This window comes from Medicago sativa, chromosome 3 (assembly GCF_051527215.1).
Source record: "Medicago sativa cultivar Bolivia chromosome 3, Bolivia_mono, whole genome shotgun sequence".
Taxonomy (NCBI): Eukaryota; Viridiplantae; Streptophyta; class Magnoliopsida; order Fabales; family Fabaceae; genus Medicago; species Medicago sativa.
The window spans coordinates 70,770,339-70,905,599 of NC_140751.1; the positions used below are offsets into that span (position 1 = coordinate 70,770,339).

The following is a 135,261-nucleotide window of genomic DNA, read 5'->3' on the forward strand; positions in this document are numbered from 1 at the left end:
TTCATCGGCACTACTCAATTTGGCTGCTGGATAGCAAACGGAATATAAAATTTGCTTAGAAAGAAGTAGTAAAAAATGGGTTCGGTGTGATTTCTCTCAATCATGGCAAGTTGTATATACGAAGAGAATGTGTGTGACGCAACTTGGTTCTTTTAGCAATGCCAACGGGGTTTAATCAATACCCTAAACGGGTAATTGATGGAGTAATATTCTTAGGTAAATTGATGAAGTATTCTTCTCTTTCTAAAGATGTTTGTCCAAAGGTGGCAATGCTTATATCATAACAGTTGCTATCTTCTGTTCTTTCCCACAATTATTATGCTCCATGATTGCTCTAATCATCATGCTATAAGAATAAGAGAAAGATTAATGATGTTAGCTTGGGACTTTATGGAGTGTGTTTTTGTTCAAGTCTCAGGTTTGATTATCTCTACTGTTAATTTCGGTGAGCTGATTTGACTTTTTTAAAAGAAATAGAATAAGGAGTTAATTTGACCGAAGTAATTTTAATGCTTTTGGTCATTTTATTTTGTGGATATCTTTTTTCTCTTGAGCAATGTTTTGTAGCTAACATCATCCATCTTTGTATACTCCCTTTGTTATCAAAGTAAACATAAATAATAATAATGATATTTATACAACCATACTTTAATTTTTTTTGGGATAATATTTTTCTTCTCTCTTCTTTTTGGAAAACATTAAATAGAATGAGAGGGGGATAGTAAAAACACAAAAGATTATGAGAGAGTTGTTCTAAAATAGTTGTACAAATATCATTTTTCAAATACAAAATTATGTATGTTTGATACCAACTTTCATTGTATTTGATAATTTTATTTCTAAAACACCTAATATGGTTTTTTTAATGACTATTTCATTATCTTCATAACATAAGATCTATTAAAGGACATTTTGTTATGAGAGGAAGTTTTATTTAGACAAAAATTAGCAGTTAGTTTGATACAAGGGAAGGGATGAAGAAATGTTAGCAGCAGGATCAAAATCGAAACCTCGCACATAAACCATTTCATGTCCCAACCCATAACACCAGATTTCCATGACTTCAGAAATGAAGATGTTAACTAAATTTTTATGTAAGAGTGTAGGTATTGTTGTTTATAACCAAAACCGGAGTCAGTAGAGAGTATCTATTGTAAACTTTATTCAATTTAAATATACATCGTGCACTGAATTAAGATATTCTTCATTTGATAAATAGGTTTAAATATGTTTAGTCCTTGTAAATATTTTAAATTTTTATTTTAGTTCTATCAAATTTTTCTTTAATTTTTAGTCTTTCAAAAGTTTTTTATCACCATTTTTGGTATCTGTTTTTTAGTCAAATCATGTGTATTATTCAAAAAATTTAATAAGTTTTTGCATGAATGTTTAGAATATTATAAGAATGTCTTCCAAAAAAAAAAATAGATTTTGGTAACAAAATATGAATTTTTAAGAGACAAAAATTTATATTTAATTCATCCATTTGTTAAAAAAAAATTAAATGCAAGCGAGAATTCTGTGATGTATTAAAAATGAATGCGAAAAAAAAAATTCAAGATTTTGAATGATACACATGAGTTAACTTAAAAGTAGGGACCAAAAATGATGTTTAAGTTATTGCTGATCATCCTAAAAGTTTTGGTCATTCTAACGTTCTCTAACGTTCGCAAGGGTGATTCATATTATGCCTATGCCAGAGCAAAAGTCAAAGATGATGCTAAAGCTAATAATGACAGTCTAAATGTTGGTGGTTCCGATTAAGGAGAACATGAACATGTCAAAGGTTTAGGTGTTGGAAAAGTTTATTTCCCTAAAGTAAAACAATAAAAGAGGAGGGATTCATATAAATCAAAAATGAAGGAAATTAAAAAAAGGAAGCGGTTGTAAACACGGATTTAGGATCCGTAATAAACTAATACCGAGAAGAAGGAATCCATGGATAACAATGGTTTGAATCAAATAATGAAAGCATCATTTTTGTTAGACTTGAATTAGATGGTTTGAATCTACAATGCTTACTTTTTATTAGGCTGGTCATGAAAAGGATTAGGTTCTTACTCTCATGCGAAAGTGCGCACATAAAGGGCCCCGATCAAAAATCTATTCAGATTTTGTTGTTGATTCTCTTGAGAAATGTATGTATGTAGAAGCGCACAAAGAAGTTGATGTTAAAAGAGGTATATCAAAGTTAAACATCATACGGTGATTCACATCCTGCTAGGCAAAACTGGTAACCTTTTGCTTTCTCTCCAAGTATTCGATGATTAAAAAGTAGCGATTGAGAAACTAGATCTTCAATTGATACCAAGTAGACATGTGCAACCACTCAGTGAGTATACAAACAATCAGAGCCAGAGACGGAACCAAGTATAAGGAAATTGGGGCGGTCGCCACCCATAGATATTAAATTATACTTGGTCCTTCTATGTAACTAAGTAGCTTCGCCCCCCTAAATATATATGTTTCACTTCTATTTTTTCATAAAATAAAAAATGTGTGGTGTGCATACTCATTATTCACCCTCATCACCTTTAAAGAATTAACTTGATATTCCTCCTTCTTTTCTTTAAAAATTTGCTACTACTTAATATATATATATATATATATATATATATATATATATATATATATATATATATATATATATATAATATTAACATGCATGTAATATATGTTTTTCTGAGTTTAACTTAATTGATAGAGAGATTACATGTAATATATGTAGGGACTGAGGTTCGAACCTCAGACATCCCACTTATTTACTTTATGACGTGAATATCTAACCATTATGCTACTAGATCGAAAAATAAATAATTATTTTATAATATAAAAAAATAAGAATGATCTTAACATTCTTCAAAAAAAGAATGATCTTAACAAGACACACTTTTACCACATAAAAAAAAGGGTTAATTATGTTTTTGGTCCCTACAAAATTGCGATCTTGTAAGTTTAGTCCTTACTTAATTTTAATAGCATTTTTAATCCCTACAAAAAAAAAAATTACTTATAGTTTTAGTCCCTACTAAAATAAATTTTGTTTAATTATCCTTAAACTCTTAAATTTTTTAACGATTCTTTTTATACAAGTTTAGAACACTATGAAAGGTTCATTTACTAAAATCTATAATTTTTTAACATGAAATAAATTAAATATGAATTTTTTAAAATGACAAAAGTTTAAGATATAAGTAACAAAAATATGGACGTAGAAATCAAATTTTTGCGATATTTTTTTTGGAGGACCTTTTAATAACGTTCTTAACACGCCTGTAAAAAATTGTTGAAAAACTTAAGAGTTTAAGCATAAATTAAACAAATTTGGATTGAGTAAGGACTAATATTGAGTGCCGAAATTTTTTGTAGGGATTAAAAATGCTATTAAAATTAAGTAAGGACTAAACTTACAAGGTCGTAATTTTGTAGGGACCAAAAACATAATTAACCCTAAAAAAAACACTCTCTTACGTACTATTTTCAACACATATTCTTTTATTAGTTGAAATTTAGGAGTCTCGTTAAATTTATATGAATCCTATAATTTAGTCAAATGGAAGATTAATGTTTTTCTCGCAAATTTTTATTTAGACACCATATATTTATACGATTTTTGAAAGAAAAAAAATATCCCTTCCCTCGTGTGTTCGTTCTCTCATCTCAGACATCCACACTCAATAATATACGATGTCAAAATACGATGTAGGAAATTGTGTGTCAAAATAAAATAATAATTTAACGGAATTCATTTGAATTGCAAACCGTGAAAAAGTGTGTATTGAAAAGGTGTGTTAGAGTGTGTGCCGCCATCACTCTTTAAAAAACAAAAATTAAGTTGGATGAAAGATAAGTAACAAAAATAGATTGTAAAAGTGTTTCCATCTATTCATGTTGTGTTATTATTTTTCCTGATAGAATAGGAAATACTCAACAATTTTCGTCACCCTCGCTAAATTTTCCTGGCTTGTTCGACCACTCAATGAGTATAGGAACAATCTGAGCCTCTTGTTTGTTTCTAAGATGCTTGGTGGATTTATAGTGCTGCAAGTTTACAAGAAACGTATATGATGTGCATTGCATCCCAAAGTTGGTTGTGTTGAAATGCATGACTCCTAAAGTCATTTGGAATACAAGAATAAGGAGGATATGTATTCTTTGGTGGTTCGCCCATCTAGTTCGTTGTGTTGTATGTGATCAATATACGTGAATCTAAGAGTCATTTAAATCACGAGAGTGAGAAAAACTCAATGATGTGTGATTATTCTAATAATATTTTTAAAATATTTTTTAATTGAAATTAATGATATATAATTGTGTTTTATCTTTTTTTAATTAACATAGACCATGCCGGCCCACATGGACCTACGGTTTAGCCTATGACATGCCATACTAAATATATATCTTTTTAAATAGAGAAGATCTAGACCTTTTTAAAAACTTATTTAGCTTAACAGGTCGGATTGCATGCCATTAAAAAAGTCTCTTAGGCTTATCCAGCCGGCCTACATAAATATGAATAACATTATTTATTATTATATTAAATTTTATTTTATACTTTAAATTAAATTATAAATTTGTTAACCTTATCACTAATTTAAGCTTATTGCTGGTCTAATTGTTGTTTGTTTTATGTTTCTTAGGTTTATTTATATGTTATGAGGTGAAGTGTCTATTTTTTGTGTGAACCGTCTGATTCATAGGATAAGAAAGTTTTATTAATTTGAAATTTGACCGAGAGGTAAGTAAAGTGTTATAAAAAAAGGGTTTTTCTAACCTGAACAACATTGCACAGGATAATAAGCAATTAATGCACTTTTTTTTCTCTCTCTCTTATTAACCATTCTCGCTCATTTCTCTGCCTTATTAATTAGACTTTAAGAATTTTAACTATCATCATCTTCATCGTTACAATCACTAGGGATGGCAATTGGACCCAGACCCTATGGGTACCCGCAAAAAATACCCACAATGGGTAGGGTAAAACCCCGCATTTATGGGTTTGGGCATGGGTCCGGGTAATACCCACAAATTTAAATGGGTATGGACACGGGTAAGGGTACTATACTGCCCAGACCCGCAACCCCGCATATACATATATATAAATATCATAAATAATTTATTTATTTTTGGTGTATAATTAATTTATTTATTTAGTTCTTTAAGCCTAAACCTAAACTTAAACCAAAAAACTGCTTAATACAATAACAACTTCATCATGTTGGTGTACAATTTTTTAGGGATATTTTGGATGTTTCTTATTTGACTAAATATCATGATTTGTACTATTTTATGAGTTAATTTTAAAAAATTTGGATTGTAGTTTTATTTCATTTGTGATGTTTTTATTGTCTTTTCATAGTTAAAGTGCGGGTAATGGGTGCGGGTATGGACACTTAGGTACCCATAGGGTATGGGGAAGGGGACTAAAGTTATTGCCCACGAGGGTACATGCACAGGTACGAGTATTTTTTACAAATGCGGGTATGGGGAAGGGCACTGTAGTACCCTACCCATAGGGTACCCATTGCCATCCGTAACAATCACAGTAACCGTACATTCACAATTGAATAACGACAAAAAACATAACGAAAGTCTAGCGAGCACACTTTTCTGCTTCTCTCTCTTATAACTCCAATAAGAAAACAAGCTTTCTCAGAAGCAAAACCCAAACGAGCTCTGTCTTCCTTTGTCTTTGAATTCCACCGTCACTTCATCGGTGAAGAATCCATTAGCTGCAGCTTGCACGATTGCCGTCAACGGACTCACTCAGCTTCACCGCAATGGAAGAAGCCAATGCTGGAATAAATCTCAGTTTTGTTCTTCACTTTCTCTCTTGAATAATTCCACCATGACAAAAATACATGTTTGTGTTTCAGGCTAATATCAAGCAACCCCTCAGCCTCATTACCATTGCTTTCATCTTTGCAGGTTAATTTCCCAAGCATGTCGACGAACTCAGTCTAATCGTCGGTCTCGACGGGTTCTTAAAATTAGAGATAACATCATTTTTTAAATTCTTCAATGGGCTATAATGGCTACAGATGTTTCTGTAAAACTCTGATTGTCTTTCCATATATTGCAGTGTGTTTTGTGGTGGTATTGTATACAAACTGGTGGTTCTCTGTTTTGCTCGGTTATGCAGGTTCTAATGTTAAAAAGGTGGTGGTGGAATTGCGCACAAACCACTATGATTTTCATAAGCAAACTGGATTACTGGACATTTGATTCACTCAATTGTAAATTATACACAAATCTAATTTTCCATAGGAATTTTAAAAGGAGATGCTTGCGTTGTAATAAAAAAGCATTCGTGATACCGTCGTGAAATTTTGGTCCGCGACAAAGAGCAATGCTCATCACAATTATACCACCGCCACCCATACCTCTATGAATATCATCACCCTCAACATTCTTCAGACCATGTCCCTTCGATACCATAACAATCAACTACCCATCCACTGACACCGCATTAGCAAGCTCCGGCAATGTCAAATCCGGCAACCGGAATCTCCATACATATAAGGCTCTAACTAATCAAAAGACAATTTCAATGATTCACTGTAATTAGTGCTAACAAGGGAAAGGTCACATGGCAAGGAAATCACAATGAGGAGAATTTGAGAATCAATTTCGTTAAACATAATTGGGAGAATATATAATTGAATATGGGTAAAGAAGACGGGTTGAAATTTTGTATATTATCTCTCTCTCAATGAATTCCACCTTCTCTCAAATTGTGCTTGTTTCTTTACTGCACAACCTTTGTGTACATCCTTCACTGCATTTGAAGGTTGATATTTTCCTAATTGTTGCAATCATTTCTTAGTATATATTATTACTCTGATTCCCTCAGTCTCAAAAAAAAACGAAATCTTTTTTGGAACATGGTGAATCTTCTTGTTCCACCACCAATATTTAGTCTGATCAAACTTTTCCTTTTCAATTGCAGAAAGAATCATAAAGAATTGATTTTTCATCTTCTCTGATTTTTTTTGACTGAGTAAAGAAGATTTTGATTCAATCTTCTCGTTTCTTTCAACACATCTAGTACTGTGTTTTGTTTTTTTCTGAGAAAAAATATAAAAGTCAAGAAAAGAGTCATTTAATAAGACAGAGAAATGAGCTAGATTGGTTAATAAGAGAGAGAAAAAAAATGCATTAATTGCTTCTTATCCCTAAAAAAAATTCTCTTCAGAAATTGTTTTTTTTTTCTTCTTTATTTTGACTGATTATACATAACTATACTAATATTATTATAGATTAATAAATTTGCCTTTTATTTTTATTTTTATTTTGTAACTTTGCAACTTAATTTTATTTTATTTTTTTATATAAAAAAATAATATAACGAAGATAGGAGCATCATGATTTTAGTTGGCTCAAGACATGGAATATCTCATGATCGATACTGGATGAGCAAGCTGGAAAACTGCTAGAAATGCGACTAAGTTTAGTGTCAAAAATCGAAGAAATACAAAATCCTAAGTGAAAAAAGCTGGAAAACTGCTAGAAATGCGACTAAGTTTAGTGTCAAAAATCGAAGAAATACAAAATCCTAAGTGAAAATTTTGGACTCTAGATAAGTGACAATAACAACTAACAAGCCGCCAAGTTAACGTGTTTATAGTGACAATATTGATTTAGAAAGATCACCTGCTCCTTACAAATATCTTATCAATATCGAATCATTTAGGTAAATTTAATTCCCTATACTATTAAAACTGCTAGAAATGTGAGTAAGTTTAGTGTCAAAACATCTTTCATAAATATTTCCAATGTGAACCACCCCTTTTTTTAGACATTCAGACAACTATTTGACTAATGGTAACAACCGGTTTTAGATGACGACGGATCAGACACATTGGACCATGTCCTTATTGAAATTTGTATTGTACGAAATTTAAATAAAAATACATCACTTCCTAATCTTTATTTTTCTAAAATATCAATTTTTGGAATGGTGGTATTCTTGTATTAAACGTGGCAAGAAATTTGGCCTCAAAAGAAAAGTGACAACTTGCTTTATGTAAGAAAAAAAAGGTCTCATAATTTTAAATTACAACTCACACAATTGGTCCCTCGTATATACTTTTATTCCCATAGTCTGTCAATAATGGGAAAGGAAATGAAGAATCCTAAATACAAGGATTCGAATCCTTCAATTTGTGAACAATTTGTCAAAAGAAATTGCTTAAAGTTGGGTATGTTTATGATGGTTATAGTAGCTAGCTTCTTAATGAAAAGATCCTAAGCAATGGCACTAGTAGTAGTGGTACCGCCAGCAATAGTGTTACCTTAACGACTGCATCATATAAGATTCATTCCCAATTTTTGGATTTCTTACAATAAAAGCATCATTTTGATTTTGATAATTGGACCAACCTATTCAACGAAATCAAATGTGAACCAGATCTATGGCTATATAGACGAGGAGAAGATTGTTAAGTCTCCTCATTATTCCCTTCACAAATTGTTTATATTAATGTTGCAAAATATAGTATTTAATACTTGAGCTTGTGAATGTGAGATACTCTCAAACTACTTGATTGCCAAAGATTATTAAAGTTTCTTACAAAAAACAAGTTATATTTAAATACATTTTATATATAAAAAATAAAGGAAAATGCTAGTATTGTGTACGTGTTAAAAAAATACATCTGAAAGAGAATAATTAGTTCGGTTCCTAAAAAAATATTTTTGAAAAATAAATAAATAAATGCATGTGGTGAAATTATTGGGACTAGAATGGCGTGCAAGTGCAAAATCAACTAATAAAGTATCCATCCACATCCAGCACTACACGTGCAATTATTTTCTTCTTCTTGCTAAAAACGAACTCAACTTCTATCCAGCTGTGTACACATTTGGTTCCTACGCACAACACGCCAACTAGTTTGGTCACCACCACACCAGAACTGAGCTATCTTCACCAATAATAGTGTTCTCTTATCTATCCCAAACGTATACAACTCAGAAACTTAAATAGAGCCCCTTCTTTTTTACTTTGCCAAAACAAGTAACATGTCATAAGAATGGCACTTATCATGTACATCAATTGCACACATTTGTTTATGTTTAGTTTTCTTGCAATCACATAACAGGTTTGGCAAGTTGTAATTGCTTATAGGAACTCTCAAAGAAATAAAATACGTATAAGCTTATGCTTATCTAAAGATTAAGAATACATTGGCTGGTGCAACCTGTGATAAGTTCTAAATTCTGTTAAAAAAAAATTATGTCAATGATTGCAAGTGGCTTAAGTTAAGTTTCTATTCTGCAATCATACTGCAGAAATGCACATGCTCAAAATGTGTAGAGTCAACTAATCATTGAGATATAAAATAGTAGTACATAGTTGAAGTAATTTGATCCTATTAGCCTCTATGAAGCAAAATACTAGTACATCAAAATGCAAATTTGTTCAATAGCAGTATGATACTCTTGACGATTCAATGTTTCATTAGTTATTCGACACAAATCGGATATATAGATAAAATAAATGCAAACTAAAGCAGACAAATCGGATAAATAAACGCAAACTAAAGCAGACCATACAGGAGATAAACAAAATTGAACAAAAATGTTAGACTTGAACCATAATATCGAATTATCGATTGCTTTGCTTAATGGTGATTTAGAGACCTTCTAACAGAAAAACCAAGCATGATACATGCCATCAGCGACAATCAATTCAAGGCAGTGTTGCTTATCATGCTTTTGAATATGTATTCTTGAAGGTAACAGAGAGAATACAAACAAGCATAATTGAAAGATCATGAAACTGAAGCTAGATTAAGTTTATCAATGATGAGAAAGAACACAAAATAATAAACAATATGAAGGTGCTTATGTGATTCAGTTGAATCATTTCATTATCAATGTAAAAATAACGTACTGATCATCATGCCCCCCTCCCCTTTCCCCCACAAAAGATAGACAAATACCGCACCGATCGTCATTCTACTAAGTTCCCCTCCATTATTTTCTGGCTTTTCTTCCATTGTTGCTGCTTCACATCCCCATTGACATTTGCTAATACAGTTGAATGATGAATCTTACAATTACAATTTTCCATTCAACATTACAAAATTAAGCTCCCACATAATTTTATCGCATATCCGCAGCAGAAAATGTCACAATTGATGCATTGTGCACCTTGTATTCATTCATTCCATTAATCATTATGTACTTCGACTTTGACCAACATATATTCAGGAAGCAAAAAACAAAGTTAAGTTTTTTAGCCTTCCCAATAAGTTAATTCACCATGATCTCATCCCACTGTTTACATCCATAGACCAAGTCCTTCGCGAACGCGGAGAGGGATCCATATTTGAAGAATGCGACGAATTGGTCCTCACAGACCTCAACTCTCTACCGGAAACAGACCGTTGATTCCCAACTCCACCACCAACACCAAAACAACCAAAGAAACTCCCAAAAAATCTTCTCAAACCACCACCTCTTTCTCTCCCTCTACTCCCTCTAGATGACCAAGAAATCCTCCTAGGTTCACCACCATTATTAAACCCACCATCCATTTCAGTATAAACAACAGGTAGCTCTCTCTCAGCACCTCTCCTCCCACCCGAAAATCTCCCCACAGCAAAACCACCACCAGGCAATCTCCAAATAGTCAACCCAACATTACTCTCTTCCTCATTCAAACCAACCGATTGCTGCGACTCCACCTGCGACCGCGATTGCGATTGCAATTGATTACCATTTCCAGCATCAGAATCAGTCGGTAACTCATGTCTACAAACCGGGCACGAATTATGCAGAGCCAGCCAAGGTAAAATACATTCAGGATGATAAATATGCTTACAAGGCATTTCTCTAACAACAGTACCTAACTCAAAAGCTTCCATACAAACAGCACAATGTGATTCCATTTCCAAATGAGTGTTATCAATTTCAAGAGTTGGTAATGAATCAACAGAAGCTTTTGATGCTGGTGGATGTTCATATCTTCCAATACCATTGATTTCAATCTGTGAAAGCTGTTCCAATAATCTATCAAAACCAGATCCAAGAAGAAACTCTGACATACTTGGTGGTAATGGTCTTAAACCAGAACCAGCACCATCATCGTAAAATAACTCAAACCCACGGCTCTCTCCTCTTTCTCCTCCTCCTCCACCACCTTCGGTGGCTGCCTCTGTGGACCCACCGCCACGGAGGACAATGACAGGATTGAAAGGTGACCGGTCACCACCGTTGCGGCGTGTTCTACGGAGGGGAGATGGACGAGAATTATTATGATTATGATCTGAATTTGAACGTTGACCGATCATGTACATGGCGGCGGCTGGAAAACGTCGGCGGCGGGAATCAACTTGTGGCGGTTGTTCAATTTCTTCGAGGAAACCGCCGTCGCAATCGGGACAGACGACAGTTTCCTGTCTGCCTAATCTTACAAAACGATTGCATCTATAACACCAATAAGATGTTGTCTCTGACATATCTCGTGCCCGTCTGAACGCTAGTAGTAATAATAACCGGATCTCGTAGAGATGTGGTTATATTTATTTTTGAAAAGGGGAGAAAAGATTTGAAAAAAATGGTTGAAATGAAATTGAAAGAGTTATGGGTTTCTGGGAGAGAAGATTGATGTGTCGAAGATAACAGAGAAAGCGCGTATTGATTTGTTGGCGTGTCTACAACGCTTTTATTTATGTGACACGTGGAGTTATGCAGTTGGATGGTATCGCAACGACAGATAGGTAAACGTTTTCTCGGTATCGGCTGGATGAATGTGAATCAAGCCAGCCAGCCGCTTGAACTTTGTTATGATTTTGTTTAGATGGCGCCTTTGTTCAGTATCTTAACTGATTTAAATTTTTAATTATTGTTTGGGATTTTAAAGGATATGCTTGATATAAAAATTTTTTTTAAAAAGGATATGCTTTAAATTTAGTCAAAAATGGATTTTATTTTAAATGAAAATTATTGTTTTTCTATATCTACAAGAATAAACATTCCATACAGACCAATTTTATAAATGTATTATTTTTTTTTTGGTTACAATAAATAATAAGGAATAGTTTGGTAGAAATAGTTAAAGTTGTGAAAAAGGAATCTCTGGAGAACCTCAATTATATGAACTTCAACAAGAGTACTGTATGATACTTTGTAGTGTTAGAAGATAGTTAAAAACACTTCTTTAAAAAAAAGTTGTCCAATACTTCAATTTTTATACGATTGTCATTTTATTAATAATTTTTTCTTTCTCTTCTAATCAAACTAACATTTATTTTTTGTTTATTTTTGCTTGTTTCAATATCATTTCTTTTAAAAAATGGTTAAATGTGATTTCATCATTGCAAAATTATCACGTTTTACTTTTATTCTCATAAAATAGTGGTATTTTGTCCACAAACCTATCTCAACTTAAACACAATAACAAAATTGATAGGTCAGATGTTGCGATTGAGTTTCAAACAACAACTATTTTCTTTGTGTGTACGTGCATTGATCATTTTCTTTTAAATCATTTAAAAGAATTGGTGCAGTAAAAATGATTCCTAAAACATTTTTCCCAATTTCTATTTTTTTTTTGGTGTATGTGCATTGATCATTTTCTTTTAAATCATTTAAAAGAATTGTTGCAGTAAAAATGATTCCTGAAACATTTTTTTCAACCTCTAAGTGTTCTATTTTTTTTTTTTTTGCATAAGTTAGTAGATATTACAATATACAAATTAAAATAGAGACCTAATCTTTAAATCATTTTTCTTTTAAGGGGAATCTTTTAAACAATCACTATGTCTTTGAATTTATGAATCTATAAATTATTTAAAAGTTTAGAGACCAAATTAATATTATTTTAAATAAGACCAAGTTGTCCTCGTGAGCATAGCTCAGTTGGTTTGGACAATGCGTAATATATGCAAGGTCCGGGGTTCGAACCCCGGCCACCACCAAAAATAAAAATAAGACCAAAAGGAGAGAGTAGACCAAATTTAAAACTATTTAAAATAAAAATAAGACCAAATTAAAACTATTTAAAAGTTTATAAAGGACCTAGTTATAATTTATATAAAAGATAAAAAGGACCTAGTTATAATTTATATAAAAGATTTAAAACTATTTAAAATAAAAATAAGACCAAATTAAAACTATTTAAAAGTTTATAAAGGACCTAGTTATAATTTATATAAAAGATAAAAGGAAAAGAATTATTTCACATTGCATCATTAAAAAGAAATTATTTCATTATTTCACGTTGCACTCAATGAAAAAGTGTTTAGAATTTAATTAACATTTTTAAACAATTATGGAACTTAATTAATTTTTTAATTCAAAAACTTATTTAAAAATATAAATTGCACTCAATGAAAAAGTGTTATTTCACATTGCATCATTAAAAAGAAATTATTTCATTATTTCACGTTGCACTCAATGAAAAAGTGTTTAGAATTTAATTAACATTTTTAAACAATTATGGAACTTAATTAATTTTTTAATTCAAAAACTTATTTAAAAATATAAATAGTGGCATCATTGAACCAAAACGAAACCATGTTCAATAAATGTTTTCAGATTTCTCAAAAGGAAAATATACAAAAACTGCTGATTGTTGTATTTTCAGTGAAAGAAACTAAGATTTCCTTCTTTTATTAAAAAAAGAAAGTGAAATAAATGAATGAATAAAAAAAGTATAAAAACAAGGAAAATTAAAAAAAGAAAGTGAAATAAATGAATGAATAAAAAAAGTATAAAAACAAGGAAAAGAGAAAAAGAAAAGGAAAATATACAAAAACTGCTGATTGTTGTATTTTCAGTGAAAGAAACTAAGATTTCCTTCTTTTATTAAAAAAAGAAAGTGAAATAAATGAATGAATAAAAAAAGTATAAAAACAAGGAAAATTAAAAAAAGAAAGTGAAATAAATGAATGAATAAAAAAAGTATAAAAACAAGGAAAAGAGAAAAAGAATCGCTAGAAGGAGGGGTTGAACCTCCGAGAAAGTGAAATAAATGAATGAATAAAAAAAGTATAAAAACAAGGAAAAGAGAAAAAGAATCGCTAGAAGGAGGGGTTGAACCTCCGACCTTGTGGTTAACAGCCACACGCTCTAACCAACTGAGCTATTCCAGCTTCTTGTTAATTTAATGTCGCGTTTTTTATATGTAAAATAAACTTTAATGAGAAGTTGTGTTGTGCACCCTTCAGATTTTTTGCTATGAAAAGTTGTCAAGGTTTAAGCTTCTCCCGTGACACCCTTGTCCCACCAGTTCCATTATTATCTTCCACCTATCTATTTTCTCATGGCGACATTAAGAACCCCAATGTTGGAATTTTTGTGGAGAAATTCATGTTAAATAGGAGCATCTTCAAAAGGGAAATATGAAGGGATTAGCTAATAGCCGGTCACTATCATATTTAGGTCATAAGTCTATGGGTATTATGGTATTATTATTGATGTAAGATTTAAAGTTTAAATAAATTAGTACAACTGTATTTTTTTTTTTTTTGCTGTTTATGTTGTTTGATCTCATTAGCGGTGAAAAACTAATATGCTATTGCATATATTTTTATTAGGACAAGAGTCATATAATGATGTTGTTCCAAACAATGTTTCCCCTCCCATATAATGATATTGTGTCGGCCTTCATTCTTGGTGTTGGTTGAAGGCTTACAATCCAGCTCAATTCGTTGATTTTCATTTATGGTGAATGAATTCATCTCTTTGTATTAGTTTTAAAACTATGTAATGGTGTTTTTTGTCTTCTTTAGTATTTCGTTTTGAAACTTGATACATTGTATTCGCTCTTTCTCTTTAAGACACATTTTGTATTTGAAAGAACTTTTTTAATCTAGTATCTTTTGGCCTCTTAAAAAATAGTTCACCTCCCAAATTTAAGTGGAAGTGTGTCCTATACAAATTACAATATTACTTGACATGCACATCTTTATCTTAGTAGGGGCATGCCAACCGATGTATTAAAAAAATGACATTTTTGTCTACGCTTTTATTATATTTGGTTTCTTAACACATGCATTGAACGCTTATTGCTATTTTCCTTTTCTTAATAATTTTTCTGAATAATTTTTTTTTATGGAAATATGTAGGTGGATTCTAGGGTGAGGGCTCTTTCAAATCCCTCACCGGTGAACCACTATTAACAATAATTAAGACCATTAGATTAATCAAGTCCACATATCCTATTATACACTACATATACTAGATTACCCCTGCATGTCCACGAAAAAGATCCTTTGTTTTTGTTTATTTTTCATACAAATGTGATTATTTACGTGGTTTTCTCTTTTGATTCACTATCTTAATTTTTTTAAAACAATGCTAAGCCTTTCGTCCATGGCCATTTTCAATCTTTCATTTTATCAAAATCTGCCTGCGATAATTTTTGTTTACAAGTTCTTTTCTTCTTGAAACAACAAGTTTTAAATTTTTATAAGAAACACAATGGTGGCATTTCACAAGGGAAAGGGGAATCCTTTCCCACCATGGGAAAGTTATTTTTGACCTTTAGATTAAAGAGGAGCATACATTTTATGATGGTTTGTCCACACTACATCATTCATCAACATTTTCTCTCCTCCATTCCCCCACTCAAGAACTCACCCCCCACCACCACCACCACAATGCAGTAACCACAAACATTCTACCATTATATTAATTTTCGTAATAATGGTACAGAAGAATAAATTTATAGCAAAGGATAATACCAGTACTCCTAATCAATTTCATTTTATCAACAAAAAAAAATCCTATTAATCAGTGTGTTTCTACCCAAGTTTGGCTAGCTTTTTGGATTTTTCTGTAGGGGGCTGCTGCTGTTAATCAATTTCACCCCTAATTGTGGCTTACTTTCTTGTTTGCCGTAAACCTGCATTTCACCTATACTTGCACACAAGGTGTGCTTGTTTTATTCTTTAATAGAATTTTTGTTGTTGTTCCTTAAAAGAGCGTGTTTTTTTTTACTTAATTACATGAAGATTGTTCTTTAATTTTAATTTTCTGGGTATTTTAAGAACAAATTGATGAAGATGGATATGGATTGTAGTCTCTTAGTGGAGGTGAATTGCATATTTGCATTTTCATGAGGTTGAAGAAGATGAGGAGAAAATATATAGTGTAGGTTGTCCATCATAAAATGTATGCTCCTCTTTAATCTAAAGGTCAAAAAAAACTTTCCCATGTGAAATGCCACCAAACAGAATTATCATTTATAGTGGGGCTTTTGAACTAAGAATTGAAAGATAGAAACAAAAGCATCGCTCACTCTAATTTATTTCTTTTACAGTAAAAATGAATTAAAGAATCCATTTGCATAATTCTGAATATACAAATAAAGAAAAATCAAGAGGCATCATGCAATGAAACTCAAACAAAAAACGTCAGCATATGATCGCATAAAATATAATCGTGTGAGAAAAGGAGAAGGAAAGGGATATGTGACGATGGGTATGGAGGTTTGGGAGAGAGAAGTTTATTTTTAATAAGCAATAGAAGAGAAGTTAAAAAAGATGTGTGATATAGCGTGTTCAGTGTATAATTAGATCCGTACTCTCAATCAATCAAGTGGCTCTGAATTGTTATTCAAAGTGGTCCACCGGTGAGGGACTTGGTAGAGCCCTCACCCTAGAATCCACCAAATATGTATGAACAATTTTGCAACAATGATATATGTTGTATACCTTTAATTTCCATTTATCCATTCAACATATCATTTTCTCTTTTATGTTTTTTCTTCTCATTGTATCACTAACAATATATCACATCACCATCTATCTTTTTGGAAGCGACCTAGTCGAGCTATTGTTCAAGGGGCAGCACTTCCGTGCCATAATGGCACGGTGCCATTGATTTCTGTCCACACAAACCACAAAAGGTGAAGGGAATCTTAAAAGATTTGGATATGTGGCAGAATGTGATTGGTTCTATGGCACAATGACACCATTTGCTATGGCACTGAAGTATTTCCCATTGTCAAGTTAAGCAGTTCCTCTTGTCGAGGTAGACTCTACTCGCGCTATACTTTCTCATTGAAGATGTAGACCAGATATTGGATCCTAGCCATACCAACCAGAAGTACCCAAAAATCAAGCTATATGATAAAGCTTCTTACAAGTACATGATCTTTCAATAGTTTGTTGTAGCTGAGTACTGATCTTATCTAAGAGAGGAGTCAGCTCTATCTAGCTCACAAATGTTATAAAATGGAATTTTACTCTTCTACCCTTAGTTAAGATATTCTCCTAAAGAGAAGAAAATTAAAATTTGTTAAAGCTTCAACTTACCTTCATATTATCAAACCATAGTACTCTCATCCACGTTAAGTGACAAGAAATTTAACAGATGCATTACAAGAAATATAATAGCAATGTTGAATGCTCAATCAACAATTTAAATAACTGAAGTAATTTAACATCTTACATGACAAAATCAAAATTCCAGATGACATAGTACTATGAATCACTACCCTTAAAAACTACAAAAACCAAAACAAAATTGTCACAAATGACATATCAGAAGAATAAAGAACAAAAGTCTACTGAAAAAAGTCAAAAAACAGAAGATCAATATGGAGGGCAAAATGTAATGGCATAACGATTTGCCAAACAAGACATAAGCCCAGTTGCATCATCATAAGCATAGCTATAAGCACGAGGACAGACACTCTTAAAAACACGAGCAAACATAGTTGGCTTGCAAATTTTAGGATCAGCAAATTCACCAGTGCAACAATACTTATCTGATTTTGTAGCCAAACAAGCACTTTTACACCCCACAACTTTCCCATTATGCTTCACAGCAAGTTGAGATGGACAACAACCATTCAAATCAGCTTGACAAGAAGCAATGCCACAACCAACACCACCACCAATAGGTTTCATCGACATTGGAAGGTTAAAACCGTCAACTAAACTAACATCATAGTAATGTAGAGGTGAATGTGAGGTTCCAAGTGTCATTTCAACAAGTGTAGCTGGAGGAACACCACCAACTCCCTTGCATTTCAGTTGGCCTCCGCAGTCTCCGGTTTGACACGTGCCTTTTCCGGTTGTTTCGTGGAAGAAACAGCCTTGTCTGCCCCAGATTCTGCCTGCCCAGTGATTAGGGAGTTGGAGAACAAATTCTTCACCGCTTGGAAGGTGGAATCCGCCGTCTTTGATTGAAGGGTGTCCTTCATTGCTGAGAATTCCTGGCCATACACTCTCTTTGCAGTTGTTTACAAGTATGAGTTGTGTCCCGTTTCCATCCGTAGCAACACCTAATATGTTAACACAAATAACATAAGTTCTCAAATAAAAAATTAACAACATCGACACTTCTGATTGAAGGCATGCATGTATAAGTCTATCAGATATGATGCCTAACTCCGAAACAATCAAATTATTATTAGTGTTAATCAGGGACGGATCTATGTAGACAACATAGTGGGCATGTGCCTGCACTATGTTTTGAAGATTTTTTTTTTTTTTTGAGTTCTATAACATGTTATATGCTTTTTTTTTAAGGAGTAACATGTTATATGTTAACATTTTAACCAACATGGCCCACACTTATCACACAATATAAGCTTTACAAATTGCTTATCCAACATGAAAAAGTCTATTCAAAGAAAGCAAAAAAGGTTAAATAATTGTTTAACTATTTATCTAGAGAGGAATATAATTTTTTGTTTCTCTTAAATTCTCTCTATTGACGATAATCCTATTTTGAGCTATGTGAGACTTTGAATGTGAGTTTTGTCCCTGACAATTTATTTTTGCAATGTTGCAAGAGTCTAATTCCTTCCGCTATACTCCACTACTTTTGCTAGAGTGATATTTTTAATGATATAAAAAATGAGAAAACCATTTAATATGTCTAGAATATGATAAATTGTAAAAACACAATTATGGTGTATTTTTATACATTTAAAAATAAAATGGTGTATATACAGTGCCCCCACTATTCAAAATTCCTGGATCCGTCCCTGGTGTTAATGTGTTTGTGTGATGTTCGGTGTCCATTTCACTATTTCATATCATGCAAGATTATAAAGTGAAAGAAGCATATGCATATATGATGTAAATCATGCAATAATATTACTAAGGTAATGTAATATTAATTAATAAAGTTGTGAAGAAAGTGATGTATAGAGAAGGTTTCACAGAATATATATGTGCATAAAAAAAAAAGTGAAGAGTAGCTAGAAGAGTACCTGAGACTGTGACAGAGATGGAGAGTAGAAAGCAGAAGAAAATGAAGGAAGTAGTCATTTGCGTTTTGGAAATGTGTAACCGTTTGTGCTTAGCTCTTTGATGAGTTGTGGTGCGTGAAAGTGAGTCATATATAGGTGCATATGAACGTGGTTGCCATTTGTTTCCTTCTTTTTAGCCATTTTGTGCATTATGTGTTTGATAACCGTTTGCTTAAGTAGAGACTGGGAGCAATTTCATCGTTTTCCACTCAGCACTACTTCTAAAATTTCTCCATCACGTTTAATATCCCATTTTAACATATTTTTTTAATACTTAATAAATTTAAATAAACACGTGATATATGAAACCGACCAATTTTTTTTAGGGCAGGGGTGTTTATTCTTAAATTGAATTAATTAATAACATACAAATTAAAATGAAAAACAGGGTGAGAGTGTTTAGATTGTTATTTGATGGGAGTTAACAATGCCTCCATATTTAGTTTGTCTTTTTTGCAAATTTTGGATTTTTGGTGTAGGGTCTAGATTTAAACAAGGTTTGACTCTCTTTTGACATTTATTCATGTGCTCAATTTGAAAATTATGTAATGATACCATCTTTTTAGATGAGATTGCGCATGTTAAACAATTGATGGATAAAATTAAATTATTCTCTTAAAAATGATTTATAGGTAAAACATCATAACTCTTGTACCTTATCAGAATGAGGGAGTGAATTTTGTCTTGTGCCTGGGTCGACAATTGATTTTGGCGTTGGTTAAGTAAAGTAAAGTGAGGTATTACCTATTTTTGTTTGTTGTTTTCATTTTGTATAGAGAAATGTTATTTTGACAATTTTGACAACTTTTTAATTGTTAAACTCCGTATATACCATTTGTATTTCCAAGTTTCTTTTTAATCACTCCAAGCCACGTCAATAGTTATAAAAGATGTATTTTTATTGCTCAACGATTGATAAATTGGGTTGATATGAGATTATAGGTTTTCTTAAGGAATTCTGCACTTCTCCCAATTGATTTTGCTCGTTCTCAGCTGTAATTCCCATAATGCCCCTATCTGAGTTAACTCACGCAGAGATTAACACTAGCGTGAGTTAACTCACGCAAGGGCATTTTTGGAAGTTTGATTGGAAATGAGCAAAACGTGTTGGGAGAAGAGCAGAATTCTTTCCTAAACATTGCTGGTTTTTTCTTTGAAAACCTACTTAAATGGTCCGGCCTATTCTCCCCTTTGAATATGGGCTTTTTTTTTTATCAAGGCCTTGTTTGTGGGCTTAGAAGTTAGAAGTGGTGAGTGGATTTATTAATTAATTTTAATTTCTAATTATATTTATATAAATAAAAAATAAAAAAATGGGTTTGGGTTTTTAGGGTAAACCAGTGAGAAAACGCACAAAAACACACTCGCATCAGAAGACCGACCGGCTTCGGAGGAGAGGATCGGCACGAATATCGGTTCTTCCATTCCACTCTTAAACCGGTTCAGTTACCACCATTTTACCGCCGAAACCGGATCCATTCAAAACCAACCCTAACCGGTCCACCATCACGGTTCTCCTCTCTCAAATCGATTCAATAAACCGGTACGCTCTTTTCTTTCTTCCTCCTCGTAACTCTTTTCACTTCTTAAATTTTCGTTTTTTATCTATGAAACTCAAACTTTATGCTTCAAAAATTCAAACTTTATAATAATTTATCACTCTAGGGATTGATTAACAAATTGGGTCATTAAAATGTGCTTGTTTATGTAGTTTACCCTAACTGGGTTGTTCTGTTTTGAAGTGATATTGATCAATGGAGCAAAATCTTGAACCGGTACCGATTACATCACAAAAACACGACCCAGCATGGAAACATTGTCAATTGTTTAAGAATGGTGAAAAAGTGCAACTTAAATGCAATTATTGTCTCAAGTTTTTCAAAGGTGGTGGGATTCATAGGTTTAAGGAACACCTTGCTTGTCAGAAAGGCAACGCTTCAATGTGTAGTAGTGTTCCTGCTGATGTAAGGCAACATATGCAGCAGAGTTTGGATGGTATTGTTGTGAAGAAGAGGAAGAGACTGAAGATTGAGGAGGAGATTATGAATGTTAATCCTTTAGCTACTGTTTTGAATGGTGGTAATAATCAGATGGATGTTAATCATCATGGGATGCATGTGCAGCCTATTGGAGTTCATGATCCAATGGAACAGAATTCGGTCTCGGGACAGATGTTTCATTCGCCCGGTGAAGGAATGAGTAGAAATGTAGAGAGAAGGAAGAAGATTAGAACTACTAAGAATCAGAATCAGAATCAGAATCCGGCTGCGTTGGTTTATAATACGAACTATGAGCCTGAACCTGTTGTTGCCCCCATGGAGAAAAATACATTGTTTCCTACAAAGGTGGACAATCGAATTCATATGGCGATAGGAAGGTTTTTGTATGATATCGGTGCACCTTTTGATGCTGTGAACTCGATATATTTTGAGCAGATGGTTGAAGCGATTGCTTCTGGGGGATCGGGTTTTCAACGTCCATCGCATCATGAACTTCGGGGATGGGTTCTGAAAAATTCTGTGGAAGATGTGAAGAATGATATAGATAGATGTAAGATGACGTGGGGGAGGACTGGCTGTTCGATTTTGGTTGATCAATGGACTACAGAAGCTGGTAGGATACTGATAAGTTTTTTGGCTTATTGTCCTGAAGGTGTAGTGTTTTTGAAATCGTTGGATGCGACTGAGATATTGATTTCAAAAGATTTTTTATACGGGTTGATGAAAGAAGTAGTAGAAGAAATTGGAGTTGGGCAAGTTGTGCAAGTGATTACATCAGGTGAGGACCAGTATGCTGATGCTGGGAGAATGCTGACTGAGACTTACCCTAGCCTTTATTGGAGCCCTTCTGCGGCTCATTGCATTGATTTGATACTTGAAGATTTTGGAAAGCTTGAGTGGATTAGAACAGTAATTGAACAGGCTAAATCTATAACAAGATTTGTCTACAATTACAGTGCAATTTTGAATATGGTTAAAAGGTATACTTTGGGGAATGATATTGTGGATCCTTCTTTCTCTCGCTTCACGACAGACTTTAGCACGTTGAAACGAATGGTTGATCTTAAACACAATTTACAGGCCTTGGTTACTTCTCAGGAATGGATGGATTGTCCATATTCAAAGAATACAGCAGGTTTGGAAATGTTAGATATACTAAGCAATCAAACATTTTGGTCCTCGTGTGAAATGATTGTTCGCTTGACACATCCTCTTTTGAGAGTTCTGAAAATAGCTTCCAGTGAAATGAGACCTGCAATGGGATACACTTATGCTGGAATTTACCGGGCAAAAGAAGCTATTAAGAAAGCACTTAAAAGGGAGGATTATATAGTGTACTGGAATATTATACATCAAAGATGGGATAGGCTTTGGCATCATCCTCTTCATGCTGCAGGCTTCTTTCTTAATCCGAAATTCTTCTATAGTATTCAAGGGGAGATTCCCTCAGGGATGTTAGACTGCATAGAGAGATTGGTACCTGATACTAGAGTCCAAGATAAAATTAACAAAGAGCTAAGCTTGTACAAATCTGCTGCAGGAGATTTTGGGAGAAAGATGGCAATCAGAGCTAGAGATAATCTGCTTCCTTGTAAGAGTCCAATAACCTATCCACTTAGATATAATACTAGTATATTTTTTTGCCAAGTTGTGTAATTTAACTTTCACTTCTTTGAAAAATAAAATTAGAAGCTACGCGCAATATTTATTTATTAGAAGCTCTTCCAAACAATCTCACAAGTGCTTATGTCAGTAGATAAACTCAAATAAATCAATTCAAACAGATCCCCCCGTTTTTTTTTTTTTTTTTTTTGAAGAATTCAAACAGACCCTTTATGTGTCACTTTTATACATGAGAATTTAAATTTACATTATGTTAGACATTCATTTGAGTGTTTTATTTCTTTCATGACCACTTGATAAACTTCCCTTTTCACTTTCATTTGCCATTTTTTTTTCTAGCTGAATGGTGGTCAACATATGGAGGAGGCTGCCCTAACTTATCCCGCTTAGCAATTCGCATTCTTAGCCAAACATCAAGTGTGATGTTCTGCAAGAGAAACCAAATTCCTTTTGAACAGATAATCAATACAAGGAATTATATAGAGCGCCAACATTTTACTGATCTCGTCTTTGTTCACTACAACTTACGGTTGAGACAAATGTGAGCTTGAACTGTTGTATATTGGTAAATTGTTTCAATACAGTTGAAGTTGAAAGTAACTTATATTATGCTGTTTGATTTTCTTTCAGGTTTATGAATAAGGAGCAGGAATCTAGCGATCCTCTGTCATTCGACAACATTTGTAACGTTGAAGACTGGATCGGGCCAAGGGATTTGTACTTAGGAGAGTATGGTAACTCGGATTGGATGGCACTTGATTCATCTTCCATTAACACAATGCCTTCAAGGCCTTTAAACGATGAACCTGAAGAAATGTGTGAAGGTAAATTGTAAACCATTTTAATAAATGTGGAAACTGCTGGTAGGCTAACCAGGTAGAAAATGTCAGTAACTAACATGTTTTCATCTTTTTGTAGGGTTTGACGATGATGAGATTTTCATTAGTCCGAAAGATGATGAGGATGTGAATTCTGGAGACAAGTTCGAAAACCATTAGCGAATGATGAAAGGAACCATGCTTGCTGACAGCTTCCAATTGTAGTTTCGACATGTTTCAATTGTTTCCCCCAAATACTGGTTGGTGTCTGTTAATCTTAAAAATAGAGGGAAACTAGGGTGGAGTTTGCTGGACATGTGAGAGGAACCAAGTTATTGTTGATGTATTAGTTGGTATGATTTGGAAGGTTTTTGTACAGTATTTGATAGTTTTGTAGTATTTCTTACACTACTAGAGTTTACAACTTTTACAAACTGGAACCTCCATTTTTATTTTTATTTGCTAAGATTGTTCCTTTTATGAATTGTTGAAAGCTTATTTGATTTAGAATCTTTGTGACAAACATGAGTTAAGAGACATGAAAGAAAAACTGAAGTAGAAATTGTCTCTTTTGGCCAAATGGTGTTTGAGAGCTTTGAAAAACCATAACAAACAGAGTAAGATGATCTCACATGGTACTTTGCATTGCATTGCTAATATTCCAATATGGATTTGCTTCTTGATAGGAGAAATTTATACAACAATAATAAAAACAATATATATATACAAAGCGAACCGAATATGTAGTGTAGGCTTTGTTGAGTCATCCAACTACCTACCCTATCGGCCACCGGAAAGTGAAAGAGATGAATCATATCCACCCGTTGATGACCATGTATTCGCACTTTCAAAGAATGGCGACATTGCATACATTCCCTCAAACTGACGATCACCACCACCCTTTTTCACACCAAAAACATCAAGTTCCGGCAACGGCAACTCCCCCTCCAAGTACCTAATCACCTGCTTCATTGTAGGCCTCCGTTCTGGTGAATCTTCAGAACACAACAACCCCACCTTAATCACCAATAAAACCTCCACCTCATCGTAAACCCCGCCCAACTTAGGATCTACAACCTCCAAAGCCGCCCCTAACCTTAACCTATCCCAAACCCAATCCACCAAAACAAGCTCCTCAGGCAATGCTTTCGGCTCAATAGGTCTTCTCCCACAAACCACTTCCAACAACAACGCCCCAAATGCAAACACATCAGAACTCGTTGTTGGTTTCCCTGTTCTCGTTAACTCGGGTGCTAAATACCCCAAAGTTCCCACCACCCTCGTTGTGCTTGGATTCTCACCATGATCATAAAGCTTAGCCAAACCAAAATCACCTAATCTTGCATTCATCTCAGAATCCAAAAGAACATTCCCTGCTTTCACATCTCTGTGAATCACTGTTTGTTCCCATTCCTCATGCAAATAAACAAGCCCTGAAGCCACACCTTTTATGATCCTAAACCTTTCTTCCCACCTCAATATTGCTCTTGGTTGTTCAAATATATACTTATCTAAACTCCCATTTTCCATGAAATCATACACTAAGATTAAATCATTTCGTTTCCGACACCAACCTAATAACTGTACTAGGTTCCTGTGACGAAGTTTACCAATGGTTTCAATTTCTGAGATAAACTCTTGCAACCCTTGTCTTGATTCTTGGGAGATTTGTTTCACAGCTATTTCAGTTTTGGAATCTGGTAACACCCCTTTGTAAACTTTACCAAAACCACCAAACCCAAGAAGGTTCTTGTCCTTGAACCCTCTCGTAGCTTGCTTCAGTTCTTTGTAAGGAAATCTATGTGGTCCCACTTCTAGTTCCCAAGCTTCTATAACATCACTGTTTTTCATCTTGAAGTAAAAAGCTAAACCAGTTGTTAAAACTATTAGAAACACAAATGAAATAGTAAGACCCAAGATTAAGGCCTTTTGAGTTCGAGTATTGTGTGAAGAGAGTGAAGGAAGATTTTTCAAAGACAAAGTTTTGGATTCACCATTGATTTTGAAGCTCCAACCCAATATATAGTGTGAGCCAGAGAGTAACCCTGTTGAAGAAGAAAACCCAACATACATAGTTTCTTTGAAAATTGGTGTTAGATCTACTTGATATGATAAGATTGGTGAACTTGGCTTTGATGAAGTTGGTGAGAGTCTAACTTCTATAATGCTTCTTGATGAATCATAGTCGATCCATGCTTGAATCACACTACCACTCTTCAAGTTGAGGTCTTGAACTTGTTTATTCATTGACTCATCAGTAAAAAAACATGCTTTAACTGATTTGTTTGATACCATGTTGTTCAGATTGATACCAACATGGTTGTCATTGATGTCGTTGAATTCGAAATCTTGGACAGTATCGAATTCAACTGCGAATAAGTGATTCGAAAAGTTACCTAAATCATGTGGGTTGAGCAGGCCTAAGTACTGACTAGGATAACCATTGGAGAGTGCTTTGGAAGGTGAAATGGTGAAGGCAAAACCATGTCCTCCTAGTTTTGGATACTGAGGGACTATTGCAAAAGCAAAAGAAGTTGAAAAGGAGAAAACTTTGGTGGTGGTTTTGTTCTTGAAGTGGATTGGATTTGAATAAAAAGCATGACCAAGTACTCTTTCAGTGTCATTTGTTAAACGAATTATGCCTTTGTGTTCAATCACTGCACCTCCATTTAAGGTTATGTTGGTAGCAGCTTCATTGAATCCAGCATAGAAAAACTCATCTTGCTGAGAATGAGATTGTATGAAGTTTGAGGCTAGAAGGACCAAGATGCAAAGAAGACAAAGATGTGTTTTTGCCATGACAGAGTTAAAGTTGAGGTTGAGGATGTTGTTGTTATTGGTTCAAAGTTATCATGTTATGTTGTTAATATGACACAGCAGAGGAATGGTTTAAAATTGAGAATCACATGGTAGAAGCATGTTGTTTGTATATAGTATTATTTGTTTGTGTAAAGATGACTGTATTGACTTGATTGAGCAACCAGAGAGTGCGGTGTGCTTTACAGCTTGTAGTTTGTGGGTTGGAAACTGAAACGTGGTTGTTGCTTGTTTCTTTAATTTCACACGTGGGTCTGTACTGTTTAGTTTCCTACTCCATTTTAAATGCGAATATTTCTAAAAGATCGTCGACTCTATTAAACTATTAAGTTGGTTTTTATATTTAACCATCTACTATCAATTCGTTCATATATTTTAACAACTTACTATCAATATTTAACTACTTATTAATCTAGTAGTTAACATAATATGACTAAAAGTGTTGATGAACTAATTGGGTGGTTAACATGCATGCATACATTGCTTTCTTGTTTATTACTATTATTATGAATTGAGATCACGTTTTTTTCTATTATCTTTTGTTGGACCCTACTTTCTCCACCCGACATCAGATCATAAATGTGCATTTAGAAAAATCACTAAATTTTCCACGTCCTGATGTGTACTTTCCAGAACACGACTGTTTTTCAGTAGTGAAGATAAAATGAAAAGTAACGTTTATGTTGTTCATAAAAATTGTTTAGTTGTATAAATATCATTTTTCTTTAAAAAAAATGTGTTAACACATAGGAGAAACTTACATCTACACTGTTGTAGTTTTATTCTGCACTAAAAAACTACTACATAGTTGTATTGATTTCTTGATTTGGTTGTTTTTGACAACTTTTCATTACTGATTTAAAATCTTTCGTTGTCTAAATGTTTTATTTTTTTATTGGAGAACGATAGCATATCGTTTCCTTGTGGTAGTTAAATTATGTCAATAAAGAATAAAATAGAAAAATAATCTTTGTAATATCTAAACTTCAGCCTCTCATGCTGCTGTCCTTTTCCCGTACAAATTATTCTCCACTATTTGTCTGGCTGAATTTGGATAGTATATCATGTGTCTAGTGGTTATTTATTTTATATATAATTTTTTTTTGGAAGATTTATTTTATATATAATAAATAAAGGAAAATGCTAAAAAGTGTCTTTAGGATATTGTTTAAGTATCTAAAAATAGTAATTTTTGCATTGGAAATTGTGTAGTTATGACTTTTATATACGTTTAACTTGTATTTTCAAGACAAAATTTCTTTTTGTAGGTTCCTTAATCAATGCCCTTAAGACATTTGTTAGCAAGGCCTTGAATATATACTGATTTCTTTATTTCTCTTTTTTAATATTTAAATTCAACTAATACTGCCATATAGTGGAACCCTGATTAAGTTAATAATTTTGTTTGATCAGCAATGACTTCTGCATGTTTTAATTAGGTATTTTCAAATATGATTAAATTAGTGAGAGTCAAGAATTAGCATCAACTCAGCATTTGTGTGTTTGTGTACAGTTTTCTAAGTGAGACAATCAATATCTGAATGTGTAGGTAAAGTAACATACTGCTATAGTGCTATGGATATGTTTGACTTTTGGGAATATACTTGGAATTTGATTATCATGTCAAATAAGGAAAACCGACTTTTAGGTGATTAAATAGGTTTTAAAGCACTAGTAACATTTCCTTTTTAAAAGTTGTGGTTATTGAAAGTCAAATTTATTTGACATGGATCCATTTCTTCATGTTCTATATTTGAAGGGAATAGTGATCTCTTTGATATTTTTTGGAACTCATTAGTGTATCACAAAAATTAAGGTAATTAGTATCACATAAATTAAGGTCATTAGGATTATCATGCAAACTTGCAAAGAATTAAAGCTAACACACTATACTTTTATCTTTTGCAATCAATAGATTGTCTAGATACTCCCAATAGGATATATATACATAAAGCTAACACTTTGTTTGGAATCAAAGAAAAGTTGATGAAGGATTGGGAGAGGAGAGAATGACACAAACCCTTTTTTTGGCTGGTTTAAAAATATGTGTGATGGATGAAAAAATAGGACCCACAAAAAGGTTTTCTCTCCATTTTGGAGAGAAACCGGGGCAAAAGCCAGCCAATTTTTTCTTTGGTTACAATTTTGCCAATTTTTTTAAATTATTTTATCAATTTTTCAAAAGATCTTTATGTCTTTTTATTCATATCATTGACAATGTTTGTTCTTATCTCTTTCAATCCAATCAAACAAGAGAAAAGAAAGTTTTTATCATTCTTTTCTTTCATTTAATTTACTTCACATGTTCATCATATAATTGGGATAATGGCATATAAAATAATAGATCGAATCTAGAAAGAAAGAAAAAAAAAACAAGGGTATATAATAGGTAGAAAGAGAAAGGAACCAAATTTAATTAAACATTGTACATATAACAAAATTACACAAGAAGAAACTCCAAAAAGAAAAATATAATAAAATTATCTCAAACTTGGAATCTTTTCCTTCCACCTAATAACACATTGAGAATGTTACAAGCACGTGCCATCACAACTTCTAGTAGTTGCATCGAAGTTTGAGGCATTTGAATCAAGAACAAGAACTTGTAATGCCTGCACATAACAAACCCAAGATTTTTTAGTCCAAGTTTTTTATTTGAACCAAACATAATAGTAACATTAATTAAGGTAGATGCAATTACAAACCTCCAAGATCATTGGAGAAACTAGAATTTTCCCTCCTTAATAGCATCTTGATTAGCATCACCAAGAGCAGCACCTTCCAAATACTTGTCTGCCAATTGGACTCTCTTCACATTCTCTTGTTCTGAGACAAGCATGTTACCATACTCCAATAGCTTTTCTAGTGTCATCTTTGGCTGCTCAAACACTGGTGGTCCTTCCTTTGAGTTCACAAGCTTCTTTCCAATTGTTTCAATACCAACTCCAGAAACCCACTTCCTCACTTCATCATCGTACACTCTAGCCCTCAATGCACCGAAGAAATCTGCAATAATAGCTCATAAATGAGACGGACTGACAAACAGACAGACAGACGGATAGACAAATAGACAGATAGATAGATAGGTATACCGATGGATTGGCCAGGGAAGGTGTCAACAATCTTGACAATGTCATCTTTAGCGATATTGTCATGGCGGAAAATTCCAATGCAGACACCAATACGATCTTCTCTAGTAGGAGCCCAGTAGAACTTCTCCATACGACCATCACGGATGAGAGGAGCATAAAGTGTTGAGAAATCATTACCGGTGACAATGATGGGCACACGAGCATTGTCTTCCTTGTTGTACATACCAGGGAGTTGGACATTGGTGGGGTTATCAGCAATGTTCATGAGTGTGGCATTCACCATTTGGTTGTTGACAGTGTATTGTGTGGTTCCACCCATACGACCTGCTCCTGCATCGAGATCGTTGATGAACAGACAACACATCTTTCCTTTCCTGATAATGTCAGAGGCTTCACGGTATCTCTGTCTGATCAATTTTGCTGGCTCTCCTGCATTTCCACTTTCAAGCTCTCCAGCACTCATCATGATGGGGCTGTTACACAATTTCAACATTAAATTAGGTAGAAGATTATGTAACATAACATATGCTATATACTGAGCATGCTTGGAAGAGCTTCTTTGGTCTTGCTTTATGAAAATTAGGCCATGTTTGCATAAAAAAGTTTATTAAGAGCTTCTTTGATCGTATAAGTGCTTATGTATAAGCTATTTCTATAACAAAAGATAAAATAAATTCAAATAAGCCATAAACTGCTTTTATACGCTATCTTGGAGTGCTTATCGGAAAAAAGACAACAACTTGATTCCCATCTTGGCAAAGACAAGCTCAGCTTGGAATTTAAGAATTTAAATCGTAATTTATACTAGAAAGGATGTTGTGCATGGAATTGGTTAGTGTAATAAATAAGTAAGAACTCACTTGATTCCCATCTTGGCAAAGACAAGCTCAGCTTGGAAAGATTTTCCTTGTCCTTTGCCTCCCCAGACACCAAGAATGAGTGGAACCTATCAAAACATAAATTAAAATATTGAATATGTATCCCAATTCTGCTAAAGTCATAGCATAGTCTATAGAGAAATCATGAGTCAAATTTACATACCTTGATGTTAGGCAGGGTCAAGAAATTCTTGGTGATGTGAACAACAAGCTTGTCCATAAAAGCAGGAGCAATGTAAAATCCATCCATAGTGTTGTCAAAGTTGTACCTAAAACACCATCATCACAAGTTTTAGATGAAAAGAAACTTCATTTACAAACCATACATATTAATAAAATGTGTAGCAAGTCACTCACTGTTTAAGTCCAGTACTAATGTACTCATAAGAACTCATGACTGCATAATGAGTTCCAGCATCTTGTGGTGCTTGGAAAACTGAATCAACCAAACCCTTTCCTCTTGTGATGTCTTGTTGGTCATCTGAAATATCATAGGCCAAACCCCTCCATCTGTCTCCGTCGGTCTGTTTACTGTCATCGATCTCTTTAGCAGCAAAAACTTTGAAGCTTCCTGAGGAAACTTTTGTGTTTGGAAGTCTTGCGGTAAGCTTCTTCAAGCTTGTTCCGAAGAAAGCTGAATTAGAAACTGTTGGTCCAGCTACTACTGAGCCATTCAAGCTCATCTGCAACGTCACAACATTTCACATTATTAAGAGTTCAATTCTTACAAATTACAATTACCTCCCCCTCTTTTTACTTACTTATCTATTCTAAGTTGTTTTTTTGATAACGAAAAAAATATCGTGTAAAAATCTAGTGGATCAAATAGAACTTGTATCAAATCAAAAATTTAAGATACAAGTTTTGTCGTGATCCACTAGACCAACTCCTTGAAATCTATTACTCCTATATATCACTTTTAACTTTACATGATTTCTATATACGGATCTGTTTGGATAAACAGTTTAATTGAGCATTTATAGCATAAGTGATTATCATACAAGTGTTTATGTATAAACTATTTATTATCAGAATAATAAACTAAATTCAAACTGTTTTTATACAACTTATAAGCTGTTTTCATAAGCTTTCTTGTAAAGCTTATGAAAATAATCTGAAAAACATCTACGAATATGTCTTAAACTACTATAAGCTCTCACAAATACTTAGGTCACTAAATAAGCTTAAATAAGCCGGTCTTGAATATGTTATATCATGCATCAAATTATATCAAAGTATGAGTGTAAGATAAACTAATCACCCTTCTAATATGGTATCTATAAATGGATTCTTAAATTACACAAACATTATGTGCTATATAAACATGTATATCAACTATTAAGTATCCCTATATATCAGCTAAGTATCACATAGGTATACAACTGCAGTAATGTATAGTAGTATATAGTAGTAGTAATAAAATTTAAGTCACATGATTTGGAGCATTTAATTAATGACAAACACACCTATGTGAATGTGAACTATATAAACATGCATACTATATAGTATTTAATTAAACAAATGAAAGTAACATACTGGAGTTTTGACAGCTCCAACAGTTGAAACTGAAGCAGCCATGGATACTGCACTGATTGGTGTTGCACAATAGAGAAAGGTAGTTGAAATTGAATCAAATTATTCTGTGCAAGTTTGTGATCAAATTGAGGGATTTATATTAGCTGATTAATTGATAGGGTGTAACAATAGGATTGGTCATTGAAACCATAACGTCCACACAATGAAGATTACCAAGCTGCCACGTGGCAATCATAGAGTTGCTACATTTCTCAGTCACTCTTAAGCAATGACCTTGAGGTTGGTATTGAAGGTATTTCCAGCTCCACAAGTATTAAGGAGAGTTTCTTACCACACAAGACTTGGATAGGACTCATCTCATCTCATCTTTATGCAAAATATTCAAGCATTGGTTACTCTCATTTTACACTAAAAATTAAAACATCAATGTCTTGTATTGGTGAGTGGCCAATCATAATATTGCTATTTTAAACTGATCATTATCATTTCTATTTTCAACCTATCACATTGGTTTTTCAATTTAGATTACATTATTACATATAAACCTATAATTCAATTTCACATAAGTCAGACAATTATTTTATTTTGTTGGATAAACAATCATAATATGTGAGACATTATTATTATTATAGCCCCTGAATATATTACATTTGTGAACACATCCTCAAATATGTCTTTAGTTAGTCGTTTTGGTTATTATATGTGTTTTGTTAATCATTTTGATCCTCGTATATGTTTTTTGTTAATCAATTTAGTACATAAAATTGTAAAGAAACACTTCAAAATGTATCTGCAATTTTAATATTAATACGTCCAAAAATTACAACAACAGTGTCTCACCCATTAATGGACTAAAACTGTTGTTTACCTATTTATTTATGAGTTTAATTGTGGGGTTGACAGTTCAAAACAATTTTGCACATACAATCAATCAAAACATTCTGAATTGTCATGTTTGGCCCACATAAATTAAAATCATTAATTGATGTGATAATTCAGAATGTTTTAATTGGTTGTGTGTGCAAAACTGTTTTGTGAAACTTTTAGAGTATTTTCAGTTAGGAAAAAATTGGGCATGCATAATTATTGAATAAAATTATAGAAACTGTACATTAATTAGGAAAATTCAAGATAATTTCATAATTTAAAGGGATTGGACTCATCGGTCTCTGTCTCTATTACAATGAAAGGAAATTCAGAACTTTCCTACTTTCTTCACAGATATGCTTCACAATAGTGTCACTTTAGTAGGAAAAAAATTGTTTCAAATTAACGGATTGGATTAGCTTATTTGAATTATCTATTGACATAAATTTTGTAAAATTGTTTGGAAAAGTTCTTCAAGAAAGTTTTTGAAAACAAATTATAGTTTATAAGAAAACAATTCAACATTATTTTATCTTTTGTTGTAAAAATAGTTTATACAGAAACATTAATTATAATAATCAACAGAAATGATATATAAACACACATTTTAAGACACAAATACGACACCAGGGGCAATCTCGTAATTTCCAATAAAATCTAGGGGTATAATTGAATTTACAGCTGCAACATCTCTCTCTCTCTCTCTCTCTCTCTTATCGTCTATCCTCTTTCTTTCTCCCTTTCATCTCTAAACAGTAAACACGGTTCAGACCACCACCACCATCGCCGGCCGTCGACATCAGTCACCACCCCGCCGTCCTAATCCACCATCGAATCCCAACCCCTCTTCTCCAGCTCGTCAATCACCACCACCGGTGAGAGAGACCAGGCCAGAAAGAATTCCGGCGAAGAGGTGCAAGTGCAACCACCGCTGACCTTTCAGATATGACATTATACATCGCGACCTCCTCTTTTCCCTCGCGCCAACCACGACCTTCATCTCACTAGTCGTCGCCTCTCTCTCTCCCGCCGCTGCATTGTTTTGCTTCTATGGTTTCAGATATGTTTTTTGCGGTCACTTTTGCAGAGGATAAATCGGGAAGGAGAACGGCGGTGGTCGCTGGTGGCTAGACAGTTGAAGAGGGGTGAGTGTGTGTAATGGTGGTGGTGGTGTGAGCTATGAGGGAGAAGCAACAGTGGAGGGAGTGAGAGAAGATACAGTAACAGGGAAAGAAGACAAAAAAAAAGTAGAAAATACCGTATAAATATACGGTGGTGTCTGTATTGTGTTGGTTATTTTGTGTTCACTTATCATTGCTGAATAATCAATTGTGTTATGAACTGCTAATAAGTTGTTTATGCAAACAAACTTATGTATATTCCTCTCAAAACATTATATTCCACTTTAATTTATAATGATAGAAAACACTCTATAGTTAATAAGGTTAGTTTTTGTAAAATGTTATATCTTTTGACATTTTCTAACATTTCTTAAACGTCACTAGTTTTAAAAGAGAGGGGAAGTAAGAACTAAGAGCATCACATACTTTATTAAAATTTCACATTTAAAAGTCCTTCATTTAAAGAAAGTTTTGAAATCATCATAGCACATAAACTTGACATGTCATTGGTTTTTTCTTCTTTCAGGTTGGCAATTTTTTTTGGTTTATCATAATATTGCTACGAAGTTTCCATCGTCGATTAGCACTGACTGATCTTTATGGAAGAACATGTGGGACATATAAGGTGAGTTTTCCTTTTTCAACTTTTTCTCATAAGCATGACATGAGTCATGAATTGAACCCCTGACCACATACTTAAGGGCACAACTCCCTTATCACTTGAATCAATCTATTGTTGGTCACGCTCATAAATTCTAATAGTCATGTAAACTCTATAAGTTGTACATATCAAAATAACAATCAATTTTGGATGAAATTAAAGGGAAGGACAAACGTGCCTATGTTCGTCAAGAATCAGTTTTAAAGCTAATGATCTATTACTTGATGTACATCCTAGACTTTATTGAGTTTCTAAATCTTTACATATACATATTAATAATTTAAATACTAGGATTTAAGCCAACGGCAGAACAAGAGGTGGAAGTGGAACAACCAGAAGTCGATGATGATGAAAGAGGAAGGTGTGAGGTGAAGGAAAATTTTGAATGCAATTCAACATGAGTTAACTTACATTGAGATTTGGATTCGGCGGACGTTAACTATATCAGCGTGAGTTAACTCACCAAACATGACATATTGAGGTTATTTTAGAAAGTTTGAGGTGGGAATGAGCAAAATTGAATAGGAAAAAACAGTTTTCTAAAAGTCCATATACCTAAAAAGGCCTTAAGACATTAATATGGGCCCATTGGACTTGCAGTACTTAATTAAAAACTTCTTCATTTTCCACCATATTGATTTCTCATGCGCTCCATGTAGTTCGGATTATAGAATCCGAACTGCATAAACACCCCGTAAAAATTTCTAAAACATGTTAAAACACTTCAGATTTTAGAATATGAGTAGGACATACGAGAAACTCATATGATGAGAAAAGTAATAGTCTAATTAAAATAAAACGAAACCACTTACAATTCATAGCAAATACAAATAAAACTAACAGCTATTTTAAAGGTTTGAATTGAAATTTTCGTTGTTTTCCTCATTATTTGCTCCTTTTAGCTCCTCTTCATTCCCTCGTTTTAAAAGAAATTTGATCTCGAATTTGTCTCGAATGACTCGTATGAAGAAAGACACAACTCAATGAAGGCTCTGTTTGGTAAAAATAGCGGATAGCTGATAAGCTAGCTGATAGCTTTTAGCTGATAAGCTAGCTGATGACTGATGACTGATAAGCTAGTTGAAGTGTTTGGTAAAATTAGCGGTTTAACTAGCTGATAAATGTAAAATGACAACAAAGGACATTCTTAATTTATATTAAATTTATATCAATTAATAAACTAAATGTAGCAACACCTTTTCTATTTTCTCGATAAGATGCTATTATCTATTTATTATCATTTGTCTCTATTTTATACAAAGAATAGACATTACCAAAATGTATTATTATCTATACGGGACGACATTACCAAAATGTATTATTATCTATATGGGACATTTTGTAAAAAAAAAAATCTATATGGAATATTACCTCAAAAATCTATATGGAATATTATATACCATCTATATGTGTTATCAACGACGGATTATTTCTCTAAAAAAATTGATGGATGATTATAAAAAAAATAACTAAACAGTTATCGTAAAAAAAATGGACAATTGCACTTCTTTTTTGACAAGGAACAATTATACTTTATTAATACCCTGAAAAAACATGCCAGAATTATTCCTTTTATTGTTTTAATCTTTATGGCTACATTTAATACATATAAATTATAATAAATAAAGAAGGGGTAAAAACGGATTTACATAAAACAAAAAGGGTAATAATGGAAGAAAAAAGAATAAGCTATAAGCTATAAGCTCAAACGCTACTTGGAATAGCTTCTGAAAAATAGCTTATAAGCTCGTTGAAATTCGTGAAATAAGCTATAAGCTCATTGTAAAAAAAGTTACCAAACAGAGCTTATTTTGTCAAATGAGCTTATAAGCTATAAGCTATAAGCTATAAGCTCTTTTGGTGGCCTTACCAAACAGACCCTTAATGAAATAGAAGATTAACCTTTCCATCATAATTAAATGGAAATTGTGAAGAAAAAAAAGGCTAAATGTACCGATTAGGTGCAACAGAATTCCATTTTTAGCATTCAACATACTCATTTTCAAGGTAAGAATTTTGAAGGTAGAGAGAAAGCTATACCTCTTGAAGTTGACATTATGGACCAATTTTACCTTCATTAAATTGGACTTGGTAACAAACGATAATCTAATTTGTTTTTGCTTATGTTTAAATGTAAATTGAGCCTCGGTGATATTTTTCTCATCACAAACCAATGATTTTTTTAAAGACGACAAGTTCCTCAAACACATTAGGAATATCATATGAAAGTTTAAAGATTCGGCAAGAATAGGTAGAGTAAGGAGAGATATGTATGGTAAAACAACCATCAACTATAACAGTTCTCAAAATATTATAAAAATTCTCAAAATAATAATTTTATTCTTTAAATAAGTCATGGTCATTTATTTATGGATCATAATCTAATAAAAAACATAACAATGGCTTACACACTATGACAATAACATATAAATCATAATCTTATACCATAGGCATTTATTTATGGATATATTAGCATGAACTCGATACTTTAAAAAATTTACACACGCATATTACTTTTAGGTTAAATAAGTATTTTGTTCTTATAAAATCATGTGTATCCTTCAAAAATTTAACTAATTTTGCAGTCATGTTAAGTATATTATATAAATCTATCATGCAAAAGTTTAAAGTCTTTTACCGAGGGATGAAATAAATATAAATTTTTAAGTAATTAACACTTCAAAATTCATATTTAATTCATATTTTGTTTAAATTTTAAAGTTTTGTGTGAAAGATTGTTATAATATTCTAAACATCTATGTAAAAATTCACTCGAAAATGTGAAAGGTGCATATGATCTGATTTAAGAACAAAGACCAAATCATACCAGAACATATTTAGGGGATCAAAACTTGCTGAAACGTTTTAGAGAGACTAAAAATAATTTTTTAGATATTTATGGGGAACAAAATCATATTTAGCCCTTACTTTTATATTAAAATAAAACATTAGCATGGATAATAAACCAAATATATTCATTTTTATCAAAATATACATACTTGAATAGTTTTCAAATTATGCATACATGTATCTAATATCACAAGTTAAATCTACATAATCAAAATTTACTTTTGAGATACTATAAATGAATTTAGAACATCAAACATATCATCATGCATCCTTAAAAGGAAAATTGTGTTCTGTGTACCTTCGCCACAACCATATGTTGATAAGAACGTGTAGTCGTATCTCCATCAAAGTTGCATTTATTATTTAACCACAAATAAATAAATAAATTGTCTTGTTAACGAGTGTCCCCGAACCTTCTTTAAGCATTTTAAATTTGGAAATTATTTTTTTTTAAAATCAAATAGTTTAATTTCGAATGCATTGAATACACAAGTTTTCATAAAAAGTTATGATTTAAGACCCTTAAAGAATGTCCCAGAAGCACTCGTTAACATTTCCCATAAATAAATCAAACCTACATATTGCAAATCTTGTGTTGGAAACAAGGAAAATTTCAAAAAAGATGATGATGGTTGCACAAATAAATTTTAAAGTGTGTGTAAACACACTAAGAGCATCTATAATGCTAGAACCAAAATTTTAAAGTTTACTCCAATGCAAGAACTATATGTATGTTTCTATATTGTTAGCATAATTCCAAGTATCTTTCTTCACATTCTTCATTTCTATTTCTTCAAATATCAAAACAAGTTACTATGAACTTAGTACCCGTCTTCATTTTAGCATGGCGTTTAAACCAATTCTGACAATCCTGCATGTAAAAATTGTTAGGATATGTGGGAGAAACATGCATCCAAATAGACATTGCTCTAAGGCAATCTCGTAGAGTATATATGCAGATCACTCTCAACAGTAGCACCACATCTATATATGACACGAAGTATTGAAGGGACGAAAAGACCTAAACATGACGACGAAATAACGAAATTGTTCGATTCGATTCTAATAACCGTTATTTCATTTTTTTTCTTACCTTGTTCGATTCGATTCTCTACTAGTGTACCATTTTTTTATGATAAAAGACCTAAACATGAAGAAAAAATGACTAAATTGTTGTTAAAAATAATAGGATCAAATAAGTTTTTTGTCCTTATAAAATTCTAGAATTTCACTTTTTTTTAAAAAATTTCATTAAGTTTTGGTCCCCCGTATATTTTCCGTCACGTCACTATTTATGGTCCATACTTTTAAGTAAAATCATGTGTATCTTTAGAAATTTTAAATTATTTTTTGCAGTATTTAATTAATACATTATAGAAATCTATTTTGCAAAAGTTTAGTTTTTTTTAACAATGGATGAATTAAATATGAATTCTTAAGTTATCAACGCTTACAAATTCATATTTTGGTGCAAAAAATTATTATGATATTTTAAACATCTCAGATAAAATTCATTCAAAAAACATGAAGAATACACATGAGTTTACTTAAAAGTAGAAATCAAAAGTGGTAACTGAAAATACTTGAGGGATTAAAATTTGCTAAATTTTTTTAGAGGAACTAAAAAAAAATTAAAAAATCTAACTTAAACCAAAATAATAATAAGGGTCGTGCAAATTTTTTGTCTATAGTTAAAATGTAGATATAGGGACGAATACGGGTATGGGTAAATATTTTTCAAATTTCTGATATAGAAATGAATAATACCATAGTGTCGTACCAAAAGTCTATCAATTGCCTTCCGTACCAAAATCAAGTAATGAAAGCATTTTACATCTACAAGCACAACAAATACATAAGACAATAAATACTTTGAAAGTTGGCCCTTGGCCGACCCAAAGGCCAAGTCCCACCGATTACCAATCTCAACTAAGACTTATCAAATGCTCAATTGAGAGTTCAGCCCCCAATACGTGACTACCCTTTTTTATTTTTTTTCTGGAAATACTCCTACCTCTTTAAGAATCATGATATCAAAGAAGTTGAACACTTCAACAACAATAGAATCGTTATATTGATTTTTTTAATCCTCGTGTTTTTAAAAAAGGAAACACTAGTAAGGGTATCCTAATGACACTTGTTATGGATTAAAAAAATAAACAATTGCTAAATTTTATGTAAAAAAAAATGTTGCTTTTTAATATTCCAATAAGTTGGTTACGTTAATTTTTAAGATAAAATTTCTATTTTGAGCTTCATAACAAGTGTCTTAGTGCAATTGTTAGCATTTTCTTAATTTATAATACATTTTTATCTTTTATTTTTGTTTTTTAATATACATATTTACATTTTATTAAATTTTAAATTATAGTTTATAAATATAAATGAATAAAAAAAAAATTTATCTTATCATGCTGGCTTCTAATACAATTTCTAGTCAAGATAAGATTTTTATCCAGAGACATCTTTTTTTTTTTTTTTTAAGCAAAAGAAAAATAAAATAACATAAAAGAAAAAAGGTACAGAGCTGGGGGGCATCGGGCCTGACCCAGAAATAACCCAAATGGGAATACATCGTGATAATACCGTAAAAAGAAACTATCCTAATCATCCTAACAAAACGAACTCTCATCACGAGCGCAACCCAGCGAGCCCGCGTACGGACTCGAAACCAAGTTACAAAAAATATGACGAGAGAGTGTCATGAGGATAAAAGAGGGTTTAATATTGGTGTATGGATCGACCGTCAGCACGGTAACAAGATCCACGATCCAGCAACCCCCTGAACAAAGCAGCAGGTATAAAGCTCTTTCGAGCAACACTTCGAAAACAATCATAATGACTGCAACGAACAAGAGGACGGTACCGGAGTGAAGGCGACCCTGATGCATCGAGACCTGCAGATCTCAACAAACCTGAAAAAATCAGAGAATCGAGCAAGGAACATCAACACAACCGGTTTCTCGAAAACTCAATTGAACTCAAACACGAGTCCAAATCGAGACTCATTCGAAAACTCTCGAAAACTCATTTTATCCAGAGACATCATGTGACAACATTCTAGATTAATTTATCATGCTGTTAGGGATGGGAATAGGCGAGGCCGGCCTACAGGGGCCAACGGCCTAGCCTACGACAGGCCAGACTTTTTCCTCAAATAGAGAAGGCCTAGGCTTTTTTAAAAGCCTATTTAGCTTAATAGGCCAGGCCACAGACCATTCAAAAAGCCTCTTAGGCCTATTAGGCCAGCCTATTTAAGTAAATATGAATAATATTATTTATTATTATATTATATTTTGTACTTTGAATTAAAATAAAAATGTGTTAACTTTTTTAGTAATTTAAGCTTATTAGGATAAATTAATTTTTTTTACATATTTAAATGTATTATTATAAACTAGAACTGAAATATGATACAATATATAGTCAAATTCCCTAAAAACTCATGTTGATTATCAAAAGAGAGTTTAATCTAGTTTGCTAGTCGATTTACACTTAGATCACATTGCTGATTTAAATATGTTCATATGAAATAGGCTTTTAAACAGGCTAGCAAGTCATATCATGCTTTCAGAAGGCCAGACTTAGGCCTAAAAAGTAAGCCTATGGCCGGCCGCAGGCCAGGCTTAGGCCTTCAAAAAAATTGGCAGGCCAGGCTCAGACCTTACAAAGCCTAACTCGGCCTAGCCTATTCCCATCCCTACATGCCGTAGACTTGGTAGTAGGGCTGGCAATGAACCGAACCAACTCGAATATAGTTCGGAATTCGACTCGACAATTCGCTCGTTGAACTTGGTTCATGAACCAAATGAGCTGAACTTGAGCTGAAAATTATGTTCGTTAAATAAGTGAGCCGAACTTGAACTATATGTAGTTCGACTCGATTGGTTCATGAGCTGGCTCGATAATACGTGTGTGTGTATGTGTGTCTGTATATTAAATAATAAATTACACACCAACATAAAAAAGAAATATGGCCAACAACTAACAATAACAAAATAAGAGTATTCTCTTTTAATTATAGAAAACGGTGAGAAAAAGTTCCAATTGAAAGTGCATTGTCAATATGCTTTCACAGAAGTTAAAATAGTCCCACATCGGTGGGTTTAAAACAATAGAGCTGAACTTACCTATATAAAAAAGACGGAACTTCATTATACAAACATTCAACAGTAGCGTGTGGTACTTAACCTCTAAAGCGCTATTTTGCCTTTGAGTACAAAGTTTATAATTTTTTGTTTTTGTATTCAGCACAAATTTATGTGTTATAATTTGTGCTATTATTTGTGCTATTTTAATATATACATTTTTAAAAAATTAAAAGCTCAAAATGCCTATAAAAATGGTTTAAGAAAAAAAAGGGCATTTTAGTTATTTGATTTGACGAGCTGAACCTAACGAGTCGAGCCGAGCTGTTTGTGAACTTTAAACGAGCCGAACTCGAGCTTAACAAAGGGTTCGTATCGAACTCGAGTCGAGTTTCGAGCCGAACCAATTCTTATCGAGTCGAGTCGAGCTCAGACGAGTTCGACTCGACTCGACTCATTTCCAGCCCTACTTGGTAGTATTCTTCATCCCATAATAACTGAGTTATTTGCAAAAAAAAAAAAATGTCCTAAAATAACAGAGTCATTTCATTTTTCAATACAATATTAATTACTTTTTTTCCCTTTATAACTCTAATTAATAATTTCATCACTTTCAATTCAAGATATTTCACTTTGCATTTATGATAATGGAGAATGCATCAATATTTAACAAGAACACTTAAAACCATTTTTCTCTCTTCTTCATTTATACATTTTTCTTATTTTGGTCATTAAATCCTAAAGGTGATATTATTAGTTTTATGAGACGTCATTTGGTGGTATGATTCACTTTTCAACTTTATGGTACTTGGTTCCAAACTTAACACTAAAAATCAGTAAATTGACAAGAGGTTTATATTAGCAACAAGAGAAAGAAAAAAGAACTTATAACAATGGAGATTTATTTCACAAAGGATTGGTCTAACATATTACGAGACTTAAAACAAATTTTATCGTCAGACTTTAAGAGTTTATAAAAAAAAAAAACATTGAAAACATAAGGTTTACTTAGCACAAGGTCTGAACTTAAGACCAAGAGGATTTGGGGCTTTGATCTTGACCAACTGAGTTAGAAAAACATATATATAATTTTGGAAAATACTTACGTAAAGTTCAAAGTTCAAAAGGCTAGAAATTTCAAGTTCCTCCAGATAATTTAAAGTTCAAAAGGCTAGAAACATATATATAATTTTGGAAATACATATATATAATTTTTGACCAACTGATTTTGCAATGTTCCTCCAGATAATTTAAAGTTCAAAAGCCACTTTTTATCACCTTCATTTCAATCGAAATTTCAATTTATTTATTTGTTTGTGTGTTAAAGGCTAGAACCTAACATTATTCTTGTAGAGTTTTGCACCACGAACTAATAAAGTTTTCAAATTTTAGGGGTTTCTCTTTTGACACAATAGTTATAACATCAGCTTTAATTTTGCATTTTGTATCAATGTAAATATGTTTGATGAAAGAAATTGTGATTGTGTCGCTTCCCCAATTCTGCTTTTTCATTCTCGAATTGTGATGTTTTCCGCAAGCATCTTCTAGGTTTACAGATTTCATGGGGAGTTGAAAAGGATGAAGAAATATAATAGGGACAAGATTGTATGTTAAAATGTCTAGATGTTCCCAATTTTATTTTCAAAAAATCTCAACCATCGATTCAATCAAACGGTATTTTCTTCATGGTCCACCGGTAAGGGACTTGATTGATCCCTCACCCTAGAATCCACCTGACAATGATGGTTTGGATAAAGAATATATACTATTGTGTTTAAACTTAAAAGGATTTCACACTAGTACAATGGAGTATTACATTCGTTAAGTATCTTTGATAGTTTAAAGTTTGTGTGCACATATTAAAAATCATTTTATTGATGTATATTTATTTCAATACACACTTAACTTTTATAATGTGAAATGCATCCTTACATGTTTTAAGTTTAACATTTGTATCGAATTGATCCTTTTAATTTTTTATTTGCAAATTGATCATTTGTGTGAATAAAAGTTTACATGACCATTCAATATTGAGGTGGAAGGTTCAAAAAATGTTTATGACAACAAACAGGATTGTCTTTACATATATTTTCATCTTATTGTTTTACTAATTTAGTTCAAATTTTAGTTCAAATTTTACTAGAGAAATAATTCATCAACTTTTACCAAGTTAGTAATAAACGTCCACATAAGTATTTTTTAACTGAGAAATAATTTTACATATATTTTATGACTAAAAGATTAGATACACACTTTTACCAACATAAATGACATTTTGAAGATAAAATACTGAAATATTAATCCAGTACAAACGTTTAACTTAAAAACCTCATGATGCATTTAGCTTAAACTATTTTACAACTCTCATTTTTTAATGCAAAGAGCATATTAACTTTAAGAATATAGTTGGAAGAAAAAAAATCAACAACATTTTAGACTTCTAAAAACACTCACCGTTTTGAAACAAACATAAAACATAAAAACTTCCAAGATTATAAAAACACGCATTGTTTTGAAACAAACATAAAACATACTAAAAACTTCCAAGATTATAAAAACACGCATCGTTTTGAAACAAACATAAAATAGAAATTTTGGATTAGAATTTGTACATTTAATATTAAATATAAAACTTTTGAATAAATAATTGTTGTTTTTCAAAAAAAAAAAAGTTACTACTATTAGTTGTTTTAACATGTGCAATGTTGCACAAGTTAGACAAACCCAAATTATAAAACTATAAAGATAATTGAAATGAGAGGAGTGTGGTAATGCACATGAGAAGAGCTTGTTCATATCCAGTATAATACATTTGAGATGCTAAAATTGATTATCTTTATCAAATTCCTCATCAACTTATAACTTGATATCCAAATGATATTAATGTTAACACAGTGCAACAGATTATCACTGTGTAGACATTATAAATTAGTCACTCTTCAACAAAATTAGCTTGAACCATAGATGAGCATTCACTCATGAATAGAGAAATATATAACATCAAATATTATAACTCTAAGCTACTTAGCAGAAACTTGAATTATTGCTCAAGTGTCCTAGGGTTTACTTGGAGTATATATGATTATCTGATCACATTTGACAAAACCCGACTCGCAATCATACATCCTTAAATTCTAAAATTCAAGAATTTTAGGTTTCCTTCTGTTTCCCTTTCACTTTGCATCATTCCTACTTAGAAACCCATGCAGCAACAAACATCTACAAGGGACTTTATGCTACCATGATCAAATCTAGCTTAGATAAAGAACCATTCATATCCTATGCTCAACCAAGAATCCAAAGATGCTTGGTTGAGACACTATAAAGTGAGAATACTAAGTAATTGTACTATACCAAAGCAAAAATTAAAGCAGCATAGGCATAAAGAAAAACCACAATTGTTAAGGACAATTTAAATGTACTTGTGCTTTGTACTATAGTACTTGTGGATTGGTACAAAGATGATGAAATCACATTAAAATTTCCCACATTCATCGTCATCCAAAACAAATGATGAACATGAGAATAAAGTGGGTTGAAATGATAACTAGATTTAACAAGTCAACTAGTGTATTAAATGGAATATCTTAGAAGCCAGTCATGGTTGACCAACCAAAATTAAATTACAAGGAATGATTCAGCTACTCTTATTATTAGATGTAAAAGTAATTAGTTTAACTAATTATGCATTGTCCTTACCAACCGAGCTAAGCTCACAGAGACATTCAGCTACTCTTATTATTAGATGTAAAAGTAATTAGTTTAACTAAATTAGTTACCCTTTCTAGTTGTTCTTATTGGCTATATAAGAACAACTAATTAGTTTAACAAACTTCTACATCTAATACTTATCCATCGTTGATGTCTAATTATAATCTAATTAGTTGAACAACTAATTGATCAAAAGATGTAAGCTAGATGGGTTTCTAAGTAGGAATGATGCAAATACAAACTGAAGACCAAAATCACAAACTAATAATGACAACTATAGTGTCCAAATTTAACTAGAGTTAGATTCCTACAATACTGAAAAATTAAGTTAACTGAGCTTAACAGCATTATCTGCTTTAAAGTCTTAATTGATGTGATTCATTCAATGGAAGGGGGGATGAACCAACCCCACACCACCTTTCCCTCAACAAAGTCTATCTCATTGATCATCCTACTACAAACACAACACTCCTCTTGCAAAACTATTCAATTAATGCACAACTGTCCAAAGGCATACATAACCATTTTACTCATTAATCAATCAAGCATTGAATATATAGGCATAGGCATATATAACACAACTAGGCAATAGAATCAAACAAACATATATGCTTACCATAAAATCCTGAATAATATAAAAGGCTGCAAAGAATCATAGTTAAACTAATCTAATAGAAAACAGATAATCAGATAGACAGATCAAGAGAAACAAACTAACAAACTAGTACAAAATTATCTAAACATAATTAACATCTAATTCTTCAAGGTTTCTTAAAAGCAGCAAACAAATGAACAAAACAAACAATCCCTAACCTTGCTATATATATTCTTACAACAAAAGCAGTCAGAAGTAGAACATACTGCACACGACACAAGTACTAGCTTAGTCAGTGATTAAGATTAAAACATGATTAATTAACAAGGTTCCTAGCTAACTCTTTCAGAAAGAAGGAGGAGGACGAGGAGGTGGAGGACCCCAAAACACATCATGAGGCATTTGAGTACCATTATGCAACAAATTTGGAGGCAAATTATACATAGGCATTGAAACCTGTTGTAATTGTTGATGATGCTCACCCAATTCCAAACCTTGAGAAGAAGAGCTAGTAACTGCAGCTGCAACAGTTGCTGAATCCACACCAGATTGTTGAACTTGCATTTCCTCTTGATCACCACCACCTTGTTCATCTTCCAAGGGCAACCTCTCATAAGTAGCATTAGCAAAAGTAGCAGCAATAACCATAACAGGTCCAGAAGCAACCAAAGGACCTGCAACAGAACCACCAACAACCTGCCCCTGACCACCAGCTAAATAAACAGTTAATCCAGTAGCTCCAGCCGGAGAAGGCGGAGGTAGAAAAGCACCCGAAAGCGAAAGTATCTCGAATCTTCCATGAAGAGTAATAACACCACCAGGAGCAGCCGGCTGTCTAAGGGTTACATTAGCTACAATGCCGCTCCCACTCAAAACCGACACACCACGGTGACGGCGGTTAGCAAAGTTGGCAATACTCTCCGCCACATCACTACCACTGCTGATTTCCAAGACATGGCTTCTTAGCGCGTTGGGGGATTCTTTGGTTATAACAATGGGTGGTTTGGGTTTGTTTTTGGATCCTGGTGGTCTCCCACGTGGCCTCCGACCACCACTGCTACCTGGCTCAGATGGGTTTTGTTCTTCGTTGTTGTTGTCTTCCTCTTCGTTGTTGTTGTTGTTGCTGTTGCTGCTGTTTGTTGGAGTTGAGTTCGCGTTGTTGTTTTCCATCAACTCTTGCTCTCTTTTCAGATGTTCAAGTGATGATGGTGATGAAGGCATTGATTCTCTGTGACCCATAGCCACATTTCCAGCCCACCAACGATTTGCCATAATCTTCTTTGATTTCGAAGAATGAAAGAAAATCTTCAAGTTCAGAGTTCAGAGAAAGAGAGAGAAAGAAAGAAAGAGAGAGAGAGAGATATCTTTGAAAAGAAGCTGAGATATATCAACTTTGTTTGAATCTAAAGACTCAGATCTATCTCTGCAGCAGAAAACCAAAACCTTATCTTATTTATTATCTCAAAAGAAAAGAAAAGAATCTATCAAGTTTCAAGTACATGTTTTATTTTTGTTTTTTTGCATGTAAACCCTAACCACATAAATAAAATCAAACAAGTCACATCCACATAATTATATAACACACACAAAAAAAAGATGGTGGGTGAAAATAAAAGGGAGGACAAAAGAGAAGTAGAAGTAGAAGAAACCTTGTTGAAGTACAAGAAGAAAAAAGGGAGTAACCCTTGAACTAGAAGAGTATCAGGTTTTGTGGCATTTGAATCAGAAAAGGTAGTATCCTGGGGAAAGATTGTGATAATATGCGTTTGTAGTACTACCTCAATCTATGCCACTAAAAGGGGTCAGATAGATTAATTAGTACAGTTACAACAGTGTACTGTAGTAGTACCTCTCTCTAGGGAGGGACCCTCAAAGTTTCTATATCTGTCTGGGTATACGTGAAGTGTGTTTCAGTTTCAAAAGAAAAGATGATAACATCACATAACACCGTCCTTTGAACTTGCCTTTATCTATATCTATCTGTAATGAGTTAGTGGTTTTGTGTGAAGTGAAGGGTGGTTTTTGGTTGTCTCCCTGGTAAGCGGTTATAGAGTTGTGTTCAAAGTTTTCAACTTCCTAAGTAAGCAGAAACACATCCACTTGGTGTTGTTGTGTCACCTACTCGTGACCCTTCTTCGTTCAAAACAAGATTAGGAGAAAAGATTGCGCAACTTGCGCAAGACACTATGTTGTGTGTACTCCATAATTATGAGGATGCAAGGAAAATAATGTGTTCAAGAGTCATGGTTAATCCACTTTTTAATTAATGATAGTTTTTTTTTTACTCATTTAATTAATGATAGATCGATCTACTATGTTTATGTTGTTTTTATTTTTTTACTCCCTCCGTCATGTATCTCACGCATGCGAAATTATCTTAAATATCTTTAATAATTTGGTAGAAAAAATTATGAAAATTTGATATTCTAAAAATATTTATCGAGTCGAATCCAACATCTTATATGTTATATTTTGTCTTTATATATTATTAAAAAATAGAGTTAAAGTATGTTATGTGAACAATACACATTTTTAAAATAGGTCATTTAAAATAGGACGGAGCGAGAGAGTAAAAAAAGTAGGTCATTTAAAATAGAACCGAAGGAGTAAATAAAATTGGTTTTGTCGTTTAAAAAGATTAGGGACACAATTTGTTATTTGTTTGTCTTCTATTTCTACATATTTCTTCTGTCTGAAAATGATACTTTTTCTGTTCTATATTATCTGATAGAGTTGACTTTGTCACGTATGTCAATGTATAATTTTGATCTTAAATATCTTTAATAATCTATCAGAAAAAATTATAAAAATTTGATGTTTGAAAATATTAATCGAAACAAATCCAACATCTTATATATTATAATTTGTCTTTGTATATTAGTTGAAAAATATGGTCAAAGTATGTTATATGAATAGTACACGTTTTCATATTAAGTCATTTAAAAATGAGACGGAGTATATGTTGGAGTTAAGATAGGTTTGTACATGATTTTTAAGGAAATGATTTTTTTTTTTGGTAGTCGGGGTTCGAACTCCGAATCTTGCATATATTATGCATTGTCCTTACCAACTGAGTTAAGCTCACGAGGACTAAGGAAATGATTAATTATGTTGATTTCAATGTTAAAATCAGTATTATTTACTAAAATAATCTTATTAATTGTAGTTAACGGAATAGTTAAGTTTGAAGAAATTCAATAAATAAGGGTATAATATTATAAAAATAAATAAATACTGCATTTATATTTTAAAATGACAATTTTTTGAGACATAGAAAAAAGGTTAAAGCCTCAATTATTTTGAGACGGAAGAAGTAAAATATAGATTAAACCATTTTTAATTGATGAACTTTATGAGTTATGGTTAATGGATTTTAAATGTTGTGTTTAATAAGATTGATTTTGTTATTTAAAAAGATTAAGGGTCATGCTAACCGGTGTCCCCGGGATACTGGTTAAGCATACAATAAAAGGGAATTATTACCATAAAAGGAAATTGTTTCTGACTTTATTATTAATTAATTACACAATTTTAATGCATTAACTACTATATAGTTTCTTTTTTCATATCCTTAACCAGTGTCCCGGGGGCACCGGTTAGCCTTTCCCAAAGATTAATGATGCAAGATGTTGTCTGATTGTCATCTTTTTTTTTTTTATATAAAATAATTCATTAAACCATTTTTATATGATAGATCCTCCCAAGAACAAGTTCAAATTCTAATTAAAAGAATCAATGATGATTCAAATTCTGGATTATTTGAGCTTAAAATTGAAGGGCTAAGAAGAAAAAACATCACTATATTTCATTGAAAAACATGCAAATTTAATTTCTATTTTCACATGTACTTTGCCATGTCTTCACTTTTCATGCCAGTCCATTCAAAAATGTGTGACACACTGTTTTAGGGTAAAAACGAGGATTAGAGCAAAAATGCAAAAACATGTGAAAAGCAGGGGCCAAAACATATGATTTTTAAATGGAGATACCGATTTCGTAAGAATAATAATATAGATGATCCAAAATACATTTAAACCTTTTAAAAGTTTTGATTTACTAGGGTTTTATTTTTCTTCACTTTATATTTTATTTTCAAAGTAATACTTTAACTAAATAAAAAGCTAATTAAATATTTTAATTTATATATGTATTTTAATATCATATTGTGATTTAAACCGATGGTTTGAGTTAAGACATCGAATGACTATTATATAGAATGTTTGAGGTTCGATAGCGGCTATTAATATTTCTTTCTCGCCTTAACAAACTTTTTATTTTTTACACGACAAATGTTGGCATTGTTTCCTTCAAAAAAAAAATGTTGGCATTGTTAGGTTTTATATTGGAGTGAGAATCAAACTTCAAGCCACCTTATCATTCAACTTCACTCCTTAACTCATTCACTCCAACCACCAAGTCACTCTTATACTACATGTTTAGGAATTTGAATTAGGTGTAGTGTTTATTGCACTCAGTCAGCCGCAATCAATTGGACAATTCAAATTTTAAAACAATTTTTAATTTTTTTAATTTAAAATTATTAAGTTAAAGTCCAAATCGTCTTATCTTCATTGGACGGCTGTATGTAATCGTCGACTTGTGACTCCACACAAGTTTGTTCTTATTTTTAGTGTGTGTGCGCGTGTGTATAGGGGTGGATCCATGTCTTTTTTTTGAGTTGCTAAAATAATAGTAAAAAAAAAAATTATCCAATGAAATAAAAGATTATATATTATTTAACCTAAAATAACAGTTTTAATAATCTTATTTGGGTTAGTTTTATTAGTTAAAGGCAATTTGTAACCCTAACAAAGTAACAATTGCTAATTGAAACAATTACTCAAAAAAATACTCCCTCCGTTTCAAAATGAGTGTCGTTTTAGGTGTTTACACACATATTAAGAAATGCAATGATTAAAAGAAAGAGAATGGTTATTTTACCAAATTATCCTTATTGACTATTGGTTAGTTTTTAAAGTAATACTTTGGAAGTAGTGTGCTGAGTATTAATTGGAGGGTACGATTGAAAAGAAAAAGTTATTATTGCATTGGAAATTGAAAATGACATTCATTTTGAAACAAATTTTTTTGGCTAAAGCGACACTCATTTTCAAACGAATGGAGTATTGTTAATTGAAACAAAATGAGTTCTCAACTTTCTGGAGAGAGTGTGTATGTGAGAAAAAGAATGAGATTAAATCAATTAATGAGTTAAAATATAAATGGAGAGGATATTGACTTTTATAGTGAATGGCGATATTGACTTTTAAGTTATTGAAATATATTTAAGCCAAAAATAAAAATCGTAACACATTTTAAATTGTAATTGCCCGTTTGGCCAAGTAGTAGTACATACATTGGTGTCTTGGTTGGTCGGTTGGAACTCTGTTCTTGTACCATCGTAGCTCGAGCGTTGTGTAGGGCTCCATAGGAAAACTGCACTGCGTGGGGCTCCATAGAGATGTGCTTTCGAAGGTAGAGCAAAGGAGATTGTTCACCAGCGAAGGGAAAGAGACATGCAAAGCACATTGGCACCTTGATGTTCAAGTTAGTGAGAGAAATGAGGCGGAAAGTGTGTGAAATGTGGTCAAATTATAATCATACATTGGGTGTGATGTTGGGTCACACTTTTATAGCCGGAGGGAGACGTTGTAACCTTCCCTTAAAAACCCGACGCAAAGTGCGATAAGCCGTTAGAGATCGGTCTGACGGCCAAGGTGTAACGAAGAGTGCTCTTGTGCGGCGAGGCGTATAGGAGATCCACCGTGGTGTCCTGATATGTGAAGATTTTAAGTTAATAGACCTATTAATATTAAGTCGGAGATACAAACTTCTGCCCAATCCAAAACAATTATTAATTTAAAAAATTAGAGAAACCAAAACCAAAACCACATAAAATCTTAAGAAAATTCATCAACTTTCTTCTCAATTTTAACATAGTGAAGAAAAAAATATATAAACTAAGAAAAATGTTAAAAAATAATAAGAAAATAAGAGTTATCAATTAAGTTTAGTAGAATGAAGAAAATGCTACAAACAAAATACTCCATATGAGAAAAAAGTTGGGCGTGTATGGAGCTGGAGTGGGGCAACGTGCTGGTTGTCACTGCAGTGGGACATCACTGTCTGCAAACAAGGACAAAGGAGCGAGTGCCAATGTCTGAATTTCAGTCTCCACTCTCCAGAACTTCACCATTGACTAGCCAAAAAATTTATGGAGAATTATTTCAATGCTTATTTAATTTTTAAAACTGACCCGTAGTATCCTTTCTCCTTTTTTTGGTGGAATTAGAATATACTTGCCCCATTCTTAGCACGTGTCTTTGTATGAACAAGAAAATAATTTTTATTAATAAATATAACTGATCTTTAATTAATGATTTATTACCACACAATAGACATTCTCGTAAGATTCTAACACTCAAAGGCTTAATTACTCTTTTGGTACCTTAACTTATTTTTTGGTTTCGTTTTGGTCCCTTAAGTTATTAACGTTACAATTTGGTCCCTTAACTTACTTTTTGGTTTCGTTTTGGTCCCTTAACTATTAAAAGTTTTGTTTTGGTCCCTTAACTTATTTTTTTGTTTCGATTTGGTCCCTTAACTTATTTTTTGGTTTCGTTTTGGTCTCTTAACTTATTTTTTGGTTTCGTTTTGGTCCCTTAACTCTAATACATTCATCCTAACGTAAAGGACCAAAGTGGTTGACGGAGGAAGAGTTAAGGGACCAAAACGAAAGCAAAAAATAAGTTAAAGGACCAAAACGAAACCAAAAAATAAGTTAAGGGACCAAAACGAAACTTTTAATAGTTAAGGGACCAAAACGAAAGCAAAAAGTAACTTAAGGGACCAAATTGTAACGTTAATAACTTATGGGACCAAAATGTAACCAACAAATAACTTAAGGGACCAAATCATTAATTAAGCCACACTCAAACAAATATGGCTCTCTCTCCAAAGTTCGAACATTAATTTGTTATGTTAAACTCTAGTTTCTTTTGTTAAATTCAATCTCATCGTTGTTATTTACACCCAAATATAATTAAGTTGTTAGTTGAGAACAACAAACAATCGAATTTAAGGGACTGTCGTATCCCTTTTAGCCAAATGAATGATAGTCGAATTCATAACAACCAAATACGAGATAGGGGAATCTTTCTCAAATTCACAAAGGTTCATGCATGTCGTGTGAATGTCAATGCACGTGGAGTTGGGCAATTCGGTGTTTGCTTGAATTCTATGTTTGTAGTGTCACTAATCGAAATGACTATCTTCACGAAAGCACGTTTTGAAACAATTATGTAGCACAAATGTATAATGAAGACAGAAAACAACACGAGATGGGGGGAACAAACCAAACTTGGGGCACCATGTCAACCATGCAATGGGAATCAACACACACTACCCGTGGGAATAGATGAACTCGTGGGAATAGATGAACAAGGCTGATTTTGTAGGCCACAATGCATTGATCTGTATGACTAGTTTTTTGTCTATAAATAACTAAACTTGTATATTTTATTTAACACACAATAAATCAAAACAATCAATTTTTGTAAATTTATCTTTTGTTGTATCCTATTGCTTATGCAATTCTTAGTTGAGTAACTCACAAAACATTTAACATCGTACTTAACACTCTTTGTATGAGTTAAGAAACTCATAGTCGAGAGACAAAGTTTATTCCACAATGTAATCATTTGAAGTGCAAATGGAATTACACTTGAGAACTATTAGTCTATAAGAATTATTCTAGTCCCATATAGAAAAATATTGAAAACGAGTTTGGTATCTAAAAAAAATAATAGCACTTTTTTTAAACGATTCATTTTTTATCAAGTAGTTTGATATCTAAAAACCCACTTTTTTAAGATGAATATGTGGGATATCTAAAGTTCGAACTTACATATATTACGCAAATACAATGTTACTAACTTAACATGGACTTAAACGGCAAATTATAAAGGCCGCTTCCCAGAACGAGCTGTAACATAGAGGGCAAGAGAAATACAACATTGTGGCAGACCTAAATGTGTGACAAATAAAAGCAGTTTATTTTTTAAGAAAAATAAATCGGATAACATAATTCATACTTGAACTAACGTCAAAAACATAATTTTTGAAGTGACATTGCTTTAAACTTTTAATAGGGACAATTAAATTCTTGAGAACAAGTCTCCGTGATCTTAACTCAGTTGGTAGGAACGATGTATAATATATGCAGTGATTGATGTTCGAACTCCAAACATCCCCACTTAATGAATTTCTAGCCACTATACAATTTATAAAAAAAAAATCCTGAGAATAATTAAAAATTGAAATTTTGGTCCATGTTAACTATTAAAAAGTACAAAATAGTGTCTACCATAGGAAAAAAATACTTAAATTATTTATTACTCCCTCCGTCTCGCAATACTTGACCTACTTGGTCATTTCACACAGATTAAGAAAAGTGTAAAGATGAAATAAAGAGAATGATATTTTTACTAAATTGCCCTTATTATTATTATTTTTAAACCTTCACTTTTTTAAGTAATAACTACTTTTTTTGTTCCACTACAAACTTTTACATGAAGACCACAAAAAGTATCTATAAGGGGTAAACTTGTCAAATTAAGCTTAAAAATGTGAGAAGGTCAAGTATTGTGGGACAGTTTTTTTTCTTCAAATAGGTCAAATATTGCAGGACGGAGAGAGTATCCTTCAATCAATCATTCCTTTTTTGTTCTTTTTCTTCTTGTTCATATTGGAAAGACCGAATTTTTATTGGTACTTATAAATTGAACGATTCCTTGAAGAGTAAATTATTTATGAATTTTGATTTGACAGGGAAAACCTATCCCTTACTACCTCCGTCCCGGTATAATTGACCTACTTTGATTTTTCACACAGATTAAGAAAAGTGTATAAATAAAGGGGAAAGGGGAATATATTGTATTGGGAATGATAAAAGTGGTATTATTTAGTGTTATATTGTATTGGGAATGATGAAAGTTGTATTGAAAATTGAAATGGGTCAGTTATTTTGGGACACTTTTTTTTAGAAAATGGGTCAGTTATTCCGGGACGGAGGGAGTATTAATTATTGTCAGGACCATAAATCTTTTTTAGCTATGGTGTCAGAGAAACACTTGTGTGGACCAGGATCAAGAATTTTGGTTTTGGTCACACACACAAGTTTTTTCCTTCTCTCTCTTCTCTTCTCTCTTCTCCATTTCCTCTCTCTTCTCTCTTCTCTCTCTTCTCTTTTTTCTCTTTGTGTGACCAAAGACCACTTGTGTGGACCAGGACCACACAAGATTTTCTCATGGTGTCAAGACCAAGCTGTCCCCTTCTCCAAAAAAAAAAAAAAGGACCAAGCTGTCTCTTTTAATTATTGTTAGGGATCTGATTATCCATTTAAAAAAAAAATCGTTATAAACTAAAACAAATTTTTTGACGATAATTTAAGTTGATAATGATTATCCTTTTTTTTTTTTTTGGGGTGAAGTTATCCTGTTTATTTTTCACAGGGAGCAAATTAAATTTCGCCCTTTTCTTCTTTATATATTCACTCTTTATCTCTATTATATATATTTGCCTTATTTTTTTTTGAAAAGTACACTTGGCACTCCTTTTTGCTTCATCTCATTAATTGCTTGATCAAAGATTCAAATCACCATATATTTACTCACATTCTATTTATGTCATTTGCATCACTCACACAAATTTAATTTATTTCAATAAGCAAAATGGAAATTATAAACATTTTAATAGCCTTATCATGAATATGTTTTGTATTATCAACCAATAAAAATTGACCATGATTCATGATTTAAATTATCAGCCAATCATGATTCATGATTAAAATTACCAATCAATCAAATTTGAGCATACATGTCATCCTTTTAACTTTTACTTAGGTTTTTTCCCCCTCTATATAGTTAATATATCTGTCATCATTTTCATCTTCATCGTAGCACACACCTTCTCTCTCTCTCTCTCTCTCTCTCTCTCTCTCTCTCTCTCTCTCTCTCTCTCTCTCTCTCTCTCTCTCTCTCTCTCTCTCTCATATGTTTATAATTTTATTTGTTTTCGTCTCCTTTATTTTTCGTTTTTTTATTACAACAATTCTTTTTAAATACGAAGAGACAACTCTCTAAATTTTTGTAACGTCTTCCATAGTTTATGCAGCATGAAAGGAATGATATGGTACATAATATGTTTATACACATTTTTAGTTTTTTTTTGTTACACATTAAAATTAAATAAAAATATATTTGGTCAAAAAATAGTGCGCGTACGTAGATGTCAAATATATGGTTATCAATAAAATAAAATTGTCAAAAAAAAAGTTATCAATAAAATAAAATCATTTGGTTTGAATTACTACGATTTTGTTTCTAAGATCAAATGCACCAATTGATGATTATTAATGTACAATTTTTTTTTCCGTTACAGTATGCATGAATCAAGCACTTGATTATTTTGGTTACTTCATGTCTTTGGCTATAAATATCCATTTTGACTCTCACACTTTTCACTCCACTCTCTATTCACAATTCATATTATTGAAAGTCTTCTATGAACCTCTATTTTCTCTCTTTGTTACAATGTCAATTTTTTACATATTTCTCTTATTAATGGACATGACCCATGTATTGTAACAACTTATTTGATTTCTTTGATATATGTAAGAGAAACACGAGTTTTGGTAATTCATATTATTGAAAGTCTTTTCTGATTATGTTTTTCTTTTTTTTTTAACAAATACAATGTAGTTTTTTTTCTTCGGTATAAAGTTGTGTTGTTGAATATTTTATAACTTTTTTTGTTTGTTTTGACTTTTTAACTTGCAGAAATTATTCATGAATAGACAATATTCATGAAGATTGAATTGTGGAAAGGAAAAAAAAAGTATAGTTGAGATCCAAAGAGAACAAAAGACATACGTGCTTCTTTATTCTTTTAATTGAAACTTTTTCTTTGGCATTGAAAGAGATAATTATGATAGTAGCTATACTACCATTTCAGTTGTAAGATAGATGTCAATTATAATTATAATAGGTGATGACGTTATAAATTGAATCAATGTTCTATATTTTTAGGAAATTGTCTTAAGGATGTATCTAGCAAGGGCATGAACAAGACGATAGAAGACAATACTACTATTGTAATTGATCACACATTAATATGACAATTGATTCTTGCACTTAAATTCATGATCATAATAAAACCTACTTACTACGTTGACTACCTTGCCTTAACTATATTAGAGTAAATAATTGTAATTACTGTTTATTAGGGTATTAAATTATTTTGATATTGATTGATTTACATTTATTAATGTATATCTTTTCATTAATGTGCACTATTTTTTTTTAGAGACGGAAATTTGTATTAATGATGTAATTGTATTATTATTTTTTTTAAGCAAAGAAAATATATTAAATAAAAGCAAGTATAAAAGCTGAGAGTATATAAACTTTACTTAGCAACCACGAAAACAACCTTAAAAGGATATTAAAACATATGATAAACAACAAATTGTATTGCTATCAATATTGATTAAACTCATAAAAATAAGTAATGTAGAATAAATTGATTTTGATATATCATGAACTAAATTAAAAACTAATTATTAACATGATCGTAAAATAAATCAAAATTAATCAATTTAAGAGTAGTACTCATCACTTTGAAAAAAATGTAGCACAATTGCCAAAAACAAATGTAACACTCATCTGGCATTTTGGAGTATCCTCTTTGATGGATAATTTTCAAGTATTTGTATAAACGATTTTTGAATCATGAGACATGTTATGATCCCGGTGAGCAATTGAGAACCAAACTCATCTACATTTTTTATCTTTAAAGAAAATGTATTGTTTAAATTTAAAAATTTAAATTTCAATATTGGTCATTGAAAAGCCTAATTTTTTTTATCCAAAATGAAAGCCTCAATTTTGATATTCTAAAAAAAAAAGATTACTCAAGAACATAGAAAAGTCATATAATTATAGAAATGTAATAACAACAAGAGTATAAGGAAGAGTTGAATGATACCCGAAATTATATTTAAGCAATAAATCCATTAATTTTTCAAATTCCAATTTTAGTTTTTTTTCTAAAAAATTGTCTTAAAAAAATTAAAGTACATCGTGTCTTTTAGTAGGATTTGGATTCTCTACATTGAAAATTCTCTCAAATTTTCTCCAGTGTAATCTCAACAATTAAACACGAGAAAGAAGTTGAGAATTAAATTATAAAAAAATAATGTTTGTATTTTAATCGTGTAGATTGGAAATGGATAAAAATTGAGAAAATTTTCAATGGAGATAATCCAATTCCCTTTTAGTAGCATAGTGCACATAAAAGTCTTTTATAATAAAAATAATAATAATAATACATTTATGGTTAATTTTATAAAGAAAAATATAAATGGAATAACACCTTAATGATCTTTGCGCCGTAATGATTTTTGAGGTTTAACATTTAATGTCGTTATTTAAATAAAATCAAAAACCACAATGAATTTATTTCTACCAAAACCATACAAGACATTAGTTATATTGGTCTCCTCACTTATATGTTGCTCAAAATATACTTTTGAATTTAATGTTGAATTTTAACTCATACTTGACACGTCAACATCTTTCCCTTCAGTGTGAGACTCTTTGTGTTCGTGCTATAAAGATATAAACAAATAAGATCAGAGAGAGACACAACATGCTAAAAAAGGTGGGTTAGTTGTGTTTTCATGCAAGAAGATTTTTGTTCCTTTCTTTTATGAGAAGAGGGAAATAAACTTAGAAAATATAATAAAATGACAAATAAATTTACAGCTAAGAAAAATAAAAAAGGAAAAAAAAGAAGTGTGTGATATGTTCTTAAGAGTATAGGAAATAGCGTGAGTTGCTGGTAATTTTATGAATTTGTCGAATAAGCTCGAGATTTACGAGTAATTATTTTAACAAAAAAAAATTAGACTCATTTAGAAAATGCGACATCATTTTGAAATCTCTAATGAGCATGTATTTCGTCAAATCAACATCATATATATGCCTCTTTCCATTTTCACGTTCACCAAAGACAAAATGTGAAAGAATTTGAACTAATGGAGGTTAAATAGAAAAAAAAATAGCATAAAAATGAATGACATTGAAAGACTTGATTTTAAGATAAATGAATTAAACAAATGATATACAATCTCACTAAGAAGTCATAATGTTGGGGCTTCATGGGGAGCCTCGATCATCATATTAGGCTAAGAGCAATCACACAAGTGAGATTAATGCCTAAAATGTCTTATAAACATGTATTTGTGAATTCAGCACAACACAACTACATTTTGCCATTGTCAGATCCCACTACATATTAATAGTGAAGAAATTTGAAATAATATAGGTTGAATAAAAAAATAGCATCAAAATCAATGACATTCAAAAGCTAAAATTAAGGCGATCAAATAGAGCATGTTCTAAAAGGTGGGCTGGTGGTGGTTTAAAGGAGGGAGGTTTATGTTCATTCTTTTCAAATTAAATGAAAATAAACAAATATGAAAAAATAATTTAAACATGAGAGAAGATAAGGGAAATAAAATTAGTATTGTGTGTTTTGTTTGCAAGGGTATAGGGAAATGTGAGTTGCCAATAATCTTATAGGTCTGTCGAAGGAGTACGAGATTTTTAGGTAATTATTTTACCAAAAAATTAGATCTAATTAAAAAAGCCTCACATTATTTTTAATGTCTAATAAGCATATATTTTGTCAACTCAGCATAACATGTCTGCAATTTTCCACTCTCATTTGCCACCAAAGACAAAAATTGAATGAATTTGAAATAATAGAGGTTGAATAAAAAAAATCACATGAAAGAGGAAGACATCAAAAAACTAAATTAAAAAATAAAATAAACAAATGACATCCAAAAATAAAAAATAAAATACAGTTCATCGTAATGCTGAGACTTTCAAGGGATGCTACATTGAAATTGATCATTACATTAGACTAAGAAAACCCACTTAAGTGAGTTTGATACCATATATTCATCCTAAACGTTAAGACATTAGGTATATAGATCACATCACTTATGTGTCGCTCAACATACACTCTTACCTCCAATATGAAACTTTAACTCAGACTTGACACATTAACTTCTATCCCTCAAGTATGAGACTATCCACTTCAGGGATCTACCACTAGGAACCTCTTTTTCTTCCTCATAGTCAAATTGGGATATGATGCCATCGTTGAACCTTATGGGGTAGTCAACACTGGTGTGCATTTATCCATCGAACAAAGATCAACCACACAAATGAAAATGATACTAGACTATGCTTGGCGCAGATGTTCATACTAAAGAATAAACATTTAACTTACCAAAAATTGAGGCTCGATTAACAAAAAAAATACACAACATTTAAAAGTGTCTAATAAACACGTATTTTGTTAACTCAACAAATCACATAAGAGTTTATCCATGATTAAATCCATCAAAAACCAAAAGTGAAGGGATTTAAATTACTAGAGATTAATTAAAAAATATTGCATGAAAGTGAACAACATCTTAAACCTTAAATTTAATATAAAACTTAAACATCTACTCTTATATTGGTCATCTTTTTTTATTTTTTTTAGCAGAAAGAGGTAGCAGGATGACTGCTAACCTTTAAACTTCATTAAGGAAAGAGAAAAAAATACAAAAAGAGACTTGATGCATCAACTATGAAACTTTATTGGTCATCTCACTTATATGTTTGTCAACATTTACTCTTGCATCAACTATGGAACTTTAAGTCAAAATTGACACATTAACATATTTCCCTTGTGTGTGAGACTTGATGCATTTGTGATTTGGTGACATAGGCACAACACGGTAAAAAAGGTGGATTGATGGTGGTTTATGTTCCCATATTTAATGAAAAGAGAGAAAGGAAATTAGAAAATGAAAGAATATGAAAAAGCAATTTGAACATGAGAGAAATGATAAGGAAAAAAAGAGTTTGTATTTTGTCTGTGGAGGTGTTAGGAATAGAGTGAGTTATTGGTAATTTTATGGGTTAGTTGAAGAAATTGGAGATTTATGAGTAGTTTTTACCAAAAAAATAGATTCAATTAAAAAAGTCCCACATCATTTTAAAATGTATCTTTGTCAACTCAACATAAAACATTTGTATTTTTCATTGTCAGATTCCACGAAAGACTAAAAGTGAAGGTACAATAACAACCAACAACAACCAAGTCTTCTCCCCACTAAGTGGAGTTGTCCATAGAGATTAATTTTTTTTTTTTTTTTTTATGTTTGTTGTAGATGCTGACACAACCTTCTTTTATTTTATTTGGGATTGGGACCAAAGCTACCATAAACAAGATTAAAGTTCAAAAGTGGATGTATTTGAAAGAAGATAAGTTGAATAAAAGCAATTGCATGAAAGTGAGCGTCATCCAAAAACTTTTATTTAATATAAAAAATTAAGCAAAGAACATCCAAAAACTAAGATAACAATTTATCATAATGTATGGAGCTCTGAGGGAGCCTGTAATGACTTGGATCATCACATTTGGCTAAGAGAAACCCCATAAGTGAGATTAACACCACATCTTCATCCAAAACCTTGAGACATTAGGTATATTTGTCATTTAACTTATTTGTTGCTCAATATATACTCTTGCATCCAATGTAGAAGTTTTAGTTACAAATGACACATTACCATCCCTCCCTTAAGTGTGAGATTCTTTGTGTCTATGATATGGTGAGATAGCAAAATAAGATAAGAGGAACATCATGGTAAAAAAAATGTGAGTTGGTGGCTATTTCATAGAGGGGTGTCTTTGTTCCTTTCTTTAATGTGGAGATAGAAAGTAAATTAGAAAAAGAAAGAAGAAAAAGAAATTTGAACAAGGGAGGAATGATAAGAAGTAAACTAAGGAGAGTGTGTTTTATCTATGACAATATAATTAAGAGATTCAATTGTTGGTAATTTTATGAATTTATTTAAGGAATTGGAAATTACTGGGTAATTATGCTACCAAAATAATATATTCATTAAAAATGTCGCATCAATTTAAAATTTCTAATAAACATGTATTTTGTCAACGTAGCAGAACACATCTACATTTTTCCTTTATCAAATCATACCAAAGACCAAAAGTGAAGGAATTTAAAATAATAGAGGTTGAATAAAAAATTGCTTGAAAGCGAATGACATCCTGAAACTAAAATTTAAGATAAAAATTAAACAAATGACACCCAAAAACTAACAAAACAAATCATTATAATGTTATGACTTCCATTGGAACCTACATTGGGTTGTATCATCATATTAGTCAAAGAGCAACAACACAAGTGAGATCCATATCACTTCTTCACCCAAAGTCTTAAAGCATTAGGTATATGGATAATCTCCCTCATATGTTTCTCAACGTTTACTCTTGCATCCAATGTCAAATTTTAACTTATAATTGACAGATTAACATATCTCCATTAATAGACTCTCCGTGTCTGTGATAGACCACCAAGAAGCACTCCATCCGCCGTCCACTATGTTGAACCGAGATATGATACCACCTCTGGCCTTTATAGGGGAGTCAACATTGATGTGATTCAACACATTACAGAAAGAGAAACCACACAAGTGAGAACAATACCACATCTTCTTCGAAAAATTGAAGACTAAAATATGAGTTTTATTAATTCATTTGTTGTTCAACCTCCATTTTTTTATTCAATATTGAACTTTATTCGACACTTGATACATCAGAGCATTTTCTCCCTCAAATATGACGAAATTCTAGCCCCTGCTTGACACGGGTGTCCATTTGGGGCGTTTGACACTTGATAATGCATCGTTATTGTTTTCAGGCATTTGACCGAACCATGCGCGATATAATGTCTTATGATGGTGTCGATAATACAGACAAACCATTTGGGCGTCTTTCTGTGGTTTTGGACGGTGATTTCAGACAAATTTTGCCAGTGATAAGAAAATGATGCAGAAAAGACATACTTGCTTCATCCATCAACTCATCAAAGTTGTGGAGTCACTGTAAGGTTCTCACACTTACAACAAATATGCGTTTACGTGCTTCAACCGTTCGTGTCGAGCAAGATGAGATAAGAAAGTTTGTCGATTGGATGCTTTCAATTGGAGATGGAATAGGATCCACCAACGAGAGTGGATAAATTAACGTACCCATTCCTGATGAGTTGTTGATAAAAGATTCCTCTGATTTGTTGCGTTCTCTGGTTGATTTTGTATATCCGAATTTTTTCGCAAAACATGAAGATCTCGGATTTTTTTCCAAGCGCGGGGGATACTTGCTCCCACGCTGGACGCAGTTGATCACATAAAAAAATTCCTTCTATCATTGGTTTCAGGAGACAAAAAGGAATATACCAGTTCTAATTCGGTTTGCAAATCAGACGAGAATAGTGAGGTACAAAGCGAATGGTTTACCACCAAATTCTTAAACAATATCAAGTTTTTTGGTATTCCAAACCACAAGTTGAGATTTAAAGTTGGATGTCGAGTTATATTGATGAGGAACATTGACCAAGCAACTGAATTGTGCATTGTGACTAGGTTGATTGTAGACAATCTTGGGAAGAAATTTATCGGTGTAACTGTTATTACCAAAAAAATGTTGTGAAAAAGTAATTATTCCAATACTGAACTTAGTTCCAGGTGATCTTGAATTGCCTTTCAAATTTACTACGAGACAGTTCATGTTGGCTGTGTGTTTTGCAATGACAATAAATAAAAGTCAGGGTTAGTCGTTGTCTCATGTTGAAATCTATCTTTCCAAACCGGTTTTTACTCATGGACAGTTGTATGTCGCTGTGTTGAGAGTCACTTCCAAAAAGGGATTGAGAATGCTTATACTGGATGAAGAAAATCGCGTGTGTACTGAGACCACTAATGTTGTGTACCATGATGTTTTTTGGAATGTTTAACCTGTCGTTCTTGATGATGCTGGTGGGTATGCGTTTTTTTTCTCTTTTAAACTTCGTTGTAATATATATTTTTTATTTGGATATGAATTGGTCGTTTCTACTTGCAACCATTCTAATAGTTGCGTAAAGAAATAGTAATGGATTGGTCATGTAGATAAACTACAATTCTGGAACTAACAATTAAGATCACACTTCTTATTTCATTGTATAAAATCCAATGATATTTATTGTTGTGCAAAGAACAGGCCGAGTGATCAATTTGTTATAGGGACTAATATGTTATATGGAGTAATATTTTTGATCATTTTTGACAATATGTTTGGTCTCATGTACCTTCAGGTGTTGTCTGTTTTTGGTGAGGTGATGTCATTCAGATGTACACAGGCTGATGTTAATGGAATTTCTATGGCATTCAAATATCATTGACCAATTGCAATAGGTGCAATGCCTTCTCTTCGACTTCAAAATTTGCCTGATACATTAAGGTGTTCTCTTCGACTTCAATATTCTCATACTCAGTTTAATTTTATTTTTAATATCAGTATCCTTATGATCATTCTCATTTTTTCTAATGTAAGCCGTACTCTTTCAGTGACCATATTATCAACTATATACTCTGCTTCATTTTTTATACAATCTGCTATATATCCATTTTTTTTTCTTTGTTCTTTGGATCGCCTATGTCTATGTGCATGCACATGACAATTTTGTAGTCCTTTTTCAAGCCTTCTCTGTTGTGTTTTTATAATATGCTTAGTTGAAAAATGCGATGTCGTTGTTTTTTATACTTATTTGTTACACGGTTGAATAATTACAAATTCGTGTTGGATGTTAAGATGAATCAAGTGTATGCACGATATTAACTTTGTATATATAAGGGTATCCGCTATAGAAATCATGGAATTTGAAAGAAACTATATATAAGGGCATCTGATAGAAACGATTCGTTGGGTAGGGCCAATTAATTGTATATGCAGCGGTAGGCCTCGAGACTCCAACACCCCCAGTTATATGCAGAACATAAAAAAAAAGACTCATGTCTCCGTAATAAATTTTAGCCATCCATGTCAAATATTCCGGCATTAAATACTAATATTTCGACGTTGCATCCATTAAATCATTTCTGTTTAACGATACGAAAATCCAAATAACTATATACGCGTTGATATTTGTATATATAAGCAATCGAAAATACGAGAACAATGCGTTCTATTTATATATTGTGTATAAAATAATGAATTTGCTATTTAATTAGATTTTATATAAAAAAAAATAGTCGTAATTCTAGCCCGTGCTTGGCACGGGTTTCCAAGCTAGTTATATTATATTAAACTACATTTTTTTTACAAAGTTATTATATTAAACCATTAAATTAGCATCACTGCCAAAAAAAACTACTAAATAAGCATAAAGTCTAATTCTAACCATATTATATGTATCCCCTAAAAAACAATATTATATGTATTAAATTATAAACAGATCAGCAACACGTGGTTGGTCCATCCCTCAAAAAAAAAAAAAAAAACACGTGGTTGGTCCAAGCATATGGCTAACCCCAAAACTCAAGCTCTACTAAAGTAAAGGATCTAGGAGAAATTCTTTCATGATCACAATCCTAAATGAAAAATATTTGAGCACATTTACATCAAATGAAAAAATTAATACAAAAATAATATAATCACATCAATCAACATTATTTAGTTTTTCTCTCCAAAAAAAAAAACATCATTTAGTTTTACTCATTTTTTTTATTTGATGTGAGTGTACCTAAATATTTTTCATTTAGGTTTGTATCCATAGAAGAGTTTCTCCTTTTGATGTCAAAAAAATAATTTACTTACAAAGAGAAAATGCCTCCAAAGTCCAAACAAAATAGTTTATGTTACTATTAATTACAAGGACATACACACCTGTCTTCAAACTATTTGGTTGGCGAGTGATTGGATTATTCGGAAGGAATGTGATTTCAGGATTTTTTAAAACGAAAAATCAGCTATCACTAAAATTGTTGATAGGGTAAAATTTCATTTATGGTGGTGGTTTAAGGTTTATAAGCCTCATACTTTTGTCGATTTTCATGTCCGGTGGACTAAACCATTAGTTTGTCTAGGTTACACCACCTTATAATATAATAATGGAAAATGTTAACGAGTGCCTCCGGGGCACTGGTTAAGGAAGCTAAAAGAAGAAAGTGAAAGTCAAAAAAGACACTTTTTAATCTTTTAATGCATTGATTACACAGCTTTCAAGGCAAATATTACTATATTAGCTTCCTTAACCAGTGCCCCGAGGACACCGGTTAACAAGACCCTATAATAATTTGGCTGCAACTGTTTTTTTGTTTTACTTTTTGTCTTTTGGAACTTTGTACTATCTCCTAGTTAGGTACACCATTGCTTAACTTGATCTCTTTTTTCTCCGGTATTTATTTAATTACCCCTTCAGCTTCTTAAAAAAAACTATTAATTATAGGGTTAAATATGTTTTTGGTCCCTATAAAATTGCGACCTTCTAAGTTTAGTCCTTACTTAATTTTAATAGCTTTTTTAATCCTTACAAAAAAAAATTTACTTATAATTTTAGTCCCTGCTAAAATAAATTTTGTTTAATTATCCTTAAACTCTTAAATTTTTTAACGATTCTTTTTATACAAGTTTAGAACACTATGAAAGGTTCATTTACTAAAATCTATAATTTTTTAACATGAAGTAAATTAAATATGAATTTTTTAAAACGACAAAAGTTTAAGATATAAGTAACAAAAATATGGACGTAGAAATCAAATTTTTGCGATATTTTTTTCGGATGACCTTTTAATAACGTTCTTAACACGCCTGTAAAAAATTGTTGAAAAACTTAAGAGTTTAAGCATAAATTAAACAAATTTGGATTGAGTAAGGACTAATTATTGAGTGCAGAAATTTTTTGTAGGGACTAAAAATGCTATTAAAATTAAGTAAGGACTAAACTTACAATGTCGCAATTTTGTAGGGACCAAAAACATAATTACCTCTTAATTATATTTGAGTTTTATTTCAAGGATATACATTGAAATACGTGGGGGAAGAAGTATCCATGATGCGTCCTTTTTTGTTGCGTGATGCGTCCTTTTACGCATTGGAATCCTTCTTCTTTTTTTGTTTTGTTTTGTTTTTATGAATTCAGATTTCTTTGTACACTCACCTGCAAAACCTTCTTTCGTACCAACAACATGTAAGCAGGAGGACACATATCAGGTGCAGTGGCGCTGATGCCCCTTTTATTCGATATGCAGAAAATTTAAGTATTGGTGTATAGGATCATGATATGTGTTAGTGATGATACATGATCCTTTTAAAGTGGATAGGATGCCGTGATCGGAGTTCAAGCCTCGACTCGACTGTTCTACATGTGTGAATTTTCAATGAGTATTAGAGCATCTCCAATCAGTGGCGGACAGGGGCGGATTCAGACTTTAGGCACATGTGGAGCTAAAATTTTAAATAAACAATAATGTAAACTATATTAAAAATAAGTAATAATATTGTTTGATACAATACATTACAATGAAAATCGTCTTATATCCATTTGGTGAAAATGAGATAAAATGACAACGTCTTCTATCCATTTGGTGAAAATGAGCTAAAATGACAACGTCTTATATCCATTTGGATGATCAGAGCTAAAATGACATCATTGCTAATTGTTAGCCACTGATCATCCATTTTGTTACATAGGTTACTCTTCACAACTTTCATATATGAAAAAACACGTTCAACACTTGCAGTTGCTACCGGTAAGAGCAAAGCCAACTTCAAAAGTTTATAAACCATAGCAAATATGTTGTACTTATTTGTTTCCACAAGTTTTGCACAAAGATCTGAAAGCCCTTTCAACTTAGCAAATTTTCGGTCAGATCGAACATCTGTAACATAATTCTTAAATTGAGTGCGTAACGCCACTTTCGACACATCTATAAAATCATTTGGATAAAACTCAGTCATCCTCAATAACTTGTTCACATCAAAAGCTGCAAATGACTTTGCGAAACTCAAGCATGAAACACCGTAAAAGTTCAGTATTCTGCTGCTGCGTTTTATCTATTATAAAAAAAAATAAAAAAAAAGAGGAAAAAGCATGTGGAGCTATAGCTCCACATTGCCCCAACATGGATCCGCCCCTGGTGGCGGATCTTGCCGAAAATATTGGGGGGTGCTGTAAATATGAACTAAATATTATAATTGAAATTCATAAAAGTTATATACAATTTCATCCAAAAAATATCACCGCAATAGCACAAACACGAGACTAAAGCTCCAAATATACTATATACCAACTAGAGAGATTACCTATCCTAAACTTAGAGGATCAAAACCAGCCTACTCAGATGCTTGCCACGTGCAGAATAGAAAAACAATCGCACCAGACTGCTACATATGCTCCATGATGCAAGTTTGGAACCCGACCAACCAACGGGAGCAGCTAAATAAAATGCTTAAACAAATTAGCAAAGAGTTAAATAAAAATCCAAGACAAAAAATATACATATATATATAAACATAGGAGACATTTACCTCAATTTAAAATTTAATGGTTCGGTCTTTTTTAGACTTGAACTCATCAATAATTGAATCAGTAGTAAATTGATCAGCTATTTCTTTTTCAATATAAAGCATCATACTGTCAGGAAGGAATTCATCCTCCATCTTGTTACGCAATCTTGTCTTGATTAACTTCATTGCTGAAAATGATCTTTCTGTAGTAGCTGTAGAAACCGGAAGAGTTAGGATAAGGCGGATTAAACGATCAACCAAGTAATGTGTATACGCTTTCCCTGTCGTATTGAGAGCTTGACACAATTCAGACATAGTTGACAACTTATTCAAACCTGGATGACTAACAACATCAAGATAGAAGTAATGAAGATGATTAAGTTTTTCCCATTTTTTTTCCTAGGGTTCAAGCAAACTGAAGTGAAAGGAATGAAATCAAAGGAATTAAATTATAACTTTTAAGAGAACAAACTGAAGTGAAAGGAATCAAAATCAAAGGAATGAAACATAGAATGACAGGGAGAAGAACAAACCTGAACTAAAAATCAAGAAAACAACAAACTGAAGTGAGGTGTATGAGAGTTCAGAGGAGCATTGTGCTGCTGCTGCCTCCATATCGCCGCCGTGATGCACTTATGTTGCCGTCGTTCGTCGCGTCGCCGAAGGTGAAGAGTGGGGAGACCATGAGAGGTGAGAATCGCGTTTTGATATGTGAGGATGGAGAGGAGAGGGGGTACCGAGAGAGAGACTCAGACAAAACAAGTGTGAACTAAAAGTGTCTCAGGGGTACTATAGTAGTTTTCTATATACAATTTTTTTTATTAGGGGGTGCCACGACACCTGGGGGTCTCAATAGAGAACCGCCCCTGTCTCCAATGGGGGGTCCTTACTTAACAACAGTGGCGGAGCCAGGATTTTTATAAAGCCCGGGCGAAATTTTTTTTGCAATACATTTATAGGGGTTTACATAAGAAATTGCAAGCAACTAATAAAAAATTTAAAGAAATTGCCCAATCTATAGGGGTTTATATAAGAAATTCAAGGGGATTTACATAAGAAATTGCAAAAAATTTGGGCTGGAGCCCGGGCGAGTGCCCGGGCTCGCCGGACCTTAGAACCGCCCCTGCTTAACAAGGACCACTTCCCGTTAAGGACCCTCCATTGGAGGGAAAAAAATGAGTCCCCATTAAGGAACGGACAACTATATAAGGACTCTCTCTTGGGTAACTAACGGGTCCCACGTTTAAAAAAGTAATAAAATGTGTACTACTTGGTCCCAATTGCATAAATGAGTAATAAAATGTGTACTACTTGGTCCCATTTGTAAAAATGAGTAATAGTCTAATAGATACATTATTTTTGTTTAATATGTAAAGATAATGAGAGATATTTAAGTACTTTTCATTGGAATCCTTATTATTGTATTGTCATTGGAGTCATTGAGTCCTAATAAGTACTTTTATTAAAAAATTATAAATAAGTGATGTGTCACGTGAGGTCCATTTAAGGAGTCCTTGTTAAGGAAGTATCATTGTGGATGCTCTTATATTTTTCTTTTATCTATAAAAAAAAATGACTGTGATAAATAGCTAAGAAATGAAAAACTAGTAATATAATTGATTGACAGTACACGTTAAAGGGACTTCAATCTTACTAATAATTTCCTTAAAAAAATGTTAGTAATAATTGATAAATAAGTCAGGGTGGGATTTAGTATGGGAAAGGAGAGTTGTTTCCCATCATAGGAAAGTTAATGTTAGCCATTGGATTTAGTAAAGGACATGGTCTTATTATAGACTCTCAACACTAGATTTTTTGTCACCATCTCCCATCAACCCTCTTCCCTCTTTCCTTCATACCAACTAACCCACCACCAACAAAGCAGCAGGGCCGGACCCTGGGGGGTGCAAGCAGCGCTATAGCACCAGGCCTCCCCAAGGTATGGGCCTCCAAAAAATATTTACAGCCTAGTACCCCCCACTAACATACCAGTTCCTATGCTGTTGTAGCATGCTTTGCTGTTGCTGTTTCGGTATTTTGGGAGGGATTTTGTTTATTTTTCTTTTGGTGTATGGCTTTTTGGTTTCTTTCCTGTTGCTGGCCTTTTTTTCTGCTGTGTCTTTTGCCGCTGTTTGCTTTGGTATAGTAGGCTGGGCACCTTATTTTATCTGTTGTAACAGTTTGCCATTTAGTGCACTCCTGGTGCTTGGCACTTGAAATATATGCAGTTTCAAAAAAAAATTAGCGTTTTCCCCTTTCCAAAACACATTGTATGAATGAGCCTCATTTTACTTCCGGCACCGAGCCTCCAAATTCGTTGGAACGGCCCTGCAAAGCAGCAACACCACTGTCCAAACTCTCCTTCTCTTGTCTAAACTTTCTATTGTTAATTTAATTTGCTTAAAATAAATCAAAAACATGATTTCCAATCCTTGTCACAGCAAAATCAAATCCAAATTCAACTAAAACCATGTTACGGCAACCATCTCTCATTAATTTTGTTCTTCCTGATTGACGGATGAAATACCAAACCTTTTTCTTCAATTCTTAATTCCTTAATCAACTTCTTATTCTTCACTCACTCTCTTCGTAACAAAATCCCAATTCTATATTTTACCACTCCTGACCTAATTTTCCTATTATTTCATCTTTAATTTGATTTTATTCTTCTCACTTGAATCTCACAATAAAAGAGGGTAAAAACAGGGTAATTTGATTATTTTTTTATGGGAATTGAAGAAATTGAATGTGTGAGAAATTTGGAGTGATGAGTTTGAAAGGATTTTGAGGAATATGTTTTATGTGATCATGAATGTTGTATGTTGTTGTTGGTTCTTAATTGAAAACGTATCGGTATTCTTCTCTTCAAGGGATCTCCAGGGCTGGTTCTACACAAGAAATCACACATGATTTTCTAGAAATATTTGAGTTTTTTGAGATCTGATTTTCGTTATTTTCATTTGATTTAAATTTTAATTTCTGGAAATTATCTAAGTTGAAAGATTGGATATGAATATGATATTGAAGAAGAGAGATAGTGGTGGAAAATGTGACAAAAAATCTAGTATTGAGAGTGTATAATAAGACCATGTTCTTTACTAGATCCAATGACTAACATTAACTTTCCCATGGTGGGAAACAACCCTCCTTTCCCATACTAAATCCCACCGTCAGTCATAGATAAGAAAAAGAGCCCTATGGAGCTTATATATGGACTCACATTTTTATGAGTAGGCCAAGTATTTTCCCTGGTGCTATTAAGTGCGAAGTTTTTTCTAGCACAAGAGGTACTTCCCTCTTACTATTGATAACTAAACCAAACATCTTAAATTTAAAAGAAAAATAAGAAAAAGGGGTCTGATACACTTGTTAAAGAATCAAATATAATAAAATTATCACGAAACTTATATAATCAACATTTAAAAAATGTAAAATATACTCTTCAATACAATTTTTTTCCATTAAAAATTATCCCATATGCACTAGCTAATTAACATGACCCAGTTTAAAATAATCACTTCCTCTCCAATCAAACCCATGAATCAAATCCACGCATCAGCAAAGCCACTTTTCGATAAATCTAAAAAAGTTGCATTATTATAATTAGATTAGATGGTATGGGGCACACAATTTTTTGACATGTGGGTAAACATAATTAGTCAAAAATTAAAACAAAGTCATCAAGTGACACAAGTGATATACTCCATCCGGTCTCAAATGTAAGAAACTTTTCACTTTTTAGGTTCATTCAATAATTGATGTATGCGGTTTATAATATGGACCACATACGTCAATTATTGAATGAACCTAAAAAGTGAAAAGTTTCTTACATTTGAGACCGGAGGGAGTATGTTTGAGTCTTTTAATCATTATTTCAGAATTTGATCTCTGGCTGTTGCGTATAAAAAATATTTGTTGATAAACCTCAGTTATATCGAATGATTAGCCTCTGCAAGATAATACTTTATTCTAAAAAAACAACCAAAGTCTTCCTTACTCATAATGTCGTGCCTAAAATTCCAATATGAACAAATTCTCAAATTGCAAGTGAGAATACTTTATTTTTAAAAAAACAACCAAAGTCTTCATTACTCATATTGTCGTGGCTAAAATTCCAATATGATCTCAAAAGCTAGATATGGCACAAACCAAAGTCTTAACTACTCCTAAGATTAAAATTAACACCACCAATATCTTTATCTATTCATAGAAATGGAAATAAGAAGAAGGACACAATTAGGAAATTTGACTACGAAACGGCAATAGCAGTTGAACAATTTTTTTATAGATTAACAAAAAAAATTATTGGTTAGACTTTACTCGTCTTATAGATTAATAAGGCTCATTTCCTCTAAAAACTGAAGAGTTAAAGAAAACATCCATCGATTTTTGTTCTTTGAAAACACGTTATAAGATTTAGTAGAAAAGACTTCATTGGTTGAATGTACAATTTGAACTTTGAAATTAGACTGAAGAACAAAAATGAAAACAAGTTATAAGATTTAGTAGAAAGGACTTCATTGGTTGAATGTACAATTTGAACTTTGAAATTAGACTGAAGAACAAAAAATTTGTCAAGCAATTTGAGCAGTTGAGCTTGTGCATTTTACATAGCGAGTTGGATAAACTGACTTGTCCAATTACTGCCAATTGGAAACCGGGGTTCAAACTAGAGTATTTCTTGCCGCCACGCCATACCATCAAGATAATAATGTCATATTGTTACTGTATACTTAACGATTATTTTACACATACTATAGGTTGTTATAATTTATTTCAATTAATAAAAATGAAAACTCTGTTATATTCAAAGTGATATCACATCATTGGATACATGTGTAAAGTAACTTTACACTCTGTTTATGTATAGTAATTAAAATCATTTCTTTAAAAAATGAATGGTTTATTTTTAGAGTTTTATTTTCATGCACCGTCGGTGTCTTGTTGACATCAATTATGTACCGACTCTATAGAGGTGGTTATGATAAAAATGAAGAGATAATGCATCCGAGTTAAGTACTCATTGGTAATTCATTATGATTTCCGTTTGATGCAACAAAGAGATAATGCATCCTACGTGCTTGGTGCTCGAAGACTAAATGAATCTGTTTGCCGTAACGAAGAGATAATACGGCTATGTGAAGTCCATTCGCTGTAACGAAGAGATCGTGCAGCCTAAGTGAAACTGTTTAACGTAATGAAGAGATAATACAACCTATGTGCATTCTGTTTGCCACAACGAAGAGATAATGTGGCCTATGTACACAAATTGAAATGAAATCGAAAATGTTAAATATGATCATGTAGATCAATTTCAGAGTAAAAAGAAAAAAAAATCAAAATGAAAGCCATTGACAATTAATGCTTAAACGAAGTTTATTTCAACTAATGATTTATTTCTTTTATTCAATGTTTATTTTGGATGATTCCGTTTATTTCTTGTTTTTTTCCCTTATTGACCACTATGTTTACTATGCCCTCAATGAGCCTTCATGGCTCACAATTATTCATTTGACATTTTTATTTTTTTTAGAATTCACAAGTTGCAGAGTTAACTTTATACTTGTGAATTCTGGAAGATTGAACCAATTTCAAGCCATATGCAATAACTTTCTGCTAGACTCGTTTGCAATAGAATCCATCATTAGAATGTATGCCACTATTCTTAATCGAGTGAATTAAGCACCAGCAAGAGTATGTGACCCTTTGAGCTTTCCACTTGCAAGAATATCATATGTAGTATCTGTATCATTAGGTACAAGACCTTTATCAAGCATCTCATCATGCAGAAATAGACCTTCAGATGATTAACAAGGAGACACAGGATTATGATATGATGCAGAAATAGTCTTATGTTCTATGGTCTTACAATAAAATAAGCTTTATTTTGAGAGACATTAAAATAAAATTTCAAACAAACTTATACATAAGTCATGAATTATTTTATAAACATAATTAATCACTTCTTATGATCATGCTGGGTTGAAATCCATTTGCAGTAAATCCTCCATCAACAGAAATAACTTGTCCAGTGATGTAGGAAGCAGCTGGCAGACAAAGGAAAGCTACCAAGGAAGACACTTCATGTGTTTCGGCTATCCGTTTTATCGGTGTACGAGATAGTACTTCATTCACAAACTCTTTGTTAGCATATAACTGTAAGAAAGGTAAACAGTTAGCAACATAGCTTATGAACATAACATTGTCATTTGAAGATTATTCACTTTTTTCATCCAAATCAAATTATATCAGTACAAACTTAACCAATCTTCATAAAGAAAAAATGATAAGAGCTCTGAATGGATAATTAAAGGTATGAAAAGAACATTACATAATCGTTAAGTGGCGTTTTTGTATACCACGGTGCAACACAGTTGCTCCTTATATTGTCTTTTGCCCATTCACAAGCAAGACTTTTTGTCAGCTGATTGATTGCAGCTGAAGAAAACAGCACGGTGAATCGAATCTCTTTAGTAAATGTCAAAATAGTTTGTATCTATCAATCATGTTTGAGCAAACAATGACATAATGATACATAGTTACCTTTACACGCTGCGTATATGGTTCCAGAACCTACGTTTGTCAGAGATGCAACAGAGGAATTGAATACAATGCTTCCATTTCCAGATTCTTTAAGAAGAGGATATGTCAGTTGGCATAGATGGTATGCAGAATCCAAGTTAATACTCATCAATTTTGAATAATCTTCCGTTGTATACTCAATTGTTGGTTTCCTCACATTTGTTCCAACATTGTTTACCTAAGCTCATAAGAATATTAGATTATGAAATGAGCACAATTTAGTATGAGCTGAAGTCATGCGTGACGGAAAAGAAGTCTAGCAATTTGAACATTTCTTGTTTTAAGCTTTATGCTAAAATTGTTAAATACAAATAGAGAGTATGTATAGAGATCGCATTTTCAAGCTTCTGAGGGCATTTGAAGCAAGCATAAGAAAATCTTAAATGGCCAAAGACAAAGTGCATCAAAAGATTACAATTTTGTTACGCATACTTGCAAGTTAAAATGTGTGCGACAAGACATGAATAAGTGGAAATCCGGCGTTAGAACCCTAGTCCCTACCTATGTAATGCAATGTTCTTAACAACTGAGTTCATGACACGATTAAGAGTCTTTTAATGACTCGTTTACACATGATTGGAATTTGGACGTGTATGAAAATATATTCTGAAAAAAAATTCCACTAAATTTTCTACAATAAGTTGAAAAACGAATATATGTATTGTATGAGTCACTTTCTTGAATTAAAAGCTGATTTAAACTTATTTCAACATCAACATAATATAGAAATGCAAAACAAAATATATAGAAAAGAAAAAACTCACAAGAATGTTGAGCTTGCCGTTGAAAGCAGAAGCCACCTTTCGAACAAGCTCCTCTCTTTGAGAAGAAGAAGTCACATCACAAACCGATCCATAAACAGAAAAACCTTTCTCCTTCCACTCATTCAAGCGTTCATTCAGCTCCTCTTCATTCCTAGAACAAGTGTACACTATAGCACCAAACTCAGCAAGTTCCTCTACGATAGCATGACCGATCCCACGAGTTCCGCCGGTGACGAGAGCTGTGAATCCCTTGAGGGACCATCTTGAGTTTCTGCTACTGTTCTCTTGCTTTGCCATTGTTGTTTTTGTTACCTTATCTTGCTAACACTGAGAACGTGTATGTGTTTTGTGGTTATTTTATATATCAATGATTGACGCTTATTTATATTTGAAAATTTTGTACAGTGTACTATTTTTTTGGACAAGCAAAGATTTATTAAATCTCAAAATTCAATGTATATATAAGGCAAACTTTGTATCAAACACACCTCAAAAGTATGTTATACATTTAAATTTTACCCCGTTCAAATTTCAAACTTTTGGACCACAGTTTTTTTAGCTAGGCAATACAAATCTCACACATGTGAACCTTCAAATCCTGCTGGAGATAAAGGAAACAAAGGTTTTTGGTGGTCCTTCTTTGTCAAATCTACTCTCTATAATTCCATCGAAAAGGTTTTTGGTGGTCTTCTCCTATCCCTATTCCAGGGTTGTTTTTTGGCACCCCCTCAAAAGTCTAGATAATGTGATTACAGTAATATTGATGGTAGTTCGATTGGTAACCATGGTAGATCGAGCTTTGGGAGTTTTATCTGGAACTCGGTTGGTGGTTGGATCACTCGTTTTGTAGGGAGCTGTGATCATACTACTAATTAATAGCATGCAGTTTCGTATGCGATGCAAATCACTTGAATCATGGATTTAGAGACATCATTTGCGAGTCAAATTGTCAAACAGTATCAACTTTTATCAAGGACAGGTCCTACCTACTAATCATTATGCTCCCCTTATTTATAACATCTATTCTTCAAATAACGAAAAATTAATAAAAATCTTATATAATGAGAACCAATCGAATTCCTTTGTTCTGTGCCAAATGATAAAATAAATAAATAAATAAATTGGGCTTCATCCATAAAAATAGATCATTTTTAGAATTTGCAATAGATATGAAATGGTGCCTTTTCCATATATTCCTTCCTAGATAAGTCAAAGTTCATAAATATAATTAGTACTAACATTTAGAAAACAAAGATAAATGGTAAAATGAGAGCCAGGCCCTTGTTTTTGACAGACCCTCTAACTAGAATTTGATGAAATGCCATTGTGTTATTTAAACAACCCAGAAAATCCATTCACAGTAAATCCTCCATCAACAGAAACAGTTTGTCCAGTGATGTAGGAAGCAGCTGGCAGACAAAGGAAAGTCACCAAGGCAGACACTTCATGTGTTTCTGCTATACGCTTTATCGGTGTTCGAGATAATACTTCATTCACAAACTTTTTGTTAGCAATAAACTGCAAGAAAGGTAAATTATTAGCCACATAAGTTCTGAACATAATATTGCCATTTGGATTAATACTACAGATGCTCACACTGACACTACGGTTATACATATGTTTATTTTTCAGCAAAAATTAAAATGCAGAGGCATCATATGGTGGATAGTTACAGATATGTTTTTCATTGATCAACACTTAAAGAGTTAGCCTACTAATACATGATTTCGGTTGCATGAATCAGGCTAACATCCAGATGAGCCACGAGCCCATGATCGTGTTTCGTATGCATACGTGAATCAGAGTAACATCATAAGAGTATTATTGAATCGCAACGTAGGAGAAAATATATATTTACAAACTTAAGCAATCTTCATAAAGAAAAAATGACAAGGCCAGAGAATGGATAATTAAAGGTGTGAAAAGAGCATTACCTGTTCCACAAGCGACGTTTTTGTATACCAGGGTGCAACACAGTTGCTCCTTATATTGTCTTTTGCCCATTCACAAGCAAGACTTTTTGTCAGCTGATTGATTGCAGCTGAAGAAAACAACACAGTGAATCGCTTCAGTAAATGTCTATCAAAATAGTTTGTACTCATTATGCAAATTAAGTAGACATGATGATCACCAAGTTACCTTTACTCACTGCATAGATGCTTCCGGTACCTACGCTTATCAGAGATGCAACAGAGGAAATGAACACAATGCTTCCATTTCCAGATTCTTTAAGAAGAGGATGTGCCAGTTGACATAGATGGAATGCAGAATCCAAGTTAGTAGTCATCACTTTTGAATAATCTTCGGCTGTATACTCAATTGTTGGCTTCCTCACATTTGTACCAGCATTGTTTACCTAATAGCTCACAAGATTATCATATGAACATAACTTTTATTATAAGTTAAAGTCATGCATACCAGAAACAAGACGAAAAAGGTGAACATTTCTGAGTGTATTTGAAGCATCCATAAGAAAGTCTTATAACAAGCCAAAGTACATCAAAAGAATGCAATTTTTTTAAGTATGTAATGTAACCACTTGAAAATCAAGTGCGTGTAAGATTGGTGACGGCCCAGTGCACAAGGCCCTCGCTAGGTGGAGTAAGCAGCCTTATAACAACCTTAGCATAGGGACAAGCTCTCACTGTGTGTGTGTGTGTGTGAGGCATTTCAACCTTCTTCTATAACTTCTACTATTTTATTTTTTCACCAGGAAGAAAATCTTAAAACATGTTGCAGCAATACACAGAACGATGAAACACCGTTAGCAGTGGCGGAGCCAGACAAAAATGTTTGGGATGGCCGACATCAATATCATTGGTCATCCTCTTGTAAAATGAATAGATTTTTTGATTCTTCATCTTGACTTTTCTGTTTCTAGGAAACAAATTTATCAAAATGATGTAAGAATAGTGTTAAGACACTCATAATTAAACAAATCTACAATTGACAATGGTACTGCTAATGTACTTAAATTTCATGGTCTTACTCTTTTGTTAAAACCAACATCATTATGCTTCTCAATTACATACATATTTTCACCAATGAATTTAACAAAAAATGATAGTGTTACTGTTACATTTTACAATATTATATAACTAGGAGTTGTTATGTTAAAACAGTTTATGTTAAAAACTAAGTTATAAGTGAAATTACATAGAACTAAATTGCAATGTACGGTACAAACTCAACCCATTAGAAAGATTTGTCAGGATTGCATAAGGAAACAAACTCAGGAGTCAGGATAACAGATAATAAAGATACATTGCTTCTGCCTTCTACAAGACTACAACGAAACATTTTTCAAAATCTTTTGCACTAAAATTTTGAAGATTAAATTTCAAAATCTTCTAGCAATTTGAGGGCACTGAAAAGAAAAAAAAAACCTCGGTAATGGCTCAAATCAAAAATAAAAAATCCCCTTTTTGTTTTGATTAGGGTTATGGGAAAATTGAAATTGAAAACCAAAACCAAAATCAAATTCATCAACAAACAAAAAGAAGATGAAGAATCAGATTCAGAGATACACTTAGAATTGTAGGGTTTGTAGAGAGATTAAGACCAATGAAGAATAGACTCGGATTCTGGAGATTGATGCAGATAGAAGAGATGCCGGTGGATGAGTTCGCCGGAGGAGATGCCGGTGGGTGATGGCGGTGAGTCGTGAGTGATGTTGTGCAAGGGAGAAGAGAAAATACACTTCAGCTCTGGTTCTTTTATTTCCCTTTCCCGTTCTGAGAGTGGGGTAGTTGAGTGGCATGGCAGTAATATTAAATTAGCTTAGGGGTATTATAGTCTTTTCACAGAATAAATGGGTAGGCCATGGCCAGTCCCAGTCCACACGTGGCTCCGCCACTGACCGTTAGAGTTATAATGCATTAGATCAATCTCCAACACACTCAAAAAGTGAACTGATGAACGAGACTATAAGAGTAAGTTTGATAAATACAATACAAATTCTTATAGAAAGTAAACATTAATATAACCTTAAGACAAACATACAAATCAAATTGTAAATAATATATTCTGTTGTGCTAGTTGAAAATAATTTGGCATTTCAATTTTTCAAAAACTTTTCCAACTAAGTTTTCCACGAGCATCTACAAATTGATTAAAAGAAGTTAAGAACTGAATATTTGTATTGTACGAGTAATTTTCATGAATTAAAAGACTACCAGCTATGCAAAATTCAACATCAACATCAACATAATATAGAAACGGAAAACGAAATATATAGAAAAGGAAAAACTCACAAGTATGTTGAGCTTGCCGTTGAAAGCAGAAGCAACTTGTCGAATAAGCTCCTCTCTTTGAGAAGGAGAAGATGCATCACAAACCGATCCATAAACAAAAAAACCCTTCTCTTTCCACTCATTTAAGCATTTGCTCAGCTCTTCTTCATTCCTAGAGCAAGTGTACACTGTGGCACCAAACTCAGCTAGTTCCTCCACCACAGCATGACCGATTCCACGAGTTCCACCAGTAACTAGAGCAGACTTTCCCTTGAGAGACCATCTTGTGCCTCTCATGCTGCTCTCTTGGTTCTCCATTGTTGTTTTTGTGACTTCTCTTACATGGAGAATGTGTTTGTTTTGTTGTTGTGAACTGGATATCCTTTGCGCGCAATTGCTGAGAATAATCCCTCGAGGTGGGTGGGACTGCGAGGAGTGGCGAAAATCTCTCTCAAGAAATTTAACACTGTATTCCCATGGCTGAATTTGAATCCAGGATCTCTGGTTAAGCTGAAAGAGATCGTTTATCATCTCATGCAAGTGTTCATATGCCAAACGACCTCGTTTATTTATATTTGAAAAAATTGTGCAGTGTGCTGACTGTGGCCAAAGCCTGATTTGAGGAGTCAAAACATTATATTGATCTCTACCACATGGGCCCATTGTGGGGGTATCTTTAGTTAATAAGCAACAGAATAATGAAGTAATTCATGAAAAACAAAACACAACAATGAAGCATATTTTTTGTTTTATTATTCTTCAATGTGACTCACACATGCACAAGTGAATATATGATGAGTTTAATGGGTGTATACTGTATACGGTTATTGGACAGTTTTACACCACCGGCTAATGAATTATCATTCATTACCATTTTTTCACGCAGAAATGGGGTAATGTGGCATATATTTTATGGTTTGCTTTTTTAATTTGCATCAATTTGGATGTGAACACCCTAGGCTACAAAATCGTCGTAGAAGTTACATACTTCTGCCTTTGATCAAAGATGCCCCTGAACAAAGTGAAACATTATATCAACTCAAAAACAAATTTGAAACAGTTATCATTGAAGATGATTCTATTATTGAGCTGTTGATCTTAACCCCCTTTCATTAATTTCACCCAATTGAATTCCTTTATTCTGTGCCAAGAATTCAAACAAAATTTTAGACTGGATACAATAAGAATGCAACATCTTAAAAATTTACAATTGACATGAAATGCTGCCTTTTTTGTCCCTCCATTTATTCCTTCGTAGATGAGTCATAGTAGATGAACATAATTAGGAAAACCATCCATCCATAAAACAAAATGAGAAATAATGAACTGAAAGCCAAACCCTATGAACAGGTTCTGGTGAATACCTTTGTGCCGTGTAAACAATGAACACAATAAAAATGATATTTTTGCTTTAGTTAATCCTTATGCTGGGCTGAAATCCATTTACAGTGAATTTTCCATCAACTGAAATAGTTTGTCCAATGATGTAGGAAGCAGCTGGCAAGCAAAGGAAAATCACGAAGGAAGATACGTCATCGTTTCTGCTATCCGCTGTATCAGTGTTCTAGATAGTACTTCATTTACAAAGTTTTTGATATTTAGAAAATATTCATCGAGATAAATACAACATCTTATATACTATCATTTGTCATTATATTTTAATAGAAAAATATGATCAAAGTGTTTTATGTAAATAGTACATGACCTAGGAAGTACTATACAACAACAACAACAACAACCAAGCCTTATCCCACTAAGTGGGGTCGGCTACATGGATCAAATGACGCCATAGTGTTCTATCATAAATCAAATTTGGATCCAACTCATTGACCTCTAAATCTTTTCTAATGGTTTCTCTAATAGTTTTCCTAGGTCTTCCTCTACCTCTTTTAACTTGACTCTTCTCCATTATGACGTAGGAAGTACTATATTATAAGATATATGAAATGGACATTTTTAGAGATAGCTAATTAACTATATAGCTAATTAACATGGATATGGATATATCACACCAAGAGTAAAACCAATTACATGCTGCTAAAGCCAGTGACGTGATGTCTTCTCTTTTCTCTCTTTAACAAACTTAATACTACTATATAAGTGGCTAATTTTATGGTTTACGAATTTTGCAGACTCAAGTTAGACATCTATCATTCAAACATGGCTTGAGGAGGACAGGCAGTAAGGAATAGAAGCTGTCTTTGGTCTTTTTTTAGTTATGCCTTTATCCCCCACATGAATCACCAGTTTGCAATTTTTTGCCAAACATTGAATTCCTTTGTTCTGTTCCAAGAAATCAAACAAAATTTTGATCTTGATCCAATAAGAATGGAACATTTTAATAATTTGCAATTGACATGACATTGTGCCATTTCCATACTATTCAGAAAACAAAATGATATATGCCAAACTGAAAGCCAGATCCTATTTAATCAGAACTTGACAAATACCATTATTGTGTTGAGTAGGGAGGTGCATGGTTCATAAACTATTAAATAAATAATGCTCAAAATAAAAAAATCACATCCGGTGTATTAGGTAATCCTCATGCTGGGTTGAAATCCATTCACAGTAAATCCTCCATCAACAGAAACAATCTGTCCAGTGATGTAGGAAGCAGCTGGCAGGCAAAGGAAAGTCACCAAGGAAGACACTTCATGTGGTTCTGCTATACGCTTTATCGGTGTTCGAGACAGCACTTGATTCACAAACTCTTCGTTAGCAATTAACTGTAAGAAAGACAACAATTCGCAACACAAGTTATGAACATAACATTGCCATTTATAGATTAATACTACATGAGCACACGGACATTAGAGTCACAGATGTGTTTTGATTCATCAGCACTTAATGAGTTAGCCTATATAGCAGAAAACCCTCCATACACAGATAAACCAACCACCTACACAAACACAGCAGGCACAGCACAGCACACTACACTAGAGCATGTGCAGATCCAGGAAAAATGTTAAAGAGCCAAACCCATGCGTCTTAACAAAAAAGTCCATATTTGCCATATTGATGCCCTCAAAGCCAATTCTTTTCTTATTCGTATGTATTAATTTAAGAAGTTTATTCTAAACGACCACCCAGAATCACTTGCTACAACTGTGTAATACAATAACACATAGAAAGATCAATGTTCCATATCCAAATATACAGTCCTCAACTATAAAAGATTGGACATACTAAAACATGATTTTGGCATCTTCACATGGATCAAGGTAACATTGGATGAGCCACAATTGTGTATCATATACATACGTGAATCAAACAGAAGGCAGTGGAATTATGGAGAAGAAAAACTGTCAGATCAGTTAAAAAGTTGTCATTTAAGTCACCCTGTATGCAATACTAAATGAATTTATGTAATGCAAGTAATCGTCAGTGTTGTCAAATGGCTGCCATGGCAGAATGACGTGTCGGTTTTTATGACAACCGCCATAGACAATTTGTGAAGGGATGCCTGCCATGGCATGGCATAGGCTGCAATGGCGTATTTCTATGGCGTATTTTAGCCTTCTGTCATATTGCACCATCGACAACACTGGTAATCACTGAGAAGAAAGAAGTAACCAATTTATTCTTTTTGGTTCTAACTGACAAATGGCGCTTCCCTAGGTGCAAATATTGTGAATTTGTTTGTTAATGCTTTAAAGTGTCTGATTATCAAATGACCTTTATGGAAGTAATTACATTGATTGAAAACAAAACACTAAAAGATACATTTTTCCGTCAACATGGAAAACCATTAAACTTGTGATAAGAGTACTAATGAAATCACAATGCAGCTATACAAGACTCTATATGAGCCATCCCAAATATGCAAGCAATTTTGATTTTCCTGTTCAATAATCTAAAGAATTATCGAGCCTCAAAGACTACAGACAAGTACTTCTAAGTTGTATCTTAATTCTTACTAATCCTACAAAAATGAGTATGAATGTAAAAACATCAAAGAACAGATCATTATTTACTATGAAGAACCTAATAACAAAATAGAAGAATACCATATTCCCCTGATTAAACAATGACCAATCAGTCGGTGTTCATCCAAATCAAATCATGATTACAAATTCAAACAATATTCATAAAAAAAATGACAAAGCCATGGAATGAATAATTGAAGTTGTGAAAGAGCATTACATGTTCCACAAGTGGTGTTTTCGTATACCAGGGTGCAACGCAGTTGCTCCTTATATTGTCTTTCGCCCATTCACAAGCAAGATTTTTTGTCAACTGATTGATTGCAGCTGAAGAAAACAACACAATGAATTTTTTAGTTTCCATCCATTATATTTAAGCAAAAGGTTAAAGATAACATAATGATACATTGAATTACCTTTACTTGCTGCATAGACGCTTCCAGAACCTATGCTTGTGAGAGATGCAACAGATGAAATGAACACAATGCTTCCATTTCCAGATTCTTTAAGCAGAGGATGTACCAATTGACATAGATGGTATGCAGAATCCAAGTTAGTAGTCATCACTTTCGAATAATCTTCGGCTGTATACTCAATTGTTGGCTTCCTCACATTTGTTCCAGCATTGTTCACCTAATTTCACAAGAACATCATATCAACATATGAGCTGAAGTCATAACATAACACCGACACTTCTGATTGAAGATATATCCAATGTCGGACACAGACACATGTGATTACATACAATTACGTCATTTTCTTAATTTCAATATCAACATTATATACAAATGCAAAAGAAAATATATAGAAAAGGAAAAACTCACAAATATGTTGAGTTTGCCGTTGAAAGAAGAAGCCACGTTTCGAATAAGCTCCTCTCTTTGAGAAGAAGAAGATGCATCACAAACAGATCCATGAACAGAAAAACCTTTCTCTTTCCACTCGATTAAGCGTTTATTCAGCTCCTCTTGGTTCCTAGAACAAGTGTAAACTGTGGCACCAAACTCAGCGAGTTCTTCAACGATAGCATGTCCGATTCCACGCGTTCCGCCGGTGACAAGAGCGGTGGTTCCCTTGAGGGACCATCTTGAGCTTCTGCTACTGCTCTCTGCGTTCGCCATTGTTGTTTCTGTGACCTCTCTTCGAGCGAACACGAAGAACGACGTGTTCGTTAATTTTATCCAAGAACAAACGACGTCGTTTAGTTTGAAATTTCTTTTTGTGTGCTTTACCACAGATCCAATCCAAATTTGATGAGCGAGATCTGGGCCTAACAATATTACACTCAACTGTGCTTTTCTAGCACTCCCAATTGCTCCCAGCCCCCCCCCCCCCCCCCCCCCCAAATTCCCCTAAGATATTTTTTCAATTTTTTTTTGAAGGAATATTTTTTCAAATTTATTGTTTGATTCATGTTTTAATGAATTGTTTTTTATTTTGTTTACGTAGATATGGTTGAACCTCTCATTGTTCCAAAAATGGATCCAGAGGTCTATTCCATTGATAGTGTGAAATATTGTCCCTAAAAGAAGTATGAAGATCAAAAAGAGATTATAAATTTGGTTCATTGTCAGGCAAGAAATGCAGGATTTACTATTAAAATAGATAAATTTGATAGTGGTTATTTTAGTGCATTAAAACTATGGAGTTTCAGTGTTGTCTCAGGATTGCATAATCATTAGATGAAGTCAAAGTTAGAAGGTTGTATTTTGGTCGATCATGTAAATGCGGGAAAAGACAAAGCTTGTTGCTGAGATGACAAAAAATATGGTGAAATCAAAAAATATTTTGTCTACTTTGAAATATAGGCGTAAAGAAAATTTAACATTTGCAAAGCAAGTTTACAATGCACATCAAAGATACAAAAAGACGTTCAAGAACATAGATGCAACAATTGTTGACGTCTTTGGAAGACAACAACTATATTTTCAAGTATAGAATGGTTGGTGAGTCAAAAACTGTTCAAGATATATTTTTGGCACATCCTGAACCTGTTAAAATTGTTAAACATTTTTCCTACTGTTTTGTTGATGGATTCCACTTATAAAACCAAACACTACAAAATTCTATTGTTTGAGATAGTTGGGGTCACCTCAACGCAATTGACATACTTTGTTGGGTTCGATTTTCTGACTTGTGAAAAGGAGGATAATTTCTCTTGGGCTTTATATGAGTGTATTGATCTTTTGAAGTGTAAAGAAAATATGTCGAAGGTAATTGTTACTGATAGCAGAGTCGTCCTTGAGGGGGTGCAAACAGCTCTACTGAGCTGGGCCTCCAAATTTTGGGGGCCAATATGTTTTTTTTTTTTTTTTGTATACTGCATGCAAAAACATAATATATAGAAATAGCGCGACAAAAACATCACAACTCTTCTCTCTTCCCAGCGGTATAAACGAGCGTTTGCCATGCGGGTTAGGTGTTCAACACCCAGGATTCCCTTTTTTCTTTTAAATTTCCCGTTTCTTTACACCCATGATTCCCTTTTTTTTCTTTTCTTTTAAATTTCCCGTTTCTTTACACCCAGGATTCCCTTTTTTCTTTTAAATTTCCCGTTTCTTTTCTTCTTTTTTTTTTTTGATTAATTTTTCTTTTCCTTTTCTTCTTCTTTCTTCTTTGATTGATTTTTCTTTTCATTTTCTTAGTTTTTCTTCTTTGATTAATTTTTCTATCCCTTTTTTCTCTTTTCCTTTTTTTTTTCTTCTTTTATTCATTTTTTTAATTTGAGTCTCGTCTATCCTCAATACTCTAATTTTTTTGGTTAAATCTCGATACTCTATTCAATTCAACCAAATTCTCCTTAACATATTAGATTTTATATTTACAAATAAAAACACAATATATTTTTTCTTAGAGCATTACTTGCAATTTTTTGTCCATACTTATCGTATAAAATAGTAAAGCTCTAATTCTCTAACAACAAACATCATAATTTTTTTTAAAGAACAAACATTATAATTGTTCTCTCAAATAAAACATTATAAACCTTTTATTTTTACATGTGTGCAAATTAACTAGGGAAATTAACAGCCTAGAAGATTGATAAAGATATTAGCTTGAAGTTGTATTTTTATTTTTACGGATCTTATTTTCAATTTAAATAGATGATTGCTCTTTTAAAAAAATTACATTTTTATTTTATTAGGGGCCTATTTTTGATTGAGAGTCGAGCCTCCAAATATATAGGGACGGCCTTGACTGATAGGGATATCACATTGATGAATGTTCTTGCCAAAACCTTTCCAACATCTACTAATTTGATGTGTGAATTTCATATTTCGAAAAAATGTGAGAGCTAGGTGCAAAACAGATTGCAAAGTCACAAACTCCAAATAAAAATAGGTGAAGTCGACGAATTTATGTAACACCATCATGGGTGCTTGAAAATTAGTGCATTCTCTTTATGAGGAACTATATACATATGTAACTGTACACTTCAGAAAAATGTGAAATATTTCCAAAATTCATGAATTATGTTGAAAGTATCATATTGAAACCCTTAAAGATAAAAATTGTGAAGGTGTGGACAAACCGTGTTATGCATTTTGGTAACACAACACAAAATATAAATGAATATGCTCATGGTAGATTGAAACAATATTTTAAGGATAGTAAGTGTGATTCGGGTTGTGGTTGAGAAGCTATACACAACATGTTAACGTTGCAATTCACTTAGATACAAGCCTCTTTTGGGAGAAGTTGTACTATGAGATACAATTGATTACATCTCAATGTCAACATTAGTATGTTATCAATCCGTGAGCTAGAACCTTCTAATCCCTCACATTCACTCTGACAACAACCACATCCACGTGTTGGAGGAGAGTTTGCCTCTCGCTCTCTGCGAATAAGAAACACACTGAACAGAGATAACTCCTAAACGGTTTGGATCGTATCTCCTGAATGTTATGGACAATTGAAATTTTGGCGTGCCTGAAGCAATTGGTTTTTCTATTTGGATGGTTTCTCTTTTTGGCGGCCTCCTCTTTATGATGGTTATTCACTTTGGTTGCTCCCCTCCATTAATTATGCTACTGGTTGGTTTGATTTATTTTCAAAGTTAATTTTGTAACAAGTTTAAAGTTTTAGCTTGAGAGGGTAGTGTTAGAATATTAATTGTTTTGAGTTTATATTATTGAATATATTTTTCTTTATTTTATTTTTTATTTGAGAAACTCTCGATGCTTTGCTTTCTGTCGTCGCTTTGCGAGTTTAAGAGAATGTGTTAGATAATGAGTCATTAGACTCATGCCCTTGAACCTTTTAAGTTTCTAAGTTAATAGAGTTCATTTAAGTTTAATCATATATTCTTTTGTAACCTTTGGTCTAGTATGCTATTGGTATTTTATTCAAACTCTAAGTGTCTTTCTTGTTTTGTTCTCTTTTCTATTTGATTAACAATGACGATACAAGCTTGAATTGAGATATTGGTTCATGTAGGGATTTCAATCACGTGGCACGTTCACATGTGTAGGTAAATAGGAGCCTAAAAATAACAAAAGTTACAATCACGGAGAGACTCATTCATTATGATTATATTGTAATCTTCTACTGCCATCACATCACGTGCATGTAGAGAAACACTCCTATTTTCAATTTGCTCAAAAATGAGCTACTACTTTTTTTTTCTTTCAAAAAAATTATATCAAGCTCTCTATTCAGAAAGAGATGGAGAATAAGCTTACGAAGTGTCATTTGTCAAAGTTGTCATTCACAATCAATTAATGAAGAGATTAATTATATAGTGTTGAAAAAATGTTTGGGTAGTTGTTTTCACTGCTAGCCAGCTACACTTACTCTATACACCTCCTTTAAGATCTTGAGCAATACATTGGCAATAGTTGCATGAAGAGAGTAATATATACCTTCTACAGTAATAACTCTGCATACATGAAAGAACACTAAATAAAGCATATCTAGTTAAATCAGAATACTACTTATATATATACCTAGATAAAGGAAAATTCCACAATGAATACACATGCATCACCCCATGTGAGTTCTCTCCACAAGCATACAATGAATACACATACATCATATCTAGCTAAATCTAGAATTTCTATTCTCTTGATTTAATCAAATTAATGTCAAGGTAGATCAAGAATTATTCTCTTTTATCAATATATGAGCTGTTCAAAAAAAAAAAAAAAGATCAAGAATTATTGAAAATTAGGAAGAGAAAATAGAACCATGTATATTAATTGTTTTGACTTTTGAGTTAGATCAAAACAACATAATATTGTTTCTATATATATCAGCAAACTATAGAAAGAGCATGAAGTCAACACATCTATATATTTCATCAAATCAAATCAAATTTCTTTATTTAGAAAGTTTGAAAACAAGATACTTATGACGTCCCCGTGTATTCTGGAGCAACGGTCGGTGTCACAATAATAATGGATAATAAGGTGGCTATAAATTAAACTGCACTGTTTTTAAGTTGCTACAAGAAGAAACAGTCTCGAGCTTCTAAAAAATTGACATTTTTAGAGATAACTATAGAGCATATTGGAAGATATAATAAATGGACATTGTTAGATATAAATATACAGTATAGCTAGTTAATAACGTGGATATGGATGGATCACACCAAGAGTAAAAACAATAACATGCTGCTATAAATCCAATGATGTGATGTTTTTTCTTTTCTAACTTCACCAAACTTAATTCATTGATATTTAATATACTAGTATATGACTATTTATATGAGTATATTATTAATGTTCAATTCCCGTGTGTAGTTGGTTGGTTTTTTGGATGTGTTAGGAAGCAACATGTGGAAAACAATTGGAATGAATGATGTGGTGTAGGAAGCATTGCAAGTAGCCAAGTAGGTGAGAGTGATCCATCCAGGTAAAATGGGGAATGCCAAAAACAAGAAAACAATTCTAGGTAAAAATATTTATGTGCATGTGAGAAAGAGAACTGTTAGCTCCTTGGAATATAAGTAGGCAAGTAGCTGAAGTGACTAATAACTATCAGTTACTGTCAGGTCTCATATCATTTTTCTTTATTGAAGAAAAGTTTTCCTCACATCGTACTATTGATTATTGGGATTTGAGAGATACAGAGAAGAAGCTGATAAAAGAAGGGAGAATGCTCATGATATCTAAACAACACCGACTAAGTCTTATATTACGAAATGAGATCGGTTATATAGATCAAGCAACGTCATAATGTTCTATCATATACTATATATCTATTAAACTCGTTATTCTTTAAATCCTTTTTAATAGTTTCTCTTATAATATTTTTTTAAGTATTTCTCTGTCATTAGTGATTCGACTATTCTTCATCTCATATACTATTCTTACTATAAGACCTACATATTTTCTATCTAAATGACAAACCACATAGTCTAGTTCCACCGTCTTTTCAACTATACTCGCTACTCTAACTCTAATGTTTTTATTTTTAATCATATCATGTTTTGTTTTACCACACATCAAACTTAACATCCTCATCTCTGCTATTCTTAATTTAGTTTCATGTTGGTTCTTGACAAAGCAACAAATTTCATACAACATCGTCGATCTTACAACTGCTTGTTCCTTTAACTTAAATGGTATTTTCGTATGACATATAAAACTATTGAGGCCCTTTTTTGTTTCTACCACCCAACTTGAATTCGATGGTTTACATCTCATTCTATTTCTCACTTATTTTGTAATATGTATCCAAGATTTCTAAACTGTGTAACTTATAATATGATATGATCTCCAACTTTCACCTATAAACTAGAAACACTTTGCCTTTTGCTAAAAATACATTTCATATACTTGGTTTTGCTTCTTAGGAGGAAGCCATATGTTTCTAGGGTTCGTTTGGAAATCTCCAACCTCCCATTTAACGATCTCTAAGTAGGACTATATATGTCATCAACCAAAAGCATACATCTCGATGCTAACTTTTGGATGTGTTATGTAAGTACATCCAAAACAAAGTAAAAAGATAAGGGTTTAAGGTCGAACCTTGTTGCAATTATATTGTTATGGATAAATCATCTATGTCTTCATCTTGTAGCCTCACACTAGTTGAGACACCCTCATACATATCCTTGATTGCTCAAATATATATAGGCAATCCTAACTCATTTCTTTCTAGGGATTTCCATAAAATCTCCCTAGGCACTATCTCACATGCTTTCCCTAAATTTATGAAAACTAAGTGCAAGTCTTTTTTATCTATCTGGTATTGATCCATCACACGTCGCAGTAAATGGATTGCTTTCATGGTCGACCTCCCATACATAAAACCAAATTGATGATCAGTAACTCGTGTCTCCTTTCAACGTTTTCAACATTTCTTTTCAATGTTTCTTTTACTTTGTGTTCTTGAATCTGAGATATATTAGTTATAATTATGATCCGTTGATATAGATCTCATATTTGTCATCATATAATATGTGGAAGCACTTCTTCCATATCTATCCTTTATCTCTTTTTTTTAACCAAAATTTTACCTTCTTCATCTTTAATACACTTCATTTGATCAAAGTCTCTTGTCTTTCTTTCCATTTCTCATCCCTTAACAAGTCTATATAAAGATTTTTCTCCCACCTTAGGATATGAAAAGAGAGACATCTCATAAAATATCGGATAAAAGAGAGTGATAAAGTTAAGTAATACTTTTTTAGTTAATACTTTAAAGTTGATTTATTTTTCCCTGTTGATTCTTGTCTAAAACTTGCAGTTGTTGAAGGTGTCAAATATGGCAGTGTAACTGTAAGACATAGTTGATAACCAGAAAGGGGAGGGTGAAAAATATTATTATAGATAAATAAACTCTACCTGGTTTATCTGAATATATTTTTCTATACATTTCTATGAATTCCCTCTCACTGTGAAACCCTAGCCTAAAGATTCCATTTCCCATTAACATATTAGAAATTATGAATTTGCATGTCCAACTTGATGACAATAACATAATATTGATTACAATTGTGTTATGTTTTTAATATTTGTAATAATTTACCCTTAATGAATTTTATCTAAAGTGATCACCATAAATTTATGCAATTGTATATTTGCTCAAAAATGGAAAATCAAAGTGATCACTTCTACATATTCAACAAATTAAATAGGACTGTCACATGTAACCAGAGATAGAATTAGCATTCAAGTTAAACATTTCATTTCTTCAAAAAAAAAAGGTTAAACATTTCATGAAAATAATGAAATCTTATCATTATTTTCAAGGTTTTAATTAGACAAAGAAATTAAAGGTTCTTGCATAGATATTTATCTATGAACTCCTAATTAATAAACTAGAAAAAGGACAAAACACTGACCATTAATATTCCATTACAATCTGTTTCTGTCCTATATGCTAAACTTTCTGTGTTAGTTTCCCAAGCCTGAGTTCAAGATCCAAGTCTTCTATTCCAGGCTTAACTCCAACCACAAACTCTGCAGACTGAAAAGTTAAACATCTATCATTCAAACATGGCTTCAGCAAGACAGGCAGTGAAGAAGAAATGGAAGCTGTCTTTGGTCTTTTATAACTTATGTCTCTGTCCCCACCACATGAATCATCATCAGTTTGCAATTTTTGGCCAAACATTGAATTATTTTGTCCCATAGACAAACTTGTTTCAACATAATCATTACAACCATAACCTTTGAAAATTTGTTCCCTTGCATTAGCTAGCCCTTGTTCAGAATCAAGAGACTCCATGTGGTTATTCCCCCATCTAATTGAAGAAGAATATGAAGACATGTTTGGCTCAAAACACTTTTCTTGTGTAGATGCAGTTGATGGCCAAGTAGAAGAGTTATCTCTGCTTGTTGTAACTGTACCATAAGTTAGAACAATAATTAGTAAAAAGTTTAGATAACAATCTAAGTGAAGAGTGAAGAACTTACAATGATTTTTGTGATGAGAATGAAGTTCTAATTCATTATGGTGACTAAGACTTTGTTTGAGCTTAGCTCTATCTCTTCTATGAACATTCATGTGACCACCTAAAGCTTGAGCAGACCTAAACTCTCTTTTACAGAAGTGACATGAGTAAGATCTTGGAGGCCATATACATCCACCAAGTATCCTAGCTGCATCTTCTGCAAAAGCTTTTTCTTCCCAAGACTTGTTGTTGATGGTTCCAAATGATGGCACTCCTTCATTGTGTGAGTGCAAGATTTGTTTCCTTTTCATCCACATCATATTTAGTGATTCCTCCATCTTGATATCAATAGAAATATTTAAACAAGTGTAGAGTGTGTAGAAAGTAATTAACAATGAGATCTAGTTATAGGAAACAAGACTAGGGTTGCATTTGCATGTCCTTGTAGTTATATTTGAAAGCAACTTAAAGAAAAGAAATATGAGAGAAGAGAGAAAAAAAAGTAGCTGGAAAAGTGTTGTTATAAGGTAGCTTCTGTATCTTGCTTGCTTTTAGTACTACTGAACTGAACCTTTTCTGTTGTTTTTATTTGATTGCTAAACAGGCCCTTAGGAGGGTCCCATTTATGAAACTGTTTTTGCATTTATAGAAGATTAGATTTGATTGATTCACCATGGTAAAGGAGATAAATAACGGTTATGACTGAGTGTGATAAAATACTATATATTAAACTGTTTATCTTAAGTTTCCACCAAGCTCATATGGTATCTAATACTGTTAGTCTGTTACTACTGTCTGGTAGTGTAACTTAACTTCAACTATTTAGTATGTACCTAAAGTGTGTGCCATAATTTAACTCATTTCCATTGTACCAAAATCAAGTGTCTATCATTTCTGTTCCACCACAGTAACTATTTTATTATAGTACGTAGAAAACGTATTATCTCTTCTTTCCTCTCATCATGCTTGCCAATTTTAAACCTAATAAATAACAGTGCAAAAACTCAAAATGAATGTGCTAAATTTGATATAGAGAAATGATATTTGTATGATATTATTAATGTGTTCTTCCTCTCTATTCTTCTTTCTTTCTTTATTGTTTATGACCAATAAAAATAAAAAAGGTTGTTCGAAAATTGTCACGAAATAATTATACAAATATCATCTCACTCTTTGATATATTAGAACTGAAGTTAAAAAAATATTAAAAAAAGGAAAGGAACTACAGGAAGCATGAACTCCTGCTATTCTGTTAACAAACTGCATTTTCTGATTCCACACCAAAAACAGCATGCCCGTTACTTAATAAACGAATTGAAATATATAAATATATATATATATATATATATATATATATATATATATATATATATATATATATATATATATATATATAGGGTTTTGTTACAAGCCACCCTTTGGTGGTGTCTTTTAACAAGTCACACCTTAAGGTGTGATTTTCACTTTTTAGTTTTAACTTTGCTAAAAGACACCTTCATAAAAGTAAGTTTGTGTCTTTTCGCAAATGCTCATAGAGTAACTTGATAAAAGACACCTTCATAAAAGGTGTCTTCTATCATAACCCATATATATATATATATATATATATATATATATATATATATATATATATATATATATATATATATATATATCAAGTTACTTTCAGTTGTTGCTAACCAATTTTTAAATAATAATAATAAGGGTAGTGTTAACTTGTGTCCTTACGGCACATGTTAAGAAACCTAAAAGAAGAAATAGTTTATAAAATTTTGTGCAATCAACTCATTAAAAAACTAAAATTAAATGTAATGCACACATTCCAATAAACTATTTCTATATTTGTTTCATTAACTTGTGTCTTAAGGGCACAAGTTAACATTTCCCTAATAATAATAATAAGGCTTAAATATGTTATTCGTCCCTGCAAATAGGGGTCGCTTAAAATTTCGTCCCTGCAATCACTAATCCTTTTTTTTTGCCCCTGCAAAGTTTAATCAGTTAAAAATTCGTCCTTTGACCCAGTTAATCACTGCCACGTCAGCAATTTACCAAAAATGGCATGGGAATTGACGAAAATACCCCTGGCTTATTTTTTTTCCTTAAAAAAATTTCAAAATTTTGAATTTTTTTTTAAATTAAAAAAAATCTGAAAAAATAATTAAAAATCATAAAAATTTTCGGACAAAAAAATGTTAAAATTAAAACTGAAAAAACTGTAAAAAAAATTTCGGGAAAAGTCTGGAAAAAAATTTTTTTGAAGGAAAAAAAAAACCAGGGGTATTTTCGTCAATTCCTATGCCATTTTTGGTAAATTGCTGATGTGGCAGTGATTAACTGGGTCAAAGGACGAATTTTTAACTGATTAAACTTTGCAGGGGCAAAAAAAAAGGATTAGTGATTGCAGGGACGAAATTTTAAGTGACCCCTATTTGCAGGGACGAATAACATATTTAAAATATAGTGAGTAAATAAATGTATAAAAATGTAAATCAAAGAGTTGAAGCATTCCTTTCTGTCGTCCATGGACAAAGGATATATTAAGTTTATGAAGTATAGCAATAGGGTGCCCTTTTATTGGATTATCTAAAAACCTTTTCCTTTTGCATGTTTTGCTCTAGAAACCCAAAATGAGAGGATCTAAATCTCCATCAAAATCATTTTTGTTGGGTCACTTGAATGGTAAAAGCTTGACTTTATTTCGTCAAGTAACATGGTTCAAAGCGCATCTGGTATGGTTGTAATAATGACAATTAATGGCATTATTATTAATTAATAATAATTTTTCTTTCCTCAAAACAGATGAGCTTCCTTTTGTTTTTTTATCTAGGAATAGAATTTTAATCAATAAGATGAGAAAAGTATAATTTGTACTTAACTCATAACTGCATAAACTAATAATTTATGGTATTTTAAAAAATAAACGGCAGTTTTAAATGAATATTTTTTTCAACGCAAATGTTAGTATTTTAGTTTTTTTTTTTATCTTGTCAAGGCTTGATTTCTGGACCTCCAACTCGTTAATCATTAACTCAAACTAGTTGAGTTACTTAACTTACCTAAATTAATCGTTTATCAATGAAACTGTTTTCTAATAAACGAAGAGTTTCAAACTACGACCTACCTAAAGAAGATTAATCTCATGGCCAACATAGAGAACTTAAGCTCCCTTCAAAATAACTTAGAGAACTTAAACTCGTGTGGATACTTGGTAGATGTATTCGGTTTGCCAAATACCTGGATTACACTGGTTTAAAAAAAAAAAAGCATTTTATAAATGGAAATATCTATATCTATCTATCTATCTATCTTTATATATATATATATATATATATATATATATATATATATATATATATATATATAGTTTATTATGATCCATCTAAACTTGTATATCTCAAAAATAATTTAAAACTGGACCTTTACGATATTTAATAAAGAAATAAATATTTTTATTAATAAAAGATGGATATTAATGTAATATTTATTTAAAAATTATTATAAATACTAAAATCTACCTTTAATTCGGGTTCATACTATGAGATAACTATTATTAGAAAGTACATGCTTATAGATTGGACTTTTCAACTATGTCACACTCTCAAGAAGGGTAATATGTGTGTTGACTTCTTAACCAAGTTTGAAACAAGGTTTACAAGTGATATATTGACTATGCTTAATCCTTCAACTGAGCTTCGTTTATTACTTAGAGTAGACAATATGATCTTATTTATCATCATAACAAGTAGTCTATTTATTATTTTTGTTTTTAATTTACCTTTTTCTCATGTAAACAAAAAAAAAAAAAATGCTAGACACTCAACGTATTAAGAATGATTAATTTAATTTATAATCGGTGGTTGCGTTTTCAAACAAATTTTCTGTAACATCATACATAACTAGTTGGTACTAAATAATTAAGTACTTTTGTCAGCTTTCTTTTTTAAAATATTTGGTCGACTTTTGTGGGGAGAAGTATTATTGCATAGGGCTTATTAAATTTAATTTAATTATTTGGTCTGACTATAAAACGTTAAAAATAATTAAACACCAGCCCCACAAGCCAGTGATTCAAATACATTATCACCTAATCCTTGATCTTAAGCAATAATAATAAGTGGCTTGTACAAGTGAACAACGAAGAAAATGTGTTTAGCTACCTTTGCTGAAGCAATTGGTCTACTTATGGAGTATATTTTATTCCTTCAAAAAAATGGAGTATTTTTATTATTTATTTTTTTTGACAAATTTTTATTATATTTTTATAAGCTACTTATGGAGTATTTGTTTATGTAATATTCCTGCACACATGGATTTGGAAGCCGATTAAGATACGACATAGTATTACCATTATCATTAATTATAAAATAGAATTTAACAGCCATGCATCTACGTAGTACGTACTATTATTTAATTTAAGTTAATTCATATATAATTGCATTATATTCTGTTGTTTTCAGAACATTTATGCCCTATATAGTACACATGGAACAACTATATGATAAAACAAATTGATTAAAAATAATTTATACAAGGCACCTGATGCCAAATCAAGGACATCATCATAATCATGCTAAAAGGTATAATTCGAAGAGATAAGTACAGCGATTTGTATATCTAAACGGCAAGAAAAATGAAATCAATATGCATGGTTGAAAAAAAAATACTATAAAGAAAAGAGAATATACAAAATCAATCAAATCCGTTCAACAAAAAAAAACATAGACAAATAATTATGAAAAATGAATTTGGTTGTATATACTTGGACGTCAAGGTCATTGACCTGTGAAGAAGTAAATAATATAGGGAAAAGCTTGATGGTGCGAGAAGCTGTTTGACGAAAAGCAACGAAAGATGACAACCATAGGATGTGTTTGAAATTATAATTTAGCTTGATTTCTAATTATTTTTACAATTATGATACAACTACCAGCATGCATCGTGTGCCATTCGCCCTTCAATTCCTTCGCACTATTTAGCATTCCTCAATAATATATTAAAAAGTTCTGCTGAAAATGCATTTAACTCAAATGAAAATTATTAAAATCATTAACAATCGGAGAGAAAATTCTGATGAGAATGGAGCATTTTCTTATTCATTCAACTCAAATGAATTATTACACTGAGGAAGGTATTTATACTTTAACCATCTAACTAATTAACCAACTAATGCCAACTCATCAAGTGACTTGATGTTAAGAGGGAAGAAGAGACCTTAGCAAGGAGATTGTTTTAAATGAAGCAAGACACATTTAGTTGTCTTGGAATGAGTGGAAATGGCTTGTCTAATAATTAAGTGAGTTGTTGGATAAGGAAAGCTAAGTCATACAAGAGCTTTTTGTAACAAGGTATATTAGGTGAGACCTACGTTACCCTCTCTTGTTTAGAGGGTAATTACCCTCTCATGATATCAACCAATCAAAATGTAATATACATAGGAAACATTAAATGTCAAATAAATGAGTCATTTTTTCTAAAAATAAAAGAGTTAAATAATGCAACTTTTAATACTTTTAATTTTTATTTAATTATATTAAGGTGATCAATCTTAATTAATTTACACTACAAAGACTTATAACAAATCAAATTTTACATTAAATTTCTTTCATCTGAATGTCCTTAAATTCATCACTTACATTCATAAAATTTCTTCCATTCCAAAACCCCGAACGTGAGAACAAAAACATCTCCTTCATTCAAATTTCTTCTTCTTTATTCTTCCTTATTGATCAATTTTTGTTTCTTTTTCATTCTTCTTCCCATTTTGATTGTTCAATTTTGTCGTTCTAAACTGCCGCAGTTTCCAATTATAGTGAGAATTGTCGTTGTTTCTAGAATCGCGTTAGGTATCGTGACTTATTTTTTTTATTTAAGCAACCAACCTAATAAAATCTGCTAACACGCATAAACTGCCTCACTATCAGCCAAAGCCTTTAAGTCCAAACAAAAGTACAAAAGCCTCATGACATAACCATTTCAGCAGCAACCCAAAAAAACGCTAGCAAACTCCCACAACATCACAGAAGCAACACCTACTGGCAGTCCTCAAAATACAATGGATGACTTACTCAATTGTTATAATTAACTACCTCACAACTAAGAAAAATCAAATCAAAAAGAAAAATCAAGTCACCATACCTGACGTGGTTCTGGAAATAACGACAATTCTCATGATATTTGGAATCAAACGAACGACGACGATTCTCACGAAAATTGAAAAATGCGACAGTTTGGAACGACAAAATTGAACAATCAAAATGGGAAAATGAAATTTTATGAATGTAACTGATAAATTTAAGGACATTCAGATGAAAGAAATTTGATGTGAAATTTTAATTGTTCTAATGTAACGTCTAATTTTAAGTGTTTAAAAAGAAATAGAATTTAAGCCATTGGATGTAAAGTCTCTTGATAAAGTAATAAAGTAAAATTAAAAGGTAAGATATATAATTACAGTAATAATAATTCTAATAACGATGATATTCATAATACTAATTGACCAAAGTGTTACAAATAAATAAGATAAAAGACCTCTAATGTAATCTTGTCTATAATTAAATAAAAATTAAAAGTATTAAAAGTTGCCTTATGATTAAAATTGTTTTTTTTTTTAGAAAAATTTGACTCATTTATTTGATATTTAATGTTGTTAATCTATATTACATTTTGATTGGTTGATATCATGAGGGGGTAAATACCCTCTAAACAAGATAAGGTAATCTAGAAAAAACCGGTATGTTAGGATGTGGAGGATAATCATTTTGTTTAGGGAGCAAGGATCTCTCCATTTATTTTTATTTATAAAAACAAATGGAGATTGTTATTAAAAAAGATATATACACAAAAAATGGATGGTGACTCATTTAAGGGAAAAGTTAACTTGTGTCCTTAAAGCATAAGTTTATGAATCAAATATAGTAATTTGTTGATTGAATGTGTGCATTAAATTTAATTTTTGAATATGTAATAAATAGAATGCACAAAACTTAAAGAAATATTTTTACCTTTGAGTTTCTTAACATGTGTCCTAAAAACACAAGTTAGCATGACCCTATAATTAAATAGGTTAGACCGTCATTAATTATTTTTTAAGTTTTATTGTGTTTTTATCTCTCTAATGAAACGTAAAAGATCCTAAATTGAGAGAATTCTAACTCGTCCATAGGAAATGTGGAAGGTTTGCACACTACAAGAATCCTCATAATTTGCTGCCCACATTTCCGGTGGTCTTGGATGCGTTTTATTGTGTGTGTTTAATTTTGTTTTTAGAATATTGTGTGTGTATACACACGTATCACATATGAATTAAAATAAAATAATCATTGTTAGAATTTTATGATATTTTTCTTTTGTTAGTGTGACACTTAACTAGTAAGTCAAGGGTGCTAAAAGAGTTCTAAGCAAGAGGGTAACTCGCAAATTGAGTATTAATATTTGAAGCAATTATATTTATTTATTTTTAGCAAAGAGGCAATTGTATTAGAATTCAAATATAAGCGAAAAAAATAGTTTTTTTTTTTTTTACAAACGAAAAAATAGTTTATTGAGCTTAATTTATTAGTGAATGTTATTTTTTTCGATTTAATGTTATTATAATTAACAATTTTACTTGTCAGGTTAGATGTCGTGATAGGAGTTCGAAATCCGACATCTCCATTTATGTGTGTGAGTTTATAATGATTTTATGTGTCTGAAATGCTATGAACTTCTACTATAACCATCATCAACAATTGTTTATTTTTTTACACAATCATAATCTGTATAAGTTGTTAATTAAGTTTGCTAATAATTACTAAGCTTGAATAAGGATATAAAGTGCACACGTATGTTATGATAGATCCGATATGTGAATATCAGCATGCTCTGAAGATTACCACTTTAGCCGTAATAATCTACAGTGTTTGTAGACAAGCATAAAATAGTTTACAGGTACAACTAGTAGTAATATACATAATTAAATTAGTATGCCGACTCAATTCCATAATAATATAGTACAACTACAGACTACTCTGCAGACTGACTACTACTGTCCAAAGAAAATGAAAAGTCATGCGATGTATGCATGCGTTCGACATTTATTGGATGTGATATATATATATATATATATATATATATATATATATATATATATAGGGTCTTGCTAACAAGTGTCTTAAGAGCATTGTTTAAGGAACTCATAAAAAGAAATTATGTCTTGAAAATACAAGTGAAACACATGTTAAAATCATAACCGTACAATTTCCAATACAAAAGTTGATACTTTTAGATGCTTAAACAATGGCCTTAGGGCACTTGTTAGCATTTTCCATATATATATATATATATGACACTTGGTATTTTTGTACACTTGGTAGTTTTTTATATAAGTTTTTTAACGATTACTCTTCTCACTCTCATATTTGTTCTAAATCACTTTAAAAATATCAAAATACTCTTCAACAACAATTACTTGTCGTTCGCGTTAGATATAATTAACATCAACAAACAGTAGTTAATTGTCGCTGAAATAATTAAGTATTTTGGAGGAAAAATGAAAGTGAGAAGAGTAATAACTTAAGTTTTTTTTGTTTTTTTTTATGAACTAGTCTAAAAGACCAAAGTCCTCTTCATACCAGGCCCAAACATATTAATTCAGCCACATTAAAAGATCTAGAAAATTGCTCTTCTTACAAAGAGAATTGCTTATTCCCATAGACACTTTCCAAAATACCTCCACGTGACTTAAGTCACATTCGGTATATACCAACGTGAGTTAAGTCACGCTCGATATATATCAACGTGACTTAAGTCAAGTTGCGTTTTGGTATAAAAACATAACAACAACCATTCTATCATACCTTTTCTAAAACATCAAGCGTGGTTTTGAGAACTCCCAAGTGCAATTTTCATCAACTTTGATCAAAGCAACATCAAATTCTACCTTAACATCAAGTAAGTGATTATAATCACTTGACATTGGCTTTTCTTTTTTTTTTTTGTTTAAAAGTTAGATTTTTTTTTTTATAAAATTTCATAATTTTAGGTTTTTAGGGTAGAATTTGCATGTTAGAATTTTTTATTGTTAATGATGAATTAAGTTAGTAATTGTTGTTTAGATGCTGATTGGAGTAAGTTTGACTCAGTACCTGTTTGGAAAAGCGGTGTATTGGCATTTTTTGCGTCCCGAGGCGTTTTGAACATAAAAATAAAGAAACTACCTTTTGTAGCTTCTGTGCAAACGGTGTTTTTTTTTCCACTTCCACCTCTGCAACAAACATGTACTCAAATGTGGTAGGTTAGAGTTAGAAATTGTTAGATTTTATGTTGAACTTTAGGTGATTGATAAAATGTCTCAATGGATTTTTTTTTTGCATTGTTAGTGATGAAATTAGTTACAAATTGAATTGTTAATGTTGATTATAGTGAGTTAGAGTGCAATGTGGTAGTTTAGAGATTGAAATGACACAAAGTGGTAGTTTGGATACAGTGTGAATTGTTGTTGTTGATTAATTAGAAATGACACAATGTCCCTACGAAAATCATTAATTTTTTTCATTGTTTTGTGTTGTGTAGATATGTCTGAGAGGCCGGACATGCTGAGAGCAGTCAGGGAGAGCATGACACAAAGTGCACAAGCAGAAAAGGAAGGTGAGGCCTAACAGGAAAAGGAGGGTGAAATTAGAAATGATGTTACTCAATTGAAAAAGAAAGCAAAACCACCATGGCATGGCACAACATCAAATGCAAAGGATCTCAAAAACAAACCAATGTTAAGATGCCAATATATAGTTTCAACAAGTTAAGAAGGAGAGGAAGGACCTGTTATTTTGGTCCACAACCAAAGTTAGGTGCCCCAGGAACTGCAAAGGACAATCCTATTGAAATTGAAATTGATGAGGGAGAAGAATAAAAGAGGTTTTTTAAATGGGTTATAACAATGTCTTTGTTTTTAGATGTTTTTTATGACATTTCGGGGGATTTTGATGTAATATATTTAGCCTTTGCGCATTTTTACGATATTTTGGTACATTTTTGGTCTTATTTTTGCATATTATAACTTTGAATGAATTTGCGTATTTTAACTTTGAATGATTGAATTATTGATTGAATGGATGAATGATTGAATTTTTGGTTTTATAATGCGTGTTTTAGGTATGAATGAATGAATGAATGATAAAAACATGGATGAAAATGAATGCATGAATGAAGCAATTTTGTCTGTTCTACTTGCCGACACAAACAGAATGTGACTTAAGTCACGTTGAAATATAACTTATGTGAGTTAAGTCACGTTGAGGTATAGCTAGAGCTGTCAAAACGGGCCGGCCCTAACGGGCGTTGGGCTTTATCGGGCCGAGCCAAAAAGCCCGGTTGGAAAACGGGCTTGAAATATACTACCCGATTCCGGCCCTACACGGGCTGCGGGCTAACGGGCCGGTCCGTATTAAAAATTACATTTCTTTATATAAAAAAAGTACTATAAAATACTCCTATAAATTTTTTTATAAATAATGTCTAGCACAAAAATAAATTGTAAACATTTTCGTACACTTGTCGTAAACTAAAACGGCGAGGAAAATAATTTTAAATAAATTAGATATGTTATGGTTATAGATATTTATATATTCGATCTTTAAAATTATAAATAATGAAACGAGTAACTATAATTTTATATTACATTTATATGTGTTAATTCATTGAATTTTCACTTTTATTTTTACTTTGATAATCAACTAAGTAAAGAATTATTTGAAATATATATATAATTTATGGGATTTTTTTTGTTATGCTGGCTAACGGGCTACCCGCGGCCCGTTCGGACTAGCCCTAACTAGTATCAGGCTTTTTAGGGTCGGGCTAAAAAGCCCTATTAAAATTCGGGCTCAATATTTAAGGCCCAAGCCCTATAATTAATCGGGCTAAATGGGCCGGCCTGTACGGCCGGACCCGTTTTGACTTAAGTCACTTTCGGTACATCCAACGTGAGCTAAGTCACATGGCGTTCATTTATAGGCCAGACAATACCTCATTTCTTCATTTCACATCAAAAAACTCTCTCAAATCATGCAAATTCCCAGTTTCTTCAAGTTCAAATCAACCAACACTCCAATAACAAGTAAGTTTTCATAATCAAGTACCATTGACATTTTATGTTTATATGTTACATTTTTCCTCTTAAATTAGGAAATTTTTAGTTTTAGGGTTTGTTTAATTTTTGATTTTTTTTTTGCAAGAAATGATACAATGTTTACATGAAAATGACTTATGTTGCTTAAATGTTTAGGTGTTTGCATGTTTATGTTGAAGTTTCTAGTTTTAGGATTCATGTATAATTTGCACTCCAAGTGTTTGATGAAATATTTGAATAAGTTGTTCATTGATTGTTTTAAATTTCTTATGGCGTAGATTTGAAACAATGGACAATTTGTTCAACGCTCAAGTATGCTTCAGCGGAGGAAACCCTAATTTATTCAATGGACAATTTGTTCAACGCTCAAGTATGCTTCAACTTGATGAAATTAACCAATGACTCAATCACGGAGACGCAAGGAGGATGGAATGCGTATGGTATGAACATCCATCGTTTGACTTAGAGGGGAGATTGACGCTTAGTCGACCGAAGTTAAAGAATGACGCAATGAGAGGAGCATGTTCTCGATACTTGGTCAACACAACATGTTTCTGAGGATCGAGATGGATGCTACATTGCTGAGATCGCCTGAAGATATTCTCAAGAGTTTGATTCGACCAGATGAAAATGTTGAGGTAGTATTATTATGTTGTGACATTATTTTGTTGGATTCTAGTTTAATTATTGTTTGTTTGATGAAGATGTCGACATTGAAGTGTCTTATACTTAGCGTAAAGGTTTGCAAATCTCTTTCAAAACTTACAAGAATGAAGAGAATACAACATGTATTCTGCCGAATCAACAATATAAGTTTTCACATTGAATTCCTTCGTATAGGATGAGTGTCACAAAAGAGAATGAATTTCTAAGATGTTGTTTTGACCTTGATCATGCTCCTCTGTCAATTGAAACTTGTCAGTTGGCGGGGCAGTAGGATTAAGTTCAAAAGAATATATTTGGATGCATTCTTATATGTGACTACTCATCATATATGAAGAGATTCGATGTGATAACTTATATAGTTGATTCGGTAGAATACATGTGTTATGTTCTTTCATTCTTTTGAGTTTTGAAAGAGACTTGCAAATTTTTACACTAAGTACAAGACACATCAATACCGACATTTTCCGCAAACATTCAAGAATTTAATTTAAATCAAACATTATGATGATACCACATATTTAGGGATAATGTAATGTAACGTACCTCTTCGTTTATTTAAACGGATAATGTAATTCTAACAAAATAAATATGTCGTGTTCTATTAATTTTGGAATTTATTACGCTAACGTGTATGTATTTTTAGTTATGATTTATTTTGGATCATGAAGGAATTGTTGTTTCTAAGACATGACATGCTTTTAAAAAATTAACATAACATACTATATGTTTGGGGTCTTCGCAAAATAGCATCTTTGTGCAAAATTGATAAAAACTTACCTAAAACAAACGTGACTTACGTCACGTTGACTTTGTACCTATGTGACTTAAGTCACGTTGGCTCAAAGTGACTTAAGTCGCGTTGTTGCCACCGAACGTGACTTACGTCACATGGGGGGTAGTTTAGGCAAACCACGTGGAAGTGAGCCATTCCCATCGGGAGAAGAGCAATTTTCTAATACCCAATCCAATAAAGTCTTGGATCCACCTAATAATTTCAACGGCTAGCTTCAGACCTCCTAGCTATGTAACACCTCAACGAGTCCTAATTTGCACTGGAGTCTGAAATCCTACATTGATGGAGCGCCGATCATGACGACTTCTAATCAACTCACAACGACTCAATGTACACGTCTATAAAAGACACCAATAACTATTAGCATAAGGTACACAATTTTTATTATTTGAGTATCTCATTGATTTTTGCTCTCATACTAATTTAAACGTGAAGGTGTTAATTGATATCTTCAATTCAAACGTGGACATATTGTTGCTCAATAAAGGTCAACATTCTTTTCTGATCACTTCAAATCAATTTTGTACCTGATAAAAGTATACACCCACTTGTCACTATTATAAAAAAAATAAAAATTTTAGATTTATTGGTGTATAAGTTAAAAGTATATTAACAATTAAGAAGAAAAAAAACTTTGCACACTTTGTAACTCTTTTAATTTGAACTTTTTACACTTTGTAGTAGGTAATTAATCAATCATGCAGATGGTCGATAAGATTAAATCTATAACTTTCATGTGGTTGAAGGCAAAATTTACTTCTCTTCCCTTCAATTATCATGGGTGGTGGCTTAGTCCGTTTACCATGATGGGCATAGGCTAATTGTTATTTCTTTATGTTTTGGTTATGTTTTTGTATAGCTTCTAGCTTGTAAATATTTTTTGGCCACTGTTTGGACTCTTTTGTTCCTTCCTGCGCACACCTTGTGTTGGGACTTTTTCATGTGATAATATATTCCATTTTTGTCATAAAGGTTTTTTTTTTCAAAAGAAAGAAACTTTGTACATTTTTATTCGTTCTAAAAAGTGATAAGTAATTATTTGTCAACTTCATGTTATTTTTAATGTATCATTTTCTTGATTTCACGTCATTTTATGCAAACAAGTTACTAGAGAATCTTCACTATTATAAACAAAAATATATTTTTAATATTTATTCAATAAATGATGTATGTGGTCTGTATTATAAATTACATACATAGCATAAAATGTGGATTTATGCTTATAATAATAACTAGAGGGTAAGATGACAGCTTGTAAAGATCACGGTGGTCTTAACTTTCGCGACCTTGAAGGTTTTAATCTTGCCATGCTAGGTAAGCAAGGATGAAGCTCCTCACAAACTCTTCCTCTCTCCTCACCAAAGTTCTCAAAGCTAAATATTCCCTAGAAGCGGGTTTTTGGGTGCCACTATTGGTCATAGTCCAAGTTTTACGTGGAGGAGTATTTGGAGCACTATTCCGATGTTATCTCTTGGTTATAGGTGGAAAATCGGTGATGGTAATGATATTAATGTCTGGAAAGACCCATGGATCCGCACTCGTCAGAATTTGCGGCCTACCACATTACCGGCAAGCAATCTCATCAATCTGACTGTCTCTCAACTTTTCAATCCAACAACCAACACTTGGAATCGCGACTTTATTGCTTCTATAATGAACACACAAGACACATCTGATATTTGTAAGTTGCCTTTGCATTCTCGAACTCACTCTGATACCATAATATGGAATGCATCCCCTAATGGATCATACACGGTTAAATCTGCGTATAAGATGTGCGTGAGTATTTCAGACCAGCGATCAAATTATCATGTCTCAGGGGATTGGAAGTTGATATGGTCATTGTGTGTCCCGCCAAAAATCAAACATTTTTGCTGGAGATTGCTTCGCGGTTGTTTACCTACAAGATCTAATTTGCAAAGTCGTGGAGTTCATTGCCAGTCAACTTGTGTGGTCTACAATCGCGATCTGGAAGATGAAATGCACATGTTTATGCATTGTAAATTTGCTACAGATTGCTGGAAAGCATCGAATCTTTGGGTTAAGATAGCATCGTATATGACGTCAAACGGTAGTTTTTCCTCTATTATGTTTGTCATCCTTAGATCGCTTGAAGTTGAAAATCGTGCTGAATTTATAGCTATATTATGGAGTATTTGGTGTGTGCGTAATGCTTGCTTATGGGAACAAAAACCAGTGAATGCACACGCAACTTGTGTTCTAGCATTGGATACTGTTCGAGATTTCATGTGGTGCAACCGTCCCAATGATACTATGCAGTCAACTACTCCAGGATGGACTAAACCGCAGGCAGATTGGATAAAGTGTAATGTTGATTGTGCCCTTTTCGAAGCCGAAGGAAAATTTGGTGTTGGTATCTGTTTTCGAGACAGCCTTGGACATCTTATCCAAGCTCACTCAATGGTTTTTCCCTCTATTTCAACTGCAGCTGAGGGTGAAGCTAGTGCTCTACAACAAGCTCTCCAAATTGCTCTCGATCTTGGTCTCAATCACATTGTTTTTGAAACTGATTGTCAGCTTGTTGTGAATGTTGTTCTTAGTAATAGCCCATATGTTAATGAGCTAGGAAGTTTACTCTCTAACTGTAGGACATTGCTTTTTTCTAATGCTACTTATGTTTTAGCTTATGTTAGGAGACAAGCTAATAGAGTCGCTCATAATCTTGCTCGAGCGTCTATATTACATGCTAGTCCCAGTATTTTCAATCATCCTCCCTATCGGGTTTTCAACTTAGCGAGCTTTTCATTTGAATTTTTTTCATTTTCATTCTGTTTTTTCATTCTTGCCATTGACCACAGATCATCCTAGGGAGTAACCTGCTTGTAACATGTATTGACATTGACATTCATTCATTCATGCATGTTTCATTGAAATGTACCCTGTTGCTCAGGTTTGCTCTCAAAATAGACATAAAAAGATTTTTCAATTTTCAAAAATGTTTGTTTCAGGCATTAACATCATCAAAATAGAAAGAAAATGTTTTATATACAGCATTGAAAGTAGAAAGAAAAATAGAGTTTCAAACAATAGAAAGGCTCAAATTGATGTAGGAGAGTGAAAATCAGCCAAAGGCATGACTTCACGGATTTACAAAGCTTGGAAAATGGTAATTTTATTGGTTGGTGATACATTGAACACGATGACCGCTACATTTCATAGAAATTTTGAATTCACAAGTGCAGAAGCCTCTGATGAAGACGATCATTGACAGTTGTAGATGCCCCAAGGGGTGATGGTGATTTGCCAGATATAGTTACTTGTCTTTTATCAACCTCATTTTTGCATGAACCGCCCTTACGGGTTTTCGGCTCATCGAGGCGCTCATTCTTGCCTGAGTTGCGTACAATCTCAGCGAGCTTTTTTCATATTCATTTTTTTGTCCCTAACTTTTGCCTGGATCGCCCTTTCGGGTTTTCGACCCACCGGGAAGCGCATTTTTGCCTAGGCCGCCCTTTCGGGTTTTCGACCTACCACGCTGTTCTTTTCTTTCTAGACAAAGTATTTCTTGACTATATCGGCATTAACAGGATTTGGGAGTTCAACACCATCCATGTGTGTAAGAATCAAAGCACCACCAGAGAAAGCCTTCTTGACAACATAAGGGCCTTCATAGTTAGGTGTCCACTTGCCCCTTGGGTCGGGTTGCTGACTTATCCTTCTTTTCAATACAAGTTCGCCTTCCTTGAATTCTCGAGGTCGGACTTTCTTGTCAAAGGCATTCTTCATTCGCACTTGATACAACTGTCCATGAGCCATGGCATCCATACGTTTCTCTTCAATCAAATTCAATTGGTCATACCGACTTTGACACCATTCAGCCTCGGTTAACTTTGCCTCCATTATTACTCGAAGAGATGGAATCTCCACTTCCAGAGGGAGAACTGCTTTCATGCCATATACCAAAGAGAAAGGAGTTGCCCCGGTTGAACTGCGCACTGTAGTACGGTAACCATGCAAGGAAAATGGTAGCATTTCATGCCAGTCTTTGTAAGTAGTGACCATCTTCTGAACAATCTTCTTGATGTTCTTGTTAGCGGCCTCGACTGCACCATTCATCTGAGGTCTATAAGGAGAAGAGTTGTGATGTTCAATTTTGAATTCTTCACATAAAGCTTGCATCATGCTATTGTTCAGATTGGAACCATTGTCAGTGATGATCTTGTTGGGAACACCATATCGACAGATGATGTTATTCTTGATAAACTTGACAACCACTTGCTTGGTCACATTTGCATAGGAAGCAGCTTCAACCCACTTGGTGAAATAATCAATTGCCACTAGAACGAAACGATGTCCATTGGAAGCTTTTGGTTCAATCCTTCCGATCATGTCAATGCCCCACATAGAGAAAGGCCATGGGGAAGATATAACATTGAGGGCATGTGGAGGCACATGAATCTTGTCAGCATAAATTTGGCACTTGTGGCATCTTTTAGCATGTTTGTGGCAGTCACGCTCCATAGTTATCCAGTAATAGCCGGCTCTTAACAGTTTCCTTGACATGGTGTGACCCGAAGCATGGGTCCCAAAAGTACCATCATGTACATCATGCATCAATTTCTCGGCTTCTTGTTTGTCAACACATCTCAGCAAGACCATGTCATAGTTCCTTTTGTATAGGACTTCTCCGTCCAGAAGGAATCTGCTAGCCCATCGTCTCAGAGTCTTTTTATCCCTGTTGGAAGTACCTGGTGGATATTCACGATTCTGCAAGAATTGTTTGATGTTGTAATACCAAGGCTTTTTATCATTCACATCTTTGTCAGCTTGATCTGGCATATTTTCAATAGTAAACACATGAGCGGGTCTATCAAGACGTTGCACTTTGATTACGGGCACATCATTCCAATGGTTCACACGGAACATGGAGGACAAAGTAGCAAGAGCGTCAGCCATCTGGTTTTCATCCCTAGGGATGTGGTGCAGCTCAACTTTTGTAAAGTATGTCAACAGACGTCTTGCATAGTCACGGTACGGGATCAGCTTCTCATGATGAGTCTCCCATTCACCCTTTATCTGATTAATAACAAGTGCAGAATCCCCATAAATGTCAAGGTGCTTAATTCTCAGATCAAGGGCTTCTTCAATGCCCAAGATGCATGCTTCATATTCAGCTATGTTGTTTGTGCAGTCAAAGGTTATTCGAGCGGTGAAAGGAATGTGGTGCCCCTGCGGAGTTACAATGATGGCCCCAATTCCTTTACCATAAGCATTAACAGCACCATCAAACACCAATCCCCACTTGCTATTGGGATCCGGCCCTTCATTGATCAGTGGTTCTTCACAGTCTTTCGCTTTCAGATACATAATCTCTTCATCAGGGAAATCAAATTTAATTGGCTGGTAATCATCAAGAGGTTGACAAGCGAGATGCTCAGCAAGGACGCTTCCTTTGATTGCTTTCTGAGCTTTGTACACAATATCATATTCAGACAACAACATTTGCCAACGTGCAATCTTTCCAGTAACAGCAGGCTTTTCAAAGATGTACTTGATTGGATCCATTCGGGATATCAACCAAGTTGTATGATTCACCATATAATGACGCAGGCGTTTGGCAGCCCAAGCTAAAGCACAACAAGTCTTTTCAAGCATTGTATACCGAGTCTCGCAGTCGGTGAACTTCTTGCTCAGATAGTAGATAGCATGCTCGTTCTTACCAGTCTCATCTTGCTGACCGAGAACACAGCCCACTGAATCATCCAACACTGACAGATACATAATCAAAGGCCTTCCTTCCACGGGCGGGACAAGGATAGGTGGTTCCAACAGGTATTCTTTAATGCTGTCAAAAGCTTCCTGGCATTCATCATTCCATACAACAGGCTGATTCTTTCTGAGTAATTTGAAAATTGGTCCACAGGTAGTAGTCATGTGAGATATGAATCTTGAAATATAATTCAGACGTCCGAGGAAGCCTCTGACTTGCTTCTCAGTTTGAGGGGCCGGCATCTCTCAGATGGCTCGGACTTTGTCAGGATCAACTTCAATGCCTCTTTGACTGACAATGAAGCCTAGCAACTTTCCAGATCGTACACCGAATGTGCACTTGTTAGGATTCAACCGCAGCTTGTACTTTCTCAATCTTTCAAACATCTTTTTCAAATACACAACATGCTGCTCTTCATCACTTGACTTCACAATCATATCATCAACATATACTTCAATCTCTTTGTGAATCATATCATGAAACAGAGTGGTCATACCCCTTTGATAGGTAGCACCAGCATTTATCAAGCCAAACGACATCACTTTATAACAGAACGTTCCCCACGGAGTGATGAAGGACGTCTTTTCTCTATCTTCAGGAGACATTCGTATCTGGTTATAGCCAGAGAAACCATCCATAAAGGAGAACACTTTGGATTGAGCAGTACTGTCAACAAGCACATCAATATGAGGCAATGGGAAGTTATCTTTTGGACTGGCTTTGTTCAGATCTCTGTAATCAACACACATTCGAACTTTCCCATCTTTCTTTGGTACCGGTACGATGTTGGCAATCCACTCAGGATATTCAGCTGTCATGAGGAAACCCGCATCAATTTGCTTTTGCACTTCAGCCTTGATCTTAAGAGCCATGTCTGGACGAGACCTTCTCAATTTCTGTTTGACAAGAGGACATTCGGGTCTTGTCGGTATCCGATGTTCTACAATCTTGGGATCTAGACCCGGCATATCTTCATAGGACCATGCAAAGACATCTGGATAATCATGGAGAAGCTGAATAATCTTCCTTTTCACTTCTGGCTCAAGTGCAGCACCAATCTTGATCTCTCGCTTGTTCTCTTCAGTACCCAGGTTGATGAGTTCAATCTCTTCCTGGTGAGGCTGGATGGCTCTTCTTTCTTGCTCAAGCAGTCGAGTGATCTCGTATGGTATCTCTTCATTATCTTCCTCATCTTCGGCTTCATATACAGGGAATTCAAAATTTGGAGGAACCATAGGGTCACTGTGTTCAACGGGTTTATTATGGTTCAATCTGCATAATATGATTGGGATGATTTTAGAAAAATGTTTTTTATGCAGATTTTTGAAATTAATAAGAAAATACAAATGTTTTGGTTTTTTCTGGCATTACCATTATTTCCAAGAAAAAGGCACTAAAAAGTAAAAAACAAAGAGTCGTGAGAAAGACGACAATTTTTATTGATAACGGCAATGCCGAAACAAGCACGCCCTTACAATGATATCACTTTCGCCTTGGGCAGAGCGAAAGGATCGTTATTTTGAAAACAAAAGACATGAGCAACAAAACACATTACATGGAAGCATGCATGACTAAAGGAACGTCAATGGCCTCCCAATTTCTCACAGTGCCTCCTGGTATAATGAAGGTAGTATTTTTACAACGATCAAAAGTAAGTATTTTTATATCGTCTCCACAGGGATGGTGTATATCTTTAAATATTTCCACAATATTTGTCACGTTAAGGATCTGAATATAATTTGTTGTTTTTACAAAACTATTTTAACTAAATGACATAAAAATAAAATGAGAAGAGATAGAGTAATTCCGCTTGAGGTCAGAGACATCAACCAAGCGTAACAACTGCAATTCTCTCAATCAATTAACAGGTTCTAGCATATTCAACAATATTATCACAATCATTTCTACAACATCCTTCGTGTCCAAAGTGATATTGTTATTTCCAAGTTATCGTTTAAACATTCGTGCCCAAAACATTTAAAAGATAACATAATCGATCGTGTCATAAAACGATATAGTTATTTCTAACGTATCTTTTAAACATTCGTGACCAAATCATTTAAAAGATAACAAAGTCGATCGGATAACTTAACCGACGATTTCCCAACCGATTAAATGTCCGAAAGCATTAAGTTCTTGATTAAAAGTGATTATCAAAAATTAGTCAAACGCGTCAAGAGTGATAATTTAAGATAGATTGTTATTCTAGTTCTAGATTCAAGAGTTCGTGTCCAAATCATCTTGAATCTCGATGAAAGTATTAAGAACGAGAATAACAACAATATTGAATAAATAAGCTAGAACCATAAATTAAAAGATCAAGAAATTACATAATAGCTAGGTTGAATACCTCAAAACCACAAGTTAGATGCAGCTACATATGTTTATGATAGCTTTGCAAAGGATGAAGAAAGATGAAGATTCCATGAAAAGATTCACGATGTCTCAATGAATCCATTATTGAATCTACTCCTAACTACCTTGCTTTGTGTTTCTCTATGGAACTAACTCCTCTCTTACAAAACATAAACTACCTAAGAAAACATATATTACAGACTAGAGTACAAAATTGAATTCATTGGAAGAGAGGAGAAACTTGCTTTTATAGGGCAGGAAATTTCGCTAATAGCCATATTTTCGCTATTAGCGAAATTGTTAGGTTATGTGCCTGTCACTATCAATGTCTTCTAGTGCCAGATTTCACGGAGTGGATGTCAAAATCATGACCTAACACTTACGCTATTAGCGCCCATTACGCTAATAGCGTGATCTTGCTTTTCTTCATATTTCGCTAATAGCCTATGTGAAGCTATTAGCGAAATTCTTGTTTTCTTCATAATTTCGCTAATAGCCTATGTGAAGCTATTAGCGAAATTCTTGTTTTGCCTTTTTGCCATTTCCTGCTCCTTTGCTTGCATTTTCCTGTCAAACTTGAGTAGAGTGAAGCATTTAAAGCATAAATGGAGAATTTACAACAATTGAATGCTTTTCCTTGGATAACTTGCATAACAAGTTAAAAAAATGCTTCTTTTAAAATATAAAAAGTAATATTTTTGAGCACTTATCAGTCCGCCGCAGTCTGAAAAGTGGCTCGTACTCGCAAAGTCTACCAACCAGATAGAATTCATCAGACAAGATTTCACAAGAGAAGAATTATGGCTAACTTTGAGGAAGAAAATGCTCAGCTCCGTGCCGAATTGGCTGCTATAAAAGAAGACTTGGCTAAAGCTCATGACGTTATGTCCACTATGATGGCTGCACAGGAACAACCAGCCACTTCTGTTCCAGTTACTGCTGAGGTGACTCCCTCTACCAACCAGATAGAATTCATCAGACAAGATTTCACAAGAGAAGAATTATGGCTAACTTTGAGGAAGAAAATGCTCAGCTCCGTGCCGAATTGGCTGCTATAAAAGAAGACTTGGCTAAAGCTCATGACGTTATGTCCACTATGATGGCTGCACAGGAACAACCAGCCACTTCTGTTCCAGTTACTGCTGAGGTGACTCCCTCTATCCCACTGTCTACTGTGGCTACTGATGCTCGGTTTGTTATGCCCAACGGCCGTCCTTATGGACTCCCACCTTTCTACTCTCCTAATACTGCTGCTGGTGTCTCTGGTTCTGCTGGTCAAGGACAGATTCCTGTATCTACTGCTATGCCTCAGGTGACTACTGTTGTTACCGACCCTGTTGTACACACTGTGCAACAGGTAATTGATGTCGATACTCTGCGCGGACAAGATCCCACAATGGAAGCTATGAAGAGACAATTAAGGGAGTTGGCCGGAGAACTCCGTGAGGTCAAGGCTAGCCGAGGAAACAATGGTGCTCCTGCTAAAGCTCGTGATCTATGCTTGGTATCCCGATTTGAGGTTCCTAAGAAATTCAAAGAGCCAGAATTTGACAAATACAATGGAACTTCTTGTCCGCACAACCATGTTATCCGGTATGTCCGAAAGATGGCTAACTACGCAGATAATGACGCACTGATGATCCACTGCTTCCAAAGTAGCTTGACAGATGATGCAGCAGATTGGTATACTAGTTTGAGCAAAGACAACATCCATACTTTTGAGGATCTGGCTGCTGCTTTTGAGAGTCAATATGAATTCAATACCCGTCTGAGACCAAATAGGGACTCCCTTAAAGCCTTATCTCAGCAATCAGATGAAACCTTCCGAGAATATGCTCAGAGGTGGAGAGGGGCAGCTGCCCGTGTTTCTCCTCGACTTGATGAGGAAGAGTTAACACAGACATTCCTGAAGACTCTGAAGAAGGAATATAAGGAGAGAATGATAGTCTCTGCCCCAAACAACTTCTCTGATATGGTTACAATGGGAACTCGTCTAGAGGAGGCCGTCCGAGATGGTATTATTGTCCTTGAGAAAGGTGAATCTTCAACCAGTGCACCAAAGAAGTATGGTAATGGTCATCATAAGAAGAAAGAATATGATGTAGGGATGGTGTCTGGTAACCCATCTGCAGCGGCTACACAATTACCTCTGCCCTACCACTACATGCAGTACTCTCAGCATCCTTTCTTCCCACCATTCTTCCAGCAATATCCTCTGCCACCGGGCCAACCACCAGTGCCCGTCAATGCCATCGCCCAGCAAGTGCAACAACAGCCTCCTGCTCAACAGCAACAGCAGCAACAACAGGGTCCCCGACCCAAACCTTCCTTTCCACCAATACCAATGCGGTATGGTGAGCTGCTCCCGACTCTACTGGCCAAGGGACACTGTGTCACTAGACCAGGCAGGCCTCCGCCTAATCCATTGCCTCCCAGGTTCCGACAGGATCTAACATGTGAATTTCATCAGGGAGCTCAGGGCCATGATGTTGAGGGTTGCCTTGCTCTGAAATATATTGTGAAAGACTTAATAGAAAAGGGACGGTTGACTTTTGAGAATAGTGTTCCTCATGTTCTTGACAATCCACTCCCAAACCATGCCGTTGTTAATATGATTGAGGCTTTTGAAAGGGTCCCCGTTCCTCAAGATGATCCCATGTTGGATGTCCGCAATGTCGTTACTCCCTTGGTGCCATTACATGTCAAACTTTGCCAGGCTTCTCTGTTCAAACATGATCATACTTCTTGTTCAGAATGTCTTCGGAATCCTATGGGCTGTTGTGTTGTGCAAGATGATATCCAGGGTCTGATAGATGACAAATACTTGATCGTCAGTGATGTATGCGTGATTGTGCCAGTGTTCCATGATTCTCCTGTTGAAACTGCATCTCATACACAGAATGTTGAACCTTTGGTGATCAGGTTACCTGGTCCGGTATCATATACTTCTACAAAAGCAATTCCTTACAAATACAATGCAACCATGGTCGAGAATGGAGTGGAAGTACCTCTGGTATCCCCAGCTGCAGTTGACAATGTTGCCGGTGAAATTACAACTCTGAGAAGCGGAAAAATCCGTCCACCCTTGTTTCAAAAGAAGGCGGTGACACCTATTGCCGCAATAACTCCACCAGTTGTTCCTCCTGTTGACAAGAACACCGGCCCAGCAGGCCAATCTATCGAAGAGTCCAATCTGGACGAAATCCTGAGGCTTATCAAGAAAAGTGACTATAAGATTGTTGACCAGCTGCTACAAACCCCATCAAAAATATCCATCCTGTCTCTGCTCATGAGCTCAGAGGCTCATAGGAAAGTGCTAATGAAGATACTGGAGCAAGCTTATGTTGACCACGAAGTCTCTGTGGATCAGTTCGATGGGATAGTGAGTAATATTACTGCTTGCAACAGTTTGGGATTCGGTGATGATGAACTCCCCGAAGCAGGGAAACATCACAACTTGGCTCTACATATCTCGGTGCACTGTGGGTCTGATATGATATCCAACGTTTTGGTGGACACTGGATCGTCTCTGAATGTAATGCCTGAATCCACACCAAGGCAATTGAGTCGTCATGGAATTTCCCTGAGGGGTAGCAGCTATCTGGTTAAAGCTTTTGATGGATCCCGCAAGGATGTTCTCGGAGAGGTAGACTTGCCAATTACCATTGGTCCAGAGACGTTCCAAATCACTTTCCAAGTCATGGACATCAACGCTTCTTACAGTTGTCTCCTCGGAAGGCCGTGGATCCACGACGCTGGAGCGGTAACTTCTACTTTGCATCAGAAGCTCAAGTTCATGAGGAATGGTAAGATTGTCACTGTGCATGGTGAAGAGGCATTTCTAGTTAGCCAAGTATCATCCTTCTCTTGTGTTGAAGCAGGGTCCGCTGAAGGGACATCGTTTCAAGGCTTGACTGTCGAGGGTGCGGAACCCCGGAGGGCTGGTGCTAGCATGGCTTCACTGAAAGACGCTCAGAAGGCTGTTCAAGCAGGACAAGCTGCCGGCTGGGGCAAAGTAATTCAGATTCTGGAAAACAAGCGTAAAGAGGGCCTTGGATTCTCTCCAACTTCCGGGGTTTCAACAGGGACTTTCTACAGTGCTGGGTTCATCAATGCTATTACTGAAGATGCTGCTGGAAATAGTCACGTGCCTACATTTGTTATATGATAAGTGCTCAAAAATATTACTTTTTATATTTTAAAAGAAGCATTTTTTTAACTTGTTATGCAAGTTATCCAAGGAAAAGCATTCAATTGTTGTAAATTCTCCATTTATGCTTTAAATGCTTCACTCTACTCAAGTTTGACAGGAAAATGCAAGCAAAGGAGCAGGAAATGGCAAAAAGGCAAAACAAGAATTTCGCTAATAGCTTCACATAGGCTATTAGCGAAATTATGAAGAAAACAAGAATTTCGCTAATAGCTTCACATAGGCTATTAGCGAAATATGAAGAAAAGCAAGATCACGCTATTAGCGTAATGGGCACTAATAGCGTAAGTGTTAGGTCATGATTTTGACATCCACTCCGTGAAATCTGGCACTAGAAGACATTGATAGTGACAGGCACATAACCTAACAATTTCGCTAATAGCGAAAATATGGCTATTAGCGAAATTTCCTGCCCTATAAAAGCAAGTTTCTCCTCTCTTCCAATGAATTCAATTTTGTACTCTAGTCTGTAATATATGTTTTCTTAGGTAGTTTATGTTTTGTAAGAGAGGAGTTAGTTCCATAGAGAAACACAAAGCAAGGTAGTTAGGAGTAGATTCAATAATGGATTCATTGAGACATCGTGAATCTTTTCATGGAATCTTCATCTTTCTTCATCCTTTGCAAAGCTATCATAAACATATGTAGCTGCATCTAACTTGTGGTTTTGAGGTATTCAACCTAGCTATTATGTAATTTCTTGATCTTTTAATTTATGGTTCTAGCTTATTTATTCAATATTGTTGTTATTCTCGTTCTTAATACTTTCATCGAGATTCAAGATGATTTGGACACGAACTCTTGAATCTAGAACTAGAATAACAATCTATCTTAAATTATCACTCTTGACGCGTTTGACTAATTTTTGATAATCACTTTTAATCAAGAACTTAATGCTTTCGGACATTTAATCGGTTGGGAAATCGTCGGTTAAGTTATCCGATCGACTTTGTTATCTTTTAAATGATTTGGTCACGAATGTTTAAAAGATACGTTAGAAATAACTATATCGTTTTATGACACGATCGATTATGTTATCTTTTAAATGTTTTGGGCACGAATGTTTAAACGATAACTTGGAAATAACAATATCACTTTGGACACGAAGGATGTTGTAGAAATGATTGTGATAATATTGTTGAATATGCTAGAACCTGTTAATTGATTGAGAGAATTGCAGTTGTTACGCTTGGTTGATGTCTCTGACCTCAAGCGGAATTACTCTATCTCTTCTCATTTTATTTTTATGTCATTTAGTTAAAATAGTTTTGTAAAAACAACAAATTATATTCAGATCCTTAACGTGACAAATATTGTGGAAATATTTAAAGATATACACCATCCCTGTGGAGACGATATAAAAATACTTACTTTTGATCGTTGTAAAAATACTACCTTCAAAATGGCGCCGTTGCCGGGGATGGTGTATTAACTAAATGACAGGGATGGTGTATTAACTTTTGAAGGTAGTATTTTTACAACGATCAAAAGTAAGTATTTTTATATCGTCTCCACAGGGATGGTGTATATCTTTAAATATTTCCACAATATTTGTCACGTTAAGGATCTGAATATAATTTGTTGTTTTTACAAAACTATTTTAACTAAATGACATAAAAATAAAATGAGAAGAGATAGAGTAATTCCGCTTGAGGTCAGAGACATCAACCAAGCGTAACAACTGCAATTCTCTCAATCAATTAACAGGTTCTAGCATATTCAACAATATTATCACAATCATTTCTACAACATCCTTCGTGTCCAAAGTGATATTGTTATTTCCAAGTTATCGTTTAAACATTCGTGCCCAAAACATTTAAAAGATAACATAATCGATCGTGTCATAAAACGATATAGTTATTTCTAACGTATCTTTTAAACATTCGTGACCAAATCATTTAAAAGATAACAAAGTCGATCGGATAACTTAACCGACGATTTCCCAACCGATTAAATGTCCGAAAGCATTAAGTTCTTGATTAAAAGTGATTATCAAAAATTAGTCAAACGCGTCAAGAGTGATAATTTAAGATAGATTGTTATTCTAGTTCTAGATTCAAGAGTTCGTGTCCAAATCATCTTGAATCTCGATGAAAGTATTAAGAACGAGAATAACAACAATATTGAATAAATAAGCTAGAACCATAAATTAAAAGATCAAGAAATTACATAATAGCTAGGTTGAATACCTCAAAACCACAAGTTAGATGCAGCTACATATGTTTATGATAGCTTTGCAAAGGATGAAGAAAGATGAAGATTCCATGAAAAGATTCACGATGTCTCAATGAATCCATTATTGAATCTACTCCTAACTACCTTGCTTTGTGTTTCTCTATGGAACTAACTCCTCTCTTACAAAACATAAACTACCTAAGAAAACATATATTACAGACTAGAGTACAAAATTGAATTCATTGGAAGAGAGGAGAAACTTGCTTTTATAGGGCAGGAAATTTCGCTAATAGCCATATTTTCGCTATTAGCGAAATTGTTAGGTTATGTGCCTGTCACTATCAATGTCTTCTAGTGCCAGATTTCACGGAGTGGATGTCAAAATCATGACCTAACACTTACGCTATTAGCGCCCATTACGCTAATAGCGTGATCTTGCTTTTCTTCATATTTCGCTAATAGCCTATGTGAAGCTATTAGCGAAATTCTTGTTTTCTTCATAATTTCGCTAATAGCCTATGTGAAGCTATTAGCGAAATTCTTGTTTTGCCTTTTTGCCATTTCCTGCTCCTTTGCTTGCATTTTCCTGTCAAACTTGAGTAGAGTGAAGCATTTAAAGCATAAATGGAGAATTTACAACAATTGAATGCTTTTCCTTGGATAACTTGCATAACAAGTTAAAAAAATGCTTCTTTTAAAATATAAAAAGTAATATTTTTGAGCACTTATCAAACTCTCCCCAACTTAGAATTTTGTTTGTCCTCAAACAAAAGAATAGAGATGAAATTTGAAAGGTTTTTCGGACAATTTACAATGCCAAGCAAAAATAATGTTCAAGTTGTGATTCAAATGTGAATGGCGAGCAAGCATGAAGTTCTTGTTAATCCAAGCATAAATATTGAATGTAAAACAAGTCCTAAGCACAAAATCGTCTCTTGTAGTTCAAGTCATAAACATAATTTATCTATGAACCACACCTAACACACTTTGAAAGTAAAAACAAAAATGAAAAAGGGTTAGTGTACGCACATCCAATAATCAAGCTAACATTCTGATTAAGTTATATGTCCATCTAAATATCATCTCAAAAAGTACAAAGCATGGATCAAAAGGTCTTTATAAGGTTATAACTTGGCCGGGCTACAAAAGAAATGTCATATGTGGGAAAATTGAAATCAAATAGTCTGACACATTCTTTGTAATAACAGATAAAATCAATAAACTTCCCTACCAATTTATTCAACCTTTGGTGATTGCAATCTAAATAATATTGACAACTTATTCTATTTTTGATTTTTCTTTTTCTTCTTTTTCTTTTCTTTTCAAATAAATGTTGCTACTACTAATATATATGTACTTCAATGTTGTCAAGCTTATTCTAAAAATCACCATGATACTTGCCAAAGATTACCTCCCTTTCTCCCCAACTTAAACCAATATCACTCTGATTGAAAGTTTCCCTATCCTTAGATAAGGATATAAACAAAAAGGTTTAGGGTTCAACAATGTAAAAGCATCAAAGTCCTTTAAGTGAATCAAACATGAACTGAATTTTTCAAAATTTTGGACAATAAGCATTGTGCTTATGAGTATTGCTAGTTCATGTTTGAGGACTTTATTAATTTGGCTCAGATTGGGGTGTCAGATACTCACTCTTCTCGCGGGTAAGCTTTTTGTGGTCAAGTGTTTTACTCAAGTTTGAAAAATGCCTTGATCATTTCCATGCTTTCATACAATTTAAAATAATTATTAGATTTAACATAACAAAAACAAGTTAGTCAATGAATATTGGTCTCCAGCATATAGTATATAGATTGAGGCTACCTCACATTTAAGCTAAGTTCTAAGTGGTTCAAGAATAAATATGTTTATGAAAAGAACTAAAAGAGAAAAATTTATGCAAAGTATTTGTTCTGAAAAATTTTACATGCCTTGGAAAACTAAGAAACTAATACCTTGGCTTTGCACTTTCTCATAATTATCACTACCTGTAATTGTTGCTCATTTCTTTGGCTCTTTTGAGCACTTTGATCAATATCATTCATGAGCCATTTTCTTCTTTGAAACACAAGCAAGATTTTTATTCAAAACAAGCTAATTTATTTAAACCAAAATAAATATTAACAAATAATAATAATAATAATAATAATAATAATAACAACAACATACTAACTATTAAACTAAAAAGTTAAGAGGACTAAAAACAATAAAATTTAACCAAATCCAAAATAAAAAAAAAAACTAATAATTATAAAATGCATAAAATCATAAAATACATAAAGTCAAATGAAAATAAAAGCAAAAAATGCAGCATAACTAAAAATAAAATGAGCCAAGTCATTGATTTATTTTTTTTTTTTTTTTTTTTTTTTAGCCAGAATTTCGCTAATAGCTCAGATTTCGCTATTAGCGAAATTTTCTGAACAAAATTTTTCATTTTGATGTTTTTTTTTTTTATGACTTGATCCTACATGCAATTAACAGAAAATAATTGACTTACAAAACTGGGTTGCCTCCCAGCAAGCGTTTGTTTCACGTCATAAACTCGACGCCTTTTTCTTGAAGAAATCGTGTTTCGTTTGATGAAATTGTCATGCTTGTTGATCAACTTCACCATCAAAGTAAGGTTCAAAAGGTTCTTTAATCATAGACAGACTGATCCACTTCACTTTAAGTTTCCCGGGACTAAACTCAAAATTGTTTCACAATCTTACCATAACGTTTAACCTTCTCTTTCCAAGTCATGAATCTTTTGAGATCAAATTCTTGCAACAAAAAGATCCACCTCAACAGCCGAGGCTTTGAATATCCTTTAGTCAAGAGATATTTCATATCTGATAATCTGTAGAAACAATAACTTTGGAACCTTATTAGATTAAGAACAAAATTTTCTAATGCAAAATTCGCATTGGAAGAATTTGTTCTTGTGTTGGCTTAGGATTGCACAAACAGCATAATCACTTGCATCTCATATAAGTTCAAAAGATGGATTTTAATTAGGTACAAGGATTATTTGTGCGGTTACCAACTTTAATCAAAGAAAAAGTATTTAAATATTCTGAATTAAAATTAAACTTATTTTCTTTGATTAAGATGTTATAAAGGGGCTTGAATATTTTTGAAATTTTTTATAAAACACCGATCGAAACCGGTATACCCAAAAGAAATTCCTCACTTCCTTAAAAGGTGTGGAAATTTCTCTATAACATCTATCTTAGCTTGGTTTACCTTGATACCCTTGAAGAAGTTTTATTACCAAAGACAAAATCCTTGGTAACAATGAAGTGATATTTCTTACCTTTGAGTACCAATTTAATCTCTTTACATCGCTTCAGTACGATGTCCAAGCTTTTCAACAACAAGTTAAACAAAAATATATACAATAAAGAATTTTGTGCAAAATTGCTTAAAATGACAAAATTGTTTCGATACTTAAGATAATTACGCCATCCCCGGCAACGGCGCCATTTTGAAGGTAGTATTTTTACAACGATCAAAAGTAAGTATTTTTATATCGTCTCCACAGGGATGGTGTATATCTTTAAATATTTCCACAATATTTGTCACGTTAAGGATCTGAATATAATTTGTTGTTTTTACAAAACTATTTTAACTAAATGACATAAAAATAAAATGAGAAGAGATAGAGTAATTCCGCTTGAGGTCAGAGACATCAACCAAGCGTAACAACTGCAATTCTCTCAATCAATTAACAGGTTCTAGCATATTCAACAATATTATCACAATCATTTCTACAACATCCTTCGTGTCCAAAGTGATATTGTTATTTCCAAGTTATCGTTTAAACATTCGTGCCCAAAACATTTAAAAGATAACATAATCGATCGTGTCATAAAACGATATAGTTATTTCTAACGTATCTTTTAAACATTCGTGACCAAATCATTTAAAAGATAACAAAGTCGATCGGATAACTTAACCGACGATTTCCCAACCGATTAAATGTCCGAAAGCATTAAGTTCTTGATTAAAAGTGATTATCAAAAATTAGTCAAACGCGTCAAGAGTGATAATTTAAGATAGATTGTTATTCTAGTTCTAGATTCAAGAGTTCGTGTCCAAATCATCTTGAATCTCGATGAAAGTATTAAGAACGAGAATAACAACAATATTGAATAAATAAGCTAGAACCATAAATTAAAAGATCAAGAAATTACATAATAGCTAGGTTGAATACCTCAAAACCACAAGTTAGATGCAGCTACATATGTTTATGATAGCTTTGCAAAGGATGAAGAAAGATGAAGATTCCATGAAAAGATTCACGATGTCTCAATGAATCCATTATTGAATCTACTCCTAACTACCTTGCTTTGTGTTTCTCTATGGAACTAACTCCTCTCTTACAAAACATAAACTACCTAAGAAAACATATATTACAGACTAGAGTACAAAATTGAATTCATTGGAAGAGAGGAGAAACTTGCTTTTATAGGGCAGGAAATTTCGCTAATAGCCATATTTTCGCTATTAGCGAAATTGTTAGGTTATGTGCCTGTCACTATCAATGTCTTCTAGTGCCAGATTTCACGGAGTGGATGTCAAAATCATGACCTAACACTTACGCTATTAGCGCCCATTACGCTAATAGCGTGATCTTGCTTTTCTTCATATTTCGCTAATAGCCTATGTGAAGCTATTAGCGAAATTCTTGTTTTCTTCATAATTTCGCTAATAGCCTATGTGAAGCTATTAGCGAAATTCTTGTTTTGCCTTTTTGCCATTTCCTGCTCCTTTGCTTGCATTTTCCTGTCAAACTTGAGTAGAGTGAAGCATTTAAAGCATAAATGGAGAATTTACAACAATTGAATGCTTTTCCTTGGATAACTTGCATAACAAGTTAAAAAAATGCTTCTTTTAAAATATAAAAAGTAATATTTTTGAGCACTTATCAAACTCTCCCCAACTTAGAATTTTGTTTGTCCTCAAACAAAAGAATAGAGATGAAATTTGAAAGGTTTTTCGGACAATTTACAATGCCAAGCAAAAATAATGTTCAAGTTGTGATTCAAATGTGAATGGCGAGCAAGCATGAAGTTCTTGTTAATCCAAGCATAAATATTGAATGTAAAACAAGTCCTAAGCACAAAATCGTCTCTTGTAGTTCAAGTCATAAACATAATTTATCTATGAACCACACCTAACACACTTTGAAAGTAAAAACAAAAATGAAAAAGGGTTAGTGTACGCACATCCAATAATCAAGCTAACATTCTGATTAAGTTATATGTCCATCTAAATATCATCTCAAAAAGTACAAAGCATGGATCAAAAGGTCTTTATAAGGTTATAACTTGGCCGGGCTACAAAAGAAATGTCATATGTGGGAAAATTGAAATCAAATAGTCTGACACATTCTTTGTAATAACAGATAAAATCAATAAACTTCCCTACCAATTTATTCAACCTTTGGTGATTGCAATCTAAATAATATTGACAACTTATTCTATTTTTGATTTTTCTTTTTCTTCTTTTTCTTTTCTTTTCAAATAAATGTTGCTACTACTAATATATATGTACTTCAATGTTGTCAAGCTTATTCTAAAAATCACCATGATACTTGCCAAAGATTACCTCCCTTTCTCCCCAACTTAAACCAATATCACTCTGATTGAAAGTTTCCCTATCCTTAGATAAGGATATAAACAAAAAGGTTTAGGGTTCAACAATGTAAAAGCATCAAAGTCCTTTAAGTGAATCAAACATGAACTGAATTTTTCAAAATTTTGGACAATAAGCATTGTGCTTATGAGTATTGCTAGTTCATGTTTGAGGACTTTATTAATTTGGCTCAGATTGGGGTGTCAGATACTCACTCTTCTCGCGGGTAAGCTTTTTGTGGTCAAGTGTTTTACTCAAGTTTGAAAAATGCCTTGATCATTTCCATGCTTTCATACAATTTAAAATAATTATTAGATTTAACATAACAAAAACAAGTTAGTCAATGAATATTGGTCTCCAGCATATAGTATATAGATTGAGGCTACCTCACATTTAAGCTAAGTTCTAAGTGGTTCAAGAATAAATATGTTTATGAAAAGAACTAAAAGAGAAAAATTTATGCAAAGTATTTGTTCTGAAAAATTTTACATGCCTTGGAAAACTAAGAAACTAATACCTTGGCTTTGCACTTTCTCATAATTATCACTACCTGTAATTGTTGCTCATTTCTTTGGCTCTTTTGAGCACTTTGATCAATATCATTCATGAGCCATTTTCTTCTTTGAAACACAAGCAAGATTTTTATTCAAAACAAGCTAATTTATTTAAACCAAAATAAATATTAACAAATAATAATAATAATAATAATAATAATAATAACAACAACATACTAACTATTAAACTAAAAAGTTAAGAGGACTAAAAACAATAAAATTTAACCAAATCCAAAATAAAAAAAAAAACTAATAATTATAAAATGCATAAAATCATAAAATACATAAAGTCAAATGAAAATAAAAGCAAAAAATGCAGCATAACTAAAAATAAAATGAGCCAAGTCATTGATTTATTTTTTTTATTTTTTTTTTTTTTAGCCAGAATTTCGCTAATAGCTCAGATTTCGCTATTAGCGAAATTTTCTGAACAAAATTTTTCATTTTGATGTTTTTTTTTTTATGACTTGATCCTACATGCAATTAACAGAAAATAATTGACTTACAAAACTGGGTTGCCTCCCAGCAAGCGTTTGTTTCACGTCATAAACTCGACGCCTTTTTCTTGAAGAAATCGTGTTTCGTTTGATGAAATTGTCATGCTTGTTGATCAACTTCACCATCAAAGTAAGGTTCAAAAGGTTCTTTAATCATAGACAGACTGATCCACTTCACTTTAAGTTTCCCGGGACTAAACTCAAAATTGTTTCACAATCTTACCATAACGTTTAACCTTCTCTTTCCAAGTCATGAATCTTTTGAGATCAAATTCTTGCAACAAAAAGATCCACCTCAACAGCCGAGGCTTTGAATATCCTTTAGTCAAGAGATATTTCATATCTGATAATCTGTAGAAACAATAACTTTGGAACCTTATTAGATTAAGAACAAAATTTTCTAATGCAAAATTCGCATTGGAAGAATTTGTTCTTGTGTTGGCTTAGGATTGCACAAACAGCATAATCACTTGCATCTCATATAAGTTCAAAAGATGGATTTTAATTAGGTACAAGGATTATTTGTGCGGTTACCAACTTTAATCAAAGAAAAAGTATTTAAATATTCTGAATTAAAATTAAACTTATTTTCTTTGATTAAGATGTTATAAAGGGGCTTGAATATTTTTGAAATTTTTTATAAAACACCGATCGAAACCGGTATACCCAAAAGAAATTCCTCACTTCCTTAAAAGGTGTGGAAATTTCTCTATAACATCTATCTTAGCTTGGTTTACCTTGATACCCTTGAAGAAGTTTTATTACCAAAGACAAAATCCTTGGTAACAATGAAGTGATATTTCTTACCTTTGAGTACCAATTTAATCTCTTTACATCGCTTCAGTACGATGTCCAAGCTTTTCAACAACAAGTTAAACAAAAATATATACAATAAAGAATTTTGTGCAAAATTGCTTAAAATGACAAAATTGTTTCGATACTTAAGATAATTACGCCATCCCCGGCAACGGCGCCATTTTGAAGGTAGTATTTTTACAACGATCAAAAGTAAGTATTTTTATATCGTCTCCACAGGGATGGTGTATATCTTTAAATATTTCCACAATATTTGTCACGTTAAGGATCTGAATATAATTTGTTGTTTTTACAAAACTATTTTAACTAAATGACATAAAAATAAAATGAGAAGAGATAGAGTAATTCCGCTTGAGGTCAGAGACATCAACCAAGCGTAACAACTGCAATTCTCTCAATCAATTAACAGGTTCTAGCATATTCAACAATATTATCACAATCATTTCTACAACATCCTTCGTGTCCAAAGTGATATTGTTATTTCCAAGTTATCGTTTAAACATTCGTGCCCAAAACATTTAAAAGATAACATAATCGATCGTGTCATAAAACGATATAGTTATTTCTAACGTATCTTTTAAACATTCGTGACCAAATCATTTAAAAGATAACAAAGTCGATCGGATAACTTAACCGACGATTTCCCAACCGATTAAATGTCCGAAAGCATTAAGTTCTTGATTAAAAGTGATTATCAAAAATTAGTCAAACGCGTCAAGAGTGATAATTTAAGATAGATTGTTATTCTAGTTCTAGATTCAAGAGTTCGTGTCCAAATCATCTTGAATCTCGATGAAAGTATTAAGAACGAGAATAACAACAATATTGAATAAATAAGCTAGAACCATAAATTAAAAGATCAAGAAATTACATAATAGCTAGGTTGAATACCTCAAAACCACAAGTTAGATGCAGCTACATATGTTTATGATAGCTTTGCAAAGGATGAAGAAAGATGAAGATTCCATGAAAAGATTCACGATGTCTCAATGAATCCATTATTGAATCTACTCCTAACTACCTTGCTTTGTGTTTCTCTATGGAACTAACTCCTCTCTTACAAAACATAAACTACCTAAGAAAACATATATTACAGACTAGAGTACAAAATTGAATTCATTGGAAGAGAGGAGAAACTTGCTTTTATAGGGCAGGAAATTTCGCTAATAGCCATATTTTCGCTATTAGCGAAATTGTTAGGTTATGTGCCTGTCACTATCAATGTCTTCTAGTGCCAGATTTCACGGAGTGGATGTCAAAATCATGACCTAACACTTACGCTATTAGCGCCCATTACGCTAATAGCGTGATCTTGCTTTTCTTCATATTTCGCTAATAGCCTATGTGAAGCTATTAGCGAAATTCTTGTTTTCTTCATAATTTCGCTAATAGCCTATGTGAAGCTATTAGCGAAATTCTTGTTTTGCCTTTTTGCCATTTCCTGCTCCTTTGCTTGCATTTTCCTGTCAAACTTGAGTAGAGTGAAGCATTTAAAGCATAAATGGAGAATTTACAACAATTGAATGCTTTTCCTTGGATAACTTGCATAACAAGTTAAAAAAATGCTTCTTTTAAAATATAAAAAGTAATATTTTTGAGCACTTATCACGGACAAAACCAGGAGGCAATGAGCACGAGAGAAGTTTTTTGTGACCAATGAATGCATATGATGCATGAAATGTGTTAATGCATATGCAAAAAGACTCTTTTTTGTGTTATCGAAGGGTTTTAGACAAATTAAAAACTTGTAAACATTACTAAACAACAATTAACATAAACGGGAAGCAAACAACAACCAACATATAGTTTTACAAATTTCAACATAAACAAATAGAAATAACAACAGGAAATGGAAATCCTCAAGCATAGGAAGTGGAAGCATCGTCCTCAGACTCAGACCCATAGTCGCAGTATCGTGCATAGAAGTCACGGGCACTCCTAGCCCTCTTGGAGTCCCTCATAAGCAATCTATCTTTCTCCTCAATCTCTCTCTTAGCCTTAGCTAACTCTTTCTTCAGTGTTAAGACCTCATGAGTCTGCTGCTCATCCTTTCCATCCAAAGTCATGATCAAGTTCTCAGCCTCATAGTATCTAGCCCTCCACTGATGCTTCTCCCGACTCTCCATGGCTAGGTGTTCCTGATACATCTCCTGAGTAAGCGGGAGTAGAGGCAAAGGCATGGTAGGAATAGATGCGGACACATATCTCATAGAGGGGTAAGGCATACCAATCTCCTCAGCTTGGTTTATCACCCACTGTGTATAGGCCTCGTGAGCAATACCGGACCTTACACCCATATGCTTCACCTCTTTCTTCCGAAGCTTAGTCCAAGCTTCCCTGAAATCCTCTCTTATGCCTGTAGGAGCATTGGAGTAGTGAAAGAAGTAAGGGGCTGTAGCAAGATTGATGGGCTTATCTTTCATCGGAAAACCAAATTGTCGCAAAGCGAGCTCTGGGTTATAGTTGATTCCACCCCGGGTACCAAGAAGAGGTACATTAAGAAACTTCCCACCACCAAAGATGATTTCCTTGACTCTAGAAGCGGGAGTGAGCCAAACCACTTCATTAGGAGTGAGAGCCATAATCCTCTGTGAAATAGACCAATTCTCCGGATTGTCGTGGAAAGACTTCGGAAGGTGCGAAATAAACCACCTATAGAGGAGAGGCACACAACAAAGAATGTATCCACGACCCTTGCCAGAACGATCATGAATAGCATGGTAAGTGTCAGCTAGCAAAGTAGGAACCGGATTCTTGGAGTGGAAGATCATAATAGCATTCATGTCTACGAAGCCATCAAGATTCGGAAAGAGAATAAGCCCATAGATGAGAAGTGCAAGAATAGCCTCGAGAGTGTCCTGACAAGTGGTATTGAGGTTGGCTTTCTCAAGTAGATACTTTGAAGTGAACCCTCGGATACGTGCCTTAGTGACAAGATTCTTGGAGACATCGGTGGTTTTGAGATAGAGATCCTTAGCAATAACCAATGGAGTAATAGGAGGCTCAAGTCCTGAGAAAGGTACCCCCTTAGCGATAGACAGATCCATCAAGGAAGAATAAGCCTCTAGAGTATGCACCAGCTGAAAGTCCGGAAAAGTAAAGCATCGATAGTCCCGATCATAGAATTGCACTAGAGTGTGCACAAGCTTCTCGTCCACATTGGTCTGGAGAATAGTAAGTAAAGCCCCGTAACGACGTCAGAAACCAGTCGGATCCTCAATCTTGAGTGCCAAATCTCTCAAACTAGCCAAATCCACTTCCTTGAACTTGTAGGAATTAGTCCTCTTCATCCCTACAATGTTTACAAATTCAACTTGTCTAAGCCCTTCGATAACAATGCATGGAAAAAGTTTATGCATGTATGCATGTATGCATGAATGCATGATTATGTTCAAGTTCGGAGAAAACATGGTGGGTTGAAGTTCAAAGTCGAGGAGTCATGGGTGGACACGGTGTCCGGTGAATCTAGGGCTTTAGGATAATAGTAACCGGGTTCTAAAAAAGGTTCCCAAGTTGCAACCTCTCCGACGTATATCACGGTGTCACGAGACAACACTCGCTCCATGATTATCCACGGAAGGTCTAACTTGAGTGTAGTATCGCGTGACGACTAAAACTCGAGACAACACTCGGTTTAGCCTCCGCACTACGTCCTAGAAAATGGCCATGGATGGGTTCGGTTATCTACGGTTCATAGCGTCATAATCCCCAAAATGCCTCAGCTATGTGGGATTGATCGCATAATCCAAAACACGAGGCAACCCCCGGAATGAATTGTCGATTATATCCCTCCTAAATCCTAAGTTCACTCAGCCCGGGTGCAGGACTTTTGATATTCTTACCCCACACGTTTGCAAGAAATTAAACATTTATTCACATAGGAAAGCAAGTAAAAGAAACAAGTAAAAAGAGCGCAAGCGTGGAAATAAAGACTAGGCGTAACTCTCGAATCTCCCCAGTGAAGTCGCCAGCTGTTTTATCTTGGTTTTCGGGTGTCAAACATTGATTACGTTTGAACCTTTTAAACCGGTGATATCTTATTTTTTTCTTGGGAAGGGAAAAAGTAAGCAAAACCCTTGAGAATCGAGGTCCGGGAGTTGTTTTCGCTACGGGAAGGTGTTAGGCACCCATAACGACTATAGTATCCTATAGGAACCGTCTTTAATTTCTACGCGCGCGCTTTATTTTTTAAATGCTATTTTGAAAATGTTTATTAAACCTAAGAGTATTCTAAGTGAAGAATGGAAGGGAGAAGAATGTTTTGGATTTTTATTTTATTTGAATTGAAGGAATTTTGATTCCTTGCCTACGTACCCGTTTAAGGGATCAAATCCACCGTAGTTCTCTTCCAAAAATGTTTTTGTTTTTGTTGGTTGATTTTAAGTTTGAAAATTGGAATTTTGAAGAATGAGGGAGAGAGGCCTCAAGGGCATAAGATTGTGAAATTGTGAGGTTGGAATTAGTTATTTGCAAAAACAAGTCAAAGTTGGAATTAGTTTCATTGATGCTTTTATTAAGAAAATAAAGAGAAAAATTCACTTGGAATGTGTTCCAAGAGTTTATTTGGAAAAAAATTTGAGTGAGATGGTTCAAGTTTTTTGTTTGGAAAATTGGAATTTTCTCTAAGTGTAAAACCTAGGCATACATCTAAACATGCAATTACCTAACCATACATCTAAACATGCATATCCTAGCCATACATCTAAAGTGAGGTGTGTGCATGTGTCGGTGCTTGTGTCGGTGTACATCATTAGAGTCCATTGTCCTTATTACATCACACCCTAGATACATTCTATGGCCTCTTTGCCAAGAAATTAAGAGCATGAAAGTAAAATATTACAAGAACCCCTAAGTCTTTACATTCTAATTTTTGCATGAAATTGAAACTTAAAATGCAAGAAATAAAATGGAGAAAGGGATGAGATATGGAATGAAATGGGAATGCTTATGGAGAATATGAGACATGAAATGAAATGGTTAGTAACACATGACAATATCAAAGGAAATGAAGTAAGAGAAGCATTAGAATATAAAGGATAGAAAATAAAGGCAAAATGAGTGCAAACATGACTGAAATTTGTTCATAGAATGCAAGAACCAAGTGACCTATAATTCTCACATCCCAATACATTTTTAAAGGTTTAGAATCAAGTCTTGGAATGGGAATTTAGGCAACATGATTTACTTGGCATTTTAAAACAAACTTTAAGCATATTGGCATTATTTAACTACACAACTAACTTGTAAGCTAAGTAACCTACCAAGATTCACAATTATGCAACAATATTAAACACAAACAGTAGCTAAAACCCTATGAAATCAAGTGGTATAGGTCACCAACATTCATCAAGCAATTGGGATTGAAATCAAGCAAAGTTTCACTCATTTTTAGCACAAAATATGACAAAATAGTAAGAGAACCACCACATTATCTTTTACCAATTTTTATTATGCAAAATTATCACAAGAACACCACAAAATTATCAAGAAACGTGTATGAAAATTTTTTAGAATTTTTCACGAGATTTTTGGACTCAAATTACATATAAACTTCACAATTTTTTTAACAAAAAAAGGTAAACATTTCACCAGAAAATACTACATACTTTTCAATCAAGATTTTAAGACATAGTCAACATCACAAAAATGTCAAAAAACAATTAAGAACACATAGAAAACTTTTTAGGAATTTTTAAAGGTTTTTAGGACTAAAAAGTGCAAGAAAATTGCTAATTCTAACAAAAATAAGGAAAAAATGCTATACATATTTTTTTTTATCAAATTTTATTATGTAAAATGTCATAAAAACATCAAGAATATCATCAAGAACCTATGGAAATTTAATTGGAATTTTTAAAGGATTTTTGAACATGCAGGGGGTATGAACAGCATAATTTAGCAAGAAACACACAGGGGTGGGGGGTGCAAAGAGCAGTATATGCTCAGCCATGGCAATTGGGCTCAAAAAAACAGACAGGCTGGGTCGGGCTGGGTTAGTGGAGCGAAAACGGGTTGAACCAGTTCGATTACTAGGCTATAAAAGAGCCTGAACCGGTTCAACATTCATTCCCTCAATTCCCTTCTCTCTCTAAACCAATCCCTCTCTCTCTCTAGTTGCAGACTGCGACGGAAGTGGAAACGGAGAAGACGACCGGAGCCGCTCCGACGCGGTGGTCAGCCAGAGAGCCGCCGCGTCGGAGCCTTTTTTTTTCTATTTTTTTGAAAGTTTTACATCAAAATGCTCCTCTTCTCCTCCTCTTTCCAAATATCCAGTCAAAATTTTCAAGAAACAAACACAGCGGTCTAGATCTACAACCTACAGATCGGATTCAAACCGTCTTCTTTCTTCTTTTAACCGTTTAAAAAAGAACAGAGCACATTTACGACGAAAGTTGAAGGAGAAGAGTATTTACCTGTTCCAGATCGGAGGAATGCGCTATGTAGACGACGGAAGACTTTCAGGAATTCGATGCTCTTTGCTTATGCCTTGCGATTCTGTTCTTCCTTTTCACTTCAGCTTCGAATCTGCTTCGCTTCCCTTGATTCTGCTCATTTCGTCTGGACGGGAACGTCGGCGAGAGACAGCGTTGAAAGATTTGAGGCCGTTGGAAAACGAATTCGTTGATGATGATGAATTTGGTTTAAGGTCTTGCTCAGAGTCGATTTGAATTTTTTCAGAAACGAATTTGTTTTTTGGGACGGCGAAGATGAATCTGGTCCATTCGTTCTTGTTGTGGTTGAACGTTTTTGATGAGTCTGCAGATTCGTGATGGATTGGTGGAGATTTTGTGGTTGTTAGGGATGAAGGAGGTGGTGATTGAAGGTAGTTACGGTGGTTTCAGGTTGTTGCAGTGGTTTCAGGTGGTTGAGGAAGGTAGTTACAGATGGGGGAGGGTGGCGCGTGAGAGAGAAGAAAAGGAGAGAGAATTTTCCTCTCTCTGATTTCTCAGATTCTGGAAAAATGTGTAATGATTGGGACCCCTGAAAATTGACCTGTTGACTGCCTTTTATAGCATGCCATGTGTATGGATTGGACCAATGGGTGCTTGCCACGTGGCACCTGACTTGAACACTCCTTTGGACAAATCTGCAATTAACTAAAAGACGAGGACTGCACTGCAATTAATCAAAAAGGACTTAAAAATGTAATTAGTAGAAAATTAGGATCAAAATGAAAAAATTAATAAAATTGAGTAAAAAGGGTAAATTGAAACGAACGTAAAGCGAAACCAAAAAAATAAAATCAACCAAAGGACTAAAACGAACAAACTACAAAAATGAGGTACTTCAAAGTAACCTCTCTCTGCCGAAATTTCGTGTGAAATGACCAAAATGCCCCTAGGGCTAAAACGACTGAAAAGGACTCAGGTACAAATTTTAAAATGGATTTTTTACAAGAATTTGAAGCAAAGACTCATACAATCAAAATTAAAAGACTCAGAGACAATTTTTTAGGATTTAAACAGGATTTTGACACATGAAAAGACCTAAAATGCCCTTAGGGGCAAAACTGACTCAAAATGACTTCAAATGCAATTTAAAAATGGATTTTGACATAGAATTGAAATGAAGACTTATTCAAACTATTTGAAAGGACTCAACAAAATTTTTAAAAGACTGAAAGAAATTTTAACACAGGAAATGACTAAAATACCCTTTTATGTGAATTTTGCAAATAACATTGAAATAAAATGCAGAGAAAGATGCAATTGATCAGAGACATATCAAATGACTTATAATGCAAGAAAAGAAGAATTAAACAAGTATTTTTAGGTCAAAAATTAGGGTATAACACTACTATCACATTATCCATAACCCACTAAACACCTATTAATTTCTACTAGCACAACCCACACGGTTATTATTATCAACATCATAACTTCCCACTAAATCCCCCCCATTTCTATATATATATATATATATATATATATATATATATATATATATATATATACACTAGTCTAAATACCTGGCGTTGCCCGGGTTAATTATTATAAGCAAATTTTTGTGTTCGGGCAAACATAAATATATTAGGTTGAAATA

At 33.3% G+C, this 135,261-nt stretch overlaps 9 protein-coding genes, 1 long non-coding RNA gene, 1 other non-coding gene and 2 pseudogenes across 13 annotated transcripts; 2 read left to right on the forward strand and 11 right to left on the reverse strand.

Moving 5' to 3' along the window:
• Window positions 1–4,921: 4,921 nt before the first annotated feature.
• LOC146939757 (uncharacterized) lies at window positions 4,922–6,754 on the forward strand. The gene is made up of 2 exons (XR_015033467.1): window positions 4,922–5,811; window positions 5,929–6,754. It is a non-coding gene; the product is annotated as an uncharacterized LOC146939757 (long non-coding RNA).
• A 3,011-nt stretch (window positions 6,755–9,765) lies between these two features.
• LOC146939758 (putative E3 ubiquitin-protein ligase RHC2A) lies at window positions 9,766–11,790 on the reverse strand. Its single transcript, XM_085753269.1, has one exon. It carries the CDS (start codon window positions 11,463–11,465, stop codon window positions 10,263–10,265), a length of 1,203 nt encoding a protein of 400 aa, XP_085609395.1. The 5' UTR covers window positions 11,466–11,790; the 3' UTR covers window positions 9,766–10,262.
• Window positions 11,791–14,028: 2,238 nt separating this feature from the next.
• On the reverse strand, window positions 14,029–14,102 carry TRNAN-GUU (transfer RNA asparagine (anticodon GUU)). Its single transcript has one exon. It is a non-coding gene; the product is annotated as a tRNA-Asn (tRNA).
• Window positions 14,103–17,345: 3,243 nt separating this feature from the next.
• LOC146939760 (thaumatin-like protein) lies at window positions 17,346–19,348 on the reverse strand. The gene is made up of 2 exons (XM_085757496.1): window positions 19,181–19,348; window positions 17,346–18,244 (listed from the first exon to the last, which is right to left on the reverse strand). Exons 1-2 carry the CDS (start codon window positions 19,236–19,238, stop codon window positions 17,550–17,552), a joined length of 753 nt encoding a protein of 250 aa, XP_085613622.1. The 5' UTR covers window positions 19,239–19,348; the 3' UTR covers window positions 17,346–17,549.
• Window positions 19,349–20,579: 1,231 nt separating this feature from the next.
• Window positions 20,580–24,144, forward strand: LOC146939761 (uncharacterized). Of its 2 annotated transcripts, none has more exons than XM_085757495.1 (5): window positions 20,580–20,762; window positions 20,931–22,810; window positions 23,182–23,383; window positions 23,473–23,666; window positions 23,761–24,144. In XM_085757495.1, the coding sequence occupies exons 2-5, from the start codon at window positions 20,974–20,976 to the stop codon at window positions 23,838–23,840; spliced, it is 2,313 nt and encodes a 770-aa protein (XP_085613621.1). In that variant the 5' UTR covers window positions 20,580–20,762; window positions 20,931–20,973; the 3' UTR covers window positions 23,841–24,144. The 2 variants fall into 2 exon arrangements, with proteins under 2 accessions (XP_085613621.1, XP_085613620.1); XM_085757494.1 differs by having other exon boundaries at window positions 20,962–22,810.
• A 139-nt stretch (window positions 24,145–24,283) lies between these two features.
• On the reverse strand, window positions 24,284–26,459 carry LOC146939762 (L-type lectin-domain containing receptor kinase S.4 pseudogene; annotated as a pseudogene). Its single transcript, XR_015033037.1, has one exon. The product of XR_015033037.1 is annotated as an L-type lectin-domain containing receptor kinase S.4 pseudogene (transcript).
• Window positions 26,460–28,860: 2,401 nt separating this feature from the next.
• Window positions 28,861–32,089, reverse strand: LOC146939763 (ribulose bisphosphate carboxylase/oxygenase activase 2, chloroplastic-like). Its single transcript, XM_085757497.1, has 7 exons — window positions 31,984–32,089; window positions 30,805–31,130; window positions 30,611–30,716; window positions 30,430–30,515; window positions 29,570–30,042; window positions 29,183–29,483; window positions 28,861–29,089 (listed from the first exon to the last, which is right to left on the reverse strand). Exons 1-6 carry the CDS (start codon window positions 32,023–32,025, stop codon window positions 29,203–29,205), a joined length of 1,314 nt encoding a protein of 437 aa, XP_085613623.1. The 5' UTR covers window positions 32,026–32,089; the 3' UTR covers window positions 28,861–29,089; window positions 29,183–29,202.
• A 13,844-nt stretch (window positions 32,090–45,933) lies between these two features.
• AGF2 (AT-hook protein of GA feedback 2) lies at window positions 45,934–48,108 on the reverse strand. Its single transcript, XM_085757498.1, has 2 exons — window positions 47,526–48,108; window positions 45,934–47,299 (listed from the first exon to the last, which is right to left on the reverse strand). Exon 2 carries the CDS (start codon window positions 47,146–47,148, stop codon window positions 46,222–46,224), a length of 927 nt encoding a protein of 308 aa, XP_085613624.1. The 5' UTR covers window positions 47,149–47,299; window positions 47,526–48,108; the 3' UTR covers window positions 45,934–46,221.
• A 19,302-nt stretch (window positions 48,109–67,410) lies between these two features.
• On the reverse strand, window positions 67,411–67,969 carry LOC146939765 (uncharacterized; annotated as a pseudogene).
• A 6,139-nt stretch (window positions 67,970–74,108) lies between these two features.
• On the reverse strand, window positions 74,109–76,043 carry LOC146939766 (tropinone reductase homolog At5g06060-like). Its single transcript, XM_085757501.1, has 4 exons — window positions 75,690–76,043; window positions 74,887–75,103; window positions 74,675–74,781; window positions 74,109–74,499 (listed from the first exon to the last, which is right to left on the reverse strand). The coding sequence occupies exons 1-4, from the start codon at window positions 75,984–75,986 to the stop codon at window positions 74,299–74,301; spliced, it is 822 nt and encodes a 273-aa protein (XP_085613627.1). The 5' UTR covers window positions 75,987–76,043; the 3' UTR covers window positions 74,109–74,298.
• Window positions 76,044–76,853: 810 nt separating this feature from the next.
• On the reverse strand, window positions 76,854–82,081 carry LOC146939767 (tropinone reductase homolog At5g06060-like). Its single transcript, XM_085757500.1, has 4 exons — window positions 79,943–82,081; window positions 77,829–78,045; window positions 77,624–77,730; window positions 76,854–77,207 (listed from the first exon to the last, which is right to left on the reverse strand). Exons 1-4 carry the CDS (start codon window positions 80,582–80,584, stop codon window positions 77,019–77,021), a joined length of 1,155 nt encoding a protein of 384 aa, XP_085613626.1. The 5' UTR covers window positions 80,585–82,081; the 3' UTR covers window positions 76,854–77,018.
• A 146-nt stretch (window positions 82,082–82,227) lies between these two features.
• On the reverse strand, window positions 82,228–84,999 carry LOC146939768 (NAD(P)-binding Rossmann-fold superfamily protein). Its single transcript, XM_085757502.1, has 4 exons — window positions 84,672–84,999; window positions 84,264–84,480; window positions 84,068–84,174; window positions 82,228–82,650 (listed from the first exon to the last, which is right to left on the reverse strand). Exons 1-4 carry the CDS (start codon window positions 84,966–84,968, stop codon window positions 82,456–82,458), a joined length of 816 nt encoding a protein of 271 aa, XP_085613628.1. The 5' UTR covers window positions 84,969–84,999; the 3' UTR covers window positions 82,228–82,455.
• A 6,964-nt stretch (window positions 85,000–91,963) lies between these two features.
• On the reverse strand, window positions 91,964–93,254 carry LOC146939769 (uncharacterized). Its single transcript, XM_085757503.1, has 2 exons — window positions 92,715–93,254; window positions 91,964–92,642 (listed from the first exon to the last, which is right to left on the reverse strand). The coding sequence occupies exons 1-2, from the start codon at window positions 93,028–93,030 to the stop codon at window positions 92,179–92,181; spliced, it is 780 nt and encodes a 259-aa protein (XP_085613629.1). The 5' UTR covers window positions 93,031–93,254; the 3' UTR covers window positions 91,964–92,178.
• Between the last annotated feature and the right edge of the window lie 42,007 nt (window positions 93,255–135,261).

What these genes read in the sequence shown, in the direction of transcription:
- LOC146939758 (XM_085753269.1), bottom strand. Translation starts at nt 11,465, where the DNA reads ATGTCAGAGACAACATCTTATTGGTGTTATAGATGCAATCGTTTTGTA.
- LOC146939760 (XM_085757496.1), bottom strand. Translation starts at nt 19,238, where the DNA reads ATGACTACTTCCTTCATTTTCTTCTGCTTTCTACTCTCCATCTCTGTC. An exon ending in CATCTCTGTCACAGTCTCAG is followed by an intron (nt 18,245 to 19,180) that starts GTACTCTTCTAG and finishes TTAACATATTAG; the next exon opens with GTGTTGCTACGGATGGAAAC.
- LOC146939761 (XM_085757495.1), top strand. Translation starts at nt 20,974, where the DNA reads ATGGAGCAAAATCTTGAACCGGTACCGATTACATCACAAAAACACGAC. An exon ending in TAGAGATAATCTGCTTCCTT is followed by an intron (nt 22,811 to 23,181) that starts GTAAGAGTCCAA and finishes TTTTTTTTCTAG; the next exon opens with CTGAATGGTGGTCAACATAT. An exon ending in AACTTACGGTTGAGACAAAT is followed by an intron (nt 23,384 to 23,472) that starts GTGAGCTTGAAC and finishes ATTTTCTTTCAG; the next exon opens with GTTTATGAATAAGGAGCAGG.
- LOC146939763 (XM_085757497.1), bottom strand. Translation starts at nt 32,025, where the DNA reads ATGGCTGCTTCAGTTTCAACTGTTGGAGCTGTCAAAACTCCA. An exon ending in TTTGCCAAGATGGGAATCAA is followed by an intron (nt 30,043 to 30,429) that starts GTGAGTTCTTAC and finishes ATTGTGTAACAG; the next exon opens with CCCCATCATGATGAGTGCTG. An exon ending in CTTCCCTGGCCAATCCATCG is followed by an intron (nt 29,484 to 29,569) that starts GTATACCTATCT and finishes CTATTATTGCAG; the next exon opens with ATTTCTTCGGTGCATTGAGG.
- AGF2 (XM_085757498.1), bottom strand. Translation starts at nt 47,148, where the DNA reads ATGGCAAATCGTTGGTGGGCTGGAAATGTGGCTATGGGTCACAGAGAA.
- LOC146939766 (XM_085757501.1), bottom strand. Translation starts at nt 75,986, where the DNA reads ATGGCAAAGCAAGAGAACAGTAGCAGAAACTCAAGATGGTCCCTCAAG. An exon ending in ACGGCAAGCTCAACATTCTT is followed by an intron (nt 75,104 to 75,689) that starts GTGAGTTTTTTC and finishes TTATGAGCTTAG; the next exon opens with GTAAACAATGTTGGAACAAA. An exon ending in AAACGCCACTTAACGATTAT is followed by an intron (nt 74,500 to 74,674) that starts GTAATGTTCTTT and finishes CCTTTCTTACAG; the next exon opens with TTATATGCTAACAAAGAGTT.
- LOC146939767 (XM_085757500.1), bottom strand. Translation starts at nt 80,584, where the DNA reads ATGGGCCCATGTGGTAGAGATCAATATAATGTTTTGACTCCTCAAATC. An exon ending in ACGGCAAGCTCAACATACTT is followed by an intron (nt 78,046 to 79,942) that starts GTGAGTTTTTCC and finishes GTGAGCTATTAG; the next exon opens with GTAAACAATGCTGGTACAAA. An exon ending in AAACGTCGCTTGTGGAACAG is followed by an intron (nt 77,208 to 77,623) that starts GTAATGCTCTTT and finishes CCTTTCTTGCAG; the next exon opens with TTTATTGCTAACAAAAAGTT.
- LOC146939768 (XM_085757502.1), bottom strand. Translation starts at nt 84,968, where the DNA reads ATGGCGAACGCAGAGAGCAGTAGCAGAAGCTCAAGATGGTCCCTCAAG. An exon ending in CGTCTATGCAGCAAGTAAAG is followed by an intron (nt 84,175 to 84,263) that starts GTAATTCAATGT and finishes TGTTTTCTTCAG; the next exon opens with CTGCAATCAATCAGTTGACA. An exon ending in AAACACCACTTGTGGAACAT is followed by an intron (nt 82,651 to 84,067) that starts GTAATGCTCTTT and finishes TCTTTCTTACAG; the next exon opens with TTAATTGCTAACGAAGAGTT.
- LOC146939769 (XM_085757503.1), bottom strand. Translation starts at nt 93,030, where the DNA reads ATGGAGGAATCACTAAATATGATGTGGATGAAAAGGAAACAAATCTTG. An exon ending in TTCTCATCACAAAAATCATT is followed by an intron (nt 92,643 to 92,714) that starts GTAAGTTCTTCA and finishes CTTATGGTACAG; the next exon opens with TTACAACAAGCAGAGATAAC.